Source organism: Cyprinus carpio, chromosome A9 (genome assembly GCF_018340385.1).
Source record: "Cyprinus carpio isolate SPL01 chromosome A9, ASM1834038v1, whole genome shotgun sequence".
Taxonomy (NCBI): domain Eukaryota; kingdom Metazoa; phylum Chordata; class Actinopteri; order Cypriniformes; family Cyprinidae; genus Cyprinus; species Cyprinus carpio.
Genome location: NC_056580.1, coordinates 30,296,195 through 30,440,373, shown reverse-complemented (window position 1 = coordinate 30,440,373; position 144,179 = coordinate 30,296,195). Strand labels below are relative to the sequence as shown.

Below are 144,179 nucleotides of genomic sequence, written 5' to 3'. Positions count from 1 at the left end.
AACATCTCTGAATGCAAACGTACAAAAAAATAACAATAACATAGACATAAATTTAATTTAAACACATTTTAAAAAGATGTTTAGAGAACAGGAATGTGTAACCAGACTTTAGTTGTAATATTAGCTAATGTGTAATTGTCAATCAAAGGCCATATTTACAGTAAAATAAATCAAGTATTAGTCATTCTTTTGGACAGTCTCCTCTTTCAAAAGTCTTTTATCTGTCATCTGGATATCTTTGTTAGTGTATCATGTGATTCCGTACAGCACTGACGGTCCAGTAGAGAAAAGCAGGTGATACGTGCAGAACTTGGAAACAAACAAAATGTATTTGCTGAAGCCCAGATAAGTTTAAATTATTGTGTGAATACCAGAGGAGGTTTACAGCATAAACTCTCTCATTACAAAACTGACCAATCAGAATTGATATTCAAATGACGTAACATTCTTTAGACTAAGAAAATAAAGCTAGTTTTATTAAAGACCAAATTAGCTCAAAACAGGAGTTGTTTGCTGTTAGTTCATGTCTATCAACTCTGAGCTCTTCTATGTGCTACTGAACTCCTTTGAAACAATATGCATTTATAAACACTTTCACTGAGAAAAAGGGGCCAAAATTTGCCATGATGTCATGATACAAAGATTTCTGTCCAATCAGATGCTCTGAAGAGTGAGAAAGTCCCTCCCCTAAACCGCCTGACACTCACTAACAAGTAGCAAAGTGGCAATTCATGTTTAATGCTGTGACATAAATAAACACTAATGCATATTCAGTAGCAAAACTTCCTGTTTCAAAAGGAAATGTCAACATAGAAAACTGGGCAATAATCAGTCAGTATGGGATCTTTGAAAATCAAATTAAATAAAAACATTAGAGTGTTTCGAATGTGACTATAACAGAGACTCAAGAGAAACGTGAATCATGAGAAGAAAGACCAGAGGAAGACATCCGCATCAAATACATCTATAATACAGCATCAGTCTACACAGTATATGTTATAAGTTTTCCCAATATTCAAGTTTTGTATAATAAGTCTTCTGTATTTGACAAGTTAAATACAGCTTAAAATCTAAGATAAATGAGCTATGACACTGTAACACTGTCAAACACAGTGTGTCTTCTTCATTATTTCACCCTCATTATAAAGGTCAGTTGTTTTTTCACAGTCTGTTTGTCGCCTCCTGCTGGACGGCTTTGGATGTTATGTCACGTGAATCACTCACACAGCGCTTCTGTGAGTCGGAAATACAAGTAATCTCATCGTGAAATTTGCAACATTTAATGTTATTTGAACTTATACATTTTAGTTGAACTTTAAATTTGGTCTCTTGTTTAAGGGCACTTCAGTCGTGAGTACATTAGTCCACAATATACAATAGTCACTAATCTGTGACTATATATATATTGAATTTTAAATTTTGTCTATTGTTTGTGGGTAATTCAGTTTGAATAAACAGATTGCCTTTACTTAAACCATGTAAGTTTTAAAACTTTGCAATTATGTAATCAAGTGATTAGTTAAGTGCTGATTGAGCTTTAGTTTAACAGCTGCTGTTAATTTCACCATCCACTTATTAATAACCAGACTGACTTTATGTCAGACGTCTACAGAAGATCTGTTGAGAATTAACTAAGGTTTAGATGTTATTTATTGTTGCATTTGAAGTGACCATGTTAGAGATCAGTGTTTGCTTTAGTTGGGCATGATAGTTGGGCTCTTGACCCTTGACTTCTGTCTTAGTATTTTTGTTGTAGTCATGTGTTTTTGAAACATGTTTGTTATAACTCAAAAATCTATGGAAAATATGTTAAGGTTTTTGGTGTTGTTAATCATATTTTTTGTGACTGTTCAAAACCTTACTAAATATGTGTTCCATAGTTTGTTCAGTTGTTTACCATAAAGCTATTCAAAAAGTCAGTGGTTCTTTCATAACCAGTTAAATATAAAGGATTTTCCAAACAGTTTGGTTTTCTATGGTGTAAGTTAGGCAGGCACACACAGACATCAATAATGAGAATATGAACCTCAACAATGGTTACGAAAAAAAAAAAAAAAACATGCTGCGCAGTGCTGGGTACTATTGTAGTACAAAACTCATCCATGGCTCCCAGCATGCTCTGCTGCATTGTTTTTTGTTTTGTTTTTAATCCATGGCTCTGATTATTGATGTCTGTGTGGACTAAATGACACCATAGAAAACCAAATGGAAAGTTCTTTATATTAACTGATTATCACAGAACAACTGGCTCTTAGAATCACTTTTACTGTAATCAATCCAATTAATTATACAACACCTGTTTCATCAAAGATTTGATTCCAAACAGTTCAATAATCATCATCACCAATATATAGTACAACAACCACCGTCTAGGTACAGGTTAGATAAAAAAAAAAAAATGTTAACCTGAATGCACTGTAAGTTGCTTTGGATAAAAACAGCTTCTAAGAATGTAAGTGTGTGTATAACACTTGATGATATTTTCTCTGGGCTTTTGAGTTACAACAAAGGTTACAACAGCCAAAGAAAAAACTAAGACAAAAATCAAGGGTCAAGAGCCCAACTAAAACAAACACTGATCTCTAACATGGTTACTTCAAATGAAACAATAAATCAACATCTAAACCTTAGTTAATTCTCAATCAGATCTTCTGTAAGACGACAGAAATAAATTCAGTCTGGTTATTAATAAGTGGAGCTGGTGATGCTGTTTGTGGGGTTGTTTAATTAGATCTTGAGAGATTTAATGTATTTTATTTCAATTTATTTTATCTAAGGCTGTGTCTGAAGTCAGTTGTAGTTCTTGTGTTTCTCTTTTCTTCAGTAATTCTGTTTGTTCAGCTGTTCATCACTAATTCACAATTATCACTCAATTAATCACTTAATTACTTAATTGCAGTATATCTTCTTTCATTGAACTCAACTGAATTAAGTTCAGAGTACTCACAACTATTAGTTTTAAAACTTAAATGGTTTAAGGCAATCGGTTTCCTCAAACGGTTTGAGTTAAGTTACTTGTCGGGTTTTACAGTGTAGTAGCCATTAATTAGGAAAGTTAATTGTTGTTTTTATTATTAATTTTATTCTAGTTACCATTCATGATGTGTGATGCAATAGAAGTGATGGCTGCTAAGATGGGAACAGCTGAATTAACTGCAGGAACAGCAGCATTGATAGAAACAGCAGCAGCAGCAGCTCGGGCTGGAGTATATTTAATTGTGAGAAAATATACATCTAGACAAAAAACAAAAAGGCATTGAGAAAATGTGTGTATAAATAAAAAACATAAATACACCAATTTTGAAATGAATTAAAACGTCTGATCGCCTCCTACAAATGTAATTTATTTGTTGAATACTACATGCTACTTTGGCAGACCACTTCTGTTTCACAGATTTCATTAACCAAATGATTATCAAATTATATAAATTAGCCCATATTGTGTGCATTATGTTTGTATTGTGTATTATACAGTGGAGGGGCTGTCAGTGTACTTTACCAGACGATCAAGGCAAGCCTTTTTAAGCATTATACTTTTAATTTCATATACTGTAGTTGCATTTGCAAAAAAAAAAAAAAAAAAAAAAAAAACATAGAGATTTAGGTACTCTTTTGCTGTTATTGTGCCATCTTGTGGTGGAAAATGTCTATAGAATTTATTTATTTATTTATTTTGCTAATGCAACGCTAGTTGATGAGAAAGTGTTTTTGAAATAAACTTCTTTTCATTCAGCTTTGCATGTTAAATATTGTTACTTTTTCCTCTGTCCCAAATTTTTGGGATTGTGTTGCAGTCATCAAAATCAAAAATAATATTTACAAACTGACCAGTGAAAACACTGAATATTTTTGTTCTTTGTACTTTAGTCAATTAAACAAAGGTTAAAGAAAATGAACAAATAACATATTCTTGATTTTATGTCGTTTCACTAAATGTCCCAACTTTTCTGGAACTGGGGTTGTAATTACTGTAAGACTTTCAAAAGCTTTCATCGCTTGAATTAAGATTATAATAATTTATTTTGAAGCACAGCACCTCTTTCTACTTTGAGATCATTCTGAGGTTAAATGCAGATTTAAAATCATAAGAAATACTTTAACAGTTATGATACTGTTTTTGAAATCAAATCTTTTCATAGCTATGCCAGCAAACACTGGCATCTAACAATGGCTTGAAAAAAAAAAAAAAGTTAATCTTCAGAAATAAAGCATATACACAAACCCAAATAGGAAATACAGTTTAATAAACGTGTCCTATTCTGTGTCCTAAACTCCTGAAACATTGGTGTCTCATATTTTATGGCAGTCAATGCAATTTATGAAAGAAATCCATTAAATATGTATTTGCTAAATTGCTAAATAGTGTTTCTCTGCTGCCATCTACTGGTTATAGCATAGTGATATTTATTTTATTTTATTTTCAAGACTAAATTATTTATTTTCAGAGCCACAGGTTGTAAAACAGAGTTTTTTTCACTATTGCAGGTACATTATAATTGTTAACGAAGATCATGCAATCATGACCATGCCAGTAAATATGATTCGATTGTCCCCAGGCTTCCCTAATCTGATTGGTGCCATAGACTGCACACACACCGAAAGGGAGTTTACAGTATAAATGTGCAGGTGAGTTACTATTAGGATTCTGAGCATTATAGATTAGTAATACGGTATATAATATAAACAATTATGTATTCAAGTATAGCAAAATAATAAACTCTCTTAGATGGTGTGTGACTATGTAATATATTAACAATATGGCAGCCAAATGCCCAGGATCCGTGCATGACTCCAGAATTTTTAGAGAGTCACGTTTGTGCACATTTTTTGAATGTGGTAAGGAAAATATACTGTAGATGTGTGGCTCACTTTATTACATACACTTATTCTGGGCCTAACAGAACTGCATTTTAGCATTGTACATGTGATTACGACAGGATCCTGGTCGGAGACAGGGGCTATGCCTGCAGGCATGACTTCATGACTCCATTCCCTGACCCAACCCCTTAAACCCGCTACAATGCAGGACAATATCATGCATTATACAATATTGCCACCATCAGAAAGGAGAGGACCCCTGTGGTGGAGGTGCAGCCTGATGATGACCTCCAGCCAGTGCACTTGGACCAACCTAGTGGCAGAGCTGCATGGGACAGAATTGTAGCACACTGTTTTTCATAAGCATTAATAAAAAATAAATAAAAATTCAACACTGCACATCTCGGTCTCCCTTCTCTCTGTAGGCCTCATTGCAGGCGTGGATTCCTGCAACTCATACTGCAGTCAGAATAGGAAGTACCTGAGTATATACAAATTTAGGTCAGAGGTTATTGATGCACTTACAGGTTCTTCCTCCAATAGACAGTCATCTGAGAGGGTTTCTTCAGTGTTCTGTGCAATGGAAACAAATGGTATTACAAAGTGATGTGCTGTCTTCCCTACTGATGTAAAAAAAAAAAAAACACTTACTGCACGTTTCAGCCACCAGTTGCATGGGAACAGGTACAAGTGTTGGTGTATTGTGTGAAACTACACAATAGGGGAGAAACACAATGTCATTATAATGAAGTACACAGAGAAAAAATCACTTTCACCCGAAATACGCTTAGCAGTTCAATTGATATCAATGCAATTAATCACTAGGCTACTGAAGATTTAACAGATGAAACAGACATTTGGATTTCTCTTAATGCAAGGCAGCAACCAAACATTGTACATTGTACAAAGACAGATAAAAGCTAATTTACCAGTGACGAAGGTGCTGCTACTGCTCCCTGGCTGTGCGTCCAAGGAAGAGCTACCCCCAGAGATGCCCTCAACAATGGGCGGCTGCATAGGCGGAGTTTCACTTTTATGCGTGGGGGGGGGGGGGGGGGGGGCACACATTAAAATACATTTAGAAAGAAGATTAACTGCTGTACAAAGAGTAAAAAATAAATAGAAAATAATAATAAAAACAATGCAGAAAAGCCCTTTCCAAATTGTGTAGATGACCACTATTTTTCTTTCATCTCTTCTGACAAATTTTCTGTCAAATCGTTCTATGTGTGCTAGATCAGAGCCAGTTTCTTATTCTCCTTATAACTGAGAAACTTATTTCTTATGTAGCCGAACTAGAGCCCTGCATTTCAGCCCGTGGGCCCGACGGGCCGCCTGACTTTTTAATTGGCTTTGGGCCAATTTGTACGTCATAGTTCAGCTGAACAGTTCTGTGTTCAAATTCACACAATAGGCTTAAGCTTGCCGCAAAGCATCAGAAAAAGTTATTACCCCAAATGTGTCGGGGGAAAACAGTAAGGAGATATTTGAATTATTTGTTATTAAAAAGTGTTTTCTGAGTCGGTGTAGCAAGGATGAAGTTGCCGGCATCTCCTCATTAGAAGCGCCTTTAGAGAGAAGTGCATCTTTATGGATTATGATTATAATTAAAGAGTTTTTTGTTTTTGAATTGTATTTGTATTATTTCATTAAGTAGTAATTTAAAGCTTTCTATAGATATATTTATCATGTCTGTGAAGCATGTATTCGCTGAGTTTCGGTTCATTTTTGGGAAGCGCTTCTGTTCAAGACGAGATGGCAGAAAGCGCATCATGTTTGTTTTCTTTACTTTATAAAAGCACAACGTTTTGTTGATATTGTGAGTGCATACAAAGAAAGTAGACCCTTCACAGATGTATTACTCGAGTCTTATCTTTATGATACCTTTAATTTTTATTTTAGGCAAGTCATGATGATTTGAGAAGGCTAAATTGATCAAACATAGGCTGAAACAGTAGTATAAGCTGTTTTGGGACAAGGGGGAAAAATATGCTTCATGTGAAAATTGCCTGTCCAGTTCAGCCAGCAGTGACTCAGTCCACCACATTTTTATTTGTGGGTTTATTAAAATATACAACAAATTTCCATTATTCAGTTAACTTGCTAAAGCAGGAAAATAATGAAAAGAGAGTCCTCTCATGTAGCCTGTTGCGACAAGTTAAGAATCATGATGACGAGTCACGGCTTGCGAGGATGTGGCCTAAATGTCATAGATATTATTTAGCCCAAAACATAGGCTACTTATTCTATCCACTAAAATAGCAAGGTAATAGAAATAGAATGAGAAAATATAAATTATTTTATTTTTATATTTTATTCATAGCAAAAATCATTATTGGCACCCCAGCCCCCACTAAAGCTCTTCAGCTGCAGTGTAAAGTGAAAGTGACGTGACATACAGCCGAGTATGGTGACCCATACTCAGAATTTGTGCTCTGCATTTAACCCACCCAAAGTGCAGTTGGGGGTTTACACACACACACTCAACACACACACACACACACACACACACACACACACACACCACACACACACACACACACACACACCACAACACACACACACACACACACACAACACACTCACTACACACACACACCACACACACACCCCACACACATAGCACACACGGAGCAGATGCTGCAGCGCCTGGGGGGCAGTTGGGGGTTTGGTGCCTTGCTCAAGGGCACCTCAGTCGTGGTATTGCCGGCCCAAGACTCAAACCCACAACCTTAGGGTTAGAAGTCAAACTCTCTAACCACTAGGCCACGACTTCCCCAACACATAACGTAACATGGGGTGCAGGATGACATATAAATCTCGATTTCGAAACATTTACACTTAAGAATGGTTTTGTGGTCCATTAAACATAGTTATAAGAACATACAAAGTAAAACATGGATTTTTTTTTAAACACACATAAATACACAATACAACATAATACACTCTCTCATTTGACACTGCTGTAGATCACTGAAGGCTCTTTCGCAGTTTGAACATTTGATTGGCTGAAAAAACAGAAACAGGACAACAGTGATGTTACAGCTCTGATTAGATGATCTGTGCTGGTGAAGATGTTGTTTTTTTCTCCCCTCATGGCAGCTGATGAACTCTTATTTCATCATACTGACATTCATTTTCTTCTGGTCTGTTCCTCTCTTTCTTTCTGTGATGTTGGACAGTTGTGTACTGGATCTCCTCAGTATCTCTGGATTCAGGAGTTTCTCCTCTGAATCTGCTGGGTGTCACACTGACATACAGAGCATCATTGACTGGATCAGGTTCAGAAAGAGACTCGTCATGGACTGAAACTCTCTGTGACACATCAGCATAAAGATCATTCTGAAAGACAAGAAAATACATCATTAACTAAGAAATGTAAATCAGTTTGATCCGAACTGTAGATTCTCAGTCTACAACAGTTTGTCACAAACGTTTCAGATCAAGTTCCACATCGGATGAAATCAGATTTTTATTTTTTATATTTTTTTATATAAAATACTGAGATTGTTCTGCTTTACCTGTTTGACTGTGAGATCTTCAGTTTTAACACTCCTTTGTTTCCTCCTGTGATAATATCATTGACAGCATATGGAGAACTCTATTCAATTCATGTAAAATATGAATGCTGTTTATAAGATTACTAATATAATCAAATATAAATGCCTTATTATATATAATTGCATGCTACATTTAACCAAATGTGAAAAAATACATTGACAACAATTTTTTTTTTTTTTTTTATATTGGAATTGTATTATATATGATTTGACTGTTGTTGATGATGATGATGATGATGAATACTCCTCCAGATGTTGCTGCAATCACAATCACGTTCCCATCAGCACCAGCATGAACTGAAAGATGAAGATCATCATAATTAACAAACTGATGAATGATGTGAAGATACAGGAGTGTGTTAATAAAAGCTTCACCTGTGACAGTAACAGCGTCTGATCTCTGAGATCCATGTTGATTGTGAGCCTCACAGTAGAAGCGTCCACTCTGTAGTGCACTGAAACTCTGTCCAGATCCAACAGCTGAGCTTTGATTCTCCTTAAACCAGCTGAAGTTCAGAGCAGGAGGGTTTGAATCACTGCTGCAGATCAGAGTCACTGAATCTCCCTCCACTATTACACCAGATCCAGTTATAGACACTGAGACGTTCCTGGGAGGGTCTAAAAAAGACAAATATGCAAATTCACAATACATTTTAGAAATTTATGATTTACATGTACAGATGATCATTAACTTCCACATGACATTTAAAATCACAGCAGCAGAGTATTTCTCTCCATGTTTATTGATGGATCTACACTTGTATTCTCCACTCTGATCAGAGCTGATCTTTGAGATGCTGTAGATCAATGGTTTTCAAACCTGTCCTGGAGGACACCCAGCCCTGCATTTGTATGTCTTCCTCATCTATCACACCTGATTCAACTCATCTGCTCATTACTGAAGACTGCAAGACTGAAGTGGGTGTGTCAGATATAGGGAGACACACATAATGTGCAATGCTGGGGGTACTTACAAACGTTCCTCCTTAAACCAGCTGAAGTTCAGAGCAGGAGGGTTTGAATCACTGCTGCAGCTCAGAGTCACTGGATCTCCCTCCACTATTACACCAGATGGACTGATGGAGATCACAGGATTCTCTGGAGGATCTACAGGAGAAATATCTAATTGAAAGTCTCCAGATGTCAGATGGAACCACATCATCTTTTGTTTTTTTTTGTTTTTTTTTATCTGTATTAAATTATTTACACTCTGAACCAGTGGAGTCTTCACGGCCCTTTAATCATAAATGGTAAATTGCCCTTTTGGTCCTATCAAGGTACCCCTCCAATCAATTTTAACCAAGAGGATCCCACCAGCCCTCTGAACACAGTTTTGCCCCTGCAGAGATCTGTGCACACCACTGCTCTGAACACGTATGCATTTTTATTTGGAGCCACAATATTATAGTTGAGGTGATCAGTTTGACTTTTTCGTTTTCAGCTGTAGAAAAGTCTGCTGTGTTTCAGAAACACGTGATCTGTGTCTGGGATTGATTCCCTCTTTTATTTGATATCACAAGAGCCACAGTTAAACTCATTCAGTCTGTACTCACACGTGACACTGAGATGAGCAGCAGGAGAGATGTAACTGTGTCCATGTAGAGCACAGTTGTATCTGCCTGCATCCTCTCTTCTGACTGACTGCAGCAGGAGTTGATTGTTTCTGTCTCTTCTCTCAGTTAATGGCTGTGAGTTTCTGTACCAGATGAATGTTGCTCTGTCAGTCAAAGTGCAGCTGCTTTTACATGTCAGACTGACATTATGACCCTCTGTCACTCTCTCAGGAGCCTCCACCTGAAGATCTGAACACAACACACACATTATATCTAGTGCTGCTGTCATACACTGATTATTATTCAACATAATGCACAGAAGAAAAGCTCAGCCTCATGAAAGTCACCTGTGACAGTAAGAGTCACTCCTGGATAACCAGTCCATTTCTTATCAGGTTTATCAGTGATGAATTTGAAATAGTACATGTGTTCATCCTTCTGTGTCACATGACTCAGTCTGATGGTGCAGTTCTGCTGTTTGTCTCCCAGATACTGAAGCCTCTGACTGTATTCAGGATCCTCAGACAGATCTGGAGCCTCTATGCGTTTTTTGGTCCAGAACACTTTCGTGATATTATATTCAGTAGGGTATGTATAAGTGCAGCTCATTATCACTGATGAGTCCTTTAGTGCACAGATGTGTGAAGGACTGTAACTCACACCCCAATCAGCACTAGAAACCCCTGAAACACAGAATTCATCAGGATGAAATTGATAATTTAGCAGCTACACTGGACCATAACATGATAATGCTTTTTACTACTACTACTACTGTAAAACAGTGACTTATTACAGGGAACAGTGCTTGAAATGGGCCGGTACGCAGCACTTCTGTATTTTAGTCTTTAGCGTACTAGCACTTTTTTGTGCATACTGGTACTTCTGACATGTTACTGGTACTCATAGTCAAAGCGTCAGTGTCTGGTGAAATAACAGTATATAAATCACACTGCCAGGAGGGGTCACCTCTCATCTCGATAAATCGTGTGAATGAATGCAAGCAGAGTCGGTCTACCGCAGGGGTTGACGCTTTTCCACTGTCTGGCCAGTGCGAGCCAAGGCTAATGAGTCAGGTGGGGCAAATACTGCACTTCCAGTGTCGGACCAGCGCTACTCTAAAAACCCGCCCTTAACATGCCTTTCTGAAGCAAACGGCATACGCATGATTTCACCAGCGGGGGGGAAATGAATGAAAACTATCGCAAAACAAACTTGACCGAAGTTTTGTTCTTATAAAGTTTTAAAAAGTCTCCAGCATTGATATTTTACCAATGATTTATGATTTAAATAAAGTTACTGTTACAGTAGTTTATTACTTTGTGTCAGAAGTGTGCATCAATGATGCTAAATCCAACTAATGTATTTAATTATTTCACATAAAATGAGAAAACGCTTACTTGTTCAGTCACGGCTGCTCCATATATTTGTAATCACAAAAAAGGATAAAACAACTGCAAGTCCATTTAAGTTCAAAGGCATACACATATGACAAAATAGAAAAACATTGATGAACCTTATGTGTGTGTCAACTTCTTTATAAAAATTAAGACTCGTCCACACTCTCCTAAAACACCTCATTCTAACACGCCCCCACGTCTACGTCATGATGTGGGAAGATTTGCATAACGCCGAACAAATGTTCACACAGAAAAAAGAAGGCATAACTTGCTGTTGCCGCCGGCGCCATGTTGTGGAGATGCTGTTTCATTGTAAAATCGAAACTACTTTGTTTGGCCTTCCAAAAGAGGACACAACTAGAAATCAGTAGTTAGTGGTTTTTCAAATTAAAAGAATTTGTGACTGATGATTCAAACGCAAGTTTTGAGCAGTGTAGAGTAGCACTTGTTGTTTGTCCTTTCCGATCACAAATGCAGACATTGTTTTATGTTTACGTGGCGCGATGCAACGCAAAGTGTAAAAACACAGTCATTATAAAGTCATTATAATCAGTAATTATGTCCCCACTGGATGCAACAAACGGCTCGTTTGTAATGGGTTTTATTGTTTTTGTCTTGTCGCACCGGTGTTCTGTCCAGGACACGCTTCACAGTTAAGGGGCATAACATTTCCGTCAATCGCTTGAGGCATTCGGCCAATCACAAAGCACTGGAAAGCTGGCCAAACAGAGCACACCTCGCTTTTCAGAAGGATGAGCTTTGTAAAAATCAACACATTTCAGAAAGGCGGGGCATAGAGGAAAAACAGTAATGTACAGTATGTGGAAAATAATGGTTTTTTTGAACCTTAAACCGCATAACACATTGCATTACACCAAATACACAAAATAATGTTCTTTTTAGCAACATCATATGACCCCATTAATAATGATCTAACTGTGAATGACTTCAGCTTTGATGGAGAATGTTACAGAAATAAACAAACAGAGACAGAAGTGAAACCAGAGGAAAGAAATCAGCCATGAACAACATGCTGCACTATAAAACATTGAAAAATCGTTTTTTTTTATATAATAAAAATAAAAATAATCAAAGCTGATTTTATTAAGATGTGCGGATCATTAATATTTGTGGACATTTTCTCGGAAGAAAGTGTGTAGTTCAACTAAAGCCACAAAACTAACATTTTAATGTCACTGGGTCTTTGACTTCCTGTTTCAAAAGGAAGTACATCAACATAAAGCACTGAAAACTGCTTATTTTTCACTCATTATGGTATTTTTGCAAATACAATTAAATTATATTTCTAATGTGAATGTAACAGACAGAGACTCACCGTGAATCATGAGCAGAAAGATCAGAGGAAGACGAGGAGCCATTCTGACCGACATCAGCATCAAATATATCTATAATACAGCATTAATCAGCACTTATACACTCATGAACAGTACATGTACATCTCCCTATTCTTAACATTTCTCACGTTAAGACACGTATGTTATATGAGCAATAATCATCAGTTTTCATTGAAGTATGAGTGTGTTTGTCTTACCGTGTTGAAGCTCATCAGATCAGCAGCTAAATGACTGACTGTTTTATCACACGCACTTTATCTTTACTGGTTTTCTGTGGTTAACACTGTTTTAATGCCCAGCAACAGAAATGGTTGAAGGTCCCTCCATCAACGCAAAAATAACAACACTGAACTCAAACTAACTAAAAATCACAAGTAAATAGCAATTTAAGTTAATTTGAGCACATTTCCAAAGGTATTTAGAGAAAAGAACTGTGTAACCAGACTTTACTTTTAATATAAGCTAGTGTTTTTGTCCATTCAATTTATAGTCTCTGAAAACTAATTGCCAATTAAACAACTCAAAGCCATTCTAAGAAAAAGCCATATTTAAAATAAATAAATAAAATATTCATTCTTTTTCACATTCTACTCAATCAAACCCCTTTGGATACATATTTATTAAAACATGCATTTTTATTTTACTTTTATTTGCACTGTAAAACCCGACAAGTAACTTAACTCAAACCGTTTGAGTAAACAGATATCCTTAAAAACCTGACAAGTTGGGTTTACTCAAACCGTTTGAGGCAACCGATTGCCTTAAACCATTTAAGTTTTAAAACTTAACAGTTATGAGTACTCTGAACTTAATTCAGTTGAGTTCACTGAAAGAAGATATACATTGCAATTAAGTAATTAAGTGATTAATTTAGTGATAATTGAGCATTAGTGATGAACACCTGCTGTTAACAAACAGAATTACTGAAGAAAAGAGAGAAAGGAACTACAACTGACTTCAGACACAGCCTCACTAAAACCTGACAAGTTGGGTTTACTCAAACCGTTTGAGGCAACCGATTGCCTTAAACCATTTAAGTTTTAAAACTAATAGTTGTGAGTACTCTGAACTTAATTCAGTTGAGTTCACTGAAAGAAGATATACATTTCAATTAAATAATTAAGTGATTAATTGAGTGATAATTGTGAATTAGTGATGAACAGCTGCTGTTAACAAACAGAATTACTGAAGAAAAGAGAAACACAAGAACTCCAACTGACTTCAGACACAGCCTTAGATAAAATAAACTGAAATAAAATACATTAAATCTCTCAAGATCTGATTAAACAACCCCACAAACAGCATCACCAGCTCCACTTATTAATAACCAGACTGACTTTATTTCTGTCAGACGTCTACAGAAGATCTGATTGAGAATTAACTAAGGTTTAGATGTTGATTTATGTTTTCATTTAAAGTAACCATGTTAGAGATCAGTGTTTGCTTTAGTTGGGCTCTTGACCCTTGATTTCTGTCTTAGTTTTTTCTTTGGCTGTTGTAACCATTTGTTGTAACTCAAAAGCTCAGAGAAAATATCATCAGGTGTTATACACACACTCACACTCTTAGAAACTGCTTTTATCCAAAGCAACTTACAGTACATTCAGGTTAGAATTTTTTTTTTTATCTAACCTGTACCTAGATGTGGGTTGTTATACTATATATTTGTAATAACAGTCATTGATTATTGAACTGTTTAGAGTCTAATCTCTGATGAATTATGTGTTGTGTAATTAGTTTGGATTGATTACAGTAAAAAGTGAGTCTAAGAGCCAGTGGTTCTGTGATAATCAGTTAATATAAAGAACTTTCCAAACAGTTTGGTTTTCTGTGGTGTCATTTAGTCACACACAGACATCAATAATCAGCATATGAACCTCAACAATGGTGACCATAAAAAAAAAAAAAACAATGCAGCAGAGCATGCTGGGAGCCATGGATGAGTTTTGTATTACAACAGTACCCAGCATGCATTGCAGCATGTTTTTTTTTTTCGTAACCATTGTTGAGGTTCATATTCTGATTATTGATGTCTGTGTGTGACTAATTGACACCACAGAAAACCAAACTGTTTGTAAAGTCCTTTATATTAACTGATTATGAAAGAGCCACGGACTTTTTGAATGGCTTTCATTGTAGTCAATTGAACTAACTATAGAACACCTATTTAGTCAGATTTTGAACTCTGAACAGCTCCATATTTGGTGATTATTGTCACCAATATGCTGTATAACAACCAATATCTGATCATATTTTCTTTGGGTTTTTTGAGTTATAACACACGTGTTTCAAAAACACATGGTTACAACATCCAAAAAAAAATAATCTAAGACAGAAATCAAGGGTCAAGAGCCCAACTAAAGCAAACACTGATCTCTAACATGGTTACTTCAAATGAAACAATAAATCAACATCTAAACCTTCTGTAGACGTCTGACAGAAATAAAGCCAGTCTGGTTACTAATAAGTGGAGCTGGTGATGCTGTTTGTTAACAGCAGCTGTTCATCACTAAAGCTCAATCAGCACTTAATTAATCACTTGATTACATAATTGCAAAGTTTTAAAACTTACATGGTTTAAGTAAAGGCAATCTGTTTACTCAAACGGTTTGAGTTACTGTGACTTGTCAGGTTTTACAGTGTTTGCTGAAGCCCAGATGAGTTTTTATTACTTCATGAGTATTGAGGAGGCTGATGGTATAAACTCTCTCATTACAAAACTGACCAATCAGAACTGATTTTCAAAAGATGTAATGTCTTTTGCTGACAGAAGCAGGAAATACAACCACATATGATTCAAATAATAATGAGGTAAAGAGACACTATTAAATCAAACAGAGACTGAAGAAACCAGCGGAGATGCTGAATGTACGCGTTAAGAATTATAATACAAACATATGAAGGACTTTAAACACAGTACAGTATAAAACAACATACACAAGAAGATGAACAATGATGAGTGACAGCTAAAGCACATCAGTGTTGATGTCAGGAGCAGAGATGGTGACCTCTGCTGGTAGTTTGAGGGAAACACAAAGACAGAAGAACAGATCATACTGAGCAGCACTTTGACACCATATAATAATACATTGTCTGTTGAGAGGTGCACAGTTATGATTTTGTTCAGTATCAGGGTAAAATGATCAATTATGATTTAAAAGCAGGAAAATGTTGTGAAATAATAAAACACTGGTTGTATCTCACCACTGAATATCACTTCATGTGTTTTGTTCTGCTGACTTAATTATAACATTATATATTTACACGACGACAATTCACCAGCTTTTAACTTTCATTTTATTCCACTGTTACGTCATGTATTTAAGCTATAAAAAATGAAACCCTTCAGTGACTCTTCACTAATGACGCCTGTCAATCATATGTGGCTCTGCCCACAGAGCTCAGGATTGGCTCCTTTGTGCTCCGCCTCTCACTGCAGCATCTTCCTGTTGATCTGAACAAACAACAAGAAGAAGAACGACTGACTGAAGTTCATCAACAACATTATAAACCTTCCACAAGCTTCATGAAACAATCAAACTAGAACTGAAGAGAGTTTTATTGATTATCTTGAGAGGATCTGCAGTTCAGACACTTACTGATGGATTCTCATGTTTAGGATCAAGAGTCTTCAGGAGGTCTGGGACGAACGGTCTGTGTGGAAGAGAGCGAGAGATGGTCATGTGATCATCTGTGATGATGATCTGACTTTGACGTCTCACTTACTGTGAGTGTGTTGTAGAGGTCAGAGGTCGTGGACTTGAGCTCAAGAGCTGTGTATGTGTCTTCACTGGGATCACAGATCTACAGAGACAGAGAAAGAAAATAGGAGCACGTAATATGAATTTTTATTTCCTTCATCTACACCGATGAAGTGACATGCACAGTGTTTATTTCTTTGAGGAAACGTGAACTGCACCACACACACTAAACCTACCAGCCGCTGTTGCTGTGCAAACCTAGGAGAAAGAGCCCTAAGCTCTCTAGCCCCATTTTGGGATTTTTTGCATCAACAGAAAAATATTTTTGGGCCCCTGGAAGTCGAAGAGTTGTGTCCAGTAAACAGGTGGCCATCAGGAGTATAAGAAGGACAGTGCATTTACCGAGGTTGAACTATGTTTCAGCTTCTGGATTTCATTCATTCCTAACACAGCCAGTGCCTCGCCTGTGGGCCTGTGTCTCTGGGCCCCTCTTTGGTGACTGGGGGCCCCCGAATTTTTTGTGGGGATGCAAAAGTAGTAAAAACACACAATTGAGACAGTTAAAGCAAACAGTTTTTATTTTTGAAAAACAGTAGCAACAGTGACATCGAGTGGTTTGGTGTGAGTGGGGGGCACGCCCACTCAGAAAACAACAGGTATACATGGCTGCTGTAGAGAATTCCAGCCATTTGTGTCCAACGCTCGCCTGAAGAAGGATCAGAAAATCCGAAACGTCGCGATAGGCCTTGGACACCTGATTTTGGGCCTCCATCATGAGACTGGGTGATGTAGAGAGCCACACATACGAGAAGAGAAACAAATAGAGTGTAATTAAAAGACAAGAGAGTCAAATAAAATTTATTTCCTTCATCTACACCGATGAAGTGACATGCACAGTGTTTATTTCTTTGAGGAAACGTGAACTGCACCACACACACTAAACCTACCAGCCGCTGTTGCTGTGCAAACCTAGGAGAAAGAGCCCTAAGCTCTCTAGCCCCATTTTGGGATTTTTTTGCATCAACAGAAAAATATTTTTGGGCCCCTGGAAGTCGAAGAGTGGTGTCCAGTAAACAGGTGGCCATCAGGAGTATAAGAAGGACAGTGCATTTACCGAGGTTGAACTATGTTTCAGCTTCTGGATTTCATTCATTCCTAACACAGCCAGTGCCTCGCCTGTGGGCCTGTGTCTCTGGGCCCCTCTTTGGTGACTGGGGGCCCCCGAATTTTTTGTGGGGATGCAAAAGTAGTAAAAAAACACAAGTGAGACAGTTAAAGCAAATCGTCGTTTTTATTTTTGAAAAACAGTAGCAACAGTGACACCGAGTGGTTTGGTGTGAGTGGGGGGCACGCCCACTCAGAAAACAACAGGTATACATGGCTGCTGTAGAGAATTCCAGCCATTTGTGTCCAACGCTCGCCTGAAGAAGGATCAGAAAATCCGAAACGTCGCGATAGGCCTTGGACACCTGATTTTGGGCCTCCATCATGAGACTGGGTGATGTAGAGAGCCACACATACGAGAAGAGAAACAAATAGAGTGTAATTAAAAGACAAGAGAGTCAAATAAAATTTATTTCCTTCATCTACACCGATGAAGTGACATGCACAGTGTTTATTTCTTTGAGGAAACGTGAACTGCACCACACACACTAAACCTACCAGCCGCTGTTGCTGTGCAAACCTAGGAGAAAGAGCCCTAAGCTCTCTAGCCCCATTTTGGGATTTTTTGCATCAACAGAAAAATATTTTTTGGGCCCCTGGAAGTCGAAGAGTGGTGTCCAGTAAACAGGTGGCCATCAGGAGTATAAGAAGGACAGTGCATTTACCGAGGTTGAACTATGTTTCAGCTTCTGGATTTCATTCATTCCTAACAAAAAATGCTTTAAGGACCAGAGTCTATCAGCACACACATAATATCAAAAATAAAATAGAAAAACGCAGACATGTGGTCCAGCACTTTCTTACCCATGGCCTTGAGGCCTTCAGAGTGACTGGACTCCAGTCTGACCCGTTTTGGTCGCTGTGTGATAGACTTAAATTTGAAAGATTATGGATCATGAGACTGGATACAAAATTTCCAAGGGGTCTAAATGAAACTTAGGAGATCCACCTGATTTCAACCTCAGCATAAAACCAAACCAAAAACCAACTCATCATACTAAAAACCTAAACCTACCAGACACTCCGGGATTTGGACTGGAATTTTACACACCCATCCTGGACAAACCTAAACTTAACCAGACCTAAACTTAACCAAACCTAAACTTAACCAGACCTAAACTTAACCAAATCTAAACTTAACCAGACCTAAACTCAAACAGACCTGAATTTAACAGCCCTGGCCTCAACAGCCCTAAACTTGACAGCCCTGGCCTCAATAGCCCTATGAATAGCCCTTAACAGTCCGGCTGCTGTGACCTCTCTTGGTCTTTGTGTGATTTGGGGGTGACCAGTGGAGTGATGGACCGTGCACAACCCAGATTGGGACCCATAGGGTCCTAGTCTGGGAAATCCTCTTCTTTCTTAACTATACTACACCTAAACCTAACGAAGCTAACTATACTACACCTAAACTTAACCAAGTTAACTATACTACACCTAAACTTAACCAAGTTAACTTTACTACACCTAAACTTAACCAAGTTAACTATACTACACCTAAACCTAACAAAGCTAACTATACTACACCTAAACTTAACCAAGTTAACCACACTACATCTAAACCTACTCATTCTACCCCTGATAGTTTGAAACCTATATATTCTAACCCTATCCATTACATCTATTGTATTATAAATAATGAATTTAAAAAGGATTTCTCTTTGTCCGGGGGGTTGTTGTGGGCCTGGGCTGTGGGGCTCTGCTCGAGCGGTGAAAACAGGTGGCCATTAGGAGTATAAGAAGGACAGTGCATGTACCGATGTTGAACTATGTTTCAGCTTCTGGATCTCATTCGTTCCTAACCCTAACCCTAACCCTAACCCTAACCCTAACCCTAGTAACCCCAGCGGCTATACCAACCCTGGCCCTAAACCTACCCGTTAGTAATTCCTATGGCTATACCCACCCTGAATCTAAACCCTACCCGTTAGTAACCCCAGCGGCTATACCAACCCTGGCCCTAAACCTACCAGTTAGTAACTCCTATGGCTATACACACCCTGGCTCTAAACCTACCCGTTTAGTAACCCCGGTGGCTATACCCACCCTGGCCCTAAACTTAACCATTGGTAACCACTGTGGCGTAACCCTGGGCAAAACCCTAATCACTCTAACCCTGGGCTGCTTAACCCTGGGTCACATTGGGAGGCTTTTGATCGGGAGGTCGTGCCCACAATCAGATGTAAGGATGAGAGGGGATGCGTGCTTGTGAACTTGGCCTGGCTTGGATGGGTCTTTAGTGGTCAGTGGACGGATGGACCGAGCACAACCAGGTTCAGACCTTAGGTTTGAACCTTGGACGTTTCATTCCCCTAAACCTACTCATTCTACCCCTGATACTTTGAAACCTATATACTCTAACCCTATCCATTACATCTATTGTATTATAAATAATGAATTTAAAAGGATTTCTCTTTGTCTGGGGGGGTGTTGTGGGCCTGGGCTGTGGGGCTCTGCTCGAACGGTGAAAACAGGTGGCCATTAGGAGTATAAGAAGGACAGTGCATGTACCGATGTTGAACTATGTTTCAGCTTCTGGATCTCATTCGTTCCTAACCCTAACTAACCTAATCCTACCCATTCTACCCCTAATAAATTACATCATTTTAGCCCCACCCATCCTAATCCTACCCATTCTACCCCTAATAAATTACATCATTGTAGTCCCACCCATCCTAATCCTACCCATTCTACCCCTATAAATTTTATATGGAGAAGTATTATCCATAAATATTAATAAATACTATAAAAACCTTAATATAAAAACAACATTTATTATTGAAAACAATACTCGTCCATACGTTTAAAAATCTCACTATCTGTGGTTCAACGTTAAAAAGACCAAATATATTGGTGGTGAAGTAGTGGGCCTAGGCCGTGGGGGCAGGACTAGGCCGAGGCAGGAGAGCGGCCAGAAGGAGTATTGAAGGACTGTGCATTACCAGAGCTGGACTGTGCTTCAACTCTTGGATTTTTTCTAATCCTAACATATAAATACACCGGCTCCAAAAAAAAAAAAAAAACAAACAAAAAAAAAACAGCTGTATAGAGAAACTCAACCCTAGGGCTGACCAGCTGTATAGAGAAACTGAACACTAGCCCTAGCACACTGAAACTCAACCCTAGGGCTGGAGCTGCGAAACTCAACCCTAGCCCTAGAACTGCGAAACTCAAGTAAGTGATCAATGCTATATCTCGGCACTTGGAGGAGCTATAGTGATGAAACCAAGTGCAATCGACTGGGCATCATCCAATTAGTATACACACCAAATTTCAGCTCTTTAGGTACAACAGAACTGAACGATCAATACCATATCTCAGCACCTGGTGGCGCTAGAGCAACTAAACCAAGGGCAATCGACTGGGGGGGCCCAAATGAGTATAATAAACTAAGTTTGAGCACTCTAGCACGTACGGGTCACGAGATATGGGGGGGTCGACCACTTCATAAGTGACCACTCTTCGCATTTATCTATATAACCCTAACCCTAACCCTCAGCTTCTGGATCTCATTCGTTCCTAACCCTAACTCTAACCCTAACCCTGATTTACAAATCTTTTGGACATGGCTTATGTTGTTGAGGGTCATTGGAACATGATTCATGTGGTTGAGAAATGTTTGGGGCCATTGTGTGGCTGTGTTGAGTTTTCGGAGGGGTCGGGAGGTCGTGCCCATGATCAGATGTAGAAATGAGAGGGGATGCGTGCTTGTGAACTTGGCTTGGCTTGGATGGGTCTTTAGTGGTCAGATGGACTGAGCACAACCAGGTTCTGACCTTAGGTTTGAACCTTGGACGTTTCATTCCCCTAACATTAAAAAGTCTTACAGATCTTAAATATAGATATAATATTACCTAACAGTAATTTGTTATATGAAACTTATTATATATTAAACATATTATTTTATGTAAACAATCAAGTACTTTAAATTGAAAATGAAGAGAGAAAGACACAAGAGAGACAGGTGAAAGGAGAGAATGTGAGAAGAGAGATTGAGAGAAAAGAGACATGTATACTTTTTTCTCCTCTCTTCTCCCCCAACACTCTCACTGTCTCTTGTGCTTCTTCAAATATAGTTATTTAACACTTATTGCTACTTTGTGTTCATTTTTTGGGTATGAACTGATTGTTTGAGATTGTTTGTTGGCCCGTGTCCTACTTGTGTAAATCATTGAGCGCATTGCTATAATCCAGCAGACTGATGTTTATAGTGATTTTGCACTCCTCTCGTCGCTCATGTCAACACACAGATGGCTCTGCATCTGGTGCATTGCTGACGTGCAGCTGGATTCTGATCGAGAGCTGCAGTGACGGAGTGTGCGCTCATCAGTGCTGGATAACGCACTTGGAGCATCACATCAGTGTCCACTTCACTGCTATTAACTTCTGGGGGAAAAAAAACAAGAAGACATGAATCAGACCGCTGGAGTGTCCAACCACTGCCAGAGGCGCTCATCCATCGATGTGAAGGTGAGGAAGAGTTCTGCTCCTCATTATTTGCAAAATAAATAATCAAGGCTGTTTCTGGTTGTGTGTTTCTGTGTGACTGGAGAGGAGCTTCTTTGAAACTTTTTGGTAACAACCTTCCTGCACTGTATTAATGAACATTTTTTTCTAAAAGGATTACAGACAGATATACTGCATAATGTCAGTTTTATAAACTAGTGGGCAAACCTTGAACTCATTCTCCAATTGAAAAGAACTAAACACTTAACAAACATATATGATCACTATCTCTGCATGTAGGGCTAGTTTGCCACCATGGTTAGTAAGATAAGCACAAAATAAAATAGCTCATGTTATGTTAAAGCTATCTGCAGATTAAAGATTTAACTGGATGAAGGTCAGGCCGATCCCGAGGGAGACGTCAGAGGACTTTCATTCAATCATTAATAAGACTCACTCAAACTTACTGAGTGCTTCTAAAGCCTGCAGCATGTGCATGTGTTTATACAGGCTTTTGTTGTTGCTGCTCTTGATCATGAAAAATACACATTCATAAAAAAAATTGATGTTGTTTGTCACTGGAGTTACTCTGAAATCTAATCTAAACTCTTCCTCATCTGCATTCACAAGGGATTAGAAGAGCAGATGATACAGATCATGTTTTTAAAAGTTCCTGTCATTTACATTACAACGCCCTTATTACTTTTAAGCTTAATATTAACGATAAGAGTATCTTTCTGTATCTCGCCTGAGTTGCTTGAGATTTAAGTTAAACTCACTCTAACTTTAATCTCCTGCCAATCATTAACAGTACAGTTAAGCCTTAATGCCATTGAAACAAAAGACAAAATGAAATATGAAAAACAAATCCACAAACAAATCTATCCGTATTGTGCTGAGATTGTGTTGAAGGAATTCAAACTCTGTTATTAAACCCAGTATCTGTCCTACTCAAAGGAAAAACACAGAATTTACTTGTCTGGCCCAAATGACGTATTATTAATGGGTGACTTTATTTCAAATAAGTTATATAACAGAACAAATGATGGCATAATGCCCAGTACTTATGCTCAAATGTCTTAAAATGTTTGTAATGCCCTAAATCCTAAAAAAAAAAAACGAATAGATTTTGACTTTGGTTCATCTGCTTCCAGATAACACAGCTTTCAAAGGCATCTTCTTTTCATTAAAGTAAATGTGTGTTAGTTTATCAGATGCATTGATTCAAAGTCAAACTCATTCTGTCAGAATCCAAGACAGAGACCAAACTGAGCTGTACAGGGTAACAGTTTTGAGAAATAAATAGTGTTCAGTACGTAATTAAAAATAGAAACAAAGTCAATCAGATTCAGTCTAAACACATACACATTACACTGATGCTTTCAAGTGAAAAGTGAAAAGTAAATAATATATCCGAAGCAGCTTTTATTTGGTTAGCTTTTATAATTGAAGATTACCATTTTGGACCATTAGTAAACAAACACAACAGATGCCATGAAGACTGCAGGTACAGAGGTGCATCTTTCATTTAATAACAGGCTTAATCACAGATCACATAAATACAGGACACTCAGATGACAAGACCAAAAACTGACATACAGTGACTTGATCTAAAACACACATGAAAACATACAGACATCAGACATGCTCAAATTTAGAATCAGACATGCTCGATTCAAAAGATGATAAATATGCTATTAAAGTAGCACAATTAACTATTATAAACATAATGTCCAAAGTGCATCATTCATTTGACATCAAATCAGTGATCATATTTGCCAGTTAGGATCTGTATTATGAATAGTCCTATATACATATAACCAGTGTAATTTAAATAGACTAATGCAATCAGATTATTCTCTTGCTTTTGCCATTTATTATGATGCATCTTGGTGATTCTTCTAATTTATTTAATTTAAAGTAGCATTTAATTTTTAATAGTAAAATAGTATAATACGATTTTATTTAAATTCCCATCACAGTGGATGTTCTGAATAAGTTATTAGTATTTGGATTAATACAGCTATACATCAGCCATCTTTATCAGATATCTTGTAAATGTAATATTGGCTTAATCTGATTATCAGTTTTATGTCATGTGTCAGGATCCTTCCCTGACAGTCATGTCTGTTCTGTCTTTGTTTAACGTGTGTTTGTTTGTCTTGTGTCTGAGCACATGGCTTTATCTTTGTTTTTGTTGGCCATGTGCTCCTCTTGCCCTGCCTTCTTGTTTCCAGATACCCTGCCCCTTTGTTTAGTATTAGTCTAGTCCTCGTTTACTTGATTGTGTCCAACTGATCCTCATGTGTTCTGCTCCTTTATATTGTGCCTCTTTCACTCATGTCATGGCTGGTTTGTTCCTTGTGTGTAAAACAATTCCTTGTAAGTCTACTAGTCATATTAGTAGTGGTATATTTTACTGTCCTAGTCAGTCTAGCTTTGTATTTAATTCTCTTGAGGTTTATTAGGTTTTCTTTGCTTTTGTTATTTTGCTCTAGTCTAGTTCCTGTCTTTATTTTTGAGGTAGTTTTCTTAAGCCTCTAGTTTGGTTTCTTTCTTTATTTTGATTTTGTCTTGCCCAGTTTTTATTCCAGTTATCAATTCCTAGAATTTGCCTTTTGGTTCATTATTTTGTTTTATTTGCTCTCTGCAGTTTGCATTTGTTTTCCTTTGTTTTCTTTCTAATTATAGTGTGTAGTAAGTGTCTTATTTTGCTACTTGTTGTTCTCTCTTGTGGTCTTGTCTTGTGTGTGTGTGTGTGTCTGTGGTTATGTCTTGTGGTTGTCCCTTTTCTGTGTTCTGATCCCTCTGGCTGCTGTTCTCCAGACCTGACTTTATGACTGGACTGGTTTCACGACAGCTCAAAGTATCAAGCCCTGGTTTCTCAAGCTGCAACCTGATCTCCAGTATTCTCATTTACTGGTGCTGCTCTATCTCCTTTGTTCTCCAGCAAAACTTTGTCCAGGTCTGACCTCAGCCATCCTCCTGTTCTCCAACAGACTGCCCCTTCCTACTGTTTGGATTCACAGCAGCCCTGTTAATCCTTGTCTTGTTAATAAACCTTACTCCCTTGATCATTCTGCATCTGGGTCTCTCTTGTAAACTGGTGTGACAAAACCTTGACAGTCAGGTTTATGTATCAGATATATGAAGCTTACAATAAGCAAATGACCAAATTTTGATTAAATTAATTGAATGTCCTTCTGCAAGCTAAGTCTAAGATCACACAGATGTTCTGTTCCAAGATGAATGTAAATATATTATCAAATGGACTAATAAGGTTGAAATCTCTCTCTTGCTCTGTCTGTAGGATGTTGGAAGTGTTTCCACTGAGATGAACTGGAAGGGAGTGGGAATCTCACTTCTGGTCATTGCATTTGTGCTGTCACTGATCGGATTGTCCATCTTTCTGCTGTCTAAAGGTCTGTGTGATTCTACTGTAAGTAGACATTCATTCACAGAGTAAAAGTCTGTCACCCGACCGAGCCCCCAAAATGTCTGGTTTTAAGTCAGCTTCTGGTAACTTTGTCACATTACACTTCCATATATCACTTCACCAAATTATTTCAGTTATTTTAAAGGTTCTTACAGCCTGCAACAGTAAAAGAACCAAAACCCACATATACACTGATCGAGCAAAATATGTATATAAAAAATAAGATAAAATGACAAATTATTTCCTTGTTTTAAAAAATAAAGAAATTGCATCTTATTCGCAAAGAGAATGAGCTAGTTCAGACTCAGTGTTGGTCAGGTCAAGCAGTCTCAGGTTAGTCAATCATGAAGCTCAATGGAGTCATGAGAAGCACTTCATGTGGCATTTGTAACTTTAACACTGAACATGTTCATGTAAGTGTGTGTGTTAATGGTCTCAGGCGATGCTCACCACACTTTGGGAACCTGTCTGACCCTGGATGACCTTTTCTCCAGTGAGCTGCAGAATCATGATCTCGAAGCTCAGTGGGTTTCTGGTGAGAAAGATCACACTCACAAGCTCTGTCTCAATCTCAGTTCATGCTTTACAGCAGCTGTGTGTGATGTACTAAAAGAGACCTGTCAAACTGACACACACAGTGGTAAACACATATATGTAGGCTCTATAAAACAATCCTAACTCGTTAATCTAAATAGCAGTGTCATGCTGCTGTTTAAAGTGTGTGTTGTATGTTTATGTGAATATGTTTCAGCTCAGCGACTCGTCTACAAGGACAGACACGGAGATCTAAAGATGCTGAACATGGAGACCAATCAGACAGATGTTTTGATGAAAAACACCACATTTGTGAGTGATGTTATAAAAACAAGAAAAAGTATTTCAAATGGGAAAACTGCAAATTAACTTTTAAAACAGATGCAAGAGCAGAAACAATATTTCTTATGCCACAAACATGTAACATGGAAGCAGACTGTGGACCCTAAGACCCTAGACAGACTGCGAACCATATTAGCCAACTTGTTCTTTTATTTTGAAATGTAAAAAGGGCATAAAAATAAGCAATGTCTTACATGCTTGAAGAGCACCGATGAAGAGCTGATAGAAGATGTCAGACAAAGTACAGTGTGAACCTAAAATGTGCACCTTGAATCCAAAGTACATCCCTTTTAATAGAGATAATAAAAAAATCCAAATCAAAAGTTCAGACTAACCTGTTGTGTTTGGGAATGTATAACAATTCATTTCAATGTACATTGTGTAGCCACAATTTCAATTCATTAATAAATTAAACTCACAATCAATAGTCACACATTGCAACACTTCATCATAACATTGATTGTTGAAGGATAACCATTTGTTATCATTTGTTCAATTTGTCACACAGGCAGAGTTCAAGGCCTCCAAGTTTGCCGTGTCACCAGACCTCAAATATGTGTTACTGGCATATGATGTCAGAAAGGTCAGAGGTCAAGTTATACACACACACACACACACACACACACACACATATATATATATATAAGAATTTTAGTTATGTATGGTGTTGCATTGTCATGAATTATGTTTTGCATAATGTTTCCTCTAGTCTAAATAATTTTGGACTTAGTTTCGCTTGTTGTTTTTAGGTGTATCGATACTCCTACCTGGCATCTTACTTGATCTACAACTTACAAACACGGTATTACACATACAGACAGGTAATGTGCATAGCAGAACTGTTATCTATGTGAATGTTATGTGATGAAGGTGCACTTCTCTTTCTGTGCGTGTGTGTGTGTCTCCAGGGAAGTGCATGAACTGAATCCTCCGGAGGTCTCTGATTGTGTTCTACAGTTTGCATCATGGGGAAATCACAGCCAACAGCTGGTAAGTAAAAGACTCAGAGTGTTTCTCATTTCTTATTTGTGCATCCTCACTTCCTTTCCTGACATCTGAGTTCCACCCTCCCTAGGATTTGAGGGAAGGATGCAAGGAAAGAAAAGTAAAAGTAGTAGAAAAACAAACTAAATTCGTAAGCTGACATTTTCAGCTGGAAACACTTCAAACTAAAAAAAAAAAAACAGAAACCCTCACAATCCCTGTATGTACTATATCATGTCAAAGTAGATGCGATTTTGTGACAAACAACAGTAACAGGTAAACACTAGTGAAGCTGTAATATGCATTTAATTCAGCAATTAAAGTGACTGACAGTATTTTAGTTGCATTGCAGTCAAAACGCAGACGAAAAAAGCTGGGAGTCGATTATTTGATACTGAGGTGTTGGGAATTGAGAGTAATGGGGAAAATATTTCTGAATCAGTTGAGCCAAATGCTGTGTAAAATGATTCACTAAAATGCACTGAGGACATCTGCTGGACAATAACGTGTAAATGGAAATACTTGAAACACACAATGCTTTGAATGACTGACAGCTGTGAGCTCATGAACTTAACAGCTGTTTTCACCTCCTTCTGCAGAGCTTTCTTTCTTTTGTAAGAGTGACTTTTGTCTATGAGCGCGGCAACCTCTCAGCTCGTTCTCTCTCTTTGTATCAGGTGTACATATTTGAGAATAATATTTACTATCAGCCAGATGTGAAGAGCAGTTCTCTCAGACTGACGTCATCGGGGCGAGATGGCCTCATATTTAATGGAATAACTGACTGGCTTTATGAGGGTAAAAGACCATCATCACACTGTTATGAACAACACAAGCTGTGCCATTACAGTTGTTTTTGTTATTTTACTCACTCTCTCTTATTGGTTGAGCCTAACCTTTGCTGTTCCTCTGCTTGTCTATCAGAGGAGGTCCTGCACTCTTCAGCTGCTCACTGGTGGTCTCCATCAGGCTCCAGTCTGGCATTTCTCACCATCAATGACACTCTGGTGCCCAACATGTATCTGCCGCGTTTCACAGGAATGCTTTACCCTCGCGGACAACAGTATCCATACCCGAAGGTACACAGGTCTGCCTCAACCTGCTGTCCTGCTGCTGAATATGTATCTTAGAAAAGATTAGCAGCTCATGATGAACTGACTTTCTAGATCCGGATCTTTCCTGTTATGTTTTTCATACTAAACTGAAATAACACAAAAATAAACCCTTAAATTAATGAGAAACCCCACATAGTCCTAAACAGTGATAAACTGATGAAATTATGATATCGAAAAACCAAAATTAAAGTTTTCATTTAGCCAAAAACCAAAGCTGAAAATAAAATTAACATTTTAAATAGTTTTTATGTTAAGTTTTAAATATATTTATTTCTTGAAATATAAACATTTAAATGGTGGCTCTAATAAAATCTTGTTTTAATGAAAGATTTATAAATCAGTGTAAGATGCTCTTGGGACATAGATACATACTCTACATAAATAACCATACATATATGAAATGAGAATAGAAGAACATTTAAGGTAAACAACAACAATAATAATAATAATTATATATATATATATATATATATATATATATATATATATATATATATATATATATATACACACACACACACAGTGGGTACGGAAAGTATTCAGACCCCCTTAAATTTTTTATTCTTTGTTATATTGCAGCCATTTGCTAAAATCATTTAAATTCATTTTTTTCTCTCATTAATGTACACACAGCACCCCATATTGACAGAAAAACACAGGATTGTTGACATTTTTGCACATTTATTAAAAAAGAAAAACTGAAATATCACATGGTCCTAAGTATTCAGACCCTTTGCTGTGACACATATATATATTTAACTCAGGTGCTGTCCATTTCTTCTGATCATCCTTGAGATGGTTCTACACCTTCATTTGAGTCCAGCTGTGTTTGATTATACTGATTGGACTTGATTAGGAAAGCCACACACCTGTCTATATAAGACCTTGCAGCTCACAGTGCATGTGAGAGCAAATGAGAATCATGAGGTCAAAGGAACTGCCTGAAGAGCTCAGAGACAGAATTGTGGCAAGGCACAGATCTGGCCAAGGTTACAAAAACATTTCTGCTGCACTTAAGGTTCCTAAGAGCACAGTGGCCTCCATAATCCTTAAATGGAAGATGTTTGGGATGACCAGAACCCTTCCTAGAGCTGGCCGTCCGGCCAAACTGAGCTATCGGGGGAGAACAGCCTTGGTGAGAGAGGTAAAGAAGAACCCAAAGATCACTGTGGCTGAGCTCCAGAGATGCAGTTGGGAGATGGGAGAAAGTTGTAGAAAGTCAACCATCACTGCAGCCCTCCACCAGTCGGGGCTTTATGGCAGAGTGGCCCGACAGAAGCCCCTCCTCAGTGCAAGACACATGAAAGCCCGCATGGAGTTTGCTAAAAAAAACAGAGAAATAAGATTCTCTGGTCTGATGAGACCAAGATAAAACTTTTTGACCTCAATTCTAAGTGGTATGTGTGGAGAAAACCAGGCACTGCTCATCACCTGTCCAATACAGTCCCAACATTGAAGCATGGTGGTGGCAGCATCATGCTGTGGGGGTGTTTTTCAGCTGCAGGTACAGGACAACTGGTTGCAATCGAGGGAAAGATGAATGCGGCCAAGTACAGGGATATCCTGGATGAAAACCTTCTCCAGAGTGCTCAGGCCCTCAGACTGGGCCGAAGGTTCACCTTCCAACAAGACAATGACCCTAAGCACACAGCTAAAATAATGAAGGAGTGGCTTCACAACAACTCTGTGACTGTTCTTGAATGGCCCGGCCAGAGCCCTGACTTAAACCCAATTGAGCAACTCTGGAGAGACCTGAAAATGGCTGTCCACCAACATTTACCATTCAACCTGACAGAACTGGAGAGGATCTGCAAGGAGGAATGGCAGAGGATCCCCAAATCCAGGTGTGAAAAACTTGTTGCATCTTTTCCCAAAAAGACTCATGGCTGTATTAGATCAAAAGGGTGCTTACTAAATACAGAGCAAAGGGTCTGAATACTTAGGACCATGTGATATTTCAGTTTTTCTTTTTTAATAAATGTGCAAAAATGTCAACAATTCTGTGTTTTTCTGTCAATATGGGGTGCTGTGTGTAAATTAATGAGGGAAAAAATGAACTTAAATGATTTTAGCAAATGGCTGCAATATAACAAAGACTGAAAAATTTAAGGGGGTCTGAATACTTTCCGTACCCACTGTATATAATATAGTAAATTCAGTATTACCTTGTCATATTAGTGTTTTATAATTTATACAGCTAACTGATATGCCAGTAAAATATAACTATATTACTTAGATACAATACAGTTTATATATATATATATATATATATATATATATATATATATATATATATATATATATATATATATATATTTATATATATTTTTATTTATATTTGGTTCAGTTTTATTAGTCTATCTGTCACACTCACTGAAGGCTCGTTAGTAGATCATGCTCTGATCCTGGCACATGCAGAGGGGGGTGTGTTGGGTGCTTGAGCACCTGCCCCTTTTCCCCTTGATGCCCAAAGTGTCCTTTTGTCAAGGCATTTATTTATTTATTTTTAATAAACGCCCTTTTATGAAGTCCTGCCCAATCTAACTATTAGTAAAATTAATGAATAATAATTTAGCGGTAAATAAAATTATCCACATGATGACCTTTCACCTCATCTCATCCGGGACAATCCCTCCTGTTTAGACACCTTTAGTAATTTAGCGCACTACCAGGATGCCTTCAATAACGTCCACGGCTGCCGGTAATTGGAGTTCTCAGCGGAGCGGTGCGCTTGTAGGTTTGGATAATTCCTTTATTCGTTTTTGTTTTCAAAACGGAAAAACAAATAAACCGTTTGTTTTGTACAAATTCCACCAAATTCATGAACATAAAAAACAAATCTGTTTTCCTCAGTATTGATTTAAATGCATCAAATAAATATACAATAAAACCAAAACAAAAAAAAATATTTTTATGAACAAAGTGCGTTTTAGTCCACCGAAACTTCAGCTGCAGCCTCTGGCGGCCAGTGGTGGTATAGCACATTAAGGCCATCTTAAAGGGATACTTCACCCCAAAATGAGAATTTTGTCATTAATCACTTACCCCTATGTCGTTCCAAACCCGTAAAAGCTTTGTTAGTCTTCGGAACACAATTTAAATTATTTTGGATGAAAACCGGGAGGCCTGTGACTTTCCCATAGACTGCCAAGTAAATAACAGTGTCAAGGTCCAGGAAAGGTATGAAAGTTGTCGTCAGAACACTCCTACAGACATCCTTGCGGCGCAGATGATACAGAAGAGCATACGCAGCATACGGTGATATGGAGAGACACAGAGGAGACTGTTGACAAAGGAATTTTCGAATTATTGAAAAAAATTTTGTTTTTTTTGTTTTCTTTAATTTGTTAATGTGTTTTTATATATTCATGTTTGCATGTTTGATTGTATGTTGAGTAGTTTGACTATGACTTTCATACCTTTCCTGGACCTTGACACTGTTATTTACTTGGCAGTCTATGGGACAGTCACAGGCCTCCCGGTTTTTATCCAAAATATCTTTTGGATATTTTTTACAGGTTTGGAACGACATGGGGGTAAGTGATTAATGACAAAATTTTCATTTTGGGGTGGAGTATCCCTTTTAAGCACAAGACCACTATCTTTAATGACACATCATTTTTCGGTGGCTTGTGCCAACCATATGTAAATATGTAGGTAGTAATTTCTGTACAGTGCAGCAGTAGCCTATGTACAGTAACTGAAAGAACTGACCTATGTCCACGCGCGCATCAGTGCTCGTGTCAGAGCATGCATCTGACAGCGGAAGAGGATTAACCATAGGCTCCGGTTAAATTCATAGTGAGAGAAGCTTGTTTTGCACTTTAATGTGAAAAAAAATGTGCCCCTTTGTTTGCAAAGTGTATAATTCCATTTGAATTAAATTTCCATTTTAATTCCAGAGGTGCAAAAAAATTATTTAACATTTAAATTTAAAATGGTCTTTTCTGTTCTGTTTCTTTTTCAAACCTGTGTCACGGCATTTGTTGCTGTATCATTATAGAAGCATCTGTTTCTATACAAATATCAGCAAGAAGCACAGCCCTATTAAAAGCTGTGTTCCATGTGCCCCTTTTATATTTTGAGCACCTGCCCCTCCAAAGGTCTCTGCACGGCCCTGCTCTGATCATGCATGTGCTAATAGCGCTGAGGTGAAGTAACCCTGGAACATAACCTGCTCCGGAGTAGGTTATCTTCAGAGAGCAAGTTGCTATAGTTACTTACATGCCCTGTAAGTAACCTCTGATTTTGGAACCTCAAACATACCTAGGTATGTCACATAACCTGCTTTTTGGAATACCTCCGGGTGTTATGGGAAGTGTTCCATTTCCTATGCTGGGTTAAAGAGATGTGTCTTTAATCTAGATGAATCTAGATCTCTTTAATCTAGCATACACATAATACACTATAACAGAGCAGTGGTGAGAGCACTAAAGGCTGTTAAAAGCACATTAAAAGCTGTTTTATGGACATTTTTCTGTGGTAAAAACAGATTTATTGATTATATGAGACATGATTCATTTTGGTAAGTTGTTCTGCTTCTTTTAACACCTTCTAAAGTTCATTCAAATTTTGGTGCTAAAAAGGAATTTATTGTTTGAATTATTGTTTGAATAAAACTTACTGAATTTAGAAACTCAGCCTTTGTTTCATATCTAAAGTAACTAAGCATAAATGGCATAGACTAGAAGATCTTCGTATTTAAGAACTGATATAGTTTCATCAAAAAATGTAGATTGCTTAACATCTAGACATTGTTATTGTTAATACAGTGCAAGCATTACACAGCTTACATGTTCACCTGTTGTAGTTTATCCAGGCTGTGAGTATGAAATAGATTGTAACACATTCAAAATGCACCATCAGAGAAACCATAAATTAAAAGTCACTATTTTGGTTCATCACAAGTCCTAAACAGACAAAGTAACTTGTTTTGTGTATTTAGGGCCTGTTTACACCTGGTCACTTTATACGTTCTCTCTGATCGGATAGCTATCTGACTTGTTAAAATGGTTCCATTTACACTTGGCCACATAAATGTGTCTCTGCAAATCCGATCTTTAATTCCCACACTTCATGCAAATTTAACAGAGTTTACGTCAGTAAAAGTAACAAATATGTGCTGAATTTTAGTCATCAGCTTATTTCAGCACTCGTAAGATAATTTAGTCTGACTGCTTTTGATGAAGATGATTGTGTGTTGAGCATCTGCGACTTACTTTCAGCTTCATTTGCTGCAGTTTGTGCATCGGCTTGCTGAGGAGAGATACTCAGCTACTTATCCGTGGCGATGCATGTTGAATTAGCGCCGTCATATCTAGCTGTAACATCATCGCCTATAAAATGCTCTTACACGTTTATTATTTTAACATTTTGGTAGGAGTAAAATTTACATATGTGGGTTCCACAACCAGATGCATTTACACTTGTCCAGTTTCATCTGAACTGCATCCCAGCCCTCCTCCTGAAGTGGTTTGTGCAATCGGATTTAAATCCATCTCGAAAGCATTTCAGAGGGCATTTAAACCTTGTCTTTTTCCGATCTGATAGCTACCGTATCAGAAAAAACACATGAAGTGACCAGGTGTAAACAAACCCTTAGTGTACACTTTACAAATCCCTCAAAATCTGCTGTTGAGTTGTGGTTAGTTAGTTACTGTTAGTTACAGCTGTGCGGTGAACAACAGAACTCTGATTTCCCTTGATTTCACTTTGTGCAACAGGCTGGACAGATGAATCCCGAAGTTACACTCTATGTAATCAGTGTGAACGGATCTATGCACGCTACACAACTCCTGTATCCTGACAGCTTACAGAGAAGGTATACACACACACAGGGTTGCCAACTCCCATGCATTTGGCGAGACACACTCGCTTTCAGCCTCTTTATCATGCTCTCACGCTGCCCATGTAAATCTCATGCCAAACTGGCAACACCACTTGCGATTTGAAACAAAGAATCAGCCTTTAAATTTTGTAAGTTTTAATACTAAATACCGTTTTGGTGCACTTAATGTGGCGTAAAATGTAGCACTTCAGTTAAAGCCAGAGCCATTGAAAAACAGTTGCGACAAGCTTTGATCTCACCGGTGTCGCCACAGGGTCACGTGATCCATAGCATAGATACAGTTGAATGGGTTTAAGTAGGATAGATGACAGCTTCATTATACAAGTATTTGCATTATATATGTTGTTTTTGGTAAACATAACAGCATATTATGCATTGATTATTAACTCAAAGACATTTACAGTATCATCTTTATTCTGGTTTTCTTACCCCTCAGGTAGGCCTATTCCTTACTTATAATGTGACCATACAGCTATTTTTCAGTTAAATAAGTGTTTTTTTTTTAGTTCAATAATATTTATTTAATATTTTGAGGAGATCTTTTGGTTCCTCAAATATGGTCCAATATGGTCCATTAATGACTTAAAATATTTATTCTAATTTTTCTACTACTTATAGTACAATTCATGTAGTATTTAAGGTTAAAATAGAGAAAGGGGTTTTAAATTCCTAAGCAAAGAGGCAAATTAGAGTCATTTTGTGGTCAGAAAAAAAATCATTTTCATTTGTAATGCCATAGTTTCCCCAGTAGGTAGGTGCAGAGCGTTACTATTTTAGTCAGAACTAGGGTTGGGTATGTTTGAATTTTATCAATTCCGAATCTGATTCCTCTTATTGATTCAGATTGTTTTCGATTCCCAGTTTAGATTCCAATGTGATTAAATAAAGATATCAAACACTTATCCTGTGTCTCTTTTTTGCAAACCATTTATTGGAGCTGAATACCATGAACAAAAATCAACAGGCTACATAAAATCTCTTTAAGAGCTTTTGTGAAAGAAGTTTGTGAAAGAAAAAGAAAAAAATCATTAGACAACTAAACAAAATCACATGTAATTTATGAATAAATGATTCAGTGACTTAGGATGTACTTTTTTTCATTACTTGATGAATCAGCGTTCTTGAACAAATCTCTTGTATGAATCAAAGATAAATACATTTTAACAGCCCCTTTTCGCCACCTACTGGCATACCAATGTTATCGATAAATCTTCATTTGGAGTGTCAAATTACTCTGCTGATTAAAAGTGATTTACTCTATTTTAATCACTACCGTACATATCAAAGTTTATATCTGAACTATAAAATTTTATCCCAGTACTTTTATGATTTGAATGTTTGTAACACGGATATAATGATACTGTGTGGCTGAAAAGACTGTGAAGCTGTTTTATTCATGACAAACAGCTGCTCTCTTTAGGTCAGCGGCAGTGCGAATGCAGATTTAAGATCACACTGACTGGTGTGACCATACTCTTAATGTGTGATGATGATGATAGTGATATTGATTTTGATTGTAAAAGTTAGAGGAATGAAGCAGACGAATAATTGTAATTTAGGAATAGAATCATGTTGGTGTTTGAATTGCATTCACAATCTTTAACGATTTATTAAATTAAAGTGCTTTGTCATGTTCGTGGTGACACCTCTCTTTGCAATATGTTTAGCTATCACAGATATTATACTTAGCATTTCTGTCTTCTGATCATAAATGTAGCCAAACTTTGGAGCACTTAGATTAGTGAGCAATGTCCTGGCATATCGCAAGGTCTGGTCCAGATGAAGAAAAAAAGCACATAGGAATCGATAGGCATAATCAAAATTTTAATTTGACAACAAGTATCCAATTCCTGACCTTAAGTATCTAAATCTTGAATCGGAATCGATTTTCGATTCACAACCCTAGTCAGAATTACACCATTGTACCCACAACAACAGACTTGTTGTACTTACATGCTAAAACACTGATAAACGAATTCCAACTCTGACCACTGAAGAGACGCACAAGTAAATCTGGTGTGATAATATTCTTTACTTTAACAAGACTGTTCCATTTTTAGACCTTTAGAAGTTCATAACATGTGCTTGTGAGTTTGAGCTAATAGCCTGCTGTGTGTGTTTGTGTCTGTGTGCAGGGATCTCTACATCAGCATGGTGCAGTGGGTGACGGACGAGTGTCTCGCTGTACGCTGGTTAAACCGTCCTCAGAACTCCTCCATACTCACACTCTGCTACACACACACGGGGAAATGTGTGCCGGTGAGTAACACTGCCCGTCTCATTCTTGAATTTAAATTGAAATGTCCATAACAAGTTGAAATGACCGGTAAGCTCCTCCCCTCAAACGCAGATGAGCCAATGGCAGTTGAGTATCAGTTGCACAGGGACCGGAACTTGGACATCTTTAGGTTTCAGAGCCATAGAGAAACATCAGTTTGATGGTTTTTATGCTACAAAAATGGCAAAACGATGTGCATGGGGTACTTGTAACACTGATTCCATGTATCCTGAGAGGATGGGCAATGGAATTTATTTTATTCCTTTTCCTTAACCCAAATAAGACAGAGCAAAATGTCCCTAAGCATTTAACCCCAATCCCAGTGAAGACAAAAATGTTCATTTTCTGGTTGTCATACTCTCATTAATTTACAATTTTCATCTGCTCAAGCAGAATGTTATGATGTTATGAGTCCATATGACGTAACAACCTAAATAGCGAACTGTTCTCATGTCATTTACAGTGTAGGTCAAAAACAAATTTCAGTGCCTCTCCATATTAAACTAGTTAAATATAAATTAATTTAATCTTACCCTGCGGTAAATTAATCCTGGATGTTGTCATCTGCGATCGTGATGACTGTAACATGAGGTTTCTCCCGCTTACATATGACAGCTGTCTTTGTAAGACAGTTAGCAAGTCCGTTTGTTTGTCCAAGTTAGCAACAGTAACTAAGGGGGGCATTGCTTACCGATAGGTCAGTTGGAATAGCAGGAATTTACTGAATTGAAACTAATAGAAATTCAACACAGGTGCATTCTGGGAAATGAAGTTTTCTTCTATGGGGTAGAATTGTTGCATTATTCCAAATAAATAGATTATGATCCACAAATAAATGTTAAAATATTTTTTAAAAATTATACATATTTACAAATAAATAGAATGAGATCCACAAATAAATCTCAGTTTCACAAACATTAATTAAATTCACAAATAAATAAAATTAGATTTGCAAATAAAAACATATTCCCAAATAAATTTTATGTCACAAATACAAGTTTGCCTGCCATTCATTTGTGAATCGCGTCCTGTACATTTGTAGATCGCTCCGCGCATTTGTGGATTTTGAAACATTTCTAGCGTCAAGATGCTGACAATTGGCTTTGGGAACAATGCTGTACTGAATACAAACGCGATATGGGAGCGTCATTCAAGATGGAAAGAAAAGCATCAATAAGTAACTGACTAATAAATTACTGGATTCAACCTCATGATAAACATGCAAGTTTGTGTAATGGATTAAACTGCTGTCACACAACAGCCAACATAACTGCGTTTTTTCCAGTTTTTCAGTGAAGCAGTTTGGATGAGATGGATATGGAAATGGATATGGATATGAGTAGCTATGTGGATATTACGATGTATATAGCATTGAAAATAATATTTTCAAACATTAAAGGGTTAGTTCACCCAAAAAATGAAAATTAGCCCATAAATTACTCACCATAAATTAGTCATCCTAGGTGTATATGACTTTCTTCTTTCAGACGAATCCAGTCGTAGTTATATTAAAAAATTGTCTTTGATATTTCAAGCTGTTTAATGCATGCATCCGTTCAAAAGAAGTTAAATAAAAATCACCCATCCAAAAAAAATAAAAAAAGTGACCGGCTCCGGGGGGTGAACGAAGGCCTCCTGTAGAGAATCGATGCATTTTTGTAAGAAAAATATCCATATTCAAAATGTAATAATCACTTTACTACCCCTAGATAGGATTCAATTCAATTCAATTCAAGTTTATTTGTATAGCGCTTTTTACGATACAGATCATTGCAAAGCAACTTTACAGAAAATTAAGTTTCTACAATATTTAGTAGTAGCTTATCAGTGGTGACTGTCAGTTTATGTGTATACGGCAGAAATGTTCAGAAAAATCAATAAAAGACGTAAACAAACAGACGATTAACACTAACAGCAATTATGCAATCAAACTTATAGCAAAATGTGGTAGTTCTGTATGTTGTCTCTGGGTTAGCATCATCTGAGGTCCTCTGAGGGGTTGGCATCATCTCTTCTCAGGTGTTCTGGAGTCCAGACTGGAGCTTGTGTAAATCCCGTGGCAAAACAGAGAAACAAATAGAGACATAATTAGCGTAGCTGCTGTTCCAGCCAAGTAAAATTAATTAGTTTAACCCAAGTTAAAGAATAATAATGCGCATTTGATCAGATATAACTGCAGTCCAAATTTATGAGATGCATTATTTGAATGCTTGGCCAAAGAAGTGTGTTTTTAATCTAGATTTAAACAGAGGAAGTGTGTCTGAACCCCGAACATTATCAGGAAGGCTATTCCAGAGTTTGGGAGCCAAATGTGAAAAAGCTCTACCTCCTTTAGTGGACTTTGCTATCCTAGGTACTATCAAAAGTCCAGCGTTTTGTGACCTTAGGAAGCGTGATGGGTTGTAGCGTGGTAGAAGACTAGTTAGGTACGCAGGAGCTAAAGCATTAAGGGCCTTATAAGTAAGTAATACTATTTTGTAACTGATACGGAAATTAATAGGTAGCCAGTGCAGAGACTGTAGTGTTGGGGTAATATGATCATATTTTCTTGACCTGGTAAGGACTCTAGCCGCTGCATTTTGGACTACCTGTAGCTTGTTTATTGAGGATGCAGGACAACCACCTAGCAGTGCATTACAATAGTCCAGTCTAGAGGTCATGAACGCATAAACTAGCTTTTCTGCATCAGGAACAGGTAACATGTTTCGTAGCTTGGCAATGTTTCTAAGATGGAAGAATGCTGTTTTTGTAACATGGGAAATATGATTTTCAAAAAACAAGTTACTGTCTAATATAACACCCAGATTTTTAACAGTAGAGGAAGTAACAGTACATCCGTCTAATTGCAAATTGTAGTCTACGAGATTCTGTGTAATGTTTTCTGGTCCAATAAGTAATATCTCTGTCTTATCTGAATTTAATAGGAGAAAATTATTGGTCATCCAATCTTTTACATTTTTAACACACTCTGTTAGATTAGATAGTTTTGAAGTTTCACCTGGTCTTGTTGAGATATATAGTTGAGTATCATCAGCATAACAGTGGCAAAACTAATCCCGTATTTTCTAATGATATTACCAAGGGGCAACATGTATATTGAAAATAGCAGAGGACCTAGGACAGATCCTTGTGGCACTCCATATTTTACTGGTGATAAATGAGATGACTCCCCATTTAGATAAACAAAGTGGTAGCGATCGGACAGGTAGGATCTAAACCATCTTAAAGCCTGCCCTTGGATACCTGTATAGTTCTGTAACCTATCTATGAGTATGTCGTGATCTATGGTGTCGAACGCAGCACTAAGATCAAGTAAAACTCAAGGATGACTTGAGGGTGAGTAATTTATGGGCTAATTTTCATTTTTGGGTGAACTAACCCTTTTAATAAAAGTATTACAAAGTTATTGCCAATTGTTTGGGGAAGAAAAAATATAGGTGGGTTCTCTTTGTTTTAATGTGGTGCAGGTGTGTTGACAATAAATGGATATAAATGTCAGACAAGAGATATTTCTTGGTTAATACACTTGATCATGCAAAAAAATATATTTCATATGAATCAGACTTAATAGTTTTGTTTGTAAAAGTTACTTAACAGCATCCAAAGTAGGTTTTTATTTACATTGTCCACAAGCAAAACTCCAGTTCTACACACTGTAGTGATGCTGAGACAGGACACAGAATGTGCGAATCATATGTCCTTCATCATGTCGCGCCTTGTCCAGAATAGACAGCATCGCAACAGATATTTATTTGCTTCAGACGCATCGTGAGGGTATTACTGATGATGTTCGGGATTTGTGAATGATCATAAATTGTGCATAATCCTGAGTTTATCCTCATTTATTGATCCTGATGGAAATATAAAGAAGCCTTACACTCCAACAATCTTTTGGAAACAGTTTTTTTTTTTTAACAACACAAATAGCACTCAATTTGAACAAAGTGTCCATAGAATGCACTTCCTTACAAGGGTGCAAAATAAATCTGCTCCCGCCCTGATTGTAAAGCAAAATATGTTTGGTTATAGTGAGAATGTGCTACGATTGGTCAGCGAAGTTTGGCTGTTATCTGACTGGCTAGAGGATAGAGGGTGGGTGGAGTCCATGCATCTTGACCCTAGAAATGTTTCAAAATCCACAAATGCAGACAGCGATCTACAAATATAAAGGACGCGAATGAATGCCAAGCAAAGTTTTGTTTGTGACATAAAAATATATTTGTGATTAAGTTTTTTACTTGCAAGTTTCATTTTATTTATTTGTGAATTTAATTCATGTTTGTGAATTAAATTCACAAGATTTATTTGTGGATCTCATTCTATTTATTTGTCAATATGTTTATTTTTTGTAAATCTGTTTACATTTGTTTGTGAATCATAATCTATTTATTTGGAATAATGTAACAATTCTACCCCCATATTCTTCTGTCTGTCTGTCTGTCAAAGTCCCTTTCAAGGAAAGTCCATTATTTGGCAGGCATATTGGCAACATCTCAGCTATTTTGCTCATGCGAGATCAACTCTGAGCTACTGAATGAGGAAAGTCTCTTAAAAAATGTAAAACTTTTTCAGACTTTCAAACAAGACTTTTGCAAGTTAACATTCAAAGTCCTAACAAACTTCTAGTTAAATTGTAGTTTTATAGAATTTCTGTGAATCAATTTATTTGAATTCTAATTTGAATTGCAATTCTTCGTCCTTGCTAACTCAATTAAAATTCAGAATTCAGGAGTTGAATTGGAATCTCAATTAATGTTTTGAATGGCACACAACCCTGACGCACACACACACAAACACACAGGCGCACATAAATGCACTCACACTTATGTACAACGTATGCAAACACACAAACATGCTGGTTTTGGTCTCTCACCGCAGAAGCATGTCATGACATCGGACAAATGGATTGACAGACAGGTAAGATTAAGCTATTTAATATTTTGCCACATTTGTTTACATTCAACAGTACATTGATTTGAAGTGATATGATGTTCTCATTTGATTGGTCCAGAATGAAAAACCAGCTTTCTCTAAAGATGGAGAAACGTTTTTCGTGACATTGCCCCTCAGAAGTGGAGGCCGTGAATCCTTTAGACACCTTACTATGATGTCAGAGCAGGTATAAAAGCACACAAACCACACAGAAACAAACATAATTCACACGGATCTGACTTTAACCTCTCCTACTTTCAGCCTGAAGGTAAAGAGATCAGCATGCGACACCTGACCTCAGGCACCTGGGAGGTCACAGAGATACTGACCTATGATGAAAAGTGGAATTCAGTGTGAGTCACTTCACACACACACACACACACACACACACTCACGCGCATGCACGCACACATATACTCGCACACACACACTCACTCATGCTCACACACACACACACACTCACTCAAGTTGACGCACACACACACACACACACACACACACACATGCAGCCCATCAGATCTCTAACATGTCATGTGTTTTCATGTAGATATTTTCTCAGTAATGAAGCTGGATTCAGTCAAAGGCACCTGTACAGGTGAGATGCTCTTATGCTGCACAGACCACTCTGTTTTTATTCTCCCTGATTAAATCACGTTACAGCAGTGTGACCTTTGACCCCCAGAGTCAGCACAGTGGACCCGTTCCATCGCAAGTGCTTGAGCTGTTCTGTGTTTAAACCTCACTGCTCATTTTATGAAGCATCAGTGAGTCCAGACAGACAGGCCGTCCTGCTGAACTGCAGGGGTAAACCACACACACACTGTCACATTGGATTTGTCATGAATCAGACTCATTCTGGATTGTAAAAATGCCTGAAAATTTCTTTAAACAATCTGTGTTTCACGTTCAGGTCCAGGAATCCCCAAAACCACTGTGCACCTTCTCAGCAACATGATCGGTGAGTCCAAACATACATACACACACACAAATGTTCTTCATCAGATCTGTGGCAGAGTGACAGATAAGAGACACACACTCACAGGTACCTCATTTATGTACCAAAACCCAGTTCAGTAATGCAAGAGGTTGACAAGAACAAACAATTAAAAAGTAAGCTCAAGAAGGCTACGAGTCATCTTTTTGAACAACTTCTTGACAAACAACCAAAACAGAAGTTTGGCTTAACTTGTAACAGATTATATTACTATTGTAAAGCAGAATGTAATAATACCAATAACAGTAATAATACAGTTTTTCTGAATTGCTTAAACACATTTCTTGAAACCATCACATCCTTAAACACAAATCAAAATTCCATCAAATGCTGGTCCATCAAAATCAAACAATCACTGCAAAACCATTTCACTTGCACTCCAAATCAACCGGTGCTCTCAGATCACACACACGAGTCAATAAAATAAACGCTGCAGGGCATAGACACTACAGAGAAAAATGGAGAACACAGCATCCAGAACATTACGGGGAAAAAAGTATATTGTATTGAGTAAACAATTTTGCAATTCTGTAAAAAAGTATAGTAACTGCAACTGAGTAAGGTGAATATAGTGTAAAGGCCTACTGTATAGGGCTGTCAAAAAAAAACGAATTTCGAATATTCGTCGAATTTAAAATAAAAATCCACATTCGAATGCAAAAACGTTTCATTCGAATTTTATGTGTGCGTTAAGGATTCTGCTTTAAAGGAACACTCCGACTTTTTGGGACTTTAGCTTATTCACAGTATCCCCCAGAGTTAGATAAGTCCATACATACCTTTTTCATTTCTGTGCGTTCTGTAAGTGTTATTTGACGCACCCACCGCTAGCCTAGCTTAGCACAAAGACTGGATGTGAATGGATAATGCTAGCATAGTAATCCCAATAAGTGACAAAATAATGCAAACATTTTCCTATTTACATGTTGTGATCTGTATAGTCACAGCGTGTACAAATAACAAGGCTATATGAGACAGAGACCATTTTTAATCGTATAAATACTGGGAACTATATTCTCACTAGGCGTAGGAGCACAGTTAAAGTTACTTGGGCGGAGTGGCTACTTGGGTGGAGTGATTAGCGCAGCACTCGAGACGCGCCGTGGTGAGGAGCAGAGAGTTCGCTCAGAGTTGGAGTAATAGAGTCAGCAATTACTAGATAGTACATTTATAGTGTGCAGTCATGGGTGTTCGCTGTATTGTAAAGAGCTGCGACAATAAACAGGGGAGACTAGGTAATACTATGATGTTTCATAGAATTCCAACCAAAAACGCTGACCTGATGAATCGATGGCTACTTGTTCTGGGTATAGTTCCAAACACACCTGTAAACACCATCACAAAGTATTTCGTTTGCTCTGAACATTTTACTGTAGACGACTATTTTGAAAAAATGCAAGTTGCCACACGGACCATGAAACGTGTGCTAAAGGATACAGCCATCCCAATAAAGACAGGACAAATTGGATCACCTGTTGCTGCGGTAAGTGTTCCGTTATGTTTTGAGATGACTAACATTAGCCATACTGTAACAGTGCCATGCTAATGTAATATAACCTTAGTAGTGACACTATTACGTAAATAGGGGCTCCGTGTATCCCCTTTATTGTTATTATTGTGTTGTCGTGAACACACTGTATCTCTCAATAACAAATGAGCGGCGCTAAATGTAACTCTCAGGACTAATACATTCAACTTGCTAATGAATTGGAGGGGGATGGGCAGTTTTCTTTTTTGAGAAAAATGTTTGTGAAATAGTAGGCTAACGTTACTGTCTGTGGGTTCATTGTGCAAAAAACTATTTGCCTTTTGCTATTACTTTCCCCATATTCTTGGCTATTGTAATGCAATTATCTAACATTACTGTATTATATGCTGTTGAATATATTTGGTCAGCTGTAATAAATTGCATTTCAAATATATCAATTCCTGTAATAATTCTTTATACATTTTCTGTGATAATTATTAATCAGGATGAGATGAGTGTTCTACAGCACTTTGTAACTCCTCGTCTGTGTGTCCTGGCTCAAAACTATATGGTTCTGGATCTTGGTTTGATACACAGTAAAATTACTCTGAGTCTGACAATTCCTCAGAGTCAGCCATGATCACGAGTCACGTCTAGCTAGTTAGTCACGTTTGTTTTGTTTACGGAACCATCAACAGGGCGTCTCGTGTGCTGCGCTAATCACTCCGCCCAAGTAGCCACTCCGCCCAAGTAACGTAAGCTGTGCTCCTACGCCTAGTGAGAATATAGTTCCCAGTATTTATACGATTAAAAATGGTCTCTGTCTCATATAGCCTTGAAAATGTTATTAGTGAATATTCGTTTAATGTTTGAAATTTGCATTTTTTTTTATTGTATTAGGAACGTTTTTTCTTGGTTTATGTGACCATTATAGAAACATTCCATTCTATCATCTTGAAAACCAACACTGCCACATCCGAGCTGGAATCGGCCCGACACTGAAGTGTACAGCGCCCCGGGCATAGCCAAGATTCATTTTTAATATCTTCTTTACTGTTCACTAATCTTTCATTTAAAATTGATACGCTGGCAAAATGTTTACTTACCGCTAACCCTAACTCATCTCATTATGATAAATGCATTTTAAAAGTAAAGAACTCACTGGATTAAGTTGGCATGAGAACAATTTATTTACAAAACTATGCAATTACAGCAAAAAAGAAGACAAAAAAAAACAAGTTATATAGAAAGTTTATATAAATATAAAAAACATAACATTTAATTAAATTACCCTTACATTTATTTATACTTACGTATAAATAATATAACACGTATAAACAATAAACACAGGTGATACTTCACAATTTACAATAAGATTTCATTTGTAACATTAGTTACCTACCCAACATGAACTAACATGACAAATACTTAACATTAACCTTAGTTAACTGTAGTTAATATATAAACCTAATTAATTTCAACATTTACTAATACATTGTTAAAAACAAAAATTGTGCCTGTTGACATTATTTAATGGATCAGAGCCAACATGAACTAACAAAGAACAGTTGTTGTTTTTTAACCGTATCAAAGATGAATGCAAATTGTAACAAATGTATTGCTCGTTATTTAATGTTAATTTCAACATTTACTAATGTTAACTAATGATACCTTATTGTAAAGATACACCAAAACTTAGTGTTTTGATTAACACATTAGTAAATGGCAGAGTTTTAAAATTAAAACCATTTTTTACTTTTTATTTATTTATCTAATTATTTACTATTACTATTACCATGAATCATTTCTGACTAAAACAGTGGGTACTTTTCCTCGGTTGTTGCCCATATTCAAATTACTCAGGATTTATGGTTGTTGTGGTGTAACATGTCTTTCCACATCTTAATCCGTGACATCTTTGTTTGGGAGTTTTTATTTCTGCACCTGTAAAGAGCAAATAATATACAAGTATCTATTAGTAAAGGTCTAACGTAATGCATCATTGTGAACTACATTAAATGTATGTTGTAGCATGTTGTAGTTATTTGACAGACTATTTACAGCACCAACTGCAGTGACAGCAACAATAAGTGGCTGTGCCCAGCATGATTAATATTTAGTGTGTAGCATGCTAATTAAAGAGAGTTCACCCAAAATATGAAAATCATTTTGTCCCCTTCGTACTGTCCATACCTGACAAACTTGTTGGGTTTGATTACCAGCATTCTTCAAAGTATCTTCTTTTGAGTTCTGCAGAGAAACAAAAGTAAGAGGTTTGGTAAAACGTAAAAGACAGAATTCTGGTTAACTATACACTGAAATAAATTAATAAACACTTTTCACCAGTCATCGCTATGCAGAAAAATAACAGTGAACCCTGCAATAAAATGCTTGAAAAATGCACATTCAGTAGATCCAAAGCTTGCTGTTGATCAGGTATCTTCAATTAATATTCCCTGCAGTTACTGCAAAAAATAACACGTTGAAATGGTCAATGCAAACATTTTACTTGAACTTACTTTCTCATTGTCTCTAATGCTCCTTGTTAGTTCAGTCAGAAGTATAATAAAGATGATTTCACTGTCTTGGACTCCAACCACTGCTCAGTGTTCACAGGTGTCTGAGTAATGCCTGCCATTCCTTCAGCTTCTGTTGGTTACTACAAAACATAGAAATATTAAAAGAAATCTGTAGCATGTTAAGAGAAATAATCAGTTACTCCTGTGTGTCTTTACATCCTGAGTGAAAAAGCAATTAAAGTAAAATGATGAACTGTGATGCTGTGTTTGTGTTGTAGTCACGTGAGTTTTGGCAGAGATTAGCATCTGTATAGTCTACTTATATTAAGCATCTGTAAAAGCAGGACAGAGAGATTGCAGATGATCTCAGACAAACTGATGCATATATGACTACAGTACATTCTCATCATAAAAATAGCTGAAACTAGCTAATGCATTTAGTTGAGGTTATTTGAAAACAACGACCCACTTAAACAAATCTTCACTCTTACATACTTTAAGAAATATGGGGAAAAAATATGTTTTCTTATTGCAACTGCATTAACAAAAATAAGAATCTGGAAGGTAACAAAACAAACAAACCTTTCTCTTTGTATATGCTGGACCACTGTGATTATCATCCTCATCTTCCTCGTCTGTTGGTGGGTTGGGTTGCTCGTCAGTTTTCTGCAGAGTAAAAACTCCAGAGTAGACCCACACAATAATTCGATCAAAAATGAAAAATATATTGTTTATTTTGTTTTTTTACTTAGGTTTCGCACAAAGCCGCGTTTGCTGCAGTCTCACACGTGAGGTGAACGTTTGCGAGTTCATTTATGAGCGCCTGCCCCTGCGCTAGTAAAATACTAAAAAGAAGTGCTCAACGATGCTTACCAGAAGTGTTTTATCGAAAGTTCATACATCCACATCTCTTGGTAAATAATCCATTGTATTGTTTGCATCCAAACTGCCCAAACATGGCGCACAGGTACGACTCCGCCAACGCTGCACGAGTGAAGGTGATACACGTGAGAGCGCAATGAAGCGCGTTCAAAATACATACAAGCAAACGTATATAAGAATGACCTGCTGCATTACATAAATATAGATTTGATATTTTTATGAATATTAGAGAATGTTCTGTCCTATAAAGCACTTTTTTTTTCTTTTTTTTTACATTTTAGCGCAGATAATTTGTTTTTGACAAATTCACGACATTAGACGTATAATTAACATTATAAGACACTGTAAAGATCTTAAGCCAAGTTTAAAATAGTTTTATGTTTTTTATTGCTATATTAATGTAACCATCTATGACTGAACCGAGCAGAGTCGTTGCCAGAAGTGGGACGGACTTTACAGCCAGACTCGGGTCGGTTACGGTGAACAGGAATCGGGTCAGTGCTTTACAGGCGCATCACAAACACATGCGCGAGAGCGAGCTGCGGGCCACACTGAGCCGAGGGCCAGACAAGCTCGGGCCGATTACTACATGCTGTCTGGGACTGGTCACACTTGTAATTTCTGTTCCCATCACTTCTAAAATGAAGGCATTCCAATAATGGTGTTTTAAGAATGTATTTGTTCAACATTATGAAATAACACCATAAACACATTACAAGAACGTTGTTATGAGAACATCAGTCAAGTACAAAAAAACACCATAAAGACGTTACAAGAACGTTGTTATGAGAACGTTTTCCCTCAACATTATGAGAACATCAGTCAAGTAAAAATAACACCATAAAGACGTTACAAGAACGTTGTTATGAGAACGTTTTCCCTCAACATTATGAGAACATCAGTCAAGTAAAAATAACACCATAAAGACGTTACAAGAACGTTGTTATGGGAACGTTTTCGCTCAACATTATGAGAACATCAGTCAAGTAAAAATAACATCATACAGACGTTACAAGAACGTTGTTATGGGAACGTTTTCGCTCAACATTATGAGAACATCAGTCAAGTAAAAATAACATCATAAAGACGTTACAAGAACGTTGTTATGAAAATGTTTTCCCTCAACGTTATGACAATGTATTTTAACTATGAAAACATTATAAGACTGTTCCAGAAACATTATGCCAGGAACGTTTTTTTCTAACATTTACATAACTTTTGCATAACGTTAGTGAAAGTTATGGGAACGTTCCCTGTTAGCTGGGTGTGTGATTGGCTTTCCGCGCTTTGTATTAAACTATACATGCATACATGATTTAAGCAACTTAATTATAATTGGTTTGTAAACATCATAAACATTTTAAGGGGAAGTCATGGCCTAGTGTTTAGAGAGTTTGACTCCTAACCCTAGGGTTGTGGGTTTGTGTCTCGTGCCGGCAATACCACGACTGAGGTGCCCTTGAGCAAGGCACCAAACCCCCAACTGCTCCCCGGGCACTGCAGCATAAATGGCTGCCCACAGTTCCGGGTGTGTGTTCACGGTGTGTGTGTGTTCACTGCTGTGTGTGTGCACTTTGGATGGGTTAAAAGCAGAGCACGAATTCTGAGTATGGGTCACCATACTTGGCTGTATGTCACGTCACTTTCACTTTGTTATTAGTTGTTTTAGATTTTTTTGTATTGGTAGTCATGTTTTGTTGTATTTTTATTAAACGTGCATTAGTAATATTTTGCTTGATGCGCCCGCTTGTGGCATCAGGAGAGAAGCAAAAAGCTTTTCTTGACCCTAACTGAAATTATGCATTTTAAATTAGAATATAATTCGAATTTTGACAGTATATAAGTAGAAAATTCGAATTTAGTTTTTTAGCCATTTTGACAGCCCTACTACTGTATGTACTACAAGAATAGTATTGTGCTGAATATTGAATAATACTGAATGTTTGTATATATTCAGCACTTGGATACTGCAAAAATACTGCAGTCCAACTTCAAAGGCCAAAAAAAAAAAAAAAACTCTATATGAATAGCATGTTACAGTATTCAAATACTGTAAGTTGTGCATCTGTAAAATCAGGGTCAATGAGAGATTCATTCTGTCTCAGCATCATGTCTTTGTGCTTTGTCCCAAGCCTGGTTTCTCCCAAGGTTTTTTTCTCCATTCTGTCACTGATGGAGTTTTGGTTCCTTGCCGCTGTCGCCTCTGGCTTGCTTAGTTGGGGACACTTCATTTCCAGTGATATTGTTGACTTGATTGCAAATGATTGCACAGATACTATTTAAACTGAACTGAGCTACATGATGACATCACTGAATTCAAAGATGAACTGCCTTTAACTGGAAAATTAGTGTTTACTATTGTCATTTTGCATTATTGGCACACTATTTTCCTAATTACAGTTTTTCTCGATTGCTTATACACATTTCTTGAAACTATGCCTCATATTCTCAGAACAGTAAAAACAAATCTATAACGTCTCACCCAATTCCCCAAACATCCTATTTTCAGGTCAAAATTAAGCTCTACACTCAAAACCATTCACTCTTGCTGAAAAAAACAAACTTTTCCCTCAGGCATCACACACAAGCCATCAAAAACACACACACTACAACATAGTCTTTCACACTGGTGAAATAAATTCAAAACAACATTTCAAAAACTGGTAAGTTATGTTGCCTTTTCATGTGGCATATTTTTATTTATTCATGTACTACACAATACAACACAACACACAAACACAAAATTTATTCCGCCTCAGCATCTCGTCTTTGGTCTGGGTCAGACCAGAGAATCTCGTCCACATCACAGGCTATATTGGCCCTAGCCAGGCAGCAGGGGTAAAATCCTCATGCATGCCTGATCCATCCCTGGCATGCATCTACTGTTATGTCTAGGCAGGCTTCTTCCATGGCCTGGAGGAGGTGAACTCAGACATAAGGTTCTCGGTCATACACTTTCCACCACCATGCCAAAAAAAACTCCTCTATCGGGTTTAGAAAGGGAGAGTATGCAGGCAGAATGATGTTTGAAAACCTTGGGTTATTGGTAAACCAGTCACAAACAAGAGCAGCGTGATGGAAGCTGACGTTATCCCAAACAACAACGTAGTGAGGCTGCTCTGGCTGTGCCGGTTCCCTGAGGTCACTGCAAAAACCACATTCTTTTTATAGGAAAAATGGAAACATACTAAAACTCTGTCCATACGCAAGGCAATTTGAAGCATTTTTTTATTACAGTAGCATATGTACAAAAGTGTATGCGTTGTCACAGCACAGAGTACAGCACTCAAGTTACTGTACAGAGCAGTTTCTCCCTTGTCCTTCAACTCATCTTCTCCCTCATTCTTCACCATGTCCTCCTCCTCCTTGTCCTCCTCGTCACCGCCGTCCTCGTCCTCCTCCTCCTCCTCCTCCCCGTCCCCCTCCTCATCCTCGTCCTCCTCCTCGACCTCTTCATTCATTTCTCCGTAAATCCATTGTTCCAAAACTCAGTGAAGTGATTCAGGCCCCTTTATCCATCTATAGAAGGATATGATCAATGTGTGTTCAATTTTGACTCTTAGTGTTTTAACCTGGGTAATTGTGTGCTAATTGAGCTCAAGCTATAGTGACTTAAGTGAACAATATTAAATGCTAGTGCTTTCTAAATGACCACATGGTGTAGACAATGAGAAATGAAGGGATTTGTGTGTAGAGTTTTCCAGTGACAGTTCAACATATCTGATTCATGTGTCAAAACGGGAATAGTGTTTATAGTTTAGGGATATGGGTGTGCTTTTTGAAAAATGGCGTTATGGTTTTGAAATTTTAGTTAAAAAGCCTGGTTATAGTGTTTTAGCAATCTAGAAAAACTGTAATGTTGATCAGTTGCTTTGACACAATCTGTATTGTTAAAAGCACTATATAAATAAAGGTGGCTTGACTTGAGTCCAGCCTGAGGACTTTGTCCACATCACAAGTAATGTTGTCTGTTTTGCTAGACAAAGAGAAAAAAAAACCTCTGGTCTGACAGTTCCAGCCGTGATAACACGCTCTATACCTTCCTCTTTTTCTCCACATCCACTTCTTACATTTACTCTTCCTCCTCTCCTTCTTAGATTGCTTCCATCTATTGTTCGTATCATCATTCAGTCACCTGTTCCACTTGTGCACTCTGAACTGGCTCATATTTTTGTGAACCCAAAGATGGTGCCAGTGTGTCAGGCATGCCATCAGCCGTTCCATCTGTTGTATGTGTTCCTGCTGTTTCTGACACTTGTACATACTGTCAACGCTGTATGAAATGCTGCTAGATCTGAGAATAACAGCTGGAAATCTGCACAAATTGGATTATTACGGTGGGGGGACTGAGCCTCCCTTCCTTTCGGATATTCCATCATACCTCCGCCGCACTCCTGCTCTACCGTCTCGACGAAAAAGATACCGACGCCAGGGGAAGCGTAGCGGTTGTCTCGTGAGGCTGAGGGCTGTGTTTGTACGTCCCGATCGAGGTGGATATGGATCTGGTCCTCGCCTGTGTGTCGCTCAACGTTCTCTGGACCCTGTTGCCTCCTGTCTGGTTATGGTGGCGGGTTCCTAAGTGGCCTTTCAACCCCGCGGCCCTTGCTCTCCCTGTCTCCGCTGGCGCGGAGTGAATCTGGAGTATCTGCGGCCTTTGTGTCGTGCTTCCTCGTCAGCTGTTCGTCCTGACCCGCCGGCTCCGGCTAGATTTGCCCTTGGGAATAAATCATTTATCCTTAAGGATTTCTTTATATCACGGGAACTGGATTTTCTCTTTATCTCCGAGACTTGGCTGAGTGCTGGTGAGTTCAGTGTCTTTACGGAACTTTTACCTGACGGGTGTTGCTATTTTAATTCTCCCCGGACATCTGGCCGAGGAGGAGGAATTGCGACTGTTTTTAAGAGTGACTTTAAATGCAAGCAGATATCGCTGTCAATGTCATCCCCCACCAGCTTTGAACTGAGTCTGTTTGAGCTGGGTCAGTTGCACACGGTGTTGTGTGCGGTGGTTTATCGTCCTCCCAAATTTAACAAAGACTTTTTTAACGGACTTCTCTGTGTTTTTGGCGGATATTATGCCTAAATATGACCGGGTCCTTATTGTTGGTGATTGTAATATTCATGTATGCTGCCCTGAGAATCCATTAGCGAGAGACTTTCTAAATATCATTGACTCTTTTAATCTTGTCCAATCTGTAACTGGGCCGACACATGAACGTGGTCACACACTTGATCTTGTTTTATCCTATGGTTTGCCTGTTTTTAATCTGGAGATCTGTGATGCTTTTTTTCTCTGATCACATGCCGGTACTGTTTGAAGCTACTGTTTGCTGTCAAACAGTTAAACCTCGTGCTGCCGCTCGCACTTACCGAGTTATTAACCCCTCCACTGCTGCTTACTTCTCGACTGCTTTCAGTCAAAACTGCATCATGCCTGAAAGTGTGTATAATGATACTGAGGCTTTGAACTCTTGGTTTCTCGACACCTGTCAAACTGCCATTGACATAGCGGCTCCATTAAAAATCAGACGGACAAAAACTAAGTCTGAGCCCTGGCTGAATGAATCCACCCGTGCTTCCAGACAGCAGTGTCGAAGAGCTGAGAGAAAGTGGAAAAAGGACAAATTACAAGTGTCTTTTCAAATATTGAGGGATCGCTGGTGCCATTACCAATCCACTGTGAGAGAGGCTAAAAGAAAATATTTTTTCTGATATTGTCCTGTTGAACTCCTGCAAGCCTCGTGTTTTGTTTAAGGTTATTAATTCTGCTCTGAATGCACCACCGACTGTTGCAATTGATGCTTCCCCGGCTGTGAGTGAAAACTTTCTCCATTTCTTTATTGATAAAGTATTTTCTGCCAGAGCACTTATTTCACTCCCTGGTTTCGATCCTTCAGTGTTTGTCCCCTGCTCTGCTGTTCTAGACACTTTTGAGCCTGTGACTCTGCCCTTTGTGCAGGAGATTGTTGGTTATTTGAAGCCCTCAGGTTCTCCGGGTGATACTGTCCCTCCTCGACTTCTTAAAGAGGTTTTCCCGACTATTGGACCATCATTTACTACAGTTATTAATAGCAGTCTGTCCTCGGGAGTGGTACCTGTTAATTTTAAACATGCCGTTGTGCAGCCCTTGTTGAAAAAACCTGGGCTGGATCCCACTGTTTTGGCAAATTTTAGGCCTATTTCCAAATTGCCTTTCCTTTCTAAAATTTTGGAAAAGATTGTCTATTCCCAGCTCATGGACTTTATAAATGAACATAATATTATTGAGATTTTCCAATCCGGTTTTAAAACATTACATAGCACCGAATCAGCACTTTTAAGAGACATCTTTAACGACATTTTTTTTAGCTACTGACTCGGGTCACTGTGTTGTCCTTGTACTTTTAGATTTGACTGCTGCTTTTGATACAGTAGATCATGAAATACTGATTACTCGTTTGGAGCAGTGGGTGGGCATCAGTGGTACAGCGTTAGAATGGTTTAGGTCCTACTTGTCCCAGCGAACTTTCTGTGTTGGCCTTGCTGACTCTGTTTCCTCGACTGCTCCCTTGTCACATGGGGTGCCACAGGGCTCTGTGCTTGGCCCTCTCTTATTTTCCCTCTATCTACTCCCACTTGGTTCAATTCTCAGGAAGCATGGTATTTATTTTCATTGCTATGCAGATGACAGTCAGATCTATGTCCCTCTTAGAAAGTCAGACTCCTACTGTGTTAAGCCATTGCTAGCGTGTTTACATGACATTAAGGCCTGGATGTCTCTTAATTTTTTTAATTTTAATGAAAAAAAGACAGAAGTCATGGTCTTTAGTGGTAGTTGCACTTCTGTGACCCCGTTGGTTGATCTGGGTTCCTTAGCAAGCAAATTATTACTAATCTAGGGGTAAAGGTGGACACTGACCTTAAGTTTGACAACCAGATTAACGCCGTAGTGAAGTCCAGCTTTTTCCAGTTAAGGCAGCTGGCAAAAATTAAACCAGTCCTTCAGAAACAGCACTTTGAGACAGTAATTCACGCCTTTGTGACCACTCGGCTGGATTACTGCAATGCACTTTATTTGGGGGTCAATGGGTCCTCCATTGCCCGTCTGCAACTGGTTCAAAATGCTGCTGCTCGTCTTTTAACTGGCACAAGAAAGTATGAGCACATTTCACCTATTTTAGCTTCACTTCACTGGCTGCCTGTGCATTTTAGGATTCAATTTTAAACTACTCTTATTTGCTTTTAAATCCTTGAATCGCCTTGCCCCACCGTATCTCGCCGAGTTGCTGCACCCCTACATTCCCAGCCGCTCTCTCAGGTCAGCTGACCAGCTGCTCCTGACAGTGCCTAGAACTAGGCTAAAACTCAGAGGAGAAAGAGCTTTTGCTGTTTCAGCTCCAAAACTATGGAATGCTTTGCCATTACACATCAGACAAGTCTCCTCACTGTTTCATTTTAAATCTCTGCTTAAAACCCATCTCTTTACTCTGGCTTTTAACACCAGGTAATCGTGATTAATGTGATTTAAATGTGTTGTGTGTGCAGTGCATTTTATTTGTTTATTTGATTTGATTTCTATAATTTCATGTTGTTTTATCTTATTCTATTACTTTTATTTTATTGTGTTTATCTTTTTATCCTATTGTTATTTAAATTGTGCTATATAAATAAAGCGGATTGGATTGGATTGGATATTTTGTACAGTTGGTTTGATCACATCATTAAAAACAAGTGTGAACAAATTTGAATCGTTGTGTGTAAACAATGACAAGTGTGCTTTAGTTGTTTAACTTTTGCTACTTGTGTTTAGCATTTTGCAGCACAAATGCATCTTTCTATCTTTTTCTTTTTCTTTCTTTTGAAAGAAAGGAAGAAAAGAAAGAAAGAAATGCATCACAGTGTGATAAGTGTTTAAGTGAATGAGAATGTGTTTAGAGTTTTGCAAAAAGAGTGCATGAGATTTGCTTCACTAGCAAGGACCATGCCACACTGTAAATATCAGGAACTAATCTTTATTGTATAAAGTAGGGATGAAAGGGGAAAAGTAGGAGGGATGAAGGGAAGAGATGATAGGTTGATCTTGGCATCTGTTGGGGGCCCGGAGAGACTCAGGATAGGGGAATTGTCTCTGTAATGTAAGGCTGAGTTATTAGGACCCCCCAATTCAACCTTGAAGGAAGAGAGGGATGTTAAGGAGGTTATGGAAGGAAAAAAGGGGGTGGGAAGGGTGGGTTCGAGATAACGAGATGAACGGTGCTAAAGGGTCAGCTAGACGTAAGTAAGTTTTGGGAAGTGAGGTGATTAGATGAGGTGTCTGAGGGAGGCATGGCCCTGCTCCCGAACCTCAGTTAACTAGTTAACTCCCTTTCACTAGCAAGGACCATGCCACACTGCAAATATCAGGAACTATTCTTTATTGTATTTCCCAGAGTATTTGCAGGTGGCAATTTCTATGGGGCTGATGCGTGAGACAGGGAATTGTGGTTTATTAAAGGGGCCTATCATGAATCCTTTTTTAACTTCTTCTGCTAATAGCGTATCGACTATGTTGGGTTCTGAAGTGGCGTACTGGAGATTATGCAATGTGTGGGAGGTGTCAGGAATTATGTCTCTGTCTGGGTGGAAACCATTTGTGAATCCATTGTTTAAGAAGTGTACGAATTCTCTATCTTGATGATTTTTTAATGCAATGGCTAGGGACTTTACCTTGATTGGGGAAAATTTGATACTGGCATATTCCTACGCGGAAGATAGAGAAAGTGAGAGCGAATTTGATAGGAGTGAGATGTTTTGAACGTGAGGGAACAGGATGGCTTAGCTGCATGAAAAATTGTGAAGTGACATACAGCCAAGTATGATGACCCATACTCAATTCGTGCTCTGCATTTAACCCATCCAAAGTGTACACACACAGCAGTGAACACACACTGGTTCAGTGCCTTGCTCAAGGGCACCTCAGTCATGGTATTGCTGGCCCAAGACTCGAACCCACAACCTTAGGGTTAGGAGTCAAACTATCTAACCACTAGGCCACGATTTTCCCTAATAGGGGCCATATTACTGCGTACAGCTGAAGGAAGGGTAAAGGAATAGATGATTGGATGAAAGGATGAATGTGGATTCTGATTAATTTGTGAACACAGATGAGATGAAAGATGACATGATTTGAGTAAAAATGGTTGAAGCAGCTGTAGGTGTAGTTACGGCTTGTCTCCAGCTAGGGGGAGCTGGCGCTGCTGTCTGGAGCTGTGGTGGAGGGACATGCTGCCTGACATCACAGGTGACGGAAGGTGGCCGGCTTGTAGATGCCGGAAGTATTGACGGATAAACTTGTTCATGTACAGCTTTTGGTAGATTCTAAGTATAGGTGGTATAGTCTTGCTTTATTATCTGAGCAATTGAAGTGGATGTCTTTACTTTTAAGTGTGCGATGAAGGCGAGCCACGGTCCAATTCGAGATGTCGTCGTTGGTTCTGGTGGACGCATGGTGAGATTGACGGCGCACGCTATCAGAAGTTGTGCTGAGGAAACAGCTGCTGAGGAAGAGAGCGAGAAGACCGGTTTCCAAGTCTGTGATGAGTATGGCTGTCTCTGTTAGAGGATCTCAATGCTGGAGTTGAGGGAGCCTGTGATCGAGCTGGAGTTTAAGAATTGCTTTGAAGGGTATTAGAGTGAGAATGCTTGCGTGGTCAAGGGATGTGTACGGTTGATCGCAAGCGCTGTGAAGTGCTGCTCAGGTTGGTTTGGTGCGAGCTAGTCCTCGGTTGGGAGGAGTTGGTCTCGAAAAGATCATTGTCTGCATCAGGTGAGTTGATTTGTATCTCTGGATCCATGGTTGTTTGAGATAACGAGATGAATAGTGCTAAAGGATCAGCTAGACATAAGTAAGTTTTGGTGAGGTGATTGGATGAGGTGACTGAGTGAGACGTGGCCCTGCTCCCAAACCTCAGTTAACTAGTTAACTCCCTAAAGTCAAGTCAAGTCACCTTTATTTATATAGCACTTTTAACATTACAGACTGTAACAAAGCAACTGAACAGCATTAAATAGGAAAATAGTTTGTCAATAAAGCAAAAAGCCAGTTCATCATTGAATTCAATGTCATCATCCAGCTCAGTTCAGTTTAAATAGTATCTGTGCTATCAAGTCAACGAAATCGCTGGAAATTAAGTTTCCCCAACAAAGCAATCCAGAGGCACCAAAACTCCATCGGTGACAGAATGGAGAAAAAAACCTTGGGAGAAACCAGTCTCAGTCAATGACCAGCAGTTCAATTCCAGGCAGCAGCAAAGTCACATTGTGCATAAGAATAATCTGTTTCCTGTGTTCTTGTCCTGGTGGCCGTCTAGGAGACAAGGTCTTGACTGTGGATCTGTCTCTGGGGCTTATCTAATTGTCCTGGTCTCCGCTGACTTTCAGGGCTGTAACGGTCCTCCCTAGGTGCTGATCCACCAGCTGGGTTGGATACATACTGGATCCGGGTGACTGCAGTGACCATATGATCTGGATACAGACTAGATCTGGGGGCTACGGTGACCTCAGAATAAGAGAGAAACAGACTAATATTAGCGTAGATGCCATTCTTCTAACAATGTAGCAAGTACATGGTGTGTTATGAGAAGTGATCCCTGTTCTGGTTTTCCTAATCAACGCAGCCTAAAAATCCTTTAACGGATTTGAATATTAGAAATGTGTTAGTGTGTTATGTGTAAGCCAGGTTAAAGAGGTGGGTCTTTAATCTAGATTTAAACTGGCAGAGTGTGTCTGCCTCCCGAACAATGTTAGGTATGTAGGTTATTCCAGAGTTTGGGCGCTAAATTTGAACCTGAACTTGAACTTAGGAAAAGGATCTGCCGCCCGCAGTTGATTTTGATATTCTACGTATTATCAAATTGCCAGAGTTTTGAGAACGCAGCGGATGTGGAGGACTATAGTGCAATAAGAGCTTGTTTAAATACTGAGGTACTAAACCATTCAGGGTTTTATAAGTAATAAGCAAGATTTTAAAATCTATACAATGTTTGATAGGGAGCCAGTGCAGTGTTGACAGAACCAGGCTAATATGGTCATACTTCCTGGTTCTAGTAAGAACTCTAGCTGCTGCATTTTGGACTATTAAATCTAGGAGTATTAAATCTAGAGTATGATTTCAATAATGAGTAGGTCCTGAGACATGTTGTCTAACCCCAATAGAGTTCAAAATGTCTATGATTGCTGATCCCAATGCATCTTTTTCATTATCAACATGGATATTAAAATCACCAACAATTGAAACTTTATCTGCAGTCAGCAATAACTCAGATATAAAATCAGCAAATTCTTTAATAAATTCTGTATGGTGCCCTGGTGGCCTGTATACAGTAGCCAGTACAAGCATCATAGAGGATTTATCATTAACTCTTGTTTCTCTGGATAATGTTATATAAAGCACCATTACTTAACATCTTCATGTCTCCACTTAATATTCACTTTATCAGTAAGACATTCATCATTCACTACCTCACATTGACATACTGTAAGTGTCAACCTGTTTGCACATTTGACTCTTGTACATTCCTGTGTATCTTATTATTTAAGACTACAGTTTACTTTCATGCACATTATTTTCCACTATATATTTAATTCTACAGTATACATCTCTTTATATATTTTATTTTTTATTCTTATATTTTTATTGCTTACTTTTATTTCATTCTTTCATAGCTATATTTATGTATATTGTCATCTGTGTTGTATTCTTTAATAATTGCACTGTCCATGGAGCGGACCTGACTCACATTTCACTGCTGGTTATATATGCTCTATATAATTGTGTATGTGACAAATAAAAATCTTGAATCTTGAATCTTGAATTCCTTTATATAATTTTTTATTTGAGAATTACTTCTGAGAAATACTGAAAATATTTTTATAAATTGTAGCAACACCTCCCCCTTTAACTTTTGGACGCAGTTCATGTTTATAAAAGTAATCTTGGGGGGTAAACTCATTTAAAATAATGTAATCATCAGGTTTTAGCCTTGTTTCTGTCAAACAGAGCACATCTAGGTTATGATCAGTGATCATATCATTTACAAAAAGAGAGAGAAGAGCGGCACCACCCCAGGAGGGATGAAGACATCTCTTTTCAACAGTTCAGGTCTGCCCCAAAAACTTGTCCAATTGTCTATGAAACCTATGTTATTCTGCGGGCACCACTTAGACATCCAGCCATTGAGTGATGAGAGTCTGCTATGTATCTCATCACCACGGTAAGCAGGGAGGGGACCAGAGCATATTACAGTGTCTGACATTGTGCTTGTCAGTTCACACACCTCTTTAATGTTATTTTTAGTGATCTCCGACTGGCGAAGTCGAACATCATTAGCACCGGCGTAAATAACAATCTTATTGAATTTACGTTTAGCATCAACCAGCACTTTTAAATTTGCCAAGATGTCAGGCGCTCTGGCTCCCAGTAAACAGTGGACTATGGTGGCTGGTGTCTCTTTTTTTACATTCCGTACAATAGAATCGGCAATATCTAGAGCACTTTCATCAGGTTTCTCAGTGGATCATCACTGAGTGGGGAGAACCTGTTCAATGTTTTGATCGGAAGAGCAGTGCTTTGACCCGTGACTCTGCCGCCTCACAGTCACCCAGTTGCCCTGCTGCAGTGGCTCAGTAACTGGAACCGAACAATGTACAGGACTCCCTGAGCTAGTCACATCCAAAGCCGTATCTACAGCCCTCATATTCTTACTGTCCTCAATTAAAGTTTGGATGCATGTCTCTAATTCTGAAACCTTCTCTGTCAGCCTATCTATTTCCCTGTATTTATCACATGTGAATCCCTCGTCGCCAGCAGAGAGAGATAAACTATACAGGTGGCAAGTGGTGCAAACAACAATAGCAGGAGAAGTAGCCATTTCTCACCATGATTGAAGAGTTATTCTGACTTACCACTGTTGTTTGATGAACTCGTGAAAAACGGCGTGAGAGAAAAAAGAAACAAGGCCAAAAAAACAAAATAATAGAAGCGAACAGAAATGCATATGCAAACATAAATGTCAAGCTAACTGGCTAACGAATGCTAGCGCGCTGTAGGCGCACTGCACTCATGATTTAAAATTTTAAATCGAACGGTCAGATTAGTCAAATTAGATTGATAGATAATATCGGATATATGGTGGGAATTAAGTTTGTATTTTATCACTTTAGACAGCAGAGAGTGATAGTAAGATAGAGATTCAACAGAAACGTGGAGCTACAATCATAAACCACTCTGCAGCATGCAGACAGGAGCCTAACTGCCTGAACGTGTTTAAGGTTTAGCAGAAAGAGTGCTTTGTTCAACAAATTGGTTTAAGCTAGTGAGAAATTGGTTCAGAGATTTGGGTTTACTATTTTAGCAATTCAGAAAAAATGTAATATATTTTATTAAAATGTTCTTTTTAAAGAATATCACATAAATTTCGTCAATCTTTTAAATAGTAATTGAAACTCTGTTGCACTTTACCAAAAAGTGAAAGGAATTGTTTGAACTTCATTTAATTACTTTTTAAAGGATGGTTTATGCATTTTTGACTTCTAATGTTTTTGATAATAAAACTGTATTAAACAATAAAACATCTGGAAAAAAATTTCTGAAAAAAATAAAATGTTAAAATTATAATAAATCATTAAATTGTTCAAGTATTAATTAACTTGATTAGACATCCTTTTTATTAGTAATTTTTTTTTATTATTTCACTTAAATCTGAATCCAGAAAAAAAAAAAGGGAAATGCATCAGAATTTGGGGAAAAATAAAAGGAAAAATGGGTTTCATAGCACCCTACAATCAAACTCTGCCCTTTTTCTGCCCTACTCTGTGCTGTCCTGCCGATAAAAGCAATTGCCCTAAAATAAAATGCATAAATGTATAAATGTAAAAAGTATATAATGAAACAAACTGCTGTTACTCTGATATTTTTTTTTTCATAAAATGGCAGGACACACTGAATCTTAAGCTGTCTTTTTTTCTTTCTCTTCTTCTATTCTGCTCTGTAGATCACGTGACTATAGATGCGGGCCTGGAGATCAGAGAATTTCTCAGAAAGAAACAGATTCCAGTTAGACAAATCAGGAATTTACAGATTAATAACCAGGGTATGAAGTCATCATCATCACCATCATCATCAAAGTCATCTTCACCATCACCAATATCACCAAATTGCCAAACAGGAAACAAAAGCAACAGTAGAATGTGACAATGATGAGATTTTCATCTTGGACATCATAACCAAAACTAACCTGACCAACAGCCTTGTCCTGCAATGGAAGGTCTGGAGAGAAGAGTTTAATAGTAATGCACAACAAAATCCAGACCCAAAACACAGTCTTATGGATTGGATTTTACTGTTTCCCAGACACCCTCATTAAACCAGAAAGAAGCAAAAATACCCAGTATTGCTATTTAATAATGGGAGATTTTGACTGAAATCATCTAATTCCAGTGGAAAATGGATTGTTAACATCTAATGCCATGAACCTCACATCCCTGACCACAAATGAAAACAGAAAAGCACCGTATCCATACACTACACTTGAGAAAAACTCACAGTATGTCATCTTAACCATGACAACATTTGTCAGACAGAAGATACAGGTAAACCAATCTGTAGACAACACAGCAGACAAGTAAACAATAAACCCTGTCCAAATATTTTAAACCTCCTCTAAGAAAGCCTGCCTGATTAACAAAGATCTCATATGTGAAAGATCTCACACACTACAACAGGACTGATGAAGACTATATGAAGAACAACCTCAAGCTTATCACAGGAAAACGACACTGGCACATTTGATCCAGAAGAGAGATCTGAAATAAACACAGCAACCATAAATAGACTGGAAAAAGTGCCATTCTTCCTCAGTATTTGTGTCTTGTTGTCCATTTGAAATATTTAAACTTTCTTAAATCAAGGTACATTTACTGGAGAAGCAAAATAACACGTCTTGTCTGTTTAGATTGATCAGAATTGGTTTATGCTTAATAAACCAAGAACGAATATCTGCCAATGGGGTTAGAGAAATCAACTTAATTCAAATGGAAAACAAGATGGTTTTTGACTCCCTCGGCACAGTAAATGTATCTTGATTTAAGAACATTTTAATGTTTGTGCTGGAAAACAAGGCAAAAAATACTGAGTACACTGAGGAATACATAAGCCATTCACTAATACACAAGGGGTCGGTTGCACCAGCTGGATGTACACCCGGTTGTAAGACTAGGCTGGACGTAAAATGAGCTTTAAGCCATGTGTAGAATTAATACTTGTTGCACCATCTAGGCATAGGGCTACGTCTGAGACTAAATCATATGCCAAGTCAAAGGTAGGTGTAGAGTGAAAAGCCATCATTTGCTCAGACATATTAGTTTTTAGGATTCATTTCTGTGAATCAGTTATTATTGCAGATGTGAACTGTAATGTTTATGGTCTTTTCATGCAGGATAAGTGGACAGATTAAATGCTTGGAAACATTTCATGTCTTGACTGCCATCCAATAATCGCAATGGGCCTCATTTACAAAACAAACGTATGACCGAAAATTGGGCGTACGGTCGTTTCAACATAAAACTTGGAATTTATCAATATGAACGTGAGCGGTGGCTACGATCAAATCTCATGTCTGGTCTCAGCTCATGTATGCAAGTTTTTGAGTTAACTGTACTTGCACGCAGCATAGTAAATATGGTGGAGAATTGTAGAACGACAGCATTTTGTTTGTTTTTATTTTCCTGACCGCCAAACGAAGCTCATTAGTCGATCGTTAACCAGTAAGATTAGAATCAATTAGATTAGAAAAACCACAGACCATGAGGATTCAATCATCGCTTCATGCACCTGCAGTGCCTCTGTGAAAGGAGAAAAACAGAAATTAAGTCTATAAAAGGAATAAAATAAATAGGATCCTGGTCCTGGTCTCTGCTGACATTCAGGGCTGTAGAGGTCCTTTCTAGGTGCTGATCCACCATCTGGGCTGGATACGTACTGGATCCGGGTGACTGCAGTAACCATCTGATCTGGGTACAGACAGGATCTGGTTGCTGCGGTGACCTCGGAATAAGAGAGAAACAGACTAATATTAGCGTAGATGCCATCCTTTTAACGATGTAGCAAGTACATCGGGTGTTATGGGAAGTGTTCCCGGTTCCGGTTTACCTAATTAACGCAGCCTAAAAATCCTTTAACGGATTTGGATATTAGAAGCGTATTAGTGTGTTATGTGTAAGCCAGGTTAAAGAGATGGGTCATTAATCTAGATTTAAACTGCAAGAGTGTGTCTGCCTCCTGAACAATGTTAGGTAGGTTATTCCAGAGTTTAGGTGCTAAATAGGAAAGGGATCTGCTGCCCGCAGTTGATTTTGATATTCTAGGTATTATCAAATTGCCTGAGTTTTGAGAATGCAGCGGACGTGGAGGACTATAATGTAACAAGAGCTCGTTCAAATACTGAGGTGCTAAACCATTCAGGGCTTTATAAGTAATAAGCAAGATTTTAAAATCTATACAATGTTTAATAGTTAGCCAGTGCAGTGTTGACAGAACCGGGCTAATATGGTCATACTTCCTGGTTCTAGTAAGAACTCTAGTTGCTGCATTTTGGACTAGCTGGAGTTTGTTTATTAAGCATGCAGAACAAACACCCAGTAAAGCATTACAATAATATATGATCATACTTCCTGGTTCTAGTAAGAACTCTAGCTGATTTGACATTGAGAGCATAGGTCATAATTTAGATATATTTTTGAGATGGAAAAATGCAGTTTTACAAATGCTAGAAATGTGGCTTTCTAAGGAAAGATTGCTATCAAATAGCACACCTAGGTTACTAAATGATGACGAAGAATTGACAGAGCAGCCATCAAGTCTTAGACAGCGTTCTAGGTTATTATTACATGCAGAGTTTTTAGGTTCTATAATTAACACCTCTGTTTTTTCAGAATTTAGCAGTAAGAAATTACTCGTCATCCAGTTTTTTATATCGACTATGCATTCCGTTAGTTTTTCAAATTGGAATGTTTCAATGGGCTGCGAAAAAATATAGAGCTGAGTATCATCAGCATAACAGTGAAAGCTAACACTGTGTTTCCTGATGATATCTCCCAAGGGTAACATGTAAAGCGTGAAGAGAAACGGCCCTAGTACTGAGCCTTGCGGTACTCCATACTGCACTTGTGATCGATATGATACCTCTTCATTCACTGCTACGAATTGATGGCGGTCGTATAAGTACAATTTAAACCATGCTAATGCACTTCCGTCAATGCCAACAAAGTTTTCTAGTCTATGCAAAAGAATGTTGTGGTCAATAGTGTTAAATGCAGCGCTAAGCTCCAATAGCACTAATAGAGAGATACAACCATGATCAGATGATAAGAGCAGGTCATTTGTAACTCTAAGGATAGCAGTCTCAGTACTATGATACAGTCTAAATCCTGACTAGAAATCCTCACAGATACCATTTTTTTCTAAGAAGGAATATAATTGTGAGGATACTACCTTTTCTAGTATCTTGGACAGAAAAGGGAGATTTGAGATCGTCTGTAATGAACTAGTTCTTTGGGGTCAAGTTGTGTTTTTTTGATGAGAGGCTCAATAACAGCCAGTTTGAAGGTTTTGGGGATATATCCTAATGCCAATGAGGAATTAATAATAGTCAGAATAGGATCTGTGACTTCTGGAAGCACCTCTTTTAGGGGCATAGATGGAATAGGGTCTAACATACATGTTGTTGGTTTAGATGATTTAACAAGTTTATACAATTCTTCCTGTCCTATAGTAGACAATGAGTGGAACTGTTCCTCAGGGGATCTATAGTGCACTGTCTGATGTGATACTGTAGCTGACGGCTGCATGGTTACAATTTTATCTCTAATAGTATCGATCTTAGAAGTAAAGTAGTTCATAAAGTCATTACTGCTGTGCTGTTGGGAAATGTCAACACTTGTTGATGCTTTATTTTTCGTTAATTTAGCCATTGTATTGAATAAATACCTGGGGTTATGTTTGTTTTCTTCTAAAAGAGATGAAAAGTAATCAGATCTAGTGGTTTTTAATGCTTTTCTGTAGGATAGGTTACTTTCCCACCAAACAATATGAAAAACCTCTAGTTTTGTTTTCCTCCAGCTGCGCACCATTTTCCGGGCTGCTCTCTTCAGGGTGCGAGTGTGCTCATTATACCACGGTGTCAGACTGTTTTCCTTAATCTTCCTTAAGCGTAAAGGAGCAACTGTATTTAAAATGCTAGAAAAGAGAGAGTCCATAGTTTCTGTTACATCATCAAGTTTTTCTGAGGTTTTGGATGTGCTAAGCAATTGAGATAAATAAGGAAGATTACTGAGCCTATGGCAAGCCATTCAGACAATCACAGACTACAAGCCCCCGCCACAGGCCTGTAAAGACGACACGTCCCTCCTAGATGCACTTGACCACTTTTATTCACGGTATGAAATGCAGAATGACACACCTGCACAAAAATTGCCCATACCTCCCAACGACCAGGCATTCTGTCTGTCTCCAGCCGATGTAAGGAAGACCCTATCTAGGATTAACCCACGCAAGGCTGCAGTTCCTGACGACATACCTGGCCGTGTACTGAAAGACTGTGCTGCACAGATGTCCTAACAGATATCTTCAACACCTCGCTGAGCCAGGCAGTCGTCTCAAATCCACAACCATCATACTGGTACCAAGAAAATCACCTGTGTCTTGTGTAAACTACTACCGTCCCATAGCGCTGACTCCAATCATGATGAAGTGCTTTGAGAGGTTAGTCATGCACAACATAAAAACCAGCCTCCCCAACACACTCGATCTGCTCCAGTTTGCATACTGTCCAAACCGCTCTACAGATGATGCAATTTCCTCCACCCTCCACCTGGCTCTTACCCACCTATAAAATAAAGACTTCTATGTCAGAATGCTGTTCATCGACTTCAGCTCAGCATTCAACACAATAATACCACAACAGCTCATTAAGAAACTAAACCTGCTGAGCCTTAACAATTCCCTCTGTAATTGAATCCTGGACTTTCTAACTGGAAGACCTCAGTCAGTCCACGTCGGCCTCAACACCTCGAGCCCTACCACACTGAGCACAGGTGCCCCACAAGGCTGTGCTCAGCCCGCTGCTCTTCACGCTGCTGACCCACGACTGCACTGCCAAGTTCAGCTCCAACCACATCATCAAATTTGCAGATGACACAACGGTGGTAGGTCTCATCAGCAACAGCGATGAAACGCACTACAGAGAGGAAGTGGCACAGCTGGCTGAATGGTGTGTGCACTAACAACCTGTTCCTCAATGTGGGGAAGACAAAGGAGGCTGTGATGGACTTCAGGAGAAACTCTGTTGATCATCCCCCACTGACTATCGACAGCTCGACTGTGGAGAGAGTCAGCAGCACTAAATTCCTGGGGGTGCACATCACAGAGGATCTCACCTGGACCACAAACACCATGTCACTCTCCAAGAAGGCACAACAGCGGCTACACTTTCTCCACAAGCTGAAAAGAGCAAGTCTCCCTCCACCCATCCTCACCACATTCTACAGAGGAACCATTGAGAGCATGTTGACCAGCTGCATCACTATCCAGTTACGGGAACTGTAGTGCAGCAGACCGCAAGACCCTCCAGCTGACAGTGAACAAAGCTGCAAAGATCATCGGTGCCCCTCTCCCCTCCATTCTGGACATTTTCCTTACACAATGCTCCAGCAAAGCCAACAGTATTGCCAAGGACACCACCCATCCCTCCCATAGTGTCTTCTAGCTCCTATCATCAGGAAGACGGTACCTGAGCATCAGGTAAACCCCTCACAAAATCCCTACCTCCTGAAACATGGACCTTCTCACCTCCTCCACCCCCTCCCCCAAACACCCCCCAACCTTACCACATCACAGAAAAACTGTCTGAAACATCCTTTTTTGTGCAATTCAAATCTATTTTGTGCAATTCTCCTCTATGTGCACTACACACTTTTCACACACACTCCTGTGTGTACATAATCCCACAAAAGACTCAGTAATATATGTTTACATGCTCATGCACTACAAATCATCTTCCACTGTTCCCCAGCCAGCTGCTTGACTTACGATGTTTCTCTTTGCACATGTACAGTGTTTATGTGTAGCATTTGTATAGATTGTATTTTGTATTTTTTTAGTTTATGTATAGGTAAACATTTATATATAGTATAATTAAAGTCAAATTCTGTCAGTAGGTTAGTTGTGTATAGGTATAGTATATGTGAAGCATTCATATAGTCTGTATTATTTTTAGCTTATGTATAGGTAAACATTTATATATAGTATATTTAAAGTCAAAATCTGTCACTAGGTTAGTTGTGTATAGGTATAGTATATGTGAAGCATTCGTATAGTCTGTATTTTTTAGCTTATGTATAGGTAAACATTTATATATAGCATATTTAAAGTCAAAATCTGTCACTAGGTTAGTTGTGTATAGGTATAGTATATGTGAAGCATTCGTATAGTCTGTATTTTTTAGCTTATGTATAGGTAAACATTTATATATAGTATATTTATAGTCAAAATCTGTCAGTAGGTTAGTTGTGTATAGGTTTATACTGTTTTACTTCATTGTTGTATGTCTGTATTTATGTAACACCGTGGTCCTGTGAGGCACGACATTTCGTTCCAATGTATGTCCACACATGTAGCGGAATGACAATAAAGCTCAATTTGAACTTGAACACTGTATAAGACCATGTCAATGGGAACACAGTTCATGCAAGGAGCTCACTTCTAACGAGCAGATTATCTGAATCAGTTGTGTTAACAAAGAGAGAAATGCAAAATATGCAGAGCTGGGGGGCGCGAGGACTGGAATTGAGAACCGCTAGTGTAGAGTAGTGCTTGTCGTTTGTCTTTTCTCCGATCACAAATGCAGACATGGATTTATGTTTACGTGGCACGGCGCGATGCAACTCAACGTGTAAAATCACAGTATAAGTCATTATAATCCATAATTATGTCCCCACTGGATGCTACAAATGGCTCGTTTGTAATGGGTTTTATTGTTTTTGTCTTGTGGCGCCAGTGTTCTGACTGGGATCCACATCACAGTATGACAAAGGGTGTAACATTTCCGTCACATGCTTGAGGTATTCAGCCAATCACAATGCACAAGATAGCTAGCCAATCAGAGCACACCTTGCTTTTCATACTGATGTTTCAGAAGGCGGGGCATTGAGGAGAAACAATAATGTACAGTATGTGGATAATAATGTTTTTCGAACCTTAAACCACATAAACACATTTCATTACACCAAATACACAAAATAATGTTCTTTTTAGCAACATCATATGACCTCTTTAATGTTGTGTTCACTGTTGCACCTCAGTTCAAGCGGCACATGAACCAATCATCTGTTTCTCTTTGTTACTAGTTATAGGAAAAACATGAACATTAAAAAAGTGTTGAAAGAAACAGAACAACTTACTGAAATGGATGATGTCTCATGTAATCACTCAATCTGTTTGTCAACACACAGAAAGACATTAGTAAAACACGTGAACAATGTCATGTAAAGTTACATTTACCTCAGGAAAGACATTCATTGCACATAAACTCGATAATCAGTTAGAAAAAATAACTCTATAGAGAAGCTTTGTATTATATTCATTATATTTTACTTAACCTGTCGCCTTCATTATTACTGTTTGTTTGAAGAAATATGTCATGAGAATGTGCAGGGAGACTTCAGATAGAAAAACGCAGATTTGTTAGGAAATGTTTACTCAATGTAATCATCAGTGGCTTCACTTGTTATGACGTCTTGAGCAATTAATTTCTTTATTATTAGTAGTAGTTGCAGCCATTGCAGTGTGAATGTCTGTTCCAATATCACTGCAGGAGAATATGTTGGCATGGACGCGCATCATCTACGCCGGTTATAGTTGCACCTGGTCATAGTTATAGTTGGTGGAACAGGTGTAAATATTTATCATAAAGCTGGACGTTGCAAAGCCCAGCAAAGGGCTTACACCCAACTTTTTTATGTCTAGCTGGTGCAACCGGTCCCAGGTTGTTTTTCAAGAATACACTTCATCATCATCATCACCATAAGCATTACCATTTTTTCCTATTTGTTCACAATATTTAGTTTATATGTGGCTAATATCAGTTTTGAGTGTGAATTGCATGGTCACAGTCCTGAATTAACCCTCCAAAAAGGCAAAGATGTCAGAAAACACATTATTATAGTGAATTAAATGTGGAAGCCCCTGAAGTCATTGTTTACATGTTCATTTATGCATCAATCCTGGTATTCAGTATATACATCATGACAAAAAACATTTATGAAACAAAATGGAAGAGCAAAAATGTTCAACCTGTAAAGGACAAATGAGCAATAGTTTGAAAGTCTTATAATTTTAATGTAAGGTCAATGTCTACACATTATTGTCCATTTGTCTGTTAAAAGCTTATCTGGTAATAAAGCTGTGACTGGCTTCATCCATTGTAATGATTGACTACAGGCCAAAAGAATAAAGAATAAAGAATATATCAAAGAGCACCAGTCAACATCCAAATCCTTTACCTGCTGTACTGCGACTTTCTGCCACAAGGAGAAGTGTGTATAGCTGCTTAGATCCTGATGTGATGTTAAGCACTCTTTCACATCAACTACCTTTGCTAGAAAAATAAATGTTGGTGGGTATTTTAGCACTTCAAGATCAAATCTATGTGTATGCACGTTTTGTAGATGAGGCCTCAGATTGCATGTTGTTTGTGCCGTTCACACCATAACGAGAAAAAAAAAAAGAAACATCAGATTTTTGCCTGCAGTCTGAATGTAGTCTAAGATCGTTTGTTCTGGTTGTGTTTTTGCTGTAACTGACTGATGTGTGTTTAATTTGTGTTCACAGCACTGAAACTTGAGCTCAGCTTCCCTCCGCAGTTTGAGGAGAGTAAACAGCATCCTGTCCTGCTGCTGCTGTATGATCTCACACACACACACACACACACACACACACACACACACACACAATAATGTACAGTTTGAAGAGAGTAAACGGCATCCACTCCTACAGCAGCACACATTTCACGTACACATTTCATTAAATATCTGTATAGGAAAAAGGTATTTAGTATTATATCCAGCTGATGTAGCAGTGACCTGAGAACAACCATTTACCATATCTTTTGATAATTTGACCTACAGAGTCTCACAAGATTAGTTAAATGCCTGAAGTCCTTTTCTTGTATAGAAATCAGCGCAGAAATAATCATCTACACTCCAATCAATGTGAATACATGTAAATGTTCATTAATGTCTGTAACTAATGGAATGAAAGGATCTAAAGTGTATTGTTTTATTAAGAAGACTGTTTAGCAGCTTGGATACCAAACACTTTTATTATTTATTTCTTTATTTATTTTTTGCTGAAATATTATATTACAAACGATTTTACTCGCCAAAAATATTCAGTGAGAGGGAAACTTCTCTCCTTTATTTTTAGGAAGCCAGTTTTGATAATCACTAGTATGGATGAATTCAGTGTCTTGACATGGTCAAGCTGCATCAGTGTCCAGACCTTTGTGTGTGTGTGTGAGACAGGGACTCTCATCCCGGTGGTCAGCAGGTGAACGAGCGCTTTCGTCTGGATTGGGCTGATGTGTTGGTCAGCTGTGATGATGTGATCGTGGCCCGGCTGGACGGCAGGGGAAGCGGCTTTCAGGGCCAGCAGATCCTCCAAGATGTTTACCAGCGTTTGGGACTCGTGGAGACGGAGGACCAGCTCTCTGTTTTACAGTGAGTGTGCTGACCTTTAAGCCTCAATCTACTGTACAAATGTATGAGAGACATTAGATGCTTCACAAAAACATTTAAGATGTTTCATATCCTTTGCTTGAGTGTGCCAGAAAGAAATATGTTTTAAAATTCTACAATTTCTTCAGAATATAATGTAATAATCCACTGACTTTTCATTTTGAATGAAATTTAAAACTGATATTTCCTATTGGCACACTAAACCAAAAATAATAAATATCCATCTTAAAACAAATGTTTCTGCATCTGATATGTTAATGTAGGCTTTTGCAAAGGACTCGACTTCATGGGAGAGATGTAGAAACTAAAAGGTTTTGTGTAAATTCACAGGCCACATGAAGAATCAGTTCTCATTCATCATCTCCGCTACTGTGGATAGAACGTTGATCTTAAACAAGTTTTTTCCACATATTAGCATTACATTTGTCCACATGTTGTTGCAGGTATCTGACGGAGCAGCCGTATATTGATGGAGGCAGAATTGGGGTTTTTGGCAAGGTGAGGTTATTCACACCACAATCATTAAAGCGATTGTTCACCCAGAAACTAAAATTGTCAGTATTTACTCTCCATCATGTCCTTTCAAACCTGTGTGACTTCCGTTCTTCTACTGAACAAAAAACGAGATATTTTGAAGAATGTTGACTTTCACTGTACGGACAAAAACAAACACTGAGACATCTCTCAAAATATCTGCTTGTGTTCTGCAGAAAATTGTCTCTCATACAGGTTTGGAATGACATGATGGTAAATAAATGATGACAGAATGCCATCTTTACTTCACGTGTCTGCCGGAACCTCAGAAGCCATTAAACTGTCAAGTCAAATAATAATTGTATGTGACTTTACACTCTGCAGACTTGAAAAAATTGCCCAAAAAAGCACAGATATTTAAACAAATCAGCTGCTTTAAATAAACTGCATTTCTATCAGACAAACCAAGATAAAAATAAATAAATACCTGAACAGACTATGATTAAAGTTTGTCTCTGTTACAGAAATAGAAACAGCTCTGCAAGATCAAAACCTAGTGTTTTTGTGAAGTAATTTCAGAAGTGTTTTGCAGATGTGTGTGCGACATGTTTTTCTATCCTGGTTGGGGACTTAAACCTGAATACACACCAACTCATGGGGACTTGTTTCACTGTGGGGACCTAAATTGAGGTCCATATGGGGAAAAAAGCTTATAAATCATACATAATTATTTTTATTTTATTATTATTATTTTTTTTTAATGCAGAAAGTTTCCTGTAAGGGGTAGGTTTAGGTGTAGTGTTAAAGAAAATAGAGTTTGTACAGTAGAAAAACCATTACGCCTATGGAGAGTCCCTACAAGGATAGTAAACCAGACTGTGTGTGTGTGTGTGTGTGTGTGTGTGTGTGTGTGTGTGTGTGTGTGTGTGTGTGTGTGTGTGTGCGCGCGCAGGCATATGGTGGGTTCCTGAGCTCCATCCTGCTTCTTTCACACGGCTCTGAACTTCGCTGTGGCGCGGCCATGAGTCCAGTGTTTGACTGGCAGCTCTACGGTACGTGACACACACACATCACACTCATCATGCAACTTTTTTCCCTCATGGGGACCACTGTATGGACAAACAGTGTCAAAAATTTCAGGTTTTACTATCTTTGTAGAGACATTTGGTCCTCATTATGGAGGACAAACCTGTAAACACACACACACTCCCTCACTACACTGACCACTGTGTTTCTCTATGAAGCTTCAGCCTTTACTGAGCGATACTTCGGATTCCCTCTACAAAATGATCTCAAATACAAGGTAAGATGTTGTTGCTGTTGCTGTTGTATGATTTGAGACATAAAAATGTGTGATATTTAGACCATTAGCGTCTCTGTAAAGCCCCGTTCAGACCACCAGCGGCACAATCTCATTTATTTTAAGCTTGTGACGTCCAGCGACAACGACTGTTGGTGCACAATGTGGACGTCCAGCAACGCAACAACAAATCCGAGAAGAGTTTAATGTTATCTAAATGAGCAGCGATGGTCAATGAAGCGCATGAGATCGTGTCCTGTCAGATACTGTAATGGAGTGTCAGCAAGATGGAGGAGAATCGGACATACTCGACTCGCCCTGTGAATGCTGACTGCTGCGTTCATAGATAGATTACAAGATGGCAAAGAGCATACATTGTTTCTTCTTTATATTATGAATTTTATGCACTGATTTCATTTTTATTAGGGATGTGAGACATTTCACATTTATAAAGTGAAAGTGAAGTGATGTGTGGTGTCCCATACTCGGAATTTGTGCTCTGCATTTCACCCATCCAAGTGCACACACACACACACCGTGAATACACACCCGGAGCAGTGGGCAGCCATATTGCTGAGGCCTCCGGGGAGCAGTTGAGGGTTCAGTGCCTTGCTCAAGGGCCTTACCTCAGTCGTGGTACTGTAGGTGGAGAGAGTGCTGGTCATTCACTCCCCCCACCTACAATCCCTACTGGACCTGAGACTCAAACCTGCAGCTTAACAATTAGAGCGCACTGTCAGTCTGGTAATAACTTTTAATTTCAATAAATCTATGCAATATAACTAATGCAATAGCTAATTTCTCTGTTTCTATGATTTCTCTATACACTTTCACTATTTTCACATTAGATGTTTGATTTGTTTTGCATCATGAAAACTGTCCTGAATGGCCTCTGTGAATGTGGTGTCGTGTGAACACCTGCTGTCATGTGCCTCTGATGCTCGGCGTCACACTCTTACTGTGTGTGTGTGTATATGTGTGTGTGTCTATCAGATCTCCAGTCTCCTGCTGAACGTCACACGCTCTGAGAACTTACGCTTTCTGATTCTACATGGGACAGCAGATGGTGAGCTTATGAGAGAAAACCCATAAATCTTCAGACAGACAGCTGCATCATCGCATGACTACTTTCTTCTCTCCTGTTAGCGAATGTTCATTTCCAACACACTGCAGAACTAGTGAAGCTACTGTCTATGATTAACGTGAACTACAGGTCACAGGTGAGACCTTCACACCCACACACACCTGCATGCCTCACGCTTGACCTTTGACCCTCTGACCTCTGGTCTCTGTGCAGATTTTCCCCGATGAGGGTCATGATGTCATCAGCAGACGCTACACGCTGCACTCACTCGTCTCCTTCTACAAAGAGTGTTTTGCAGACAATCTATCTGTCCCCATGGAAACCAGTGATGACGACTAGCATCATTTATGCCGATCTGACCTAAACACCGAGACAGAGAGAGCATTGAGTCTTAGGACATGCTCCAAATACTCATTTGATTTGTTATTTGTATTTTTCACCGTTTGTCCACACGAGCATTGCATCTGTATTTAGCAGCAACGTGACTGATGTCATTAAAACCATCAAGTATTATGGACTGAACTGATCTACAGATTAGGTTCAGATAATTATAACAAACTTACCATTTCTCTAGTTTTCTGGGCTCTTTCTTATCCTCTTTTATCAGCCATCCTATGATCTCCAAAAGAGTAAGACTGTAAACATCAGCGAGGCATTCTGTCAGAGGATGCTGATTTCTTATTTCATCTGCGTTCAGGAGAATTCACTCAAACTCTGTTTGCTGTTTGTTAGCATGAGAAACTGATGCTTGCTGCTGGACAATGGTGCCCCATAGTTGTGTCCAGTGTTTCTACTTTTTTCATGTACATTATAATGGCTTTCTTGTGTTGTAGATCACAAAATACCAATTAATTTAAATGGTTTAAAGTCTCGATTGTAAGGTTTGTCATTTTATCATTTATTTTAAGAAAAGGCATGATTCAGAAATATAAATTATTATTTTAATTTAAAACAGGGTTAACTGATTTGATTTGGTCTGAACAAAAACTGCAGATTGGATTATTGAAAATGCACATTCTTTCACTGCCAGTAGGAACTTTACTGAAAACAATCAGTTCCCTTCAGAGATTCAGTCATATAAAAACTTGAATTAGTGAGAATGAGAAAAGTGTGAAAAATATAGCCTATATTGATGATGAAAGTCCACTGATGAGTTACCCGTGTAAGCCTGTGTGCAGCCCAACACTCTCCAAAGACTAATTTTAAACTTTAAAATACATTTATTTTTAAATTATTTTAACTACAAATTTAAATCAAACGCACCTAAGGATTACCCTATATCAACCAAAAAAGTAACTTCCTATGCATCCTGTACTTGGGTCCTTCTCATAAATGACTAATAAACTTTACAGTTAAAGAGCTACATGGTTAGTCTGCATAAACAGAAATAAAATAAAACTCACTCGAGTACATTGTGTCAAGACTTTAAAAAGAAATGTTTTATTTTCTGTCACTGAATATATTCATGTACAGTGCCCTCCTTAAGTATTGGAACAGTAAAGACAAAATTGCTTTCTCTGCTGTGGAGTCAAGACATTTGGAAATATGATTAAAAGATAAATATGCGACAAAACTACAGAATGTCACATTTTATTATTAGGTCTTTCGACATATACATGTTTCATCAAATAAAAAGGACAGCACTTTTAGAGTTCATCCCACTATTTGATGTGAGCATAATTATTGGAACAGATGAATTTAAGGCAGATATAAAAGATTAAAAGACAATATTTAGTTGCAGATCCTTTGCGTGCAATCAGAGCAGTGAGTCTGCAACCCATATACATCACCAGACTCTTGGTCTTATGCTTTGAAATGCTTTTCTCCAGCCTTTAATGCAGCCAATTCCAACTGTTGCTTGTTTTGGGGAGTTTCTGTCTTTAGTCTCCTCTTCAGCTGCTGAAATTAATGTTCAATCGGATTTAAATCTGGAGATTGATTTGGGCAATCTAAGACTTTACATTTCTTTGCCCTGATAAACCCCTTGACTGAACTGACAGGGTGTTTTGGGTCATTGTCCTGATCCACTAGGAAGTGCTTTCTAATGAGTTTGGTGGCATTTTCTTGAATATTGGTAGCCAAGATGATTTTGTACCCTTCCAAATTCATTCTTCTACTGCCATCATACATTAAGTGATCATTAAAATGAAGAGGTCCTGTTCTAGAGACAGCCATGCATGCCCATGTCATGACACCACCTCCACCAAGCTTTACTGATGAGCTTGTGTGCTTAGGATCATTTGCAGTTCCCTTTTTTCTCCACACTTTTGCTTTCCAATCACTTAGATAAAGTTTAATCTTTGTCTCATCGGTCCATCAACTCAGTTCCAAAACTCTACTGGCTTACATTTGTGAAGAATCTTGCCTTTCTATGTTTGGTGCTGATCAGAGGTTTGCATCTTGCTGTGTAGCTTCTGTAATTCTGTGTCAGATTCTCCTGCAGACTGTAGATTGTCAGAGCATCACCCCAGCTTTCTGGAGGTTGTTGGTGATTTTACAGACGTGTATTTTAGGGTTCATTTTCACAGCTTTTATGATTTGTCTGTCATCAACTACTGTTGTTTTTCTCAGGTGATCAGGTCGTCGTTGGTTGCTGATGTCGCCGATAGTTTCCAAACTCTTGATTTCTCCATGCTCTTTGTTTTTCCTATAGTTCTAATTGACTTCCTCTTTTCTTTTAGCATCCAAATTGCTTTCTTTTCTTTCAGAGTCGGCTTCCTCGTCTTCATCTTGGTTTGTGTGTGTCATCGTCGAATGCAAGACTTAGAATGCAGAAGCAAAGGATTTAACTGATAAAAAAAGAAAGTGAAAGTGACATGACATACAGCCAAGTATGGGGACCCATACTCAGAATTCATGCTCTGCATTTAACCCATCCAAAGTGCACACACACAGCAGTGAACACACACACACACCGTGAACACACACCTGGAGCAGTGGGTATCATTTATGCTGCGGCACCCGGGGATGCTCAAGGGCACCTCAGTCGTGGTATTGAAGGTGGAGAGAGCGCTGTACATTCACTCCCCCCACCTACAATTCCTGCCGGCCCGAGACTCGAACTTGCAACCCTTGGATTGCAAGTCCAACAGTCTAACCGTTAGGCCACGACTGCCCCCATGTGATAAGACACATTCCCTGCTTTTAATATCTGAAGAATTAATGCAACAGGACACAGCTGAACACTTAGAAAGAGCTGTGAGGCACCTGCTCCAATACTTATGCTCACATCAGATAGGGAGATGAAACTCTAAAAGTGCTGATCTTCTTAGCTGGTAAAACATCTTTGTGTTGAATCACCCAATAATAAAATGTGACATTCTGTAGTTTCATATTCATCTTTTAATCATATTTACAGATTTCTTGACTCTACAGCAAACAGAACAATTTCGTCTTTACTGTTCCAATACTTATGGAGGGCACTGTATATCCAGTGTGGGCACCAGCATATATTTGTCAGTGATCTGGAAAGAGGACCCAATTGCAGTGTGAGTAACAAGGTTTTATGGACAAAACAGACCAATACAAAGGGGTAGTGAGATGCACAGGTGATACCACAACAAGAACACAGGAAACAGAGACAGCTAGGGAAGGCCACTGGAGCTGCCTCAGACATCAACTGGCAGAATACTATAGCAGCAGAGGGGGCAGCAAGACAAGGCTGGTGGAGAGAACAGAGCAAAGCACCATAGAGCTGACCTCAAATACTTGTTGACTCAGGGACGTCACTAGGATTGGAAGATGGGGGGGCTTACCCCAGGGTATTTGTAACTTGCGTTTGCAAAATCTTTGCACTCACATACAAGCATGTGTGTGTGTATATATATATATATATATATATATATATATCTATATATATATATATATATATATATATATACACAGTACAGGTCAAAAGTTTGGAAACATTACTATTTTTAATGTTTTTGAAAGAAGTTTCTTCTGCTCATCAAGCCTGCATTTATTTGATCAAAAATACAGAAAAAACAGTAATATTGTGAAATATTATTACAACTTAAAATAATAGTTTTCTATTTGAATATACTTTAAAAAAAATAATTTATTCCTGTGATGCAAAGCTGAATTTTCAGCATCATTACTCCAGCCTTCAGTGTCACATGTAACATCCAGTCTATCACATGATCATTTAGAAATCATTCTAATATTCTGATTTAATATGAGTGTTGGAAACAGTTCTGCTGTCTAATATATTTGATGAATAAAAGGTCAAAAAGAACTGCATTTATTCAAAACAAAAAAAAATTCTAATAATATATATTCTAATAATATATTTTCTTTACTATCACTTTTTATCAATTTAACACATCCTTGCTGAATAAAAGTATTGATTTTATTTAAAAAAAAAAAAAGAGAGAGAGAAAATTACTGACCCCAAATTACTGACCAGTAGTGTATATTATTACAAAATATTTATATTTTAAAAACATAGCTTCTTTTTTTTTACTTTTTATTCATCAAAGTATCCTAAAAAATTTTTTAAAAGTTCTGAAAAAAAGTATCACATGTTCTGAAAAAATATTAAGCAGCAGAACTGTTTCCAACTTTGATAATGAATCATCATATTAGAATGATTTCTAAAGGATCATGTGATAATGATCCTAAAAATTCAGCTTTGCATCACAGAAATAAATGATAATTTAAAGTATAATAAATTTAAAAACAATTATTTTCAATTGTGATAATATATCACAATATTAAATTTTTTTTCTGTATTTTTGAATCAAATAAATGCAGGCTTGATGAGCAGAAGAAATTTCTTTCAAAAACATTAAAAATAGTAGATGTTTCCAAACTTTTGACCTGTACTGTATATATATATATATATATATATATATATATATATATATATTAATTATACACAGTGAGAGTACACACACATTTATTATATAAGTACAAACTTTACTTTATTTTGCGTGCGATTAATCACGATTATAATCGTCTCAGCCCTAGTTAGAATATAGCTAGCATATACAGTATAATAAATATAATGAAATAATTTAGTTTAGGCTATGCATAGTGCCTAGACCTGCCAACAAATGCTTATTGTTAGAAGAAAACAAAACAATCCTTAGACATAGACCATTACTGACCTCAATCACACCGGCTCCCTCAGAATCAACTGGCCTGCCAATCTCTGCGGCTGCTTCTCTTTCTGTCTGCTAAAATATCTTTGAATATCCATCTCATCTGCTCAATGAATTGAAGGATACAACGGTTGTATTCTTTAATAATTGCACTGTCTATGGAGCAGGCCTGACACATTTCACTGCTGGTTATATATTCTCTATATAATCGTGTATGTGACGAATAAAAATCTTGAATCTTGAAAACTAAGAGAATACTAAAATGAAAGCAAAGAAACAAAAACAGACCAAATCCAAAAACAAGGAGCCAACTGTCTGATGCCAGCCTAAAAAGACGCTCCGGGCAGTTGACAGGCTACTGCAGCACATCGTCACAAAAGCTTATCATTTGCACGTGTTTTTAAGCCTGGCTAAAAAACTATATATTAAACTACCAAAAAATATATTAAACTGTCACATAAAACACAAATTAGGCTATAGTGGCATTCATTATAAACAGAATACAAATGTCAAGCAAAACTGAAACGGCATTGGGCTCACGACCCTGTCTCATACCACAAGAATCCAAATGTTTCCATTTTTGCCATATTTGTAACATTTGTTTGTATAACTATTATTCATTGTGTAGCCTAAACATGGCTTCAGACTTCACCAATGCTCTAACATCTGTGTAAAATCCTTCACATACACAAAAATGATTGTTTGGGCACTGCATGCTGATTTTACAGCAGACATAAAATAAACAGTGTAACTTTTATGTTTGGTTAACTGCATTTGAGTTTGATGATGAATGGCTGAAATGTCAGGCAACGCTAGAACTAATGCTGTTTGTGTGTGTTTGAGGCGTCTGTGCGATCAGATGAATAAAATCAAATAAAGATATAAAGAAAAGAAATAAAATGCATTAAGAGTGTCACAAAAACGAGCATAGCCTATACTTGTCGCACAGTGTTTCTTATTTTGTTAATCTGTTAATTATATTATAGCCCATATATTTTGTGTGATCCTATTTATTTTATAGACTTAATGTCTGTTTTTCTCCATTCACAGAAGCACTGCAGGTGCATGATGCGACGATTGAATTATAGCTGAATTATAGCTAGCTGTTGTAATGTTAATCCAAGAAAATGCAAGAAAGAAAATCAATCACTGCTCTTGACTGAATTACTTTGTAGTTTTAACAAGAACTAATCCACAGTCAAACCAAAAATTATTCAGACATAATATTTTTTTTACTAGTGGGTGCAGGAAACTATAGTTCATGTAAGTGAGTATAGCAAAATAAAGCAAACTTTGACATATTATACCCAAATATTCTTCATACAGTGTACTACCAGTAAAATTGATTAAAAAAAAAAAAAATCTGGGACCAAAAATTATTCAGTCACTTTGACCTGACCATGGTTTACTTAAGTGTTTTTTTATTTAATTGCTAATGCGACCTTTTTTACACAGACTAAACCAAAATGAAGCATTGCTTGGTAATTGGACAACAAAGTACTGATAGTTGTGTAAATATTGTCATACTAACTGTTGTCTGAATTTTTGGTTGATTATAATTCATTATAGACCTTCCTATCAAAGTTATCTGACATTATCAAGATTCATTTGTTCTGACAGTATAACTCTAAGTTCTTGTCATATTTTATTACTATTTTCTGAACTATAGCCAATTAACTGTCATAATGTGAGAAATGTTGAAGGTGTCTGAATACATTTTGGTTTGACTGTATATTCAATTTTTACAGTGAAGACTATGCAGTGCTATTTTACATTTGATTATTCGGTTTCTGTACCTGGACACCTACAAACTTGAACAAATGTAAACATTGTGTAAATTGCACAAATAAATAAATAGACTGAACATACAAATGAAACAATTTCAAACAGGGCCCACTGGTACAACCTGCACTGGGGCCCCGCAAACCGAGTTTTGTCACTTTCTGCAGAGATGACTTTTTCACACACTACAGGTGAATGGGGTCAAGCACCAACAGATATCACATTTCCCCATTAATCACAGTACAAGTTTTATGAAATTTTGTTCAAATAAACATATGAGACATATTTCTCATTAAATATGCACTAATTTGCATACATTTCCTGAACACAAATCTGAAGTTCTTGTCTGATTTTGTTGACAGTTAAAAGTTTTTACAGAGGATTTTGGATTTCTCTTTTAATCAGAAAAAAAAAAAAAAAAAAAATTCAGAATTTTTAGGAATAAAATGTTACATAAATCAGACGAATTTTATGAAACTTTAAGAAAAATAAAAGGAAAGTGTGTTACTGTATTACTGTGATGTGAGAGCTTGTCACTACAAAAAACACTCTGTATGATAGTTTTGGGCTTTCTTTTTTATGTAACTTTTGAAAATATTCTTATGCGGTCACATTCTATTGATACATAAAAAATGTCATGATTTCCACTGTGCATTCCCACATGGGAACTAAATACTTACAAAACCTCTGGTCAGGAATAATGGTTAAAACAGCAGACTGACTGGATTATCAGTGAGCTCACGACAGACTTCAATCCCTCAGATATACATAAATGATGAACTCCACACAGTTATTAGGCAATGAACCAACAATGAATTGACTTTACCTGAAAAACTGACTGTTTACTATTGTTCTTTTTTTTAGAGCTGCTTTACACCAGAATTGATTTTTGTTTTCCTGTTTAACACTGCGATATAAATCGATTTTTGTTTGCATTATGTGTATTGTTTATTATGTGTGTTGTTTGCATTATGAGTTTTCAGCACTAAACCCATGTAAATGTGTCCTTTAAATGATCTCACTGACACTGGCTGGAAATTCAATTATCCTGTCATGATATGTTAGGGTTAGGGTTAGGTGAACTTGACATGAAAAATAAAGCAGCAATTTGGCTCAGTATTCATTCATGTTTTCTAGGCCTTAGGGGAACCACAGTCGAGTTACAGGGAAGTAGTTTTGTATATGTACTTATGAGCTTGAGAAAGGTCACTAATGGCGTTTTTTCACTGCGTGGTGTGACTCGGCTCGGCTCGGCTCGGCACGGTTCACGTTTCCACTGCAGTTTAGTACGCTTTAGAGTGGGTGGGGTTATTCACATGTCCTTATAGTTGCGCCACCTCTACTGCCACGACTCCTAAAATAACTTTTTCATTCCGCGTCGCCCCATCAAGCTCTCGCTGGATCCGCTACTCTGCTATCAACAAGAGGAACGTCTTTACTTCCGTAACAGACAACGAAACATTTGGTTGTGCTTATTTAAATAAAGCGGTTCTTTTGTGTTTGTGTCACAAGTTCTCAGTGACGCAGGTAGTGACGATTCTCTTCGGCCAATCCGTGATCAGCAGAGTTTACACGTCACGTTTTGGTAACGGTATGGTTCACTTGTACCAGGTACTGTACCCAGTGGAAAACCCCCCAAAAGTGAACTGTACCGAGCTGTACCTTACCGTACCATGCAGTGGAAAAGCACCATAAGAAAGAAGGTCAGACAGATTTAGAGCAGCACCAGGGTGAGTAAATAACGAATGAACTGCCATTTTCAGTGATGTTCAATAGCACATCTTCACCTGTAGCGCAGCAGTATGACGGGGTTCCTGAGCCAACAATGCTGTCAACTACAATGATAAACATTCAAAAGACTTCAAATCAAAGAGTGTGAAGTACGTGGCATTCATTCATTCCAGGCCGTTCATGAACGTTTGTGCTGAGAATTGTGCTGCTGATGTGACTGCCGTTCTGATGTCTGCGGTCCTTCCTGCTGACGGTGTGGCCGCATGCGATCAGATGAAGCACAGGGACTCTGATGGTAAAATATAGCACATGACAATGAAATCGTGTTCTTTTTGGACTAATTGTTTATTTATAGACATGACTGTCATAACTAGAGGACAATAACAATCCCAAACCCCTCACCCCCCCCAACCACCACCAACAGTAAAACTAAACAGTCAGCAATACAAATAAACTGATCCAAAACAGTCTGTGAGCAGATCTGTCTGATGAATGTCCAAAAATACATCTGTACGCCCTCTTCTGTCCAAAATACAGCAGCACCATCCCAGAATGCACTGCACACACACACACAGTGAGCGTCAGGCACGTGTGCTGCCGAGACCTCGCTCTCTTCACACAGATCCTCCAGCTTTCCATGGATGGAATTACTCTTCTTCCCAGCAAGTGGAGAAATGCAATCAAACGCAGCTCCTCTGAAGGGCGACAATATACTGACAGACAGAAAATGGCAAAAGAAGTGAAGCAAAGCAAAAAGACCATGCAATGGTTGACTGGAGCAGCTCCACCCGACAGTCTGTGCTGTGATTGGCCAATGCATCAGCCAATCAGAGATCTTAGTGATTTATGATATGTGAAATATTCCAATCCATCTCCAGTGATAATGATCCATATGCCAGAAAATCTCTCTCTCGCATACACACACACACACACGGGTCTAATGCTACATTCATCCTAACAGTTACACACATGCATATATACATGTTCTCACACACACACACACACACACACACACACACGCACACTCTCACACTCATTCCTGGCTCTCTCTGCTTATCTGAGTGTTTTGCTCTGGATGTTTGTCCAGTGTGTTTCATTGTCCCAATATGTGTGTGTGTGTGTGTGTGTGTGTGTGTGTGTGTGTGTGTGTGTGTGTGTGTGTGTGTGTGTGTGTGTGTGTGTGTGTGTGTGTGTGTTTGTGTGTGTGTCAGTGTCTGCATGTGTTTGTGTGTTGTGTCTCATCTTCACTCTACTCTTCCTCTTCCTCCTCCTCCTCACTGATGGGAAGCACTTCCTCCTGCAGGCAGGATCGGAAGTAGCTGCTCAGTGTTGAAGCCATGTGTCGGTCACTGCTCTTGGAGAGGAAATGACCCTCGTCTGGATAAATCTGAAAAACAACCATCCAGAAAATGATCAGACTCTAGACTACAGCCAAGCATCAATAAAAAAAAGCCACTCTGCTGCTGCTGTCTCTCTGCAGTGTTCGCATGTTCAGTACCTGCAGTGTGTAATTCGCTCCCACCTTCACCAGGTTCTTAATGAGCTCCGCCATGTGCTGGAAATGAACATTTGCTGCAGAAAATACCAACATGAGTAAAATGAGTAAAAAAAAAAAAAAAAAGTACAAAGAGTAATGCTATCAAATGATCCACTAACCCATCTAATAACACCTCAATAATCCAAAAATAGTTACAAGACAGACAAGCAAGAACACAAATATTCTACACACACACACACACTCACACTCACACACACACTCACACACACACACACACACACACACACACACACCACACATACACACACACACGCATACACACACACACACACACACACACACTCACTCACTCACACACACTCTCACTCACTCACACACAAACTCACACACACACACACTCACTCACTCACTCACACACGTACACACACACACACACGTACACACACAGACACACACTCACTCACTCACACACACACACACACACTCACACACACACACACACACACACACACACACACACACACACACACACACACACACACACACACACACACACACTCACTCAGGTCTCACTGACCATCTGCAGTGGCGTGCAGCAGCATGAGTGTTTGGTCTCTGAAACCCTGTGGATTCTGCAGCACACTGGAGAACTAGAGACACACAGTCTGTCACTAACATCTCAAACACATTCCAGCAGAGTCTGAGTCCATAACAACTAACCAGCACTAACCTGATATCTGCTGTCGTCCTGAAGAGGGAAACCCAGATAGCGTTCAGAGAAGGCCGAGGCTGAGAGAGAAAGAGAGGTCAGATTCACTCTCAGAACCACCGAATCACGGGTCTGAAACTACACATCAGTGTGAAGACCAGGGGCGCGGGAAGATGTGCCAAACCAAGCCAGTCGATTTGGTCAGTCAAACTTTTAAATACATTTTAGCATTTCTGTAGTAAACATACAAAGACACAATCCATGTACCATTAAAAGCAGTTTTACTACGATTAGAGCAGCAGCAAGCGCGTGAAGTTGTCATGGCAACCAGATACATTGCACACGAATTACTTGTAAAGGCTGCGTGCGCTGTCTATTTCTGCTGCACTAGCAATAAACTGGTTGAATAGAATGCCCCATAAACATGTTTGCCAACAGAATCGCAAAGCAGATTTTAAGAAAATCAACTAGTGAATTACCCACTGCTTTAAAACAGATATCTTTTGGACATTATTCAAGTTAACGCACAGACACACAAACACATTTAGTCAAGTCAAGTCATCTTTATTTATATAGCGCTTTAAACAAAACAGATTGTGTCAGAGCAACTGAACAACATTAATTAGGAAAACAGTGTGTCAGTAATGCAAATTGACAGTTAAAGCAGTTCATCACTGAATTCAGTGATGTCATCATGCAGCTCAGTTCAGTTTAAATAGTATCTGTGCAATAATTTGCAATCAAGTCAACGATATCGCTGTAAATGAAGTGTTCCCAACTAAGCAAGTCAGAGGAACCAAAACTCCATCGATGACAGAATGGAGAAAAAACCTTGGGAGAAACCAGGCTCAGTCTCAGTCCCATTTAGTAACGTTAAATCTAACTGAAAATGGCCGAATAAGCAGTTTATATTCTGAAATATATTTCCAGGTTGTGTTCTGTGTGCATTAAATTACATTTGGATGCAAATGGTCCTTTTCCTGGCATAAATGTTCAACACTGAGCTGCTAAGGTAGCGTCTAATGAATCACCTTTATGACGCTGTCGGGGTCTGGAGTCGGGCATAGCTTCATCTGTCTTTATTTTGGTTAGTTACAGATTCCTCTGCAGTTATTGTATGTTGTAAAAAAAAAAAAATTCCATTCATGTCATGCAACAGGTAAGCATAAGCTATTATCCGCCAAAATGCAGATTCGTCATGCACCAACTTCTTACGCAAATAAGATTGGGAAAGCCAATTAGAAAGTTTGATTTTATTTATTAATTTACTTACAATAAATAACAGTAAAATATATTAAAATAACTACATTATGTGCATATTTACTTTTGAGTTGAAAACATTATTAATTAACAAATATTTAGTAAAATCTTTCAATCATTAGGAGGGGCAACGACTGAAAAAAGCAGAATATTTGCTAATTACTTATTGCAATAGTTGCAATTATATGCACCTCAGCATTGTAATACATTATAAACCAGTATGAGTTGAGTTTAAATTGAGTGTAAATTTTAATTCTAATTATTAAATGGATGCCACTTTATTGGGAAAAAAGCCCTCGCTACACCTACCCTAACCCTACCCAATACTTTATTTTCAACTTGATGATTCTCTTCAATTTTATTAAAAATAAATGCTTTTCTGATGTGATTTGAAGTTTGAAAAGGGAGAAAAAAAGTTTGCCAAAACCCAGGTCTATTGCATCAAAAGGAATAGAACGACACACACTTTACCATCTACACCACTGAATTTGACGGTTGCCGTCTTTTGTAATGCTGACTAGCACAATCACAATCAGCCAACAATACCAGCTACTTGCACTTTTTTTGTGTAAATTAGATGCCGATTTTTTTTTTTTCCCAACAGTTAAACAGTTGCCCACAGAAAAAACACATGGGGTGCTGCAGCACCCTCAGCACCCCCACTTCCCGCGCCTATGGTGAAGATACTCAACCACTATCACATCAGTAACTTACCGTACAAATTCCAGTCCGTCACAGGCGACATGGCTGCTGCGCATTTAAACAAGCTCTCAGTGGATTTAATCAGCAGAAGTGCGATATATCCTCCATAACCCTGCAGAAAGACGCAAACACAAGGGTTTTTATGACTAATGAACGTGGACTGTGAAGGTTTTCATCCGTTTTTCTTTCATTACAGCAGCCGTGTGTGAGATTGAGTCTTACCCGACCAAACACACCGATCCTGGTTCTATCAATGTATGGCAATTTCAGCAGGTACCTGAAACAAAAGCACAACTCTGTCAGCATGTTTTACAACCGTGTGTGTGCAGGTGACCCAAACAGAGCATGAGAGTGAGTAAATGAGGACAGAAACATCTTTTTTTTGAACAACTGATAGAAGGAAAAAAGCAGGTAAACGTTCTTACTCAACAGCGGTCAGCTGATCCTGCAGCTCCACGGATCCCAGGCGCCTGTGCACTTCCTGTAACACCTTCTGACCCTGGAAGCCACTTCCCCTGCCGTCCAGACGAGCTACGATGACATTGTCTGAACTGACCAGCACTGAGTCCCAGTCCAGTGAGTAGCGGTCATTCACCTGCTGACCACCAGGGGCAGTATCACTGATAAACACAGAGAAAAAACTGATTAAACAGTTCAGTTCATGACTGCTCATGCACCTGCTGACCAGCGGGGGCAGCATCACTGACACACAGATAAAACACACATCAGTGTATCGTCACTATGTGCATTCCACTTTTAATGATGTACTTCTGACATGAAATAATGTGCCTCTCCTGGTTCTGGTTAAGTGTGTTTGCAGTTTTTTTTTAATTCAGCCTGAGAAACATGTTACACCATTTCTACTCAAAAAGTAGTAAAGTTAAGTGGACATTTCACTTTAAAAATCCTCCTTATCTGCACGTCACGGGTTTTAGGAGAACAGTGAAGGGAAACTACTCAAAACACCCCATGAACCAATGCAGAGATGACAGATCTGATAGCACCAAATGAAGAAAACCTCTATCCACTGTAAGTAGTGAATAGAGGAATTTGTGAAAGAAGTCCACGAACATTTCCAAAAAACATGATATGATGGCAGAATTATTTTTGCTTGCAACTGACTTTTTAGGGTTTAGGGCAAACAATCAGTCAAAATCTTTGCATCACTGCTGTACCGATCTGATGATGCAGCAATATCTGTTATTTATTCTAAAAGAGTCTCAGTGTGCTTTTCAGATGATTTAGTGGAGGAAATCAAAGATAGAAATACTGCAGGTGCTCCTGGAAATGTTGAAGAAACGTTCAGTTCAGTTTCTAAATGGCTTGACTTGCAGAGAATGAGCAAAGGTCAAGACTCAGCATTCGCATGCAGTGAGGCCGACACGCAGTGTTTCAGTGATCTGGATGAAGGACAATGTCTTCTTGAGGAAATTGAGCTCATCCTGACCGTGTCCTTCATTGACTTTTATGTTCAAGCAAAACAGAGCAATTTTGTAACGCTCCAGTCATTCTCATATTTCTGTCAGGTCTCTACACAGAACATGACAAACTGAAAACCAGCAACATTTTAATGTTATCCTCAGAGAGCAAATCAACGCTTTGAACTACAAACTGCCTTCATCTTCAACAGACCCCCCCCCACCACCACACACACACACACAGATCTTCTTACATCATCAGCAGAAGGGCGTAAGTGCGGGACTCAGAGAAATCGGGTGGATAGGCGACCTTCAGCGGCAATTCTGCAAAAACACATGAAGAACAGACCAAATATCTTCAAAGGCATTAAAGTCACAGGAGATCCAGCACTTCGAATGCTTCACACGGTCTGCTAAATCTGCTGAAACCCGTTTATCAGCTGAACGGAGCAGTACATTACCGAAGTGGTCGGTCTGGACGCTTCTGTACTCCAGCAGCTGGATTCGTTTGTATCTGAGAGCAGCTTTAAGCACAGAGTTATTCTCCAGGATGTAATAATCTGACAAGAGATTTTTAAGAAGAAAGAAGAGTTTTTAACGTAGGACACAGCGGACAGACTTATAGAAGGATAACTGAAAATAATAAATACTCACTGGCAGTGTTCAGAGAGTGTATGATCACTGTCGGCGCTCCTGGACCTGCAGGAAAACCAAACACTTTAACCATAACCTGTGTTAGTTTGGACGGGGGGTTAAAGGTCACTCGTCAGGACTGTGGACTGTCATGTGGGAGTAAATAATAATTGGTCTTCATACCTTTGCAGTGCAGTAGGACATGTTGATTAGTGGGGCTAACAATAGCACTGAAGAACGTGCAGTGAGCTTTATTCAGCTCACAGGTCAGACATCGCCGTGGAAACAAGCCTACTGTGGACACACTGCACACAGAACGGACCAATCAGAGGCCCGGCTTCCTGTCGAACTTATCTGAACTCACATCACTATCACACATCACTGTCATCAGAGGGACGCTCATTAAATCAGGATACAGTGTTGATGTATTTCATGAATAAGTTTTACTCTGAGGAGTGCATTTGATGAACGGTTCTGGAGGAACGAACACAAACAGACATGAATCTCACCTGAAGAGCTGCCGGCGGGTTGAGGAGCCCTCAGTGCTCAGGAAATATCTGCATTAGAACAGACCAAGATTTACAGTGGTTTCAAAACACTGTGATCACATGTAATACAGTTAGATCACGTTTGCTGATCCCTTCATTATTTGATGGAAATGCGTGTTAAGCTGTAGAGAGGTATGGTGTGTATATCGTGACATATTGGAGTTCAGGTTCTTGTTTTACTCACATGCTCTGGCTGTTCTCATCGTATGCCAGAATCTGTGTCACCTCCCAGTTACCTGATGTAAGATGTCGCACCTCGTTCTGATCCGCACGTGCCTACATAAACACATGAGGACATCAACACACTCTCGATCACATACAGAGATTCAGACGCACTGGCACTGCTCTGTCCGGCCGTATCTGTACCTGAGAGGTGAACATGGCGACGTGGTGGAAGTCTCCTCGTCCTCCCTGCTTTACCGGGACCGTCAGGAAGAAGCGGCTGCCGTCTCGGGAGAAGAATGGCTCTTGATTCTGCAGAGCCAGCCGTGGGACACGAAATGCATTAAACTCATGTGACGGAAGATCGTAATGCAAACATCTAGTTGAGATTCACCTGTTTTGAGAGCCAAACTTCTGATGCTTCCTCATGCCTCTGAAAAGAAACATCACCCTCATCATGACAATGACATTATTAGCACATTATCATCTTCCTTAGGAAGCACAGCTCTGTGTGTGAGTGACTTAGTGTGTGTGTGTGTGTGTGTGTGTGTGTGTGATGCGTGTACCTTGATGCAGGCTCCAGTGGTGGAGTCGCAGACGGTCAGAATAGAGACGTTCTGCGCTCGGTTTAACCAGCGCACTGCTGTCTTGGTCTTACTGATCCACTTCACCATCACCACATAGTGCTCCCTACAGACACAGAGAGCGTCAGAGCATCGCCTGAGTCTCCTCCACAGACCTGAACACACAAACGCCTACCTGAGCTTGAGCTCATCTGGTGGTGTGAGTTCAAGAGTGTGTGTCGGTCCATACAGATTGACCACAAACAGTTTCACCATGGGATTGGGCTGCCCAGCCTGCAAACACAACACGCATGAATACTTACAGCTATAAAAACATGAACTACACAAATAATTCAATCTTTTCACTAAGGACAGATGACAAAGGAACCACCGCCCTAAAATGTCTCTAAACAATTGAGACACACTTCAAAATGTCAGAATCTCAATCAATTAGGTAACAAGAAATTAAAGCAAGTGTCTATATCTATCCCATCATGCATGGGTCTCAGTGGACTCCCTGAAGGCCGCTGTACCCGGAATCACTAAAACTAATCGGTTTAAAAATTCATTTGTCCCCTCAGCTGTAAAGTTTTTAAATTCTAGGTAATTTTTTTTTTTTTTGTGTGTGTATGTGGGTGTGACATTGTTTTATGTGTATGCCTGTTTGCTGCAAAAAATTGCCTTCGGGAAATGAATAAAGATGAACTGAACTGAACTGAACTGAACTACACAGTATTCACACTTAATCTAGTTAACTCTCGATCATTCTAAACCCCGGCAAATGGAATCCAAAACTGTATTTTGTTTCATGTTTGAATGTTGCTCATACCCGGGTTAACAATTAATGGTGTTTTTCGTAACCTGACCTTTCACACTGTACCTTCCTAAACGGTGGGTTGATGATTTTATTTGCAGTAACTGGACAAAAGCGGCATTCGACCCGTTTACTTACAGACTCTAGCTTCACACATCCTCAAATTAAATATTGTACTATACTATACTATTAAGTTCTTCCTGCATGAACCTTTTGCACTAATAAATAAAATAAAGGGAAGTATGAAATGGTCTCTTCTTCACTTCAGTTCACAATTTTTCCAACACCATTTGTCATTTTTCCCCTCAAGCATTGAAACTATTGTTTATGCCACATACTGACATGCCTGTGAATGAGCATGTGATTGGGTGTCTGTAGCATTGAGACGTGATATTTTAACTGTATTCTTTTTTCACACTGTACACGTTGATAAAAACTGTTCTGGGTTAAAAGCAGGCTTTAGAAAGGCAACCCAGAATTTCCCATGTTATTTCCCCCTTTTGAAACTTCATGGTCATTTTACATCAAATAATGACACGTGTCTTTAATTGTCCCTCCTCACCATGTGATACACCATATGGACAAAAGTATTGGGACGTCTGACTTTAATGACATCTCATTTGAAATACATAGACATTAATATGAAGTTGGTCCCCGTTGACAGCTAACAGCTTCCAATATTCTGGGAAGGCATTCCACAAGATTTTGGAGTGCTTCTGTGGGAATTTTTGCCCATTCATCCAATAGAGCATTTCTGAGGTCAAGCACTAATGTTAAGAAGCCTGGCTCACAATCTCGGTTTCAGTTCATCCCAACGGTGTTGGATGGGGTTGAGGTCAGGCCTCTGTGTTCTTCCACACCAAACTCATCCAACCATGTCTTTATTGTCCTTGCTTTGTGCATTGGGTCACAGTTATGCTCGAATAATAAACGCCCTTCCTCAAACTGTTCCCACAAAGTTGTAAGAACAGCACTGTCCAAAACGTCTCGGTATGCTGAAGCACTCAATTTCCCTTCACTGGAAGTAAGGAGCCTAGCCTAGCCCCTGAAAACTTTACAGTTGGCACAATGCAGTCACAATACAGGTAACGTTCTCCAAACTCAGACTAGTGGTCGACCAATATATCGGACGATATTTGGCATTTTTCAAATATCGGCATCGGCCTATAGGTTGTTCTGTTTGGCCGATGTGTTCAAGGTGGGTCTTTTATTTTGACACACAGCGCTCACATTCTCCCTCTTGATCATTTGTTGTTGCCGTTTAACAGTTCGATCTAATATGGATAGAAGTCTGTCTAATAATCAGATAGAACTATTAAACATAGGAATTAAAAGAAGAATTCATGTAGAAGTATACAAAAAAGTATTAAACGATTGATTTTAAATCATTAGTAATAGAAAGGCAAGCATTATAATACTTCCTCATTTACCATAAGCATTCAGCAAATACGCATTTATATAATTTAAACAAATCTTTGAATGTCTAATAAACATTTAATTTCACAAACCTTGCAGACTTAGTGGAATCCAGCTGTGAGATCTTGTGAAGTGTGCATTTGCATCCTGCATGATCGCGTGTACTCTGTGAGACGGTCGGTCGGACAGGAGTTCAGTGGAGACTGGAGATCGACAAACTTTAAACTCGTCATTTCAAACTATGCTGCGCTTTATACATTTCCCACTGTCATATTCATGTCATTTTCACTGTGTGCTGTGTGTAAATTTAGAGTAACCTTGGCTTTATTTGAAATACATATTATTCCCAATGCTCACAAACTTCCCAGATTATCCTGTTGGTTACAATGTTTACTTCCTTTTTATTTACATATATTTTTTATATTTCTTTATTTGTGAAAAATACTATAATAGGATTACAGAATCAAGAAGTTGTCATCTAAAGTATGTTTATTTGAGACATTTTTTACAATTATTTTCAAATCATTTCAAATTTCTTTATGTGTGTGTGTGTGTATATATATATTAAAGATATCGCTCGGCCATTGAAACCTATTCATGAAGCTCCCGCCGTACACTGTTTTTGTGCTGATGTTAATGCTAGTGGATGTTTGGAGCTCTGGAATCAGCAGAGCATTGGCTACTTTTATTCTCCATGCACCTCAGCACTTGGTGACCCACTCTGTGACTGTACATGGTGTTCTGCTTCATGGGTTTCTGCTACTCCTAAATGCTTCCACTTTCCAATAATACCACTTATAGTTGAGCGTAGAATATCTGGCAGGGATAAGATTTCATGAACTGACACTGTTACTGTGATAGGTGGCATCCATGCTTGAATCACTGAGCCCTTCAGAATGACCCATTTTTTCCACAAATGTTTAAAAAATGTAGACTGCATGGCTAGTGCTTGTCTTTATATACCTGTGGCAATGGGTCTGATTAAAACTGCTGGGTGTGTCCCAAAACTTTTGTCCATGTAGTGTACATCTGAGCATGAGGATGTGAAGGTCAAGCACAGACACTTACCTTCGGATACGGGTACTGTTTGCCTTTAGGGTATGTAGAACCGGTGAAAGTGGGCAACACCATGTTTGGCACCAGACTGTCATTCAGGACCAGAAATGCCAAGCGTTCGCCATCAGGTGACCACCAGTGCGCCACATGCGTGTGCAGGACCTCCTCTGTGCATGGGTGTTTCCAACAAAACAAGAGTTTTAAAAACTGAATGGAAAACTGGACTTTTATCTGTGCTGTATAAGATCTCAGAGTTAAACAAAAACACCTGAGCTTCACCACACATCTTCATCTGGAGAAACTGTAAGTTAACTTACAATCAACTTACACAAGAGAAAAATGGACAACACTTACTATGCTATCTGTGTCTCACAAGAGGAAAAATGCATCATCATCAAATATTTCTTAAATCTTATACAGAGATATAATAGAGCAAGTCTCACCTTCATAGAGCCAATCAGTGATGCCGTTATAGATGACGCCCTCTTTCCCAGATGAGGTCAGTCGCAGCGAGTTACTCCTGACATCCGACTGATAGTAAATATTATTCTCAAATATGTACACCTACACACACACACACACACACACACACACACACACACACACACACACACACACACAAAATATTTAAAATCTCAATCATGCTTTTATTAAATCACACTATCAATTCACACTTACAGAAAATTACAGGAAGTCCAATTTTAAAAACTGTAACTACACTTAAACTTGTTGTGTTTTATTCAGTGTTATTGCATGTGCTCTGACACCAGGGGTTAAAGCAAAAAAAATAAAAAGTCCTGAGCCTGAACTTTTTTCCAGGGGCAGGGCAGTCCTTTTTTTAACATTTGAAAGGAAACTGATGAGTTTCAGTGATGACTCATCTGAACGCCTCTTTTTTTTTAATGTAGGATTATTATATTTATTTTTCTGCAGAAATCTGGAGATCCGGCATGGTGCCGGAGAGCTTTAAGCCCTGTCTGACAAGCTGCTTATACATGTGACCTGAGTTTGAATTCAGAGTGTGTCCTCAAGTCATGTCAAATTCATTTCAAAGCAGTTTTACAGAGAGTCGTACTGTCCTGTCTATAATGTATTAGTGCTGTACTACAGAGTGGGTTTTAGGGTTTTGCTGATATGACAATATATAAAGATGATCCTCCAGATTTAGATTTGAATATATTGTATTTATAATGTTGTCCAGCATATATATGAGCACCACACTGACTCAGACACACGCCTGTGCTTTCAAAGCAATTAAGAGAAGACGTCTCACAATCTGCTATAAACCTTACCATCTCAAAACTGTACTGAACACAAACACAATGCAAAAAATTAACTGTTAACACATTTAGCGTTATAGACTGTCTCTCTGGAATCAACAGATCCACTATTTAAAGGGATACTCCACCCCAAAATGTACATTTTGTCATTAATCACTTACCCCCATGTCGTTCCAAATCTGTAAATGCTCCGTTCGTCTTTGAAACATAATTTAAAATATTTTGGATGAAAACCGGGAGGCTTGAGACTGTCCCATAGACTGCCAAATAAATAACAGTGTCAAGGTCCAGAAAAGGTATTAAAGTCGTGGTCAGAATACTCCTTCTGCCATCAGACGTGCAATCTGGATTATATGAAGCGACAGGAACACTTTTTGTAAGCGAAGAAAATAAAAATAATGACTTTATTTAACAATTTCTTTGTCAGCAGTCTCCTCTGTGTCTCTCCATATCACTGCATGCTGTGTATGCTCATCTATATTAGCTGTGCCACAAGGATGTGTATTTAGCTTTGATTTGAAAGAAAACAGCGCATTCTTGTGGCGCGGATGATACAGAAGAGCATAACACAGCATACGGTTGTTGAATAAAGTCATTATTTTCTATTTTCTTTGCTTACAAAAAGTGTTCCCATCGCTTCATATAACCCATATTGCACGTCTTATGGCAGATGGACTATTCTGACGACGACTTTAATACTTTTTATGGACCTTGACACTGTTATTTAGGAGAAATCCCCCTGCACAACCCCCCCACCTCGCCATCATAGACAGCACTGTGGCTGCAGTGGAGTCATTCAGGAACCACCATCTCTCAGGACCTGAAGTGGGACAATCACATTGACTTCATTGTTAAAAAGGCCCAACAAAGGTTGTACTTCCTTCGCCAGCTGAGGAAGTTTAACCTGCCACAGGAGCTGCTGAAACAGTTCTACTCAGCCGTCATTGAGTCTGTCCTGTGCACTTCAATAACTGTCTGGTTTGGTTCAGCTACAAAATCAGACATCAGAAGACTACAGAGAACGGTTCGGACTGCTGAAGGGATTATTGGTGCTCCACTGCCCACCCTTCAAGAACTGTACACATCCAGAGTGAGGAGAAGGGCTCAGAAAATCACTCTGGATCCCACACATCCAAGTTACCCCATCTTTTAATTTTTGCCATCTGGCCGGCGCTTCAGAGCCGCAAATACCAGGACAGTCAGGCACAGGAACAGTTTCTTCCCCCAGGATATCTACCTCACGAACAGTTAAATGTTCCCCACTTATGCAATAAAAATGTGCAATATCCTTATATTTATTTGTTACCCCTCCATCCAAGTACATCTCTGCATCTTACTCTATTCTATTCCATTATCATCTATAGCACAACTGGTGGTACAATTTATTTATTTGCAGTTTTTTTTCTCTGTGTGTTGTTGTCTCTGTGTACTGGAAGCTTATGTCACTAAAACAAATTCCTTGTATGCGTAAGCATACTTGGCAATTAAGCTCTTTCTGATTCTGATTCTGATTTGGCAGTCTATGGGACAGTCACAGGCCTCCCGGTTTTCATCCAAAATATCCTAAATTGTGTTCCGAAGACGGACGAAGCTTTCACGGGTTTGGAATGACATGGGGGTAAGTGATTAATGAGAAAATTTTCATTTTGGGGTGGAGTATCCCTTTAAGTTGTGTCTGGAGATAAAGAGTAAATGTGGATAGGGAAAGAAGAGCTCACCAGCTGCTGGCCTTGGACGCCCCACGCCGCATGCTGCAGTTTAGAGTTCAACACCTCTGGAGGATCCAGCTGCAGAACCTCCCTACACAGACACACACACACACACACACACACACACACATATGCACACATACACACAGACACACACACACACACACACACAGACACACACACAGACACACACAGACACAAACACACTCTCACACACACACAGACATATACACACACACACACAGACATACACACACACACACACACACACACACAGACATACACATACCTATACACACACACACACACACAAACTCACACACACAGACATACACACACACACACCCACACTCACACACACAGACATACACACACACACACATACACACACACACACACACACACAGACATATACACACACACACACACACACACACACACACACACACACACACACACACACATATATACACACACACACACACATATACACACACTTATATACACGCACACACACACACACACACAGACACACACACACACACAGAGAGAGAGAGTGTTCAAACAGATATATTATAACAGCTGTAGCGTTTCTGCTGCAGTAGGTGATTGCTGGCTGGTGCTGCTCATCTACTGTCTTGTTTTATGGGTGAATGTGAGCTGAATGGATTTCAGTGCTCCTGTCAAACACTGATTATCAGAACATTCAACATCAAGGCAGCACGTTTAAAGCATTTCTCATTTCTGCTGCTCCTTCTCTCCCATCAGCACTTGCTTACTTACTGTAATGAAGTACTTTGCTTCACGATATTGGAACCCTTCTGCTCATTTCACATTGTTTTGTCTAGAACACTTTTTTAAAGTAAAGTCCTATTTAAAGACTGAATTCTGTTGTGTGTGTATTCTCTGTATGTGTGTGAGATACAGTGAGATCAATAACAGCTCTTACTCCACCTGGTGTGAATGCTGTATATGATGTAGGACGCCGTGAACGAGTGCCGGTAAACCTACGGTCAGAAAACAACAACTGATATTAAACACAGCAATCTTTAATTTACAGTTTTTCTCAATTGCTAACACACTATAACTGATTCATTTGGTCCAAATTTCCAAACCATTCATACAGCTCTTGAAACAAAGACACATTTCTCAAAACTTTTAACATGTTTAAATTGTTTGCAAACACGTTCCAATTTGCTCAGTGTTTTCTGCAAAACTATACACAAAAACGCGTCATTTTGCACGTTTAACCATGTTCTCATTCAGAAAACTCAAACACACAATATAATTAACTCAAGCATCAAAAATTTAACTCAAACAGCACACATTTATCTGCATCCCTCTATACTGTAACAGTCATTGACTAGAAAAAGGATTTGTGTTTCCCAAAAGGAGGTTTTTTTTAACAGTGTTTTGAAGTGATCTCACTAGTGTTCTCTAGGCAGCGAGGTAGTGTGTGAATTTGACAGGTTTGTGTATCATCTGAGGCCAAAGTTTGAGTCTGACAAAAGAGAACATGTTCCTGCAGTTCATTTACCAGCCAGCAGAGTCACTAACAACACAGGTTTTCTGATTTTTACAAACTGTACCTTTAAAGGGAGTTAACTAGTTAACTCAGATTCGGGAGCTGGGCCACATCATCCAATCACCTCACTTCCCAAAACTTACTTATATCAGGCTGACCATTCAGCATGGTTCATCTTGTTCTCTCGAACCCAACATCCCCTCCTTTTCTCATCCATTAACCATCCTCAACATCCCTCTCTTGATTCAGGGGGCTCATAATCGCTCGGCCACACATAACTGGGACAATACCCCCATCCTAAATCTCTCTGGGCCACCAAACCAAATCAACCTGTTATCATCCCCTCCCCTTTTCCCATTCATCCCTTCCCCTTTCATCCCTATATTTATTTGCTAGTGTAATATTAAAAAGAGCATGTCTGTTGCAGAAATTGCAGAAAGCAGCACATACCTGTTTGACATTGTAGGCAAAAAGCACATACTTCATGTCTGGGCTTATGGAGTATCTGGTGGCTTTGAAAGTATCCTGGAAAAAGCATGAAAGATATTATCCTCATTACTGCATGGGATCACAAAGGTTCATATCCCAAAAACTACAGACTGTGCCACAACGTTTCTGCTGGGAACGTCTCGTTATGAAAACTTTAAGGTGTCATATCATGAACAAAATTTACCTACTTGATCTTTAGAGATAAAAGTTATAATCTATACTATAAAACCATTCTGTAACTTTCAGAACTTAAAACATACCAAATGGCCATCTACTAAAACTAAACAGTTTAAAACTGCAAAAAATGACACAAAAGACACTCTTATTGAACAACAGAGCAGCATAAAGTATGAGGACTGCTATATCAAGCATGTAGTTCCATTGTGAGTTATGTAAACGGGGTCATTTGTGCAAATTCAGCTATTATTTAGTCTTGTGGATTATACAGTATGTAAACAATGCTTAGGTGAAATAGATTTTTCAGGACAGTACTAAATAAAGAAAATGACAACATTTTTGATGATGCCTTTTAATTTTTTAATGATTAACATTGTGAATTGTGTAAATTGTGTAAGGTGTGTATATGTAAACATTTGAGCTTAACAGTGTTTGTGTGGTAAGTTTTTACTCACAAATGTGGTGTTCTTCAGCACGATCTCGGTCTCGTTCGTGACGATGTTAAACCTGATCACATGTCCATGGTGATTTCTGTAGATCACCTCAGATTCTGGCAAAGAGAAAAAAGCAGACAGTCAATATTTAATAGCAAGTCATGTGATTAGTTTGTAAGGTTTTGAAGAGCGTTCAAGTCTTACAGCGATTCAGGATCAAATGCACCTTTTGGTCAAAATGCTCATGTTGGAGGGTTATTGATGTAAACAAAGTCCGCTATGCATAGATGAATGTGAACACACATCTGATTCGTCCATCTGTGTGTTATTAGATCTTACAGTGTAAATACAGCTAACAGACCAGATGCTGCTTGTCAAATGATTTGTCATGTATTTGCTAAGTCCTGTTCATTTCGTGTTCTCTTTCTTTCCTGCATTTGACCTGTGCTCTCGCTTGTGTCCGATCTATCTTCCGACAGATAAACAGGCAGAATGTAAAGCAGAACTGCTCGTCTGTTTCACGTCGAGTTATTCATATTTATGAGCTGCATGACAGCTGTGAAGGTACATTTCCAGTCTGAGAGTCTCGCAGACTGCTATTGACTGCAGTGAGGAAAAGCAGACGGTGAAACATTAATACAGCTCTCAGTTTCAAACTCTAAACCGGAACAAAACTCTGACTGCTGAAAGCAGAAAGCATCTGGTGAACTGACACACCTGATTTAATGCTGAAAGCTTGAGAAATGAAAACGTGCTAAGTCAGGAGATATTTGCTGTATTTTTGGACTGTTGAGTAATTTGTAGTCCATCATTAGGCTGGATGAAGGGCTGCTCAGAATAATGCTGATTAATGTTTTTACAGCACAATCATTTGTCTAAAAAGGCTAATTTTCCAATGATGGTATTGAGCTCTGAAGATCAAATTTACGTGTAGAAATAAATTCAAACAACAGAAGACTTTACTCACACTTCTTTACCCAATCACTATTAAACAGATCACGGATTTGATGTGCGTGCTGCTGTTAAATTTCACAAAGATACATGAGTGAGAGCTGAATTCAGCTGAGAGGTTCTGAAGAAGAAACAGTTTGTCCAGAAGAACAGCTGCATCTCATTGTCAGCAGTCAGATAACAGTCTCTATTCAACAGAGTTTGATCCAGCATGAGACAGGAGAACCGCTGCTTTGAAATATTTATTATCTCGTGCTCTGCAGATGTGATGCCTTCACTCGTTCTGAGGGTCACGTGCTGAATGTACACACAAACGCTCACTAGAGGACGATCTGCTGCATGAGTAATGTCAGACTGAGCTGCATCACATCCACAGATAAGACTCACTGAAGAACAGTGTTAAGCTGAAGTCTGGAGTGACTGCCGGACTTTGATAAACACAGAACTGTCTGAAAGAGAAGCAGGAGCTGAAGGATTCACTGCATCACACACTCACAATGAAATATTCATGCTGCTGCCGCCAGTGTAAGACCTGAGTGCCCCTTCCCCCATCCAGTTACCATAGCAACTACCACATCCACTACTCAGACACATCCCCGCACACACACACACACACACACAATGCCAAGGCCTGTGATGCCCGATATGGCAGAAATAGTTCAGCGTAACTAGACGGTATTCACAAATCTGAAAGGTCAAGTTTTTAAATTCACATCATCAGACGCTTTCACACACTCCATGAACTATTCAAACACATTCATGTCCTACATGCTGGCCCAACTATTTCTACCACGTGATGTCTCATTGGTTCTTATGATGCAGGAAATAGTATCTGACATAGCCTTCAATCAGGAATGAGCGCTAACAGGAAGTTCACATTGTGTTAAACTGGCACACTCTCCACTCACAGCCTCACAGACACAAAAATATGAAAAATGTCAAATCGTTGTGCTCCTGCACAGTGTCTTGCAGGAAGCTTCAAAGTGTAAAAAGTGTAGACGGAGACCTGGAGAGGCCTACAAGCCATAGTGTCTCGCACTCAGTATGAAATTTGGAGGAGGATTAGTGATGATCTGGGGAGCTTCAGCAAGGCTGGAATCTGGCACATTCGTCTTTAATCAATTCATGTATTTATGTATATGTATATACAGTATGCCACTCTCCAGGTTATTGGGCATTTCCCACTTTGGATTGATAGAATTTCTCATCACAAAGTCTACACACATTTCTAGGGGTGTAACGGTACACAAACATGACGATTCAGTACAGTTTTGGTACAGCAGGGGGAAAATTATTATTATTAGTTTTTACTGAACAAATTGCTCTTTCTTTAAATAAACTCAGTTATAATAACAATTTTCTTAGGGATAAAAATCTACCTCGGCTTATGCTATGATCCTATGATTTACATTAGGCCTACTATGAGGTTACAGTTAACCACAGAGCCCAAACTTAAAATAAATACAATACAATTTCTTTTTAAATATAACAAGCAACACTCAACTTTAAAAAAAATTATGCTAACATTGCACATAATGCAGTTTTTAAATTAACTTCTATATTATAAAAATTCTATTTGTTGTTGAAATGTATATTTATTTACACAGTGCCTCTCTTAACTCGTTTCATAACAGATTTATTTAAACATTAAATAATTAAGACATCACTAACAGGTAAGGTAAAATGTAATGGGTATATAGTCTAATATTTCGCGAAATACTCTTCTCTAGACTTCATTCATCGCACACTAATGAGTTGTGGACACTGATGACTTCCTGAGGAGGATTGAGCACATGAGGCGTGAGATGTTCATTCACGTTTATTTTGTGTTAAAACTAGTAAAGAGAAAGAGATGATCGCATTGCCGTTTGAACTGGGGCGTTTATTCCGTGATCTGTCGTGCCACATCAAAGAGCAACAAAATGGCATTTGTTGTTTCCTAAAAAAAGAACATAATTTGAAAGATGAGACTTTGTTTCTTATCAAAAGTAACATTATATAAAACTGGAACTTTCCAATGAATTTCCACCCCAAAATCTTTGTACGAATACGTATATCGTTACACCCCTACACTATCCTATACGGTTTCATCCTCACTTCCTTCACCCTCTTTGATTGATTCTGACATTTTGTTTGGACTATTTTTGTCTTGTTTGATAAGATTTGCACGCACCAGCTGGTCTTTTCATTGGGTGCAGCATGTTCTCTGTGGATGTCGCTCTAAACTCAGGGCTGCAGAGAGGAAATGGCATAAATCAAGAAACTCTAATGACCTCAGTGTGTATCAGTCTCTCCTCTCTTCCTTCTCTGCAAATGTCTTCACTACTAAATTGACGTACTACCACAACAAAATTAACAACTGTTCTGACTCTTGCACACTTTTCAAAACTTTCTCTTCTCTTCTTTGTCCTCCTCCTCCTTCATCAAGTCTTACAGCTGATGACTTTGCAATTTTCTTCACAAATAACACAATAACCATCGGTGACCAATTCCCCACACCACAAACTGATGATAACTTCATAACGACAAATACACACTCTCTCTCCTCCTTCTCTCCAACCTCATAGACGGATGTTTCCAAACTTATCCTGTCCAATCATCATACTACCTGTCCACTTGATCCTATCTCTGCTCACCTCCTTCAGGCCATTTCTTCTTCAGTCATACCTTTGCTTTCTCACATTGTCAACACCTCTCTTCATACTGGTACATTTCCCACAGCATTTAAGCAGGCTCGGGTAAGCCCACTGCTTAAAAAACCCTCTCTAAATCCAGCCCTTTTAGGCAAGGCAATGCAAGGCAAGGCGACCAACCAGCTCTCTATGTTTCTTGCACAGAGCAACCTCCTGGACAGCAACCAATCTTGCTTCAAAAGCAGCCCCTCAACTGAGACTGCCCTGCTCTCGGTTACTGAAGCCCTGCGACTGTCAAGAGCAGCTTCCAAATCCTCAGTACTCATCTTGCTGGATACGTCTGCTGCTTTTGACACTGTTAATCACCAGATTCTCCTGTCCACCCTCAGAAAGATGGGCATCTCTGGAACCACACTCCTGTGGTTTAAGTCCTACCTCTCAGGTAGATCCTTCAGGGTGTCTTGGAGGGGTGAGGTTTCTAAGTCACCACTTATTTGTATTGTGGTTTGTGAATGCTCTGTGGTTGGGGTTCTTCTCTTCTCCATCTACATGACGTCATAAGGATCTGTCATTCAGAAGCATGGCTTTTCTTATCACTGCTATGCTGATGACACTCAACTCTACTTCTCATTCCAACCAGATGATCCAACAGTAGCTGTTCGCATTGCAGCCTGTCTGAGATACATTTCAATCTGGATGAAGGACCATAACCTTCAGCTCAACCTTACTAAGACAGAACTGCTTGTGGTTCCAGCAAACCCATCATTTCATCACAACTCCTCTATACAGCTGAGTTTGTTAACCATAACTCCTTCCAGGACAGCCAGAAACCTAGGAGTTGTGATGGATCATCAGTTAAGCTTCACAGACCATATTGCTACAATGACCCGGTCCTGCAGATTTGCCTTATACAACATTAGGAAGATTATGCCCTGTCTGTCAGACCAAGCCGCACAACTTCTTGTCCAAGCTCTTGTTCTCTCCAGACTGGACTATGTAATGCTCTTTTGGCGGGCCCTCTGTATGCACCGGGGTCTGAGAGTAGCGCAATTTCGATTCTCTGTATGTATGTACTGTACATGTGGAAGAATTGACAATAAAGCAGACTTGACTTCCTGCATTTACTATCAAGCCTTTGCAACTGATCCAGAATGCAGCAGTGAGAGTGGTCTTCAATGAGGCAAAAAAATCTCACATTACTCCTCTCCTCATCAGGTTACACTGGCTACCAGTAACCGCTCGCATTCAAGGTACTGATGCTTGCCTACAAGACGTCCACTGGCACGGCGCCAATATACCTAAACTCACTAGTATAATCACATATACCTAAGCGTAGGCGTCCTCCAGAAGCTTGCGTTCTGCAAGTGAACAGCGCCTTGTGGTGCCACCCCAAAGAGGTTCAAAATCACTCTCACAGACCTTTTCCTGGACTGTGTCCAGCTGGTGGAATGACTTCCCAATCTCAATTCGAACAGCTGAGTCTTTAGTCATTTTCAAAAAACATTTAAAGACACATCTTTTTCGCCAGCACTTGACCAACTAATACTCACACTTACCTATTCTATTCTATTCTATTCTATTCTATTACTAAAAAAACATCTATGTGTACTGTGCTAGACTAACTGAGACTTGTCATGGCACTTGTATACTGTTGTTTTTACTGTTGTATACTGATTGCTTCTATTGTTCTCATTTGTAAGTCGCTTTGGATAAAAGCGTCTGCTAAATGATTAAATGTAAATGTAATGAATGAGATCCATTAGAAATGAATGATGTGTGTGGCTCTGTGGTCATATCATCTTACCATTGATCCAATGAGCTTCAGGGTCATGCACGTAGAAACCTGTGCTGAAAAGATCCTCCACCGTCAGCTTGGTGTCGCTGCCAGGTTGCGTATCCACTGTCACACAAACAGACAAACAAGAGCACCAGGTCAGTAATGGAGATGCTGCAGGCGTCATATGTCACATAACAAATGGCAGATTGAGTAACGCCGCTCACACTGCTGCTGGCCTAACACTCAAGGCTTTCGCAATGCAAAAATCTGCAAGATTGATTACAAGTAGGACCTGGATAGTTGTGAACATGAGCACTGTGAGAAAATCACAATGAATGAGGATGAACATGTACCTCATCATTATGTGTTTGCTGTAGTACCTGGAGTGAGGAGGATCACAGACATAGTGATGAGAGAACAGACCACCAGAATGACCAGCAGAGCGATCGCGATCCCCTTCCAGTTTCTCTGAGGAGGACTCATTCCCGCCAGATCTTCAGGAAACACAAACACACACAAACACTTCATTTCTTTATCTGCCACAGAAATCAAAGCAAGAATGTCGAGGTTTAACATCTAGTAATGACTTGAGTGAGTAATACTAAAGGTTTCATTTGTACTGATTGTTTTCATTTTCAGTTCATTTGTACTCAATGTACTCAAAGGGACGAGTCTAAATGATCTGGGTAACAGATCACGTCTCATGTGAGCTAGTTAATTTGGAGTCATGATTTCTGTCGAGATGTTCCGTCATGATGAAAGGCTTTCTGCTCCAACTCTAGTACTTCATTAACTTCTCAAACCTTCATCTTCACAAAGGACTAGAAACACTGTACAGGAACATTTCTGCTCACTGATGACACTTACTGCCTTCCCGTCTTTCAGAAAACATGTTCCTCCTGGTTTAGAGGCTGAAACGTGCGGTCAGACAGCACTGAATGTAATAAAACACAAGTGAGTCGATATAATAGAGACAGTTCAGGCTAACAGTGGAATTCGACATCAGCGTGACCAAACGAAAGCTCCTGAATCAGTTTAGAAGAGCAAACCAACCCTGTTTTAAAGGAAAATCATACTTAGATCTTGTACATAATGTCTTCAGTCAATGATAATCTCTGTCCTTTTAGAGGATCATAAATCATTTAAACACTTCAACAGTCAGTCAACAGACTCACTTCCTCATGTACCTGCAATCACATCGACATTACAGCTCTGGTTCTCTGTCTGCAGAACAGGTGAAACGGTTAAACAATGTGATGTGGTGATTTGCTGAATTTCAGTCAAGAGCAATATTAAAAACATTTTTAAAAAAAAAAACAATGAACTGATGAAAATGAACTCCTCAGACCTTGGCTGTGAGCATCTGCACACGTGTATAAAGACAGAGAAAGCATGCACCGCTATTTTTAGTGAGGTGACACGTGTACCGCTGCTCGCTTTGACCTCGCCGAGGGCACATTTAGGACATTCAGAGGACGAACAGATTCACCGAACCATCATTCATCTCTCAAAGTGAGCGACAGACATCAGGTTCTTCTTACTGCGTTCCTTCACACGCCATCAAACACCATAATCAATACAGAAGACAAAAACCATACACACGTAACACTCCACGTAAGCAATTGTTAGCAATGTCACTGTGCAAAATACTCCTACATGTGTCTGTAAAGGTATGTGCATGTCAGAATAATAAAATCATAAGGACATCAGGGGCCGATTGCATAAACTTCACTCTGAGCAACTGAGTATCTCTTACTCTTCAGATTCAAATTAGACCAAGCTACGCTTTTTATTATGTAACTGGCTTTAAAAAAAGAAGTTATGTCCAGTCTTAAAAAATTGGATGACTTGCTTGTGAGACTAAAGTCTAAGCATTTTATGCAACCGGCCACTGAACAAAACATTTTGACTGCGTGGATTATTACATACATCAGAGCTTGTGGCGGTGCAAAACACACACAATTAAAGGCACAAATGTTGGTGTGCTGTTTCATGTCACACAGATTTGAGCACGAACCTGAAAAACAAAAGCCTAACCCGTGATTAGTGAGCTTTATATATCTATATATATATATATAGAGAGAGAGAGAGAGAGAGAGAGAGAGAGAGAGAGAGAGAGAGAGCTATAATGCAGTAATGAAACACATCGTTATTTCATATCCCACACACAGACACTGAATTGCAGTGACATTTCTCAGAGCGCTGTGCTGTTTTTAGAGGTAGTTTTATGGTTCCCTGCGTCTGACATCATAATGTTATTGCATGTTTTCATTTTCAAGAGAGAACAGAGAAACTAATACATAATGAATGTGAACCGCTGCTAATGGTATGTTTGTGAAGGCATCATAATGTCAAATACATTTATTGAGCTGATGTTAGAGGTCAAACCGCATCAGTGTCATCCAAAAACACACAGCACTGAATATCATCTGACATTTACAAATGTAGCAACATTAATAATACATTATTGTCACCAAATCTCACATTTCTATTCCATTACTTCAACGGGAAACAGGATTTGCAGAAGCATTCAGATCCTCATCTCATTGTACTCCGAGTTTGACTGATTTAATTATCTGATGTAGGGATGCTCATATTGACCGTTTAACCTTTAAAAGAAAGTTAGAAATTTGACAGATTAATACTATCAGTTAAACGGTTTAAAAGTTTTGTCAGGAACATGGACTGTCTGTGTCATGTTTTGCCTCTGTTTCTGTTCCCTTATTTTTAGCATGTTCCTGTCCTCCTCTAGTCTAATTATCATATGTGATCCACCTGTGTTTCTCCAATTATCCCTTGCATTTAAGTCTATGCTTTTGCGTTCTATCTCAGGTCTACTTATGTTCGTGTGTTTCCTGCCATTGCCTGTATTGGATGTACCCTTTGTTCTTTGGATTAAAGACTCACTGTAGTATTGTGGCTGTCACGGCGTGGAGACGCTGTGTGTTTCATTGTGAAAGTGAAAATACTTTCTTTGTTCTTCCAAAAGAGGACACAACTAGAAATCAGTGGTTAAGTTTTATTTACAACACTGTTTCAGAACAGTTCAACCCAAATATTCAGATGTGTGCAACAGATTTTACAGAGGACGAGGACTGTTTCCTGGGAAGTAGCGTACAATTCCGGCGTTCTGACAAATAATGCTGACTCACAGCCTGTATGTATGTTTTCATATGTAAAGGATTTGTCACTTATGATTCAACGCGAGTTTTGAGCAGTGTAGAGTAGCACTTGTTGTTTGTCGTTTCTCCGATCACAAATGCATATATAGTTTTATGTTTACGCGGGGGGATGCAATGCAGCATGTAAAAAGAGAGTATAAGTCATTATAATCAGTAATTATGTCCCCACTGGATGCAACAAATGCTTCGTTTGTAATGGGTTTTATTGGTTTTGTCTCGTCGTGTCGGGATACACAGCATCACAGTATGTTAAGGGCGTAACATTTCCATCACACACTTCCGGGAGACGGCCAATCACACCTGGATAGCTGGCCAATCAGAGCACACCTCGCTTTTCAGAACGATGAGCTTTGTATAAATCTACATGTTTCAGAAAGGAGGGGCATAGAGGAGAAACAATAATGTACAGTATGTGGAAAATAATGTTTTTTGAACCTTAAACCGCATAAACACATTGCATTACACCAAATACACAAATAATGTTCTTTTTAGCAGCATCATATGGCCCTTTTAAATTGTCTGTATTAGTGTTGTCAAAAGACCCGGTACTTCAGTACCAAGTCGGTACTAAAAAAATTAAAATGTCACGGTACCAGGTTTCTGTAAATGTTAAGCCGCAAAAGTTGGTTGAAATATGAATCCTGCATGTTCTGCGTGTCTCTGTGTGAAGCGCGTGACGCTTGCAGTAATTTCAGCATCTGCCGTCTCAATGAGGACATAAATACATAAACAACATCACCAGATCTGTTCTGAGTCACTTCACAAGCATCTTACCATTTCATTTGAGTAAAACCAGTGTCAACTTAAAGGTATTCACGGCAACCCAGGGTTTCCCACACACTGATTTCAAAATCAAAAACCGATGCGGGTGTTTTTATATCACTGTATTTCAGAAGGAAACCGAATGTATTTAGAATTTTTTTATTTCATTTTCATTTCATTTTGCATGTAATGCTTGATAAGGCAGCGATTGTGAGCTCAGCGATGCTTTGCAGCCGTTACCGGAGAATCCTGTATCTCTCCCGCTCTTAAAGCGCCTCCTGCTGGCAGAAAATGATTTTGCATATATATGTATATATAGAGAAATAAAGAAAGAAATAAATCACACAATATTTCTTCCATGTTTTAATTTTAATGGCAAATCCCCTTTATTTAACAAAAAATAAAATGTGTTTAAATTTCATTAATTAAAAGACAAATTAAATTTGGGTGAAACTTGTTTGCTGTTTTTCATAATTATATTACTTGTAGAAAAACTTTAAACACAGTTGTAGATAAGTATAAAGAATGGCATTGGTTTTATTTTTAGTGATAAAAAGTGTGTGTGGTTTTTTTTTTTAATTAGCATATTTTTGTGTTTTGCTTTGGTACCAAAATTGGTACAGAGAACCGTGGATTTTCACTGGTATCGGTAGTGACACTAGTCTGTATAAACAAGTCTTTTGAAAGAAGAAATTTTTTACTGAACATATCTTGTCACTTGGCAATTAAATTGCATTCCATTTTTCCAAAAGCACTATTTCCTCAAAAGCACTATAAGAATTGTTAGTGAAATCACCACATAATGGGAGTCATTACATCCCTTCAAGCCCATTCACATCATGGACAATAAACTTTAACAACAACTATAACTATAAAGTTTTAATAAGTGTTCTAATTCTATGAGAATAAAGAGTCCCCATCACAACTATAACAGTAAAATAGAGCGACAATATCATGGGAATCATTTTCAGAGCGATTTTTCCCCGCTGATAAACGATACAAACATTGAGAGCAAATCAGAATCCATCAGACTTTAAAGAGCTCGAGCATTTAGAGCTGCAGACGACAAGCCTGCAGACTGATGGATAAACAACACCTTAACACACCTGCAGCACGTCTGCAGTGTATAACATTCAGAACATTACTGAACACTTTCCAATATTCTTTCAGCTTGACCAGTTCTACCAAAAAGACTTGGGAGGTAAAGACTTTTGATTATTGAAGTATTTATTTACAAAACCAAAAAAAAAAAAAAAAAAAACAGAATTATTTGGCATAGGCCCCATCTGTAGCTTAAATCTGAAGTCAAAGATTCCAGCTATTCCTGCCAAAGATGAAGGCAGGGAAGATCTTACCCCCACAAGGTGGGGAGGATGAAAGTGAAAGTGACAGTGAAGTGACATACAGCCAAGTACGGTGACCCATACTCAGAATTCGTGCTCTGCATTTAACCCATCCAAAGTGAACACACACACACTGTGAACACACACACACCGTGAACACACACCCGGAGCAGTGTGTATCATTTATGCTGCGGCGCCCGGGGAGCAGTTGGGGGTTCAGTGCCTTGCTCAAGGACACCTCAGTCGTGGTGTTGAAGGAGAGAGCGCTGTACATTCACCCCCCCACCTACAACTCCTGCCGGCCCGAGACTCGAACTCACAACCTTTGGATTGCAAGTCCAACACTCTAACCATTAGGCCACGACTGCCCCCCAAAGGAGGGAAATGACAGCGGTAGTATCTGCAGACACAATGAAGGGTGAGTAGAGGGCTTATATATTCCTCATGCTGAGAGACAACTGGCTAGATCTAATTGTAATAAGTGACGTGGCATTAAGTCTTTTGAGTAGAACTTGCGCTGATGCTTCCATTTATAGAAAAACTGAAGTGTGTACTTGTGAGACTAGGCTTTGTGCCGGTAGAAGAACCATTTTCATGCAGATTTCTTCTATTGAGGCTTGAGAAACATGATCAAAAGCTCAAATTTTACTAATCAGCACTTGCACATCATCGGACAAAGAAAAATACATTGGTTCAACTGATCATCCCTGGCGTGAATAGCACCAAAGGAATTAATTATTCCTATTCTTGTTTGCACTGAACATTTGTGTTTGAAACATTCATGAAAGAATCTTAACAGTTGCCTCTATCTAGTGACGGTCGCCGTGACAACCACGTCTACAGTAGTAACGCACTCTATAACAAGCATAGTATGAAGTTTTGTATGCAAGTGTACTGTAATAACACTAATAGTTGCAAATTGTTTTATTTAGACTATAAGTTTGTGGCAACTTGCAAATGACCTCAAACACCATACACAGCGTTTCCTTTAAATTGGCAGGTTTAAGCGCAGGAAAATACAGTTTATTCTGCATTCAGCAAATTAATTTTGGGTTGGTCGATGGACCTTGTTAGGATGTCAAATACTACATTGCCGATCTGAAGCCATCTCGATACATGTCACCCATCCACGTTTGTACAAGTGACTTCAAGTTCCTGTGATCGCAAACGCCCGGCTGGTCAGGTTTGGTAAGGCTTTCTCCAAACTGACCAAATACAAACAAGACAGCAATAAATGAAAGATATTAACAAGAAATGTGGGAGCGATTCCTATTTCAGAGAGCGCGTGCAGATGAGGAGTTAATGTGCCGCTTGCTTGACGGTGGAACAGTGAACCGTGTCTACACCGGACGCGACACCAGGTTTAGTCTCTTTACAGGACATTTGAGCTCTGTAACAGTAGCTCTTAAACAGGACAAGGCAGTATACTGTCGGGGATTTGTCATGTCGTATCGTGTAGCATCACTGATTATAATGAATTACATAGCCTAGTATTTTGTTGTGACGCGCCACGCGGCTCGCATCCTCGCATCTTGTAGACAGTATTTAACTTTTTTATTTAGGCAACTTTCTTGTTTAACTGTATTATTTCTTAGATCTTTATTTTAGTGATTTGCAGGCTGCGTGTTCACTGTAGGAAGTGCTAAAATAAACATGCATTTTTGTTTATAGATGATTGAGCCTTAGAGGCATTTTTATACCAAAATTTTATTTATATTTATATATATATATATATATATATATATATATATATATATATAAACACACACATATATCAACACCGCACCACCAGTGGTGTCACAGCCCAACCAATATCAGTCAATAATTCAAATAAATGGCACATTATCTACATTAAAACATCCATAATTAAAGCAATAATGGTTGTGCATCAGATGGCCAGCTGTAAAAATGGAAACTAAAAAGCATTTTCAATAAAAAAAAAGAAAAAGAAAAAGAAAAGAAAAGAACAAAGCTGCATGTTGTGATCTACACTAAATTTCCCAGCAAGCAGAATTTTTAAATTTAGAATAGCTGAATTTCAGGTACTGTAGGCTAAATCAAAATACCAGAAAGTGTGTTTCTCTTTCACAGTTCTGCATGAGCGTGTGAGAGAAGGCTGTGGAGACGCCAGCGATCGTCTGAAGACCCAAGCAGTGTCTCGCAGCACAGCTGTCAAACACCAAACACAAACACAAACAACCTGCAGTGACGCGTCTGCATGACTGGACTCACAGATTTCACAGCTGAAACACATTCAGCTGCTTATTTGGGTTACAAATGTTTGCCATAAAACCCATGTTAACACTGATTAAAAATATCACAAACGAACAAACTGTGATTAATGATGAATGAATGAAGAATCTCTGTCTGTGTGCTCTCATACTTTTACCTTTTATATTAGGCAGTGTGGGTAGTTATATAAAACAAAAATATTACAATAAATACATTTTATATATATATATATATATATATATATATATAATAACTCCAGTACTGTTTCTAGGCATAGGCAAGCTAGGCAGTCACCTAAAGCGCCCCCGGCGGGGGGGAGGGGGCCATGCAATAAAGCTAAGTTCAAAGGCCAATGAAAAATATTGGTACAAATATTGCTCCCGTTGTCCAAGTAAAAAGTACACAAAATCAGTCGAGAAATCCCGTTGCAAAATTGGTCCAAAAGGTGTGCGTTTTTGCACCAATGAATTGTAAAAGGATGTGTGTTTCATAAAATTCCCATATAAAACTTTAATGTCCAATGAAAAAATATTGGTATAGTAAAATATGCTAATTCACAAGATCAAAACATCCTTTGTTAAACCGCTTTGTCGAATTTAACTCATCCTTACGGAAGTGTTGAAATGAATTAATTCACTTCTGACAGCGCTTAGTAGGAGCAGCATCATACACACAGGCTGCTTCTCAATATCCTTCCTTGTTTCCTTGTTCCTCCGTCCTCCATCCTACGACCCGGAAACCGATCGAGCTCAGCCATCTTGAAGGACACTCAGTTCTCTAACTGCACCGCGAGGAGGCGAGGGTCGAGGAGTGAGGAGACTTCCTGAGGAGCTATGAGCGAGGACACACAGGTGTATCCTTTGAGGAAATGTTTTTCATTGAAAAACCTGACACGTATAAATTCTGCTCCCCCTTCACATCTTTTGTAATAATTTTAATTTATATTTTACCTTTGCTATTTAAATAAACCATACATGTCATATATTTCAGACAGGGCATCTTGCTTTATTAATATTTATTATGAATGTCTTAATTTTTATTATTTATGTATTAAAAACTTTAACAACTTAGGGGAGTTTATTTTTATTTGAGTTGATGATGATTTGAGGTGGGGTTTATGGTTTCGATTGTTTATATTTTTACATCCTCCATCCTCGCGTCTTTTCCCTGTGTCCTTCCCTCGCATCCTGAAGGGGTAGAGCTAAGAATGGAAGAGAGGAAAGGAAACGAGGATGCAAAAATAAGAATTTAGAGCGTTGTGTCATTTAAAGGGGAAGTGCACGCGTCAATGAGTAACAAAGGAATAAGTAGCTGCATTCTGTTTACTTTTATGCGACTGATCAAGCTTTTTTGGAGTCGGGGGTAACAAAGGGTTATATAGGTGTGACTGAAACAATGCCAAAAAAAGGACATTTTAAATCAACAACAACAACAACAAAAAACTATAAGAAAAGACATAAAGACAAAAAGTAGTGATTGATAATATTTAAACAAACAAACAAAATGTATTTGGGTGGGGGTGGGGTGCCAACAGGGATTTTGCATAGGGCTCAAAACGGCTAGAAATGGCCCTGTATAACACAAACTATTTTCAAAGAATATTTAATTTTATAAATACTAAACATGCAGATGTTATGACTTTATTTTAGGACTACATGGAATATTTGTACTTCTGGATGATGGCATCACTGAACCATTAATGAACTGACTTTAGCTGGAAAAATGACTCTTCGTTATTGCCCAGCAAGCAATAGCCGTCATTTCACCGTCTCGGTTAAGTATAGACCCGCTATAGTCCGGCTATGTGTAACCCACTTCTAGCCCAAATAACATTGAATTTGGTTTCATGTGATTTTTTAGCAAAATAACCTGTCAGATGAATGATATTCCATCATGTAAGCAAAGTCAACAGCGTTTACAAGGTGTTTGGTTTCATTTCTTTGACATGTTCAATACATAGCCTGAGCGTAGCCATGATTTAGCACATAGTCAGAGTGTCTATCTGTAGCCCACTTATAGTCAAACCTGATTCAGTGTAGTTTTTGACCAGACAGAGTATGAGATGGCTGATATCCCATCATGTCCGCAGTGTCAATAATCTCTACAAAGATATAAGTGTCATTTCATGACATGGTCTATATGTAGCCACGATTCCGCTCTAAACTGGACGGGCTACGTGTAGTCTGCTTTTAGCTCATCTGGTGAAATCGAGGCAATCCGTGGTCTAATTTTAACGGCTTGGCTATAGCCCTATACCAGTAACCAGATCAGAGATGAGCAGAGCCAAAATAGCCTTAAAATTGTTTACATGTAATTTTCACCCATGCAGCTTCTTATCAAATGCAAGTAAACTTTTGAAACATTTAAATTAGCATTATTTTATATTTTATTGAATTATTTTACAGCATTATTAAATATAGCATTATTTATTATGCCACAAATAATGCTAACTTTAATGTTTCAAAAGTCTACTTGCATTTGATAACATGTCATCCATCCCACAAGCTTAAATGTTACATGTTACGTGTTTAATGTTAAATGTTACATTCATACACATTATATGATATTATTGATATTCGTCTTTCATTTTATAAATAAAAATGCAATTACAATTCCCTAGATGGCAACTGTAACCCTGCTGAGACATGACTACTGGCTACTCGAGACATGAGAGTTAGTATAGACTCTATATGCTACAGGCTACTTCTATTCTCATGTATATTGGTGTTAAATGTCTTTTAAAATGTTTCTATACTTTAGCAACGTAAAGATACTTTTTTACCATGCCAATAAAGCTACTTGAATCTTGAAGTCCATCATTTATTTTAATTATTATATTGAATTTATGACTGAACAATGGCTTGTTAGATACTTGCAGGTCAATGGGCATCAGTGTTTAAGGTTGGTAAACACGGACACATATAATACTACCCGCCTGACATTGGCATGTGTTATTCAGGTTCAAAGTTGTGCAGAATTGAAGGAAGAAACCTCAAAGACAGTGTCAGACGGATGCTGGACAGGTAAAGCCTACAAAACGTGCAACATTAATCAAACATCGTGGTGTCAATACTCAATAAGTTACCATGCAAATCAGGAATGTAAAAAATAATTCCTTTACTGGTCATTTTGAAATGTCAAACTTTGTCCACAGTTGTTAACCACCTCAATCTGTATTATATTTAAGGGTTTAAAAAAATCCCTTATGTCCAAATTCAACATGAAGGGGGGTGGTCCGCTGCAGAAAGAGGCGTTTGAAAAGACTGCACTGTTCTCGGTCATTAGAGGTGTGTGTATAAAACACAACATTTACCAGAGAGCTTCTTCTTTTTTTAACTGAATGGTGATACACTATATATCTCGTTCTTGTTTTTGTTTTTAGTAGGCATCCAAGCAAAAGATAATGACTCCCTGTCACAATTAGTGTAATTACAGTAAAAAATTATGTCAAAAAGCTTTTCTTGTGCTTCTTCTTATTTAGCAGATGCTGTGATGACTAACTAAATTGAAGCATGAAGCATTTTAGAAATAAAACCAATAATTAATAATTTCCTTTAAGTTCACTGTTGGTTGTTTTATTTGTTAAAATAAGTAAACCAACACAAGGGTTAATCTTTTTTTATGTTGTCATTTATCTTTAATGGTTTAATGTTAAGTGTGATAACATGCTCTTGATTTGTATTAGATTTTTTTCCTTTTAAATATCTTATTTAAAATATTTAATTTTTGAAGTGTATTGTATTTATAAAATTTTATTTTCTCATTAATTATTTTGTATTTTTATCATTTTGTATTGTCTTAAGTTGTCAAAATTTTTATTTTTCTTAATAAAAGCTGTATATTTAATTTGTTTGGATGGATTGCTATTTTGTTGTGTATTAGCTGTAGGCTATATATGTAGGCATTCATTAGCTGTCTATTTGATGACTAGTCTATTCCTGGCTATGGTTAGACGTCTATTAAATTTTCACTGACAGCCCAAATTCAGCCTTGTTTTAGCCCAGACGTCTGGGCTGTGTTTAGACGGCTAACAGAAGTCTATTAGACGAAAAATTGCTTGCTGGGTATCTTCTTGCATCATTGACAAACTATTTAAAGCTACTTTGACACAATAAGTATTGTATAAAGCGCTTTAGAAATAAAGCTAACTTGAATTCTGTCGTCGGACATCTGTTATTTAAAATGAACACAAATTATGGAATACTAATAAGACGAGCAGCGATACAGCAGGTAGCTGGGATGAAACCTTCCCTTTAAACATTCATAAAGATTACTAACTAAAACCTTTCACGCATTATGCGACAACTGCCACAAATCAGTCTCAACATGGACTGGTGTTTTAACTCAGTCGGCTTGTCGTCAGAGGAAGCAGCGATCAGTTATCCAGCCCGAGATGTCGCACCGGGTTTGTCGCGCGCGGACAGGTGACGCGTCGTTCTTCATCCCGCGTCCTCTCGTGATTGTATTTGCATCACTGATGGCCTGAACAGGTCCTTTAGTCACGGGGGCCCGCGTGCACAGTCCCCAATTACAGTCACGAGCACAAACTGATTCACTGGTGACGAAAGAAATATTTCATTAACATTTACACCGAAAGCTAACGCTGATGTCATGAATTTGCTGACAGAACGGGCACGGGCGTTGGGTTCGCGTGCGCGCGATCCATTTCATGATACTCAACGGATTCGGGGGTGGGGGGGACGTTACAAATCAGAGAAAACGCGGACAAACGTATTTTTTGTAAACACTGTGTAACGTATGAAGATGTCGTTCGTTACCTCGTCCTGCGGATTCGGTCTTTGGCTTTGCTGCTCTTTGGTGGCCGTCATGGTTCCCGCTTCAGATGCCGCTGAGAGATCCCAAAAATACCCGAAGTCGTGATTCTAACGCCGTTTCAGGTCCAGAGAACCGCTCCTCCGTTTGCTCTTCGTCCGTGGAGGAGCGCAGCGTTTTTGTCATTCCACCGCAGCAGCGCGCGGACAGATAAAGACGAGCGTGATCGATTCTAGAACGATGTTCTAATTCTGATCTCTATCGAATTCAAACTGATTGCAAAGAAAGGATGAAAGAGCGGCGGGCGAGAGCAACGCGAACTGATGCTGCGCTCGAGGGGCGGGAGGATTGGCCTTGATGACGCGCGAGCCAGAAACAACCGACCGACAGACTGACAGACAGACAGACCGATAGACCGACAGACAGCACCTGGAACAGCACCAGACAGATCAGATATCAAATAAATCGTGGCGAGTCCAGCTACCGCTTTAAAACATGCTGCCTCGAGCAATCCCAGCATCATGACTGACATCCATCAGCTCTGAACTAAAGCAAACTCCCCACACAGAATTACGACTGTTACGAGTAAAAGATCAAACTATTTGCTCATCATCAGTGTATCTGTGAATACAGATGTGACTCCACAAATGTCACTCTCATTCCTTTCAAAAAGTGGTGACGAGGTGAGTTTGTATATCTCACACATCTTGTCTTGTTGGAAATTGCTTATTGTCATAAATGCTTCTCATATCAAGGCCACATTCACACTGCAGATGAATGTCATGATGCTACCGAGCGCTTCTGCACAGACAGTTTGGTCATTTATATGTATTAAATGCATTCCTGAAAAAATCAGGTGATATCAACATATTTATATAAAATCTGAATTCATGTGTTCAGAACTCAAATCAACAGCTAATCAATGATCCCACATTTGAAGGCATGAAATGTGTGCTGGATAAATGATGCAGTTTACTTCAAAAATCCATAATAGTTTAACATATACAGACCTAAATGAACCAATTTTCCATCGTATTGTTAACATTTCTGTGGATCTGCCCACCTGTTTTAAACATATTTGCTTCTAAAGTTAATAAATTGTGCCCAAAATACTGATAATCCTCTCTTGAATTTTGAGTTTTATTTATTTATTTATTATTTATTTTTTTATTTATTGCTGTTAGGGTCATGGGGTAAACTGATGTTTTATGATGAAGACTCGGGAGAAGCATTATCAGATAATCAACCAATTCGGCACATGTGGAACTAGCTCAATACGTGTTCATATATATATATATACAGAGCCGGCCAAGCCACTAAGCGACCTTTGCAATTGCAAAGGGCCCCGTGGCCAGCAGAGGGCCCCCTAGAGTCACTGATAGCTAGTGGGTGAAAAAAATCATACATCAAAAGTAACATAAAATAAATGAATAAAAAGAAATGGGCCTACAGTGCTCTTTATCAGGCATCATGATAAGCACAGTTGTTATTTATTTAGTTATTTATAATGGCGAATTCCCGCGAATCTTGACCCTGACTGACCCCTATGATGTCACTCGTCACCTGGTCAGTGTCTGTCAGTCAGTTAGTCCGACGTCGACGATGTCTGACAAGAAACGAAAATATCTTTCTGGCCATGAAAAACGACAAAAGAAGAGAAGAAGCAAGAAGATAAAGGTACGTAAATCTGTAGGCTTAATTTTCCGATACCTGTATGGATAATCTGCAGTCTAAAAGTCTTATATTGGGATGCAAACACTTACGGGGGGACGGTGTTGTGAGGTTTTGCGTTTGTGTTCTCCGACTTCGCGTGCAGCCGTGCACGAGCGCAAAACCTCACAACACCCTCCTCTGTCGGTGATTGGTTGGAACAATATTTGTTTTGGTTTTGAGTGGTTGCCTACAGAGACGCATTTTTTTGACGGCCTGCTTATGGGGCAGGCAACTAGCGGATCATTAGGAAAGATTAGATGAATGTGATCATTTATGGTTGGGCCTGAAATCGCTGATACAACCTTTAAATCAATTGTTTTTTTTTTTAACAAATTACTTTTTTTCCAAGGAGACCATGTATGTATGTGCGCGCACACAAATACACAAGTTTGGATTTTAATAGTTCTATTGAAATGTTACCTAATTATTATTATTGTTACTATTAATCTTGTTTGTGGTGTTTTAGATGTTATTGTTAATTTTGTTGATTTGAAAAATTCAAATATTTAAATGTTCTATTTATTATTTATTTTATATTTTATTTAAATGTTATTCTATTTGCTCTATTTCATTTAAATTATATATAGGCTGTTGTTTGTGCCTCTTAAACTCTGGTGTCAATTAAAAATGTTTCTTTGATGGTCAGTGAAAATCACTTTATCAGTCTTTTTATTCAGCAAGTTCATCAGTGTGTGTTCGTTGCACTGCACTGCCATTCAGCTCAGTGGTATCATAATTTTCCTGTTATCAAACATGGAACTCAACTCAAGAACTCAAGGTCTTTTATTGTCATTCTGTACGTTGCCACATAAGAACGAAATACTTACTCGGGCCCAGCAGCGTAAAAAAGATAATTAACATACAGCATACATAGAATAATTAAAACCTAATTTAACAGACTAAAAAATTAAAAATAACAGTAGATATAATATGTACAGTATAGTTATAAGGTAGTCATTGCTTTTCTTTAGGCCTTACTTAAAACGGTCAAAGGGGCCTCCAACCAAATTTTGCTTAGGGCCCCCAAAGGTCTAGGGCCGGCTCTGTATATATATATATATATATATATATATATTTTTATATATATATATATATATATATATATATATATACATATATATATATTAGTGGTGGGCCGTTATCGGCGTTAACTTGCTGCATTAACGTGAGACTGTTATCGGGCGATAAAAAAAATATCGCCGTTAATCTATTCTCAAAGTTGGGTTGGGAGCTGGGTCTATACTACGCAAGCTACGATTACTTTCACCGTGATAGTTTAGCGCGGATGTATACCTAGACGAATTACACTGTAGGGGGCGAGAACGAGTCTTCGAACCTGTGTGTATGCCTACTGTGAAATTACCAAGCTTCCCAAAAAAAACCTCACAGACTCACGCCTGTTTCACACATACTCCGTCTGCGGTGCGTATGCAGTCCGTGTGCGTTACGTGTGTGGTGCAGAAGCAGCACGGACTCATTGTGCTTTCACACAGGACGCGTTTGCAGTCCGCTACTGATCTGCGGCTGTTTAGTCCACAAACACAACATTTGTTCATCATTCTATATTTCAAACCATGTAAAAAAAAAAATTGTGACTCTTATCACAGACCAGTAACAGTCTTTCATAATCATAGACATTAGTTTAAACTTGATAAATATAAACAACATATTATTCATGCATTTGACTTCTAGGTTTGTATAATAAGCTGCTCAAGCAAGCGGCAAAAGATTTAAACACAACAATTAAACGATCGTTGCCGCTCCTGGAACGCAATGACGGACCACAACCGCGTGAACGCTGGAATCCGTTAACATGGGTGCGTAAAAAAAAAAAAATGCAACGCATACGCACTGCAGACGGAGAATGTGTGAAACAGGCATAAGGTTGTTTGCAACTTGTGCAATGCGGAATTAGTTTACTGTAGGAGTTCTTTCAGTCTCAAGTACCACCTAAATTCAAAGCATCCATTAGCTAATGCGGAAGATGCCGGGCCAAGCAATGTAGCGCAGGGGAAGAGTCGTCGTCAAACTACTATGTTTGAGTGCAGCACAGCTTTATCAGTACTAACAAGTACATTTTATTGAACATAATTTGAATGCCTTCGGCAGAATTCAAATGAGCCATTTTAATCTAGATTAATTCCAAGATTACAGTGAGATTAATTTAGATTAAAAAAATTAATCTATGCCCACCACTAATATATATATATATAATGTATATGTTCCATGACAGTTTTCTGGCATTCCTCCTCCACCCCAACTCCTTACTATTAAAATATCATCCTATATCAGGGACTGGGGGGGTTCTCTGGGTTCGGGGCGGGCTATTAGTGATGGGAAGTCCGGTCCTTTTCCGCAAACCGGTTCTTTCGGACAGTTTGTTTCAATGAACCAGTTAATGGTTCACTGGTTCTTTTATATCATCACGTAATGACGTCAATTCTATCATCCCGGCAAATAAAAATACATTCAAACACATTAAAATAAAATAATTTGTAATCATAACTTAAGAAAAATTTTAATAACCATCATCATCATCATCTTGTATAAGTTTCTTACATTTATGTTTTGCAAAAGCACCCAATACTGACACTGATGTAGATCGCTTCACCCCAACTTCTTCCTTGTCAGCTTTTCCCACGTATTCACAGCAGCTTTATCAAGAACAGGCTTGCTCTGCGGTGAGTGATACAGGCCAAAGAGCCAGGCAGGAGGAGAACAACGGAGGCAGACATCTAACCGATCCTAATGTGTGCACGCCATGAGTGTAGAACACGTAAACACTTTTTAATAAAACATACATTTGTCCCCCGCAAATTTTTGGCCAAGTCAAGTGTGTTCATAAAGGTTTCCATGGGCCAATGTGAATAAAGCTAGATTTAAATAAAAAAAGACAGACCTGACGTTTTATTCTTATCCAAAACAAGATGTGATATGAGTGTGATACATAGGTTACATATATACACTACCAGTCAAAGTTTTTTGAACAGTAAGAAAGATCCAATAGAAAGATCCAAAAATCAGCATTTATCTGAAATAAAAATCTTTTTTAACATTATACATATACCATTCAAAAGCCTGGACTTAGTATAATTTATTTTATTTTATATTATTTTGTTTTGTGTGGGGGAGGGGTTGATATAAATTAATACTTTTATTTAGCAAGGATGCTTTAAACTGATCAAACGTTACAATAAAGACATTTATAATGTTACAAAGAAATTATATTTCAGATAAATGCTGTTCTTCTGAACTTTCTATCCATCAAAGAAACCTGAAAAAAATTCTACTCCACTGTTTTCAACATAATAGTAATAATAAATGTTTTTTGAGCAGCAAATCAGAATATTTGAATGATTTCTGAAGGATCATGTGACTGGAGTAATGATGCTAAAAGTTCAGCTTTGAAATCGCAGGAATAAATTACATTTTAAACTATATTCAAATAGAAAACAGTTATTTTAAATAGTAAACATATTTCACAATATTAATGTTTTTGCTGTATTTTGGATCAAATAAATGCAGGCTTGGTGAGCAGAAGAGAATTATAAAAAAATAATAATAATCTTACTGTTCAAAAACTTTTGACTGGTATGTATATGTATATACATAGACACGGTGGTGGGCCACCTGGACCAATATATGCCAGGGCCAATTTTTGGTCCCAGTCCAGCCCTTGTTTGGTTCATATCATGGTTTTAAAGCCACAGTTGTGTTCGATTCTGTTTGCTGTGGAGGTTCATGGCATGGCACCAGCAATGCTGAAGAACATTAGATTCACTTTTAACTTGATAATAATAATAATAACAATAATTGCTCCCTGTTAGTTCATGTTAATTAATGCATTAACAAATGAGACTTAAAATTGTTGCTTTGTAAAGCGTTACCAAAAACATAAAAAATAATCTATTGCCTTAAAAAAAAAAAAAAAAAAAAAGTCCCTTAATAATGCAAACAATTCATCGGGCAGCTTTACTGAGGCTACATATAAAAATGCATGTGCCATGGATAGATAAAAAGGAATCAGACAGTAGGGAAATGATTTTAATCAAACATGTAATAACTCAATTTGGCAGCGGAGAGTCGTGAGCTGTTTGAGAGGCGGCTGTGCGCTTTGGCTGAAAGTGCAAAGAAGACCGTCTCATTACACCTTTCCTCTGGTGCTGGAGCTGGAGCCTGGCACTCATTCAGAACTGGTTAGTTAACCCTAACCCGCTTCCACCGGAAGGGAGCAAATCCTTCTACGTCATCAACATGTGATCGGAATCGCTTGTCATCTCTTGCAGAAGGAGAGCGTTGATCTGTTCTGCCAACCACTGCTGAACTGACATTTGACTGTGTTAATGGTGTTAGTTTACCTGAACACATGACAGCTTTAAAAAAAAAAAAGGTGCCTTTCAAACTGCGGTCTGTAATGGAAACTCCACCTACTGACGTTTAAGGATTCCTTGTTCGAGACCAGCAAGGTTTGCGGCTGGTTCAGAACCAGGATCAGGGCACTGGTCCAGGATTTTTTAAATGGGAAAGCTTAGCCTAGCTCCCAACTGGGCTCCGGCACCAGCCCCAGTGGAAAAGCGGTATCAGAAAGTGCATGAGTACTTTATGGGTTAAAATATCTTGAATGTTTAAATTGACATGACTTTAAATGACGTGCAAGTGAAACTTCCATCAACTGTCTGAAATGCATACTAGTCTTGTATCACACTGTGCAGCTCGCCTGCAGAGCAAACTCAGTGTGAATACTGTGGACGTGAGGCCATTTGTGCATTTTGAGAGAGTGGCAGAAGACGCTTTAACCCTCAGTCCCAATCACTCACACTGTTTGGGAAAGTCTGTCACACTGAAAGTTTTAAAATGATTGATCTGCTCCAATAATTTGTTTGGATTCAACCTACATGATACAGTGCATAAATGTTTTGGGAATTTCTCACTTTGTAAATCGCAAAACCTGCGGGAATGTGTAGAATTATGCACAATGCCTGCAATCCCGCAGAGAAACACAGCAACTAAACTCAAAAAAAAATTGTAAGTGTAAAGACGTTTTCTAAATGTCTATTTGAGAATCTGATAAGAACCATCCTATAGCCTAGAGTGTCAGGGAAAACACAGATTCAGCTGCAGGTAACAGAAAAGTTTGTTACGCTCTCACTGAGCAAATAGGGAAAAACAGCTGGAACACAAAGTAGTGGAAGTCCAAATCAAAGTCCACAGGACCATGATAGAGTCTCTCAGCAGGGATCGATCCCAGCGTCATTCGTGACGCAGCGTCAAAGTTACACTGACCAAAGCATCGTTCATGACACAGCGTCAAAGACTCACTGAGCTCCACGATGAGAGCGTTTCAGCATGCAGAGAAGGGGCTGAGGCGATGTATCCAAATCTCAACTAAGATAGAAATAGCCAGGGCAGGTACCAGAACAAATAAGGTCTGGCAAGATCAGAAAGAGCAGTTCAAAACAAAAACAAAAAACAAAACAGCACTTGGAGCCTACAAGACGCAACACGGCAAGACAACGCAAACAAGCTGGTCACAAGCGAAACATTGTGCAACATACAACAACGGTCTCACAAAAGACTGAGCACCAGAGGATCTAAAATAGGGGAGAGCTAATGAGGAATGAATGGCAACAGGTGTGACAGAAAACATAAAAGAGAATTAAGGATAACGAGTGGGAGGGGAAAACGCCACATTGACAGCTGGCACATGGTGAGCTGTCAAAACAAAACCCATGTGCTCAGAGACAAGGCACACAGACACTAAGAAAGACAAAACACAGCAGATCAGACCGAAGTCATGACATAGACGTTTGTTCTGCACATGTTGCCCTTAATGGTACCTTCCTTTTCAAAGTGATTCAAGCAATTCAAAACCATCATGGCATACACGTTTGAAGTCTCTCAGCAGGGGGCAGGGTACTCCAAGAGAGTACTGTGGTACGTAACGTGGGCGGTGTGTATCGTGGATTTTCGGTTCCGTTTGTATATCATTACACCCCTAATGAACAGGCAACAAAGCAGCTGCTTCTTTCTGTTTCTGAAGAGTATTTAATGATTCAAACAGCCATTCAGATTTATGTATTTGCAATGGTGTTCATCACAGCGCCATATACTTTTATTTATTTTCAAACTTACATTTTTTTACATTTTAATCTGGACTACAACATGCTCTAGATCAGGAATGAGCAAACTCTGTCCTGGAGGGCCACTGTCCTGCAGAGTTGAGCTCCAACCCTGATTAAATACACCTGAAGCAGTTAATCAATGTCTTCAAGATTACTAGAAGCAGAGGCTGCGTTTACACTTGACATTAACATGCGACCTGTATCTGGATGTTGTCCACATACACATTGAAAAGACAAGTGTAAACGCACTTCTGATCAGAATGTTATCTGATCAGCGTGTCCTGGTCCAGACTTGTTCGAGGACCCATTGTGATTGGATCTCAGTGTAATGTAAATGCAATCCAGCTATCATTCACAGGTCGATGTCACGCAAGACCCCGCCCCCTCTCTCGCAAACTGTCAGAAAAAAAGACGGAGAACACCCGTGTGTTGACTCCTAGACTTAGCTTTGATTTGTAAAATGTCCCGCGACTGAAAATGCTTTTCAAAAGAAAAGCCACCACTTCAGGTTGACTTTAGTGTAAACGCAGCCAGAGATGGTCTTATTATTGGGAGATGAGAGGGTCTGTATTACTTACCACTGGAAAAAGCCTAACAGCTAACTTGGATCATGTGAGGCACCTCAGGGAATCATTCAGTGGCAGTGACGTCAGTGGCCAGCTTTCACAGTTTACATTAGACAGTAAAAAAGAGCTCGAATTCACTTACTGGTCACTGCAATTTAAGATTAGGATTTATTCTGTTCAAAAACAGCATTATTGGGCATACATAACACTGATACTAATCACTAAAATGTCATTTTTTTTTTTTTGTTGAAATCTGGAAGCCATAGAAAGAATACCTGTTTATTCAATAACATTTACTTTTTTACCTTTATTCACTGAAAAGTGTTATATCATCACCATACACAAAAGTCACAAGTCATTTTATTTCAAGTCTAATTATTGAAACTTGGAAGCCATAGAAAGGAAGCAACATACAATATAATACAATAATTTAAATAATTAATGTCCTTTATTCATTAAAATGCATTACATCAACATAAGGCATATGGCCACATGGACATTACAATTCAAGTCTAATTACGGGTAAAACCTGAAAACCAAAGAAAGAAAATATCTATATTTTTAGACAATACACATGTCTTTTATTAAATAGTAATGCAACACTTATTTGCTGGTAGCAGCTGTGGCCTAATGGTTAGAGAGTTGGACTTGTAACCAGAAGGTCGCAGGTTCGAGTCTCGGTGCTGGCAGGAGTTGTAGGTGGTGGGGGAGTGAATGAACAGCGCTCTCTTCCACCCTCAATACTCATGGCTGAAGTACACTTGAGCAAGGCACTGAACCCCCAGTTGCTCCCCGGGCGCTGGATATAGCTGCCCACTGCTCCGGGTGTGTGTTCACGGTGTGTTCACTTCTCACTGCTGTGTGTGTGCACTTGGATGGGTTAAATGCAGAGCACCAATTCCGAGTATGGGTTACCATACCTGACATACCTCACGACTTAAACTTAATGCAATTTTTATCAAGGTAAAATCTACATCTAGTTCCCAACGAAAGTATTGTTTAGTGTAAAACACGTTGAAGCTTAGCGAATAGACTGTTGATTCATTAACTGATAAGCTGTTTCCTCACAAAAGCAGTTTATTTCGCATAGCGAAGCCTCTCCTCCATTGCCATCCATTAGAAAAAGGCCAAAGCCACAGGGTTAGCATTAGCAGTTAGGCTTTTTTGGCTAGAGGTTGCAGGCTTGCCTTCCACTGGCTTTGCTAGACGGCCACGGACAGGTGAGTTTTATCAGGGTCAGAGCTAAACTCTGCAGGACATCCCTGCCCTAGATACTGACTGAAAATGTTCTGATTCATTATTGGTCGGTAACACTTTACAATAAGGCTCCATTAGTTAAAATTAGTCAATTAATTAGTTAACACAAACTAGCAATACAAACTACTATACTAAAAACTGACTATAAATCATTTGTTAATTTTAATTAATGTTTAATAACACATTATTGAAATCAAAACTCGTAAATGTATTATTTGACTGGTTCTCAATTCAGATTCAAAATCTGCTCGAGTTAACAGATCATCATTATTCAGATCATCATCAGCTGGTCAGGAGAGAGATCCATGAACTGAACTGAATGTGCAGAGCAGTGGGTCCCGGACTGGAATTAAGAACCACTGTTAATGGACTTGATCTAACAACAAAGGTAACTAACTTTAACATAATAACTTCTGTAACAAATGTAGCTCTCTCTCGTTATTAATGTTAGTTAATGCATTAACCAACGTTTACTAATGAGACCATCTTGTAAAGCCTTAGCCTACCTATTGTTCTTCATAATTCTTTTGCATATGAATGTTGGAAACATAAATACAATAAAGCAATTCTCAAAAATGTAGAGTTCTTTTTTGTAAGGAGAAGTTATTATACATGTAATAGTATAACACTTTTTTGCAACTCATTTCAATATTGTGATAATACCGTATACTGTGATAAAAGCTTCAACGATTATCGCAACATGAAAATTCGATACCGTCATGTGCTTAGTACAGACTCAGCTGACAAAACCTCGCTTTAGAGAGATGGACAGACACTCGATTCTTTATATAGCACCTTTCCACAGCTCAAAAATGTACTATGGCTCTTTCTTAATATTTTTGTTAGTAATATTTCCTTTTCTTTTCTGTGCACCTTCATTTTTTAACATTATCCCCTTGCCTTCAGTCATTAACTGTATCTGTTGTCCTGTAAGATATAATATAATAATCTCCGTTGTCAGTCTGCAGCAGGTCAGATTTAAAGGTGTCTTGTTAAGTCTTTAATGAAGGTATTGTTAGAAGATTCAAACACAGGTTAGTAAGCGATTCGGTGTAAAGTCAAAGCGTTACGTTTACACTCTCAGTATGAAAGCTGATTATTTGCAGCTGTTATTCAAGTGCTGTACAGTTACACTGTTTCTAACTTCTAACAGAAGCTGCTGATCACTGTATTTAATATTAAGGCAGAAAATAATCAATGTCATTGCGTCTCACAGCTGTCTCACCAGAATATTAAACAGCACACACATGTAATCTGTCAGCTAAACTCAATGCTTCAATATTTCTAAGGTTGTAGGAAGCTCCAAACATCCTGAAAACACACGTTTATTTCACACAGAAGAAACAGGCGGATCTCCCTGATCTATGGCCTCTGCATTCATGAGCTCCAGATTTAGTCAAGCTGAGGAGAACCTTGTGCAAGGTGTTGAAGAATGAGAGAGAGAAACGTCTGACTGACCTGATTTCACCGGCTCGCCTGTGTTTGTGTGTATAATATACATTTATATATGTGTGTTTAGTTCACGCTCACACACTCGTCTGTGAAGTTCAGCGTACTAGACTAATCTATCTTTAGCATTTGTCTTCAGTTTCTTTGATAAAAACACCATCTCAGTGTTGACGAGAGGACTAAACTGAGAGAAAAAGGATGTGTTTTCAAACAAAAACATATTAGTGTGGACAAGGCCGTACACGACCGGATCACCCTGTCGGGTTCACTGGGTCCTAAATCACCCTGAAAGGGTTTATTCTGCGATAACAACCGGCTGGACGTACATTATCTGGCTTATTACATGACTACTTGACACATAAGTAATAATTAAAATAATTACTTGTTTCTAACAAACGTCTTTGAGCCTAGATGAATGAACCGGCTCAGACAGGACAGACATTTAAGGCATAAAGTAGAACTCTATCAGAAGACAGGGACATAAAATGCTCATTCTAGAAGTGTTTTAAAATCTGGCCTGTTTATCATCTTAAATCCATTACAGTGTACAAAACAATCATTCTGGCAGCAAGACGAACACTTTAACAATACAACAAGAGCGCGGCATGTGATGAGCACGTTATTCAGTGTTGCTAATGACAACGGTTTCGGGAATAACACACATCGGAATGTCATGACTGACCAATCAGAATCAAAGCAATGTCACAGAGATAAAAACAGCAGAATCAATTATGGAATTTCAGGAGGGACACAAAAAAAACGACAATAATTTCAGATGAATTAGTCGATGAGTTGCCTACTCATCACACACAGCGCTGAAGTGCTGCTCTGAGTGTTTGGATTGAGTTCAGCCACATGTCCCCGTTTCATTGTGTGTGTGTGTGTGTGTGTGTGTGTGTGTGTGTGTGTGTGTGTGTGTGTGTGTGTGTGTGTGTGTGTGTGTGTATTCACACTCATTAAGGTGAGACGGCGCTCTCTCTCTCTCAGGACTGTACGCTAATTACTCTGGGTCAGAGTGATAATTGCATGAGTATGTGCTGGATTTGGCACTATTAATAAAGTTCGTTAAGTCTTCTGCCCTCTGACCCCCCCAGACCTTTACTGACTCTCACTTAATTGAGGAGCTTTAAAATTGACACATAATCTGATCAACAAAAAAAGAGCAAAAGCCAAACGCTCCAAACATGGGATGAAAACAGCACTTTCACTTTGAATCACATGCTGCTGATGAATTATCACTCAGTGCAGACCAGACAGAAACGCACTTCTGGTTTGAATTACACACAAAATTATGTTCATTTGAAACTAGTTTGTTTTATGCAACACCAAACATCTTCCGCTGTAACGAGAAGCTTTTCTAAACCTGCTGTCCAACAAAAGACAAAAAATATATTCTATACTGTAATTAAAGGCTATCTTGATTAGCAATAGATTATAAATATACTTAATTTTTATGAAAATACCCAAGATGGCTTGAAGAACACAGATAAACTATACATTGTTGCAGTCAAGTGTTTATTGTCTTCATGTTTCATCATTCAAATCTTTTTTATCTTTTTATTCAGTTACAGCGATAGCTGGATGTCTTTGTCCATATTTGGGACGTCATGAGTTCTACTACTTAGGGCTGCACAATTAATCAAAATTAAATCGCAAAGGCAATAAATCGCGATTAGGCAGAAGCTGTGATTGTCATGCGTATCTTTCAGTGAAGTGGAGTTGTGTGATCAGCAGTAAGTCTCCATCTAAAGACCAGAGGGCGCTCTCGCGCTGAAAATCCAAATATGCCCGAAGAAGAAATCCAGGAAATGAAATCGCTGCAGCTGAATAAACAGAAGATTTAACTGCTTTCATTGATTCAACGTGACTAATAAACACACGACTAGGGCAATATACGGTTATCTGAGTTATTATTATTATAAGTTTCATCATAATAAAGCATATCTATGATGAAATGCTAATCGACATAGCCATTAGCACTGCTTGGAATACAATGGAATATTGTGTGCCTTAAGTATTCTGTTTAAGAAGCCACATCATCTCACAGAAGGATTTATTTTGAACACTCAACTGACGTTATGAAGTGAGTTTGGAGTAAAAACATGTTATTAAATGTGGTATTTTCACGTGCTCTCAGATGGAGCAGCATTTACTACACAGATCCGTAGTTCACTGAGAAGATACGCAAACAGCTGTCATTATCGCAAACGATTTTATTGATTTCAGAGAACTACGGCTCTGTGTAGTAAATGCTGCTCTACCTGAAAGCAGGTGATGGAGATTTACTGCTAACCGCAGAACCGGCTTTACTGACTAAAAGTGCATGATTATCAGGATTAATTGCATTCGATTAATCATGCAGCCCTACTACTACTACTTCTGTGAAGCCTCCGTTTCCAGTATTAATGAAACATTACATGTGTTTTTAGCACTAAATAATGGCCAACCCATCCTAAAATAATACTTCTCTCAAAATATATCTGAAGTAGACATGTGGTAACCCATGCTCCAGAGTACAGGAGTGTACAGGAGTTGTTGTTTTTTTGTTTGTTTGTTTTTTGCTAATTTGTTTTTTAAAAAAAACACATTTTAAATCGCAAATCATAAAGAACACTCTGATGTGCCAAGATAAACTGAACCGAACCGTAAACTGTAGTTAAAAAACTGAGGTCTATATTGAACCGTGGGCTAAATGTATTGTTGCTATTCTACTAGATACCTGTTAGGACTGACATCAATTACAAAATACTGCTAGTTACTCTTAAATGCATAAGTGGCAAAAGCCACAGTCCACAAAAGAGGAGGCAAAGCCTTCTCACATTTGGCCTCTAAAGTCTGTAACAGTCTTCATAGCAATGCTTGGCACTCAGACACTCTCTCAGTTAAAGACTAACTAAAGACATGCATCTATAAAGCTTTCATCAAACTATCATCACTCATCCTGCAAACTAGCAATTCAGATATATCAGACCACATTAAATGACCAACATCTTCCCTGCGTTGAAATTATATGACCAGCACCGATGCTAATTTTTGTCCTTTTGTCTCCCTGTTTGTGTCTGGACACGTCCATCATGAGGTTGGAGGTCAGACCTTCACAAGCCGTCCAGACTGACCGATGACGAGGAACACGAGGTCGCAGTCATTGCTTTGATAATGCATTGATCAGAGACATTAAAGCATCATTTCTGCAAAGCACTGAAACATCTCTGTAATGCTGAATTGTGAGATAAGCTATAAAAATACATACATCTTGACTTGATTATGGAACATAAGAAAGACGTATGGTATGTTTTTGAACAAGATCAAGCAGAATCAACACTGATTTAAAATTCACTGCATTGAGATACAGTGATCAAAGAAAAACTAACATGATGCACATCTCTAAAATATTACATTTTTTATGCAGTATATTATGATGGGGAAATGAAAACATATTGAAGAGCAGTAATGATCCATAAATCTCAAAAGAAATCCATTAGAAAGCATGATTGTTTCCTTTACTTTTAGGAACCGAATCAATAATGTCACACAGTTGATGCCGGCTGCCATGTTGAGCTGACCAGCATCATGAGGCCTGTGTTTCCTCTGAAGGCTGTTTGTAGGAGACACAGACGCTCTCTAGTGGTCATAACGGAGCAGTACAGGACGGCAGCGAATCATGAGCAGCACTTTAGCTGAACTGAAGTCAGGGAGCATCACTTAGACGAGCACTAATCAGTTAAGAAGCCAAATGGATCTAAACACACGCTCACTGAGGTGCAGACTGTAGATGATGCAGTTAATGTATTGCATTTGTAATTTATTGCTGCTGGTAGAGAATAAATGAGGTTCTGTCACAGTGTAAACCAGCTTTAACATCTGCTCATGGCCAGAGCCAGCAGGAAGGAATTTTTCCATTTTCAAAAATAAAATTTGAAGTTCTCTGAATGATTAATCAGCACAGAAATTCCTCCTATGAGTAGACGGTTTGATTGTTCATAGGGATGCACCAAAATTTCAGCCGCCGGAAATTATCAGCCGAAAATGACATTTCAGGTTCTCGGCCGAAAGAGAAAAACGGGCTCAATATTGCGCTCTGTGAATGTGCGTTCTGTTGAGTAGCTCATGGCCCATTTAATAGAGGAAATAAAATCAAGTCTGGATAGCGGAGGAGTTGTAGGGGCGGTCTTTCTTGACTTGCGTAAGGCCTTCAATACAGTAAACCATGAATTACTGATAGATAAATTAACACATTTTTCTATTAGTAAATGTACAATAAATTGGATTCAATCCTTTCTCAGTGCAAGGCAGTAGTGTGTATCGATAAATAATGTATCATCTCCCTTAAGAGCATGCATCATGGGTGTGCTGCAGGGCCCTATATTGGGGCCCTTGTTGTTTTCTCTTTATATTAATGATTTTCTGTCTGTGTGTATTAATGCTAAAATTATAATGTATGCTGATGACACAATGGTGTATATTCATGATAAAACTGCTAAGGATGTTGCCCAAAAGTTAACTGAGGAAATGAAAAAGATTTCCATTTGGCTGAAAAACTCTCATTTAACTTTGAATGTTGACAAAATGGTTTCTATATTTTTTACAAACCTTCTCGCTATGTAAAAATGAACCAAAAATCATAATTGAAGGTCAGGAAATCCCAAGGGTTGACCAAATTAAATATTAAGGAGTCATTCTTGACCCAAATTTAAATTTCAAAAAACATATTAAAAAGATAACTAAGACGTTGAAAATTAACATAGCACATTTTAGATATATTAGAAACTCTCTGACTATAGATGCATCTAATTTATATCTAAATGCAATGATAATTCCGCACTTTCGTTACTGCATGACGAGTTGGTCACAGGCATGTAAAACAGCATTAAGGCCCCTGGAATCATTGTATAAAAGTTCTCTTAAGGTTCATGACAAGAAATCTCGGCTATTTCATCACTGTCATATTCTTTAAAAAACATAGTATATTAAGTTTTGAAAACATAATTATATATTCAAATCTCTGTCTTTTGTTCAAGATAATAAATGGTACTGCAGCTCCTCTGTTAAAAAAGTTCATCTCACTGAGTTCAGAAATTACATCTCGAGCCACTTGGTCGACTGTTCGGGGCGAGTGTAGGATTCCTCAGTGTAAAACAGCATCCAGCAACTCAGCTTTCTCTAGTGTGGCCATCAGACAAGTTGCCAATAGAGTTGACCACATGTGTAAATTTTAACACTTTTTCACATCGTGCCAAAAATGACTTCTTCTAAAACAAACATGTTCACATAATGTATTGTAATTGATGAGTATGTGAGAGTGTATTTGTAAATGAATGCTGAGGAATGAATGAAGGGTGTGGTAATTTTAATGCTGTTTTGGGGTAAATGTATTATTAACATGTGTATCTATTTGTCATCAGCCTGCCAAGGGACTACAGGTGGAAATTAGCATAAGTGCTACAACCTGGTATAATGCATCTCTCCTTTCTAAGGTTAATGTATATTTTACAGTGTCCCTGTTCAAATAAATAAAAAGAAAAGAAAAGTGCAATCAGAGATGATGAGACCTGCAAAGGATTATGGGGAAGGTAGTCTGACAGAGTGGCAAGAGTCAGGGGTGGAGTGCCCTCTGGTGGAGTTCATGGCCAATTGCCGGAGAGCACCGGTACGTTACTGCTGATAGGACACCACATTCAGTAAGACAAATGCAATGATCATCATGATAGAAACGCTATCAACGTAATCATAAACACTAGTACAGAGATCTGTAGAACAAGTAGGTTACAGAATGAAATATGTGGCAAACATGCAGACAGTGGCCATGAAGAAGGCTATTTCATTCAGTTTTAGTATTAAACCTTTCACAAAGTCATGTTAAATCATTCATGAGAGCACTAGACAATGTTCTCATCATATAGCAATGCTTACTAATGAACACGGTCAAAAGTAATAAGTATTGTTGCATGAATAATAAATAATAAAATATTCACCCCTAAACTATAGTAAAGTATTAACAAATTTTGATGCAATAAATAAGGTCGGTAAAACTTTACAATAAGGTTCATTAGTTAACAGTAGTTAACTGTATTAGTCAACAGGAACTAAGCATGAACAGCATTTATTGATCTTAGTCCATGTTAGTTTCAACATTTACTACTGCATTATTAAAATCTAAAGTTGTGCTTATTAACATTAGTTAATGCATACTGTGAACTAACAAACAAAAAATGAATAACTATTTTCATTAACATTAACAAAGATTAATAAATACTGTAATAAATGTACAGGTCCTTCTCAAAAAATTAGCATATTGTGAAAAAGTTCATTATTTTCCATAATGTAATGATAAAAATTAAACTTTCATATATTTTAGATTCATTGCACACCAACTGAAATATTTCAGGTCTTTTATTGTTTTAATACTGATGATTTTGGCATACAGCTCATGAAAACCCAAAATTCCTATCTCAAAAAATTAGCATATTTCATCCGAGCAATAAAAGAAAAGTGTTTTTAATACAAAAAAGTCAACCTTCAAATAATTATGTTCAGTTATGCACTCAATACTTGGTCGGGAATCCTTTTGCAGAAATGACTGCTTCAATGCGGCGTGGCATGGGGGCAATCAGCCTGTGGCACTGCTGAGGTGTTATGGAGGCCCAGGATGCTTCGATAGCGGCCTTAAGCTCATCCAGAGTGTTGGGTCTTGCGTCTCTCAACTTTCTCTTCACAATATCCCACAGATTCTCTATGGGGTTCAGGTCAGGAGAGTTGGCAGGCCAATTGAGCACAGTAATACCATGGTCAGTAAACCATTTACCAGTGGTTTTGGCACTGTGAGCAGGTGCCAGGTTGTGCTGAAAAACAAAATCTTCATCCTCCATAAAGCTTTTTCAGCAGATGGAAGCATGAAGTGCTCCAAATCTCCTGATAGCTAGCTGCATTGACCCTGCCCTTGATAAAACACAGTGGACCGACACCAGCAGCTGACATGGCACCCCAGACCATCACTGACTGTGGGTACTTGACACTGGACTTCAGGCATTTTGGCATTTCCTTCTCCCCAGTCTTCCTCCAGACTCTGGCACCTTGATTTCCGAATGACATGCAAAATTTGCTTTCATCCGAAAAAAGTACTTGGGACCACTGAGCAACAGTCCAGTGCTGCTTCTCTGTAGCCCAGGTCAGGCGCTTCTGCCGCTGTTTCTGGTTCAAAAGCACAGGCCTGTGCACGGTGGCTCTGGATGTTTCTACTCCAGACTCAGTCCACTGCTTCCGCAGGTCCCCCAAGGTCTGGAATCGGTCCTTCTCCACAATCTTCCTCAGGGTCCGGTCACCTCTTCTCGTTGTGCAGAGTTTTTTGCCACACTCTTTTCCTTCCCACAGACTTCCCACTGAGGTGCCTTGATACAGCACTCTGGGAACAGCCTATTCGTTCAGAAATTTCTTTCTGTGTACCTTACCCTCTCGCTTGAGGGTGTCAATGATGGCCTTCTGGACAGCAGTCAGGTCGGCAGTCTTACCCATGATTGCGGTTTTGAGTAATGAACCAGGCTGGGCGTTTTTAAAAGCCTCAGGAATCTTTTGCAGGTGTTTAGAGTTAATTAGTTGATTCAGATGATTAGGTTAATAGCTCATTTAGAGAACCTTTTCATGATATGCTAATTTTTTGAGATAGGGTTTTCATGAGCTGTATGCCAAAATCATCAGTATTAAAACAATAAAAGACCTGAAATATTTCAGTTGGTGTGCAATGAATCTAAAATATATGAAAGTTTAATTTTTATCATTACATTATGGAAAATAATGAACTTTTATCACAATATGCTAATTTTATGAGAAGGACCTGTATAGTTCATGTTAGTTAATACATTAATTAATGTTAACAGAAGACACCTTTTGGACTACTGTAATGCACTTTATTTGGGAGTGAGCCAATCTCTTATTTCAAAATTGCAATTGGTCCAAAATGCAGCAGCGAGGCTCACTACTATAAAGAAAGGGGAGCATATTTCTCCAGTTTTGGAAAAGCTGCATTGGCTTCCGGTTAAATAGCGGATTCAGTATAAGCTGTTGTTGTACGCTTTTAAAGCTGTCCATGATATGGCCCCAGAATATATTACCTGGGGCCGGATTCACAAAACATTCTTAAGAAATTTCTTCTTAACTGCCGTTTTCTTCTTATTTTTTAACTTTAGAAAAAAGTTAAGAATATTTTGTATTCCCAAAAATCCACCTTAAGAATATTCTTAACTTTTTTTTTAAGATTGTTTTTCAGACAAAACCTAAGAAGAATTCAAATTCTTGAAAACAATCTTCTTAAAAATCATCATAAATAACTTCTTAAATTTAGGACAGCCCCAGACTGGTCTTAAATCCCAAACGGTAAGAATTATTAAATTAATTTATTGGGTTATTTCAAATTAATTGTTTTATTTAAGCATTGCAACAACAGCTACATATAACACACATTAGGACTAGGGATGTGCACGAGTGTTCTGAAGTGATCGATCAGTCATTATGATTAGTAATGGTGTATACACATACCGGAGAACACAGCACAAAAATTAATGAAACATATCGCTGCAGTTTGAGACGGGCTATTTTTAAAAAATAACTTCAAAAACACGCCGCATTAAAAACGTGAACCTGAGCGCCAGTCAAACTCACAACGAAAATAGTGTGCGTGCTTATTATGATTATTATGGTAATATTTTTATAAAGTATGTGGGTAATCTGCAGGAAGCGCAAAAAGACAATAGTGTGATTTTATCAGTGCGCCATGTTTTCATTCAGATAACGGCTGATGTTTTCTTCTTAAGAAAAAAATTACTATGTTCTTAAGCATATATTTGAGAACTTATTAAGAATTTTTCAAGAACATTCTTACAAACTTCGTGGAATTTATCTCAAAGATCATTTAACTGCTTACTGCTCTCAGTTCCAAACACTCACCTGAAAACAAAGGGGGATCGTGCTGAACCCAGACTGTGGAGCACCCTTCCACCTGACATCAGATCTGCACCCTCGGCTGATGTTTTTAAATCTTGCTTGGCTTTTAATTGTTGACTTTGGAAGAAGTAAATTGTTTTAATTTAACTATCCTCATCTTGCATGTTATGTTGCTGTACAGTCCTTTGGTCTACTTTGTAGTGGAAAGGGCTCTATAAATAAAGCAGACTTGAGACTTATTGTAAAGTGTTACAAAAGAGAGAAAACATCTTTCCCAAGCATCTCCATGTCTGTCTGTTTATATGCAGTGTATATAATGAGCAGCATTTGTAGGTGTTATAGTACACAGCATGTTAAATCAGCACTGATCTCGCAGCACAAACATGAAGAGCCGTCAGATCCATTACAGCTGTGGGAAGAAAACTCTGCTGCTAAAAACACAGATGTTTCCTTCAAGGAGGAAAAAAAATGAAGATGATAAATTAACAGTACAAAACTAAAACAACAGTGTCAATCTCTCATTTATCCCCCACACGTGACGTTTCAGAGGAAGGAAGCGTCTATTTTAACTCCACTGAGCTCACTGTGTCTCACTGAGTGTGGAGATCCAGGCCAAAAGAGACGTGAGGTGAGGAAGATCTGGCTGATCAGAGTTCAGATCTATGACGGTAAAGTCTGCAGCACCAGAGTGATGAAATCTGCTGCTCTGAGGGTTATGATGTAGAGACATTTACAGGAACGAGAACAAGCAGACAACGACTCATGATTGATACTGTTAACCACTGATATTTCTGAGGATATTATGTGGCCATTTCTCTCTTGAGCAGCACAAGTAAACCTCAAGCTCTGATGAGAACATTAGGAAATGAAGTCAAGAAAGACAGAGCTGGATGAGTTTCGGAGTCTGAGAACAAACAGCACAGCGTTGACATCGATTCTTACATCTACAGGAGCAGAAATGAACCAAAACCTCTCTGGGTTTTTATTAATCCAAAGCAAATTCATACATTTCATGTTCAATCTGATGTTTAAATAAAGTTGGGACATTATTTAATTTAAACACCCAATTTTAATATTTCTGTCTATTGATGAATATTATTTATTTTTAAACATTTTCATATTGTTTCTGCTTTATTATCATTACTATTATTAAAAAATTAATAAAAATAAAATACTGGGTCAATAAATCCTCACTAAACACTGCTCGTTGTGACAGTGTTTTTCAGAAGCCATGTGGTTTAAAATGCACAAACCTGGTGGAGACTTAGTTTTGATAAACAGTATGTTTGTATATCATAAACATTAAACATAAAAATGCTGTGCTGTGGTGCTGTTGCTGACAGAGTAAACAGCTTTAACCTGGAAGCATGTAACCCTCCGGAGGAGGAACGATTTTCACTGGGATCCACAGACGCTCTGCTGTTTGCATGTTTCTGCATCTGTTGCGTGGGAGCTCGTGCTGAGAGTTATGCCACCCACCAACAGCCATCATCGTCTACAACAACCAGCTTTAATTCCTCTTTGATGTGCCATTAAACCAAGACCAGGAAACTATCATTCCAGTATTTGCAGAGCAGAACTGACAAACCGCCGCACACTCAGATCAGATCATCGCTGCAGCGGCTGTAATGTCCAGAAAGCATGAATGATTTATCAGTGCTTCGGAACGGAGCCAGAGTGAACGCTGTCTAACTAGTATCAAAACATACTGAGTGAATAATGCACATAGATTCATAAAATCAGAATCATCAGGTGTAAATGCTGCCTGTTCGTTAGTGATGGACATGAAGCAGCTGCTAAATAAGGTTCGCTGTGGCAGACGAGCATCTGATTATTGTACAGAAACATATAGAGAAACATATCTGTCCTATTTCACTCAACAAACATCACCTCCTTCATTTTTAGTGAACACTCCAAAATATTTTAAGCATATCTGATAACTAATGACTCGAAAATACATAGAGTACAGAAATAATTCACATTAGATTCAATTCATTATTAATCATTTTTACAAAAGTGATAATTGAACATGTTTGTGAATCTCACGCATGTATCTGAGCAGAAGCAGTATGTGTTCGGTTCAGAGCTTCATCTCTCTTTAAATCTCAATCCGGCGTCCAGTTTCTTTTGTCGTTTCAGTTCCTCTAATGCTCAGTCTCACTTCCTCTTATCTGTCTGAGTCTCCGGCTGCTATCAGATGTTCTCCAGCAGCAGACGAGACGCTTCCAAACACTCTCTTCATTCAGTTAGAAAACTCTAAACTAATTACACCAGCGTTTGTCACGGCAGATACACATTTCAGTGTAATATTGGGAAGTGGCTTTCTATGCATGGATACCTGTGTGTGTGTGTAACATGAGTTTCCATTATGAGCATATCTGATATCACAGAGTGTCTCTGAAGGTAATATGAGCACACAGACTATACCATATAACCGCATTGTGTGTGTGTGTGTGTGTATGTGTATGTGTATGTGTATGTGTGTGTATGTGTGTGTGAGATGTTGAGCTGATGGACAGACGCATGAGTGACGTTTGACCCTGACTGACCTCTCGTGTTCAACGCTGCTGTGAGATCTAATCCGATCATTTACACACGGTCATCCTAACGGAGCGTCCTGTAGATGTGAGATGCTGGTGGTGTTTCCCAGACCTGCTCCTGTTTATCACCGTGAAGCTGCTTTGAAATGATCTGTACTGTATAAAGCACTCTGGATATAAAGGTGACCAGAGACTCAAGTGTCTCTGGCCTCCAGGATCAGGGCTGGCAAACACTGATCTACAGCGCCAGCGATGAGGATGATGAAGATCCTTTAACAGCGTCAAGCACGCGGTGAGCTCTGAACAGTCCATCATAAACTATTAAACATTCATGAACACACAGAGGGGCTTCGCTGCCTCTCAAACACATACCAATGAACACAGGAATAAAGAGACTCTCTTTTTACAGCAATTATTATCAAAAGAGAAAAGCCTTCAGACCTGTGTGAGGGAATCAGAATCTCATCATGAACCTGTAGCTACACATTCATCCATGTGCATCTGCAGAAGAACATTCTTCACAATTATTCACATCTTGAACAGAGTTATTTTATAGTATTTATTTAATTTTATAAAAGTTTATTAAAATCACTCATAGCTTTATTATGGCTCAGTCCATCTCAAAATTTTGATTGGATTGGAAGGAGTGGTCTGAACCTGAAATAATCCGATCCGCAGGACAAAATTAAGCATGCAAATGCTTGAATCTGACTATATTCTCCACAGGATTCAATACTAAACAACGCTCAGAATCACTTCTGAATCATTAAAGAGACTTGTGATGCGTCCGAGAATCATTTTTCTCTAGAACAAATTCATGGCTCACCTCACTGATGATGCACACGACATACAAGCAGACAAACCCAGAATACATGTATCAATAATCAGATCTGTCAGATTTTACTTGTATTTTTAGGCACTTTTGTGCATATTATATATATATTATATATATATATAGATATATATATATATATATATATATATATATATAAATAATGCACAAAAGTGCATATATATACAGAACAAACAAAAGACAAAAAACAGCATAGCAGGAAATATCACGATATAACATGACAACCACATCAGCTGAATTATTATTGATCATCTGTAATTGATCTGCCACTGTTTTCATTTCAAAGCAAATCCAGCACACAAACTCCAGTGATGTCAGCGCAGAAAACACTTACTGTGATGCTCTTGGATGATGAGGACTGACATTTCACCTGATGAGAGACGCTGGCCGTTTGATTCATCGAGGAGCGGCGACGAAGATGCGATCGATCGATCAGTTCAGTGTGATCAGTTCCGTCTGTCTGCCAGAAGCGCCTCGATGATGATCGGATCGAAGAGAACAGCGAATGAACCGAGCGCGCGCGCTCTCTCTCTGTCTCTCTCTCTGTCTCTCTCTCTCTGTCTGTCTCTCTCTCTCTCTCTCTGTCTCTCTCTCTCTGTCTGTCTCTCTCTCTCTCTCTCTGTCTCTCTCTCTGTCTCTCTCTCTCTGTCTCTCTCTCTCTCTCTCTCTCTCTCTCTCTCTGTCTCTCTCTCTCTCTCTCGTGTAACGGAGTCACTGTAACTCACTCTAGAGTGAACGTTACTCGTGTTTGTTCATGCAGATCTGCTGTCATGCCGTTAATCTCTGATCAGTCGCCTCTGGAGCAGCTCATCTGAGAGTCTGCACGCGCTTCAACATCAGCAGGTGTCTGAACTTCACATCAGCGCCGTGAAGTTAGTTTTAGGTTCGATATTCGTTTCTATTCACTGTTCTATAGAGTCAACAGTTCAACTAAGTCAAATATATCACTAACACGATTAGTTTTAACAATATGCAACCACTTTATATCGACGTAAAAAAAGGGACCGTCTGACAATTCCACCGACTGGGTAAAAACGTCCAATGTATAAAAATAACGCATTGACAAACTGTAAAGCTTGTATTACTCATAGTGATTTACTACAGGTGAGCCTTCATATATGTACGGCATCCAATTATTTTAATTTAAAAGGTCACCGTAAGTCCCCAAAAGTGTTGTTCCATGTTCCAGAGGTTGTAGTACATTGCTAAATACAGGACTGGCTACGGGTGAGGTTTTGCCAATATCTCACTAGTAAGTCAATCTTATATGTAGCAACGAACTATAACCTTTGGAACATGGAAAACACTTTTGGGGACTTACAGTAACTATAAATAAAATAATTGTGTAACACATACAGTATATAAAAGGAAGTTTTGGGGAAATCTCACCTGTAGTATTGTTCAGACTGCACGATTTTAGCCCCGATTTTGGCTCGCCGAAAAGTTTTGAGAAATCACTGACAAGTGCCTGAAATCACAGGCAAATCAGTGCTCGTTCACGCGAGTGACAACCACACAGTGTGAATGAGAGAAGACACGATCTGAGAGGGCTAACATTTTTAATAATAATCCCAGTCTCACGTGAGAACTCGTGATATCGCATTGTTTTCTTGTCATATCTCACGTGTGAAGATACAACTACGTTTGGTTGTGAAACGTAGTTGCGTGCCAGACAGAGTTGTCGGCGATTCTTCCTATTGTAAAGTCATGCAGTGTGAAAACAACAGAGACACAACTACTGTGAAAACCTGAACTCGGCTTAACGTGAGATATTTGCAAAATATCTGCCCAGTAGTCATTTACTAGTTATTTCTCTGTAAACAATAACTGAATGAATTGTTGGATTTCGTTTTGTAGTGTGAGGTAAATATGCAGACGGTCCCTAAAGTAGCAGCGAATATTAGCGAATATAAGCATAAAACTATCTTTCCCGCGCTCCTGTTCGAGATGAACAAACTCTGATACAGGACTGGTTTGGGTTGACAGAATCAAACACATCGATCTGGTTTAAGCAGTAAGAATCAGAGTTTGATCCGGAGTTTGGGAAAATCCTGAAAGCGAACAACACTTTTCACAGCAACCAGACGTGAGCACGCTAAATAAGCTTAAGCTTGCCAAAGCCCCAGCAAAAGCTGGTTAAGGCTAGAAGGGATAAGCTACTGGGCATGCGCACATTAATACATCACATGATACACATCTGATTTCACACTGGACAACAAAAATTACTATTTTTTCTTTATTGTAAGGGGTAGGTGTAAACATTAATAAAACACAAACTAATAGGTAGAAAATGTAATTGAATTGTTAGTTTCCGGTGGGAGCTGTATCCCTTCAAGCCAACCGCAAAAGTTACAAAGAATATGCTGGAGAGAAATAGTAAGGAGATATTTAAATTATTTATTAATAAACTAGTGATTTCTGAGTCATTGTCGCAAAGATGAAGTTGACAATCCTTACAACTTACATTTCACTGCTGGTCATATGCTCTCCATATAACCATGTATGTGACAAATAAAAATCTTGAATCTCTTGACAATCCTGACTTGCCATCTCCTCACTGGACATACCTTTAGATCTTTACGGATTACATAATGTAAGTGTTTTTGTTTAGTAATTAACTTTTATTTATTTAATTATTGTGTAGTCATTTAAAGCTATAGATATATTCATCATGTCTGTAAGGAAAATATTCACTGAGTTTTGGTTCATTCTTGTGAAAAGCTCCTGTTCAAGACCGAGACGGAAGAAAGCACATCCTATTTGATTTCTTTATTTTACAAAAGCACAGTGTTTTCTTGATATTGTGAGTGCACACAAATAAAAGTAGATCCTTTACAGGTCGGAAATGATGTATCATTCTTATTAAGGCATATTTTAATTTTTTTCACTTATGTCCTGAAGCACTTTTCAGCTTCCACTCTCTGCACAAACGGTTGACTATGTGCTTAATAGCGCACATTTATCTAGGTTAAATGTTTAAACTAACATTGTGATACACTTTAAGTATTTTATATTTATAGATATAATTTTCTGCAAGTCATATGACATTGTCGCATATGATGCTCATAAGTTTCTTCATATTGCGTTAGCTGATAACACCAAATCAGTAGCCTAAAGCATAAAAATTGCACAATGAATGATCTCCATGATTAGCCTGTTTTTGAACTTCATGTTTCTCTCTGCTTGAGAATTTATGTCCAATGAATGGATGACCTTAGCACACGTGTGGTTTTGTTTACAATTTCTGCTTCACTTGCAAAATGGGCAGTGTGAAAGTGAACCGCACCAAACAACAAAAACAAATCAACATTGTATTTGGTCCAGACCAAAGCGAGTGGACAAGCGGACTTCCTGGTGTGAATACACCCTAAAACAAAACAGATGACCTGCACATTATCTCGTCAGGTGAGACAGACTCTGTGCCCTTTATGAGATGGACCTTCAGCTGGACTGTCAATTAAAGAAATTAAAGAACTGAGAAGTTGGCATTTGGAATGAGAAGATGGTTTGTGTGGATCAGGTCTTTCTAATAGCAGCACGACTGAATAAAGACTCATCTGCTCCCAGTGTGCTTTTACTGAACTTTAAACCACTCCTGTGTGTTAATCACTGCATTCACAGCGGATCAGTCCAGTATATCAGGCGTTTGCTCTCCGTTTGTTCTAATTAATTAAGCTGTTCTTCAAGAAAATCCTGCAGCTCCTGCATTTCTTTGCTTTTCCAGCATCTTATGCATATGTAAGCTCTTCCCAGCAGCATGATGCTGAGATCAATCTTTACATGGAGGACGAATGAGAGATTCACACACAACAATTACAAAAAGCTGCAACCATTCACTGATGCTCAGGACAAATATACAATAAAAAAATAAATACAAAATAGTGTTCCCTTTATAATCACAAAAAAGCTGTCACTCACTTCAGTTCATCACAATATCACAAAGTTCCCTTAAAATAAATTAAGCTCTCTACACTGCACTACAAATCTTGTGTCTACATTTTAGAAGAGAACTAATCTGAGCTGGACTGGACTGGACTAAACTGGGCTGGACTGGACTGGACTGGACTGGACTGGACTGAACTGAGCTGGACT

At 38.5% G+C, this 144,179-nt stretch overlaps 2 protein-coding genes, 2 long non-coding RNA genes and 1 pseudogene across 5 annotated transcripts; 1 reads left to right on the top strand and 4 right to left on the bottom strand.

The window, feature by feature from the left end:
- Positions 1–7,456: 7,456 nt before the first annotated feature.
- On the bottom strand, positions 7,457–8,419 carry LOC122146180. Its single transcript, XR_006160878.1, has 2 exons — positions 8,340–8,419; positions 7,457–8,160 (listed from the first exon to the last, which is right to left on the bottom strand). It is a non-coding gene; the product is annotated as an uncharacterized LOC122146180 (long non-coding RNA).
- Positions 8,420–8,450: 31 nt separating this feature from the next.
- LOC109052392 lies at positions 8,451–12,921 on the bottom strand (annotated as a pseudogene).
- Positions 12,922–15,315: 2,394 nt separating this feature from the next.
- Positions 15,316–16,512, bottom strand: LOC122146251. The gene is made up of 2 exons (XR_006160913.1): positions 16,283–16,512; positions 15,316–16,137 (listed from the first exon to the last, which is right to left on the bottom strand). It is a non-coding gene; the product is annotated as an uncharacterized LOC122146251 (long non-coding RNA).
- Positions 16,513–21,791: 5,279 nt separating this feature from the next.
- Positions 21,792–74,859, top strand: LOC109073459 (inactive dipeptidyl peptidase 10-like). Its single transcript, XM_042764417.1, has 26 exons — positions 21,792–22,018; positions 25,305–25,416; positions 25,870–25,965; positions 26,182–26,276; positions 26,815–26,889; positions 27,056–27,108; positions 27,215–27,296; positions 27,968–28,088; positions 28,215–28,369; positions 34,129–34,226; positions 36,389–36,512; positions 41,410–41,448; positions 41,543–41,650; positions 41,725–41,816; positions 42,011–42,058; positions 42,146–42,267; positions 42,374–42,421; positions 61,336–61,434; positions 70,227–70,296; positions 70,919–71,113; positions 71,575–71,629; positions 72,558–72,657; positions 72,850–72,908; positions 73,899–73,971; positions 74,052–74,125; positions 74,203–74,859. The coding sequence occupies exons 1-26, from the start codon at positions 21,959–21,961 to the stop codon at positions 74,326–74,328; spliced, it is 2,379 nt and encodes a 792-aa protein (XP_042620351.1). The 5' UTR covers positions 21,792–21,958; the 3' UTR covers positions 74,329–74,859.
- Positions 74,860–82,933: 8,074 nt separating this feature from the next.
- LOC109071078 (inactive dipeptidyl peptidase 10-like) lies at positions 82,934–140,613 on the bottom strand. 2 transcript variants are annotated; one of them, XM_042764415.1, is made up of 26 exons: positions 140,422–140,613; positions 104,742–104,856; positions 104,389–104,484; positions 99,022–99,116; positions 98,351–98,425; positions 97,330–97,382; positions 96,385–96,466; positions 93,830–93,950; positions 93,399–93,553; positions 90,297–90,394; positions 90,104–90,227; positions 89,932–89,970; positions 89,742–89,849; positions 89,560–89,651; positions 89,337–89,384; positions 89,011–89,132; positions 88,849–88,893; positions 88,656–88,754; positions 88,449–88,518; positions 87,202–87,396; positions 86,999–87,053; positions 86,789–86,888; positions 84,836–84,894; positions 84,683–84,755; positions 84,106–84,179; positions 82,934–83,994 (listed from the first exon to the last, which is right to left on the bottom strand). In XM_042764415.1, exons 1-26 carry the CDS (start codon positions 140,485–140,487, stop codon positions 83,857–83,859), a joined length of 2,397 nt encoding a protein of 798 aa, XP_042620349.1. In that variant the 5' UTR covers positions 140,488–140,613; the 3' UTR covers positions 82,934–83,856. The 2 variants fall into 2 exon arrangements, with proteins under 2 accessions (XP_042620349.1, XP_042620350.1); XM_042764416.1 differs by lacking the exon at positions 140,422–140,613 and adding an exon at positions 116,659–117,199.
- Positions 140,614–144,179: the final 3,566 nt, after the last annotated feature.

What these genes read in the sequence shown, in the direction of transcription:
- LOC109073459 (XM_042764417.1), top strand. Translation starts at nt 21,959, where the DNA reads ATGAATCAGACCGCTGGAGTGTCCAACCACTGCCAGAGGCGCTCATCC. An exon ending in GCTCATCCATCGATGTGAAG is followed by an intron (nt 22,019 to 25,304) that starts GTGAGGAAGAGT and finishes CTCTGTCTGTAG; the next exon opens with GATGTTGGAAGTGTTTCCAC. An exon ending in ACAAATGGATTGACAGACAG is followed by an intron (nt 41,449 to 41,542) that starts GTAAGATTAAGC and finishes TGATTGGTCCAG; the next exon opens with AATGAAAAACCAGCTTTCTC.
- LOC109071078 (XM_042764415.1), bottom strand. Translation starts at nt 140,487, where the DNA reads ATGAATCAAACGGCCAGCGTCTCTCATCAGGTGAAATGTCAGTCCTCA. An exon ending in GATGAGAACAGCCAGAGCAT is followed by an intron (nt 89,385 to 89,559) that starts GTGAGTAAAACA and finishes GTTCTAATGCAG; the next exon opens with ATATTTCCTGAGCACTGAGG. An exon ending in GATCAGCTGACCGCTGTTGA is followed by an intron (nt 87,054 to 87,201) that starts GTAAGAACGTTT and finishes CTTTTGTTTCAG; the next exon opens with GTACCTGCTGAAATTGCCAT.